The sequence below is a fragment of the Chiloscyllium plagiosum genome, unplaced genomic scaffold (genome assembly GCF_037043375.1).
Source record: "Chiloscyllium plagiosum isolate Xiang-an unplaced genomic scaffold, Cpla_swu_hap1 HiC_scaffold_4, whole genome shotgun sequence".
Classification (NCBI taxonomy): Eukaryota; Metazoa; Chordata; class Chondrichthyes; order Orectolobiformes; family Hemiscylliidae; genus Chiloscyllium; species Chiloscyllium plagiosum.
Genome location: NW_028270142.1, coordinates 131765176 through 131901120, shown reverse-complemented (window position 1 = coordinate 131901120; position 135945 = coordinate 131765176). Strand labels below are relative to the sequence as shown.

Here is a 135945-nt window from a genome sequence, read left to right as displayed (position 1 = left end):
AACCTTTACTTATCTACCCTGACAAGTCCCCTAAGAGGCTTGTATGTTTCAATAAGGGTGTCTCTCATTCCTCTCAACTCCTTTGAGTACAGGCCTAACCTACTCAACCTTTCATCATAAGACAGTTCCTCCCTACCTGGTATCAGCCTCGTGAACCTCCCCCAGACTGCCTCCAATGCCAGCATATCTCACCTGAGGTAAGGGGGCTCCTAACTGTTCACAGTATTCTAGGTATGGTCTGACCAGTGCCTTGTATAGTCTGAGCAAAACTTCCCAACTTTTCCATTTCATTCCCTTTGAATTGAAAGCAAACATTCCAATTGCTTTCCCTATTACCCTCTGAATTTGGATACTCGCTTTTTGTGATTCAGGTACAACAAGGCTACTCAAATCCGCCTGTTCCATAACTTTCTGTAGTCTATTTCAATTTAAATAATATTTAGCTTCTCTATAATTCCTGCTGAAATATGTAACTTCACATTCCCCATGTTACTTTGAGATTGCTTTACTATCCATTGTGATCATATCTTGTCTTACCCTACAGCTTCCTGCATTATCCCAAATCCCCATTCACTCAATGTCAAAACGTCTTCATATTTACAATGACCGAATACGATAGAAATTCACAGTTGTCATTTTAAAACTAAATGGCCAACTCTTTATTCCAAGATTATGATCCTTGATTCTGGACGCCAGAGTGAGGGAATCATCCTCTCAGAATTTACCCTGCCAAGCTCCTTAAGAATTTTGTGTGTCTTAATTTTTTTGATCCCCATTCTGCAGAAGGCAATCCCCTCAATGTCCTCATCCATTACTCTAGTAAAGCCTTACTTTACCTCAAATCCCTGGAGAGTTATCCCCAGCACTGCCTTGACAAACTCCTGAAAATCCTATGGCACCAGTGCAAGCATTCTCTTCCCTAGGCCAATATCCCCGGTGTTGAAGTACTAGTCATGTATAACTGACTGCAGTGGGCAGGCCACATTGTCCATGTGTCCAATAAGCAAGGCTCCCTAAGCAAGTGGTCAACTCAGAGCTCCACAGAAATAAGTGATTTCTTGGAGAGATGAGAAAATGCTACAAGAACACCCTGAAAATCTCCCTAAGCAAGGTGACATCCCCATCAATCTAGACATAGAATCCCTACATTGTGGAAGCAGGCTATTCAGTCAATCGAATTCACACCGTCCTCTGAAAAGCATTTCATCCAGAACCCCTTCATCTCCCATGGCTAATTTAGCTAGCCTGCACATCCCTGAACATTATGGGTAATTTAGCATGGCCAATCCACCTAAGCTACACATCTTTGGATTGTGGGAGGAAACCGGAGAACCCAGCAGAAACCCACGCAGACACGGGGAGAACGTGCAAACTCCACACAGACAGGCTCCCCGAGGCTAGATTTGAAACGGGGTACCTGGTGCTGAGGCAGCAGTGCTAACCACCGAGCCACCGTGCGGCCACACATGGGAATTGCTTGCCGTACAACACACAAATTGAAGAAGCATCAGCAAAGATACCAACCACTTTGAGCTTCACTGAGTGGAGCACGTGAAGACCAAATGCAAGTGACAGAAAGAGCGCGCACAATCCAAGGCATCCTACACAGCCGCCTCAAACACCACCTTTCCCAGAGACAGCAGAGTCTGTTACTCCACAGCCACCACAGAACCAAGCTCCTGAATTTGAATTCGAATTAGCTTTTATTGTCACATGCATCGAATGAGTGCAGTGAAAAGTTTGTATTGTCGCCACTTTGGTGCCATCTTATGTACAGGGTACCTAGGTACAGAATACTTAAGTATGTGTTACAGACTTGAAAGAATTACTAATAAAAGTTCAGCATAAGAATAAAGAATAAAGAAGTTTTCTTTTTATAAAGGACTCAATTTTTAGTCTTTTCACTAAGTCCATGCCAGCCTTCAGACCACCGGGGAGAAAGTGAGGTCTGCAGATGCTGGAGATCAAAGCTGAAACTTTATTGCTGGAACAGCACAGCAGGTAGTTTCAGTTCAGACCACCGGGGCCAAGTCTCTAAACCACGCTGGCTTCAAACCCTCCAGGTCTCACTTGCGTCCCCAAGAGCCTGGCCTCTGGACTTTGCTGCCTCCGTGCCAGCCTGGCCTGGGATTCGCTTGGACTTGCCAACCCAAATGCTGGAAGTAGAAGCACATCACCATCACTAAGGGACTGCCGGAGAAGACTAAAGATACTGCAAATAATTTGAAATTTTTTTTTAATCTTTTCAGCACAAAATTACAACAACACGTTCGATTAATTCTTGCTTCAGCTTTCAATATTCGAATGTAATTGCCAACTTGCAAAGCTGCATTAACAGTTTCAGCGTTATCCCATCGTAGTACCAACTCATCCATCAAAAGCCAAAAATGCTGAAAACACTCAGCAGGTCTGGCAGCCTTTGCGAAGGGAGACTCAGGGTTAATGTTTCAGTTCGGGGAGACATTAGAGATGTGTGATAGGTTTTAATCGAGTGGAAGAGGGCAAAGGATGTTGCCGGGACTCAAGGGACTGAGTTATAGGGAGATGTTGGATAAACTGAGACTATTCTCTTTAAAGCATAGGAGACTGAGGGGGGATCTTACAGAGTCTCATCCAGTCACAGAGTTTCTGTCTTACCTTCGCTTTTAGCACAGACACAAAGCCAGGAAGCTTGTCTTGGTTGTCAGAAGATGAACATGTTGATGTACAGCACAGCACTGTGGTTATCTCAGCCCCAGCACCATGTGCCAGCAGTCTATGTAACAACAGCCTTTGTATATGCTTCAACCACACGGCCAGCTCACAAAAACAAAAGTGAGCAGTCTTCGATCAAGTCAAGATACCCTTCAGTTTGAGGCTGTCAGATAACCTGGATGTGAGGTACTGGAGAAATATTGATGGCAATTACCCTGACAGTGCCAGAAAGGTGATTGACCACCTTCCTATAGTGCTAGGTGTTCCTCCAGATGGCTGAGACCACACCAGGGTGGTAACCTCAGGCAAGCTCCTGTGCTGATCCTGGGAAGAGTGATAACCATCCTCTGGACCATCCAGGTCCCTGTCTGGAAAGTGGCGTGCCAGTTTTCCCTTCTCCACATGCCTAGGGAAAATATCAGGAACCGTGTCGGTAAGCTGTGGACTGGCAGTGATTGACCAGGAGCACAAATACCTTTTAAAGATGGTGCCAGTGCCAAGGAGCTGGCCCATCCCAGCTGTACAATGGGAGAATCCAGCTGGATTCAGAGAGAGCCAGGTTGGTAGTCAATGAAGTGGGTGTGACGTGAGAAAACTCATCAGGCCTGACCTTTCCTGACAGCCTTTCTTAAGTAACGGCGCCACATTAACCAACCTCCAGTCTTCTGGCACCTCACCCATGGCTGTCATGGCAGAATGCAGGAATTGGCAAGTCATATTGCAGCTTTATAGAATTTTACTTGGGCTACGGTTGGCATACGTTTGGCATTGTGTGTACAGTTCTGGTGATCACACTACCAGAAGGATGTGGAGGCTTTGGGGAGGGTACAGAAATGGTTTACCAAGATGTTTTCAGGTCTGGAAGGTATTAGGTATGAAGAGAGATTGATGGCAATTACCCTGACAGTGCCAGAAAGGTGATTGACCACCTTCCTATAGTGCTAGGTGTTCCTCCAGATGGCTGAGACCACACCAGGGTGGTAACCTCAGGCAAGCTCCTGTGCTGATCCTGGGAAGAGTGATAACCGTCCTCTGGACCATCCAGGTCCCTGTCTGGAAAGTGGCGTGCCTGAGGTTTATTTTCACTTGAACGTCAGAGGCCGAGAGGCTACTTATTGGAAGTTTACAAAACAATGAGAGGCGTGGATAGAATGGATAGTCAGAGTCTTTTTCACAGGGTAGAAATGTCAATTACTTGGGGACATAGGTTTAAGGTAAAAGCGAAAAGGTTTAAAGGAGATATGAGAGCAAGTTTTCTTTTTAACACAGAGGCTGGTAAGTGCCTGGAATGCACTGCCAACAGTGGTGGTGAAAGTGGATACAATAACAACACTTAAGAAGCATCTTTAGTGGTGTATGAACAGGCAGGGAATAGAGAGATACAGATTGTGCAGAGGCAGAAGGCTTTTAGTTTCGCAAAGCATCATGAATCAGCACAGCCTTGGTGGGCCGAAGGGCCTGTTCCTTTGCTGTACTGTTCTTTGTTTTTTATTATAAAATTACGAGAGGCATGGATTGGGTCATTTGATGGTGGAAATGTCAAATACAAGGGTAATAGGTCGAAAGGAAATGTGCGAGGCAAGTTTGTTTTGACGCAGAGGGTGGTAAGTGCTTGGTGGTTGGTAGAAGCAGAAACAACAGCAAAGTTTGACAGACATTCACACAGACACACCAACAGGCAGAGATTAGAGGTTTGTAGACATGTTCCTATGCTGCTCCATTCTATCTTACAGAAACTTGTGCAAATCTAGGGAATTTTGGAAAATTGAAACATAAACATCAACCATCTCACTTTTTAAAGCCACTTGTGAAGACCTGAGGATGAAATCCATTAGAACCTTGGATCTTGTCAGTCTACAGCGCCAATGATTTGTTCAGTATTAGTCTCAGACCCTGCCTCCTCCCCTCCCCCTTCCCCTTCCCTCACTCTAGCTGGATGTAAAGTTCAATCATTTTATGATCACTGATACCTAGGGTACCTTTGCTATGTGGTCATTAATTAAACCTTTCTCACTGCATAATACCTGGTGATACTACTGCAAGGTAGTAATCCAGAAGTGAAGGCTAGTGTTTTCTGGATCTGGGTTTGGAATTCACTAGAAATCTGGAATAGAAAGATGTAATCCTTACCTAGTCTGGCCTCCATGTGACTTCAGGCCCACAGCAATATGATTGACTCTTTAACTATCGTCTGGGCAGTTAGTGATGGTCAATAAATGCTCACCGAACCCATGATGCCCACATCCTATGTATCAATTTTAAGACAAGATCTAGTCTTTTTTCCAGAATGGACCTCTAGAAACTGTTCCAAAAACATTTGCTAAACTCTTTATTTGGACTCTCTTTGCCCTTCGTGTTTTTCCCAGGTAAGGAAGACTGCACTTTCCAAATAAATGCAACCGAGACCAAAAGTCTGACGAATGAAATATAGTCCTTACAGGAAGCAGAATCTGAGGAGTGTCATCAAGGTACAAAGAACAAAGACCAAAGAAAATTTACAGCCCAGGAACAGGCTCTTCGGCCCTCCAAGCCTGAGCCGATCCAAATCCACTGTCTAAACCTGTCACCCAATTCCTAAGCATCTGTATCCCTCTGCTCCTCACCTACTCATGCATCTGTCCAGACCCACCTTAACTGAATCTACTGTGCCTGCCTCTACTACCTCTGTTGACAATGCATTCTAGGCACCTACCACCCTTTCTGTAAAGTACTTTCCACGTGTATCCCCCTTAAACATTTCACCTCTCACCTTGAACGTGCAACCTCTTGTTACTGAATCTCTCACCCTGGGAAAAAGCTTATCTCTATCTACCCTGTCTTTACCCTTCATGATTTTGTAAACCTCAATCAGGTTCCCCCTCAATCTCCTTTTTTCTAATGAAATCAATCCTAACCTACTCAACCTCTCGTCATATGTAGCAGACTTATGGCGAAGATTAATTGTTTGCTTATTCCTCATCCACCACCACCTCCCCCCTTAAAAAAAAAGTGACAGAAAAGTCAAGGAATACTTTGGAAGAACTGGAGATACATTCTGTGAAGTCAAGAAGTTTGAAAGGAAAATCCATGATATCGTCCAGCTCACAGTGAGAGTAGGAAATGGCAGTAATACAGTCATCGAAGAGAGGAGGGAGGGAACTTGGACCCTGTATCTTATATCTTTCCTTCAGGCTTTTGTTTAAATCAACTTGTGCAGAGATATTATTACACACCTCAGGAGCAGGTGGGAAATGAAACTGGGCCTCTCAGTTCTGGGGTATGGACACTACACTGCATCACAAGAAAGCCCTTCCTTGCATCTTATTCAAGGAAAGAATATCCAGGGCCTAGGTACTACCCAATATGGCAATACCTTTTCTTTGGGAGAAGGCATATACTTTCCCCTCAGCTTTCTCAGTCTTTAGAAATAACACAAGCTCCTTTGAGTTACCCTGAATGAATCTGACTTTGTAAGATCACAGCCTGCCTTCATGCTGAAGCGAAGGGAAAACAATCATGTGGTTGAAATGCTGTTAAGATAATGGAATTCCTTTTCTTTGGACTAAAAACAAAGCAAACAAATTCTGATTACAGTACGGAATGTATGTTTAGAATAAAGCAAAGTACAGATGATGAAGCCTAAGACTATTGTTAAAAATCACACAACACCAGGTTATAGTCCAACAGGTTTATTTGGAAGCACTAGGTTTTGGAGCGCTGCTCCTTCATCAGATGGTTCATCACAACTACCTGATGAAGGAGCAGTGCTCAGAAAGCTAGTGCTTCCAAATAAACCTGTTGGACTATAACCTGGTGTTGTGTGATTTTTAAACTGTGTACACCCCAGTCCAAAACCAGCACCTCCAAATTAAGACTATTGTGGTCTTGGCCCTGTTAACACTGAGGACTGCTACCCTGGAATACAGTTAACAGAACTAAACAATGTTAACTTCATGTTTGGCATTTTATGATCAATTACCTTTACGAAGCAAAAGAAACAACATTGCTTTTCTTCTTGGAATATTGTTTGAAGCATTGCATTGCCTAGTATTAGATCCTGTGTTGGGAGAGCATTTTGGAGATAGTGACCACAACTGCCTCACATTCTACATAGCTATGGAGAAGGAGAGGATTAGGCAAAATGGGAGGATATTTAATTGGGAAGAGGAAACTATGATGCGATTAGACATGAGTTAGGAAGCATGGATTGGGAGCAATTGTTCCATGGTAAAGGCACTATAGACATGTGGAGACTGTTTAAGGAACAGTTATTGCAAGTGATGAATAAATATGTCCCTCTGAGACAGGCAAGAAGTGATAAGATAAAGGAACCTTGGATGACGAGAGCGGTGGAGCTTCTCGTCAAAAGGAAAAAGGTAGCTTACATAAGATGGAGGAAGCTAGGGTCAAGCTCAGTTCTAGAGGATTACAGGCAGGCGAGGAAGGAGCTCAAAAATGGTCTGAGGAGAGCCAGGAGGGGGCACGAGAAAGGCTTGGCAGAATGGATTAGGGAGAACACAAAGGCATTTTACACTTATGTGAGGAATAAGAGAATGGTTAAAGAAAGAGTAGGGCCGATAAGAGATAGCATAGGGAATTTGTGTGTTGAGTCTGAGGAGGTAGGGGAAGCCCTAAATGAGTTTTTTGCTTCGGTCTTTACGAAAGAAACAAACTTTGTAGTGAATGAAACCTTTGAAGAGCAGGTGTGCATGCTGGAATGGATAGAGATAGAGGAAACTGATGTGCTGAAAAGTTTGTCAAACATTAAGATTGATAAGTCGCCAAGCCCGGACCAGATTTGTCATCGGCTGCTTTGGGAAACGAGAAATGCAATTGCTTCGCCACTTGCAAAGATCTTTGCATCCTCGCTCTCCACTGGAGTCATACCTGAGGACTGGAGAGAGGCAAATGTAATTCCTCTCTTCAAGAAAGGAAATCCCCAGCAATTACAGACCAGTAAGTCTCACGTCTGTCATCTGCAAGGTGTTAGAAAGGATTCTGAGGGATAGGATTTATGACCATCTGGAAGAGCATGGCTTGATTAAATGCAGTCAACACGGCTTTGTGAGGGGCAGGTCATGCTTCACAAACCTTATCAAGTTCTTTGAGGATGTGACTAGAAAGGTTGATGAGGGTCGAGCTGTGGATGTGGTGTATATGGACTTCAGCAAGGCATTTGATAAGGTTCCCCATGGTGGACTCATTCAGAAGGTCAGGAGGAATGGGATACAGGGGAACTTAGCTGTCTGGATACAGAATTGGCTGGCCAACAGAAGACAGCGAGTGGTGGTAGAAGGAAAATATTCTGCCTGGAAGTCTGTGGTGAGTGGTGTTCCACAGGGCTCTGTCCTTGGACCTCTACTGTTTGTAATTTTTATTAATGACTTGGATGAGGGGATTGAAGGATGTGTCAGCAAGTTTGCAGATGACACAAAGGTTGAAGGTGTCGTTGACAGTATAGAGGGCTGTTGTAGGCTGCAGCGGGACATTGACAGGATGCAGAGATGGGCTGAGAGGTGGCAGATGGAGTTCAACCTGGATAAATACGAGGTGATGCATTTTGGAAGGTCGAATTTGAAAGCTGAGTACAGGATTAAGGATAGGATTCTTGGCAGTGTGGAGGAACAGAGGGATCTTGGTGTGCAGGTACATAGATCCCTTAAAATGGCCACCCAAGTGGATAGGGTTGTTAAGAAAGCATATGGTGTTTTGGCTTTCATTAACAGGGGGATTGAGTTTAAGAGTCGTGAGATCTTGTTGCAGCTCTATAAAACTTTGGTTAGACCGCACTTGGAATACTGCGTCCAGTTCTGGTTGCCCTATTATAGAAAAGATGTGGATGCTTTGGAGAGGGTTCAGAGGAGGTTTACCAGGATGCTGCCTGGACTGGAGGCTTATCTTATGAAGAGAGGTTGACTGAGCTCGGACTTTTTTCACTGGAGAAAAGGAGGAGGAGAATGGACCTAATTGAGGTACATAAGATAATGAGAGGCATAGATAGAGTTGATAGCCAGAGACTATTTCCCAGGGCAGAAATGACTAACACGAGGGGTCATAGTTTTAAGCTGGTTGGAGGAAAGTATAGAGGGGATGTCAGAGGCGAGTTCTTTACACAGAGAGTTGAGAGAGCATGGAATGCGTTGCCAGCAGCAGTTGTGGAAGCAAGGTCATTGGGGACATTTAAGAGACTACTGGACATGCATATGGTCACAGAAATTTGAGGGTGCATACATGAGGATCAGTGGTCGGCACAAGGGCCTGTTCTGTGCTGTACTGTTCTATGTTCTAATGGTTTGAAGAAAACTGGGACAGTGGAAAAGATAAATATTTACAAAAAATATCATGTATGTCCATGTAAACTGCCCCACCCCACACATACGGTGGATTGACTAATATATCCTAGTTAATTTTCACTATCTGCACAAAGCAGGGGAGGTAACTTTGTGAGGTAGTGTAAAATAGGGGAAACAAAAATACTTGACATCTGTCCTGATTTTTATTTCTGTTAACTATAATGCAAATAAAGGTTGGAAGCATATAGAGTCTAGCTGGCCACTATTGTCCATTTTTCACAAGCTCAGCAGAGGAGCAGAGGCTAACTGATCTGTGATGAGCAAACTCAATTCCGTCCCCACTTTGTGTCCATACAGGATATCTTTACATTCGTAGTAATAGTCAGATTAATAATTCTGATAGAAACTGCTAATGTAATGTCAGATCACATCCTCCTGTGAAGTTCAGAAGACAAGGTACAATCCAATTAAAAAGAAAGAACTTTTAATTATATAACACATTTTATGACTGAGAAAATCTCAAAGCACTTTGAAGACAGTGAATTACTTTTGCAGTGCAGTCACTGTTATAGTAAAATTAGTAAGCAAATTGTAAGCAGCAAACTGCTCTGGTCAGATAATCTATGATGATATTGTTGGTGGAATCGTCAATATTGACCAAGAAACATGAAGACCAAGACACTCTTGTTCCAAAATAATGCTACAGAACCTTTACATCCATCCAAGAGGGAAGGTGAAACTTTGGTTTTCAGTCGTAATTGACAGGCAGCACCACTGTCAGTGCAATACTCCCCTCAAACTGCAGTGAGGTGATCAAGTACAGGAAGCAGGGCTTGACTCAGGTGAAAGTCTCACTTATTGAACAAAGACTGATAACTTAAACACAGCCTGAGAAGATTGACTTTAACAGTCTCCACTTCAAATAAGGTCACAGGAGTTTAAACTGGAAAAATGTAACAGGAGATGTACATAGAGCTAAGATTGATTAATTAAGTAATCACAATCACCTACAGTATGGATCAAGAGCAAATGCAGTCTCTGGGTTTCAGAGGCCAGAGAACACTTAGACTAGACACAATCCAGCCCTTATTTTAAAGTCATTCATTTGCACTTACCTTTACATTTTCATTGTAAATTCTTCGCGTGAAGATTTTTAATGGAAAAATGCCCATGAAAACATATTACACTGTAATTATACTTGTCTGGCAGTTTAATTGCATCATTTAGCTACATTTTCGAATTATTCATTAGTGGTTGGAAGGGGGACTAAGGAAAAGCATTGAGCAAAGGCAGTAACAAATGAGGAATAAATGAGCAGGATATCAAAGCAGGGTGATGCTGTACACTTGCTGGTTTTCTGACAGTTCCACGATGGATCAAACAGGTTAGTCGGGAAAGCTCTAAGACAAGGTACGTTGGGATACAAAATCAGACTGAAAGTTCAAATAATCACATCTATTAAAAAATCATGATGCCCCCCCAATTGCTTCCAATAAGAATTTCATTTCTGACAGAATGAGACAGGAATGAACAGGAACGATTTCAATTTTAACTAATTTCAAAATAAGTAACATTAGCCTTACAGCCTTTCATAATACAAGTCAAACAATTTACTTATTTTAAAAAGTTCTCTTGGGTATACATCATCAGTAGAGGTACAGTGAGTCACATTATAAAGCTGTAGCAGTCAACATAATAAAGTATAATGCAGTTTAGGTAGAAATCCATGCATCACCAAGAAAAATTACAAACAAACTAACTTGCAATATGAAAATTCTTGAATTGCTATTTATTTTCAACTGGAACAATCCACTCTCAATATAAACCTGCTAAAGTACATTAGACTGAGAACCAGAGTCCACATGGGTAATAAAACTCTCCTGCAATTTGTCTTGTGTAGTGAGCATCTGTTAAAAATGTACACCCATTCCCAGGTTTCCCACTCTCCTGACTTGGTAATATATCACCGTTCATTCATTGTCACTGGATCAAACACCTGGAGCTCTGTCCCTAACGTCATTGTGAGCTTACCCATAGCACAAGACCTGCAGAAGTTCAAGATGATAGCTCACCACCTCTTTCACAAGAGGAACTCAGCATAGCCAATAAATGCTGGTCCAAGCCGGGGGGGAGATTCCTTTTCCCATTAAAAAAATTCAGTAGACAGCACTGATTAAACAGTCATAAATCTTAATCAACAGTCTTTCACACAAGATTTGTTTCCTTATTTGAGATAATTTTGCAGTAAATCCACAATTAAAACAGTGACTAGAATGGCAATTCAGCCAGTGACACCCACATCCCATGAGGGAATAAAAAAAGGTCAGACGTCAATGATGCTCCTGGAACCCAATAACCAGCTGGAATGTAAATTAAATCTAGACTTCGGCCTATTAGCTTCCCCCTGTCTACACACCAAAAAGGGAAGGGAAAAAATAAGCACTACCGCACTTAGGTGGTAGTTTGGGGGTTAAAAAAAAAGAAAAAAAAAATAAACAGGAGAATTTGAGGTTTGTCCTCATAAGAAAAAAAAACAGGAGAATTTGAGTTTCGTCCTCATGTCCCTGTAAACTGTTTGAATGGTAGGGTTTGGGGCCTGGCTTTGCTGCTCCTCTCCCTTGTAAAATTGCTGTCTAAAAAAAAACAAAAAGGGAAGGGAAAAAATAAGCTCTACCGCACTTAGGTGGTAGTGTGGGGGTTAAAAGGAAAAAAAAATATAAACAGGAGTGTTATAAGCACTACCGCACTTAGGTGGTAGTGTGGGGGTTTAAAAAATAAATAAATAAAAAAAATAAACAGGGGATTAAAACAAAAAGGGAAGGGAAAAAATAAGCACTACCGCACTTAGGTGGTAGTGTTGGGTTTAAAAATAATTTAAAAAAACAGGTGTGCTTGCCCTTTGATGTGAAGGGCAATAAAAAAGAAAAAAAAAGAAAAAAGATAAAGAGGAGTTACTCCCCTCCAAAAAAAAACAAAAAGGGAAGGGAACTGGAAGGGGCATGGGGTGGACCGAGAACCGGAAGGTGGGTAGGGGCGGGCTGCCTTAGAGTGGTGGGAGGGGTGGGGGCTTGCTGGGTCTGTATTGTCTGCACTTTTGTATGTAACAGTACTGTCTAATGTACAACTGTCATTGCTGTTGTCTCTTTGTGAAACTGGGATTTGAGGTTTGTCCTCATGTCCCTGTAAACTGTTTGAACGGTAGGGTTTGGGGCCTGGCTTTGCTGCTCCTCTCCCTTGTAAAATTGCTGTCTCTTGTATGCAGCTGTAAATGTAACTGTTTGTTGTAAACTGTTTTTGTAATTTGTTTAATAAAATATAAAATAAACAAAAAGGGAAGGGGAAGAGGTGATGGTGGTGTAGGGGTAATATCACTGAGTTAGTAATCCAGAAACCTAGGTTAATTTTCTGGGGAGTGAGGTTCAAGTCCCACCATGACAGCTACTGGAATGCAAACATAATTAATAAAATTGTGTATTAGGCTCATTACATTAAGTCTAACATCAATTGCCATAAAGGGAAAACCTGTGTGTTTCATTCAAGTCCTTTCGGGAAAGAAATCCAGTCTGGCCAGCAGGTGACTCCAGGTGCACAATAGTGATTAACTCTGAACTAACTTCTGAAATGACTTTAAAAGCCTTTCAGTTCAGGAGCAATTAGAGATGGGCAGAAAATGCTGGCTTTGCCAGGAAACCCATATCCCACGAAGGTTTAAGACAAAAATAACCTGGTTCTTTAAAAAGAATCACATTCTTCTTTTATTTTAAATATCCTCTGCCCTCCATCCCAAATCCTTCGGTTCTCTACCCTTCTCCTGATGTCCAGGGGCCCTCAAACTCAGTATCAGAATAAAGCTTAGCATGGGAGGTGGCCATTTGACATCCACTGCCCGTGGTAGCTCACTAATAGACCTATCCAATTAAACTCTGGTCCTTCCCCATCGCCCTGTTCTGTTAACAAACAAAGCGTGTGTTGTCTTCTGGAAATATTTTTCAGGCCCTCTGACCCCTTCTACCTGAAGAGATCAAAATTCAACACAATATTCTCGACACTGTCAAAACAAAGCCTAATACAATGAGGAAATGTACTTTCAGTTTTACCTAATCCTCCCGTTCCACACTCCATTCACTGCAGCATCATGACAGCTGGTTACGAAGTGCTAGTGGCTCATGAGCAAACACTTCAGCTCTTTTGGCCACTCAGAAGACTGACACCACACACTGTGGACATCTAGAATGGGTTCAACCCAGTTCCATGTTTTCTGTAAGGCTTCTTTTACTGAACTGGCTACAAGATGGCAGTCACCCAATCATAGAGTCATACAGCATGGAAACAGACCCTTCAGTCCAATTCAACTGTGTAAACCAGGTAACCTAAACTGAACTAGTCCCATTTGCTAACATTTAGCCCATATCCATCTAAACTGAAAATGTGTTGCTGGAAAAGCGCAGCAGGTCAGACAGCATCCAAGGAACAGGAGAATCGACGTTTCGGGCATAAGCTCTTCATTATGTCCGAAATGTCGATTCTCCTGTCCCTTGGATGCTGCCTGACCTGCTGCGCTTTTCCAGCAACACATTTTCAGCTCTGATCTCCAGCATTTGCAGTCCTCACTTTCTCCTCCCATATCCGTCTAAACCCTTCTTACTCATATACTCATTCTGATAGCTTTTTTAAGTGTTATGATGAAGAGGTGCTGGTGTTGGAGTAGGGTGTACACAGTTAAAAATCACACAACAACAGGTTATAGTCCAACAGGTTTATTTGGAAGCACTAGCTCTCGGATCACTGCTCCTTCATTAGGTGGTTGATGAAGAACCACCTGATGAAGGAGCAGTGCTCCAAAAGCTAGTGCTTCCAAATAAACCTGTTGGACTATAACCTGGTGTTGTGAGATTTTAACTTTTAAATGTTGTAATTGTACCAGTCTCCATCACTTCCTCTGGTAGCTCATTCCATACACACACCACCATCTGTGTGATAAAATTGCCCCTCAGGTCCTTTCCCCTCTCACCTTCAACCTATGCCCTCTAGTTTTGGACTCCCCCACCCTGAGAAAAAGATCTTGCCTATTTACCTTATTTGTGCATCTCATGATTTTATGGACCTCTGAAAAGGTCACCCCCTCAACTTCTGATGCCCCGGGGAAGAAAAAGTCCCAGCTTAATCTGACCTCCCTATACCTCAAACCCTCCAATCAAAGTAGACGGCATGTGTGTGGTGATGCTGATCCTTTAACAAGGTTATGTTGTCCTTGCTTTTTTTTTCAGGAGGGTGTAAAAACACAGGTTCCATAAAGTCTTGGGTTGGATGGGTTTTACTTCGATTACTTTACTTACTTACAGTGTGGAAACAGGCCCTTTGGCCCAACAAGTCCACACCGACCCTCCGAAGAGCAACCCACCCAGACCCATTCCCCAACATTTATACTTCACCTAACACTACAGGCAATTTAACATGGCCAATTCACCTAACTTGCACATTTTTTTGGACTATGGGAGGAAACCCACGCAGACACAGGGAGAATGTGCAAACTCCACACAGACAGTTGCCTGAAGTGGGAATTGAACCCAGGTCTCTGGCGCTGTGAGGCAGCAGTGCTAACCACTGTGCCACCGTGCCACCCACCGTTTTAGGGCCAGTTGGATTATAGCTAACAAATGCTGCCTCAGACAATAGGCTTTCAAGTTTAAAAAAACTTGTTCAATGAAAGGAGAGAGACGAGCTCCCCAGCTCAGCTTTTCTCTTGTTTGGTTTGTTTTTTGGCAATCTGGCTGTTCACTGAAAGCAGTCAAGCAGTTTTGAGGCTGCTAATCAAAGAAACAGCTACATGGAAGAGGATAGTCCATGCTGCCTTCTCTCTCCTGTAAAACCCTGTGTTTGAGTTTACCTTTTTTTGCCAAGGGGTGCTAATGGGGGGTTGTTGCAGGAATTTGGATCAGCGTCATTAGGTTGGGATAATCTGTTGGGTTTTCGGATAGTTTGTTATTCGGTATTCTGTTCTCTTTTGTCCGTGTTTCATTCGTTAATCTTGTAAGTAAATTCTGTTTTGTTTGAAACTAAGCGGTTTGACCAGCTGCATCTCTCCTAGAATATCCACATAATGCCTGCTTAAAACAACAAGCAAAATTAGGCTCTGGGCTACTTTACTGAAATGTTTTGAAGGGGTCTGGCTTGGTCCAAAACATGTGACTATGCCAAACCTCCAACATGGCAGACAGGTTGCCACGGTTTCCCAGTCAGGAAATTAGTCACCTTTCTCAGCCACCAGTTAATTGGGAGGTGCTAAATTAAGGCCCTCAAATGACCATTAATGGACCACGATAGGGTCTTCCTGCTGACAAGTCGGCAACGTACCTATTCCCCCACTAGCACTTACTTGCTGGGCTGGTGAGGAGAACAGTTTTACTCCCCCCATTATTACCCCTTCTCACCATCTCCAGGATAGGGTAAATCATGCCTACAAAGCAGTCCATTGTACACATTGCTGGTGAGGCACTGTATAAACAATTAACCAGTTTTCAATCTCACTGCTGAGCCACCCTCTCAACAAACCATTGATTTGGAAAAAAAATCAATAAGTAATTTAACCATGAATAATTAATAGTGTAACAATTTTTTTTTTACTTTTTATGGCATTAAAAATCAAAGTAAGATACAACTTCAAAAAATTTTAATTTGAACTTTAATTTTTCAGAATTTTATTTGATGTTTTCAGAGGTCAGTGCATACATTTGATTTCTCGTCTCCAGTGTTTTACTCTTAGTTATTCACTTCGAATTGTTTCAGGAATGTTAGGTAAATTACCACGTCTCATTTCAAGTTTTAGGAATCCATTATTTTGTGTGTCTCTCTCTCCTCCTGCAGCCTCCCTCTACAATCAGCGATCCAGCTGAGGCAGATCCTATTAGACTAATAGAAGATTGCAGCCACTTACATGTAAAAGTCCAAGTAGATACTGTCAAATAAATCCAGGCCTCTGAGCTATAGAGATCTGTAATTCTTATCTTAATTAAATATTCTCATCATCTTCATTTCTGCTGTTAATAGTATTTCAAGCTTGGACTATGGGTTATTAAATGGTAATGGTTTAAAAAAAGAGAGCTGGATTCCTTGGTGATGAAGTCATGGTTCAGATTAGGAAAATTGCTATAGTGATCAGCTAAGACAGCTGTAGAGCAGTGTTGGTAATCTGTAATGAATATAAAACTGACTCGGATGGTCGAGATTTGTTACTTTTGTGCAAATGGCTATTGGCGTTAGGTCAATTGATGGATTAATTTATTTTTGTCACATGTACCAAGATACAGTGAAAAATGTTGTTTTTCAGGCTCTACAGTCAGATCGCACCATGCAAGGTGCGTCAGAATAACAGAACACAATAAAGCAGTACGGCTACAGAGAAGATGCAGAGACAGAGAGAAATGAGAGTTAGCATTTGAGAGGTCCATTCTAAAGTCTGATTACAGCGGGGATGAAGCAATTCTGGAATCTGTTCATATAAAAATTTGAATATGCATATCTTCTGTCCAACAGAAGAGGATGGAAGAGAGTATAAGCAGGATGTGAGCGGTCTTTGATTATGTTGGCTGTTTTCCCAAGGCAGTGGGAAGTATAGATAGAGTCAATGGATGGAAGGCTGGGTTGCGTTATGGACTAGGCTGTGTTCATGATTCTGTAGTTTCTTGCTGTCTTTGGTAGAGCAGTTGCCATACCATGCTGTGATGTATCCCGATAGGATGTTTTCTATGGTACATCTGTAAAAATTGGTAAGAGTCCTTATGGACGTGCTAAATTTCCTTAGCCTGCTGCAGACGTAGAGCTGCAGAGTAAAGTTGTCCTTTCTTGACCATTGCATCGATGTGCGTGGACCATGGCAGATTGTTGGTGATCATCACTCCCAGGAACTTGACACTCTCGACCATCTCCAGCTCAGCCCGAGTGATGCAGACAGGGGCATGGCCTCCACTCCACTTCCTGAAGTCAATGACCAGCTCCTTCATTTTGCTGATGCCAAGAGAAAGATTGTTGTCTTTACACCATGCTGCTAAGTACTCAATCTCTTTCCTGTATTCTGTCTCATCATTGAGATCTGCCCTACAGCGGCAGGGCCATCAGCAAACCTGTAACTGGAGTTGGGATGGAATTTGGCCACACAGTTATGAGTGTATAAGGAATGTAGTGGGAGGCTGAGTACACAGGCTTATGAGGCGTTGAGAATTATGGTGACGGAGATACTGTTACTTATTCTTATCGAGTCTGAGTCAGCATGTCAAGGATCCAGTTACAGAGGGGGGAGCTGAAACCTGGAGGTGAGTTTAGTGATAAGTATTGAAGGCAGAATGTAGTCAATAACATGGAAGAACTGAAACCAACATGGTCATTCTAAAAGACGAGAGACTTAACAAATAATCCAGGTCTTTTTCAATATATAAATTTCAGTTACATCACACTGTAAACTTTTGCTATAAATTCTGTGTCTTACGATCTTATACTCCATAACCACCTGATGAAGGAGCAGCGTTCCAAAAGCTAATGCTTCCAAATAAACCTGTTGGACTATAACCTGCCGGTGTGCTTTTTAACTTTGTAGTCAATAAGCAGGAGTCTGCCATGGTATCTTTATTATCCAGATGTTCCAAGGATGAGTGTAATGCCAGAGAGATGGCATCTACTGTGGACCTGTTGCACCATTTGGCAAATTGCAAAGGATCAACACAATTTGGGAGACTGGAGTTAATGTGAGCCATGACTAACATCTCGGGTATACTTCCAAATAAACCTGTTGGACTATAATCTTGTATTGTGAGATTTTTAACTAACTTCTCAAAGGTCAAGGAACATAAGGTCAGAGTCACCAGTGGTAGTCACTGAAACACGATTTTCTTTGGTCGCAGGATGATGGTAGTTTTCTTGAAGCAGGTGGGACTTCAGATCTTCGTAAGGAGAGGTTAAAGATGTGAGTGAATACTCCCACCAGCTGATCCACACAGGATCTGAGTACACAGCTGGGGTCCCCATCCGGGCTGGTCACATTCTCAAGAAGCCAATCTGACACTGCAGCAGTGACCGTGAGTACAGGTGTAACCGAGGCTGTTGGGATAAGTGACATAATTTCACTGACCTTCTGCTCAGTGAGTGTAGAATACATTCAGCTCATTGGGTCAAGATGTACTGTTGCCCGCGATTCAGTTTGACTTAGCTTTGTAGCTCAATATATTGTGTAAGCCTTGCCACAAACAACAGGTGTCTGCGTGGTTGGTCTGAGTCTCAAGCTTAGTTTGGTATTGTGTCTTGGCATCTCTGATGGCATTTTAAAGATCGTACCTGTATTTCCTGTATAGGTCAGGGTTAATTGACTTGTACATCTCAGACCTGGACACCAGTAGGAAGTGGGTCTCCCGGTTCATCCATGAGTAATTTTAATTGCTAATTTTAAGCCTGAGATTGCTGGATTTTTGTTAACCAAACAGGTGAAATAATAAGACCACAGATCAAACATCTTCAGGAAAGTCTTGAGAGGCTAAATTGCATTAATTAATATACCCATTCTTTGCTGTCAATATTTTTAGATCAGCCAATACCCATTTTTACCCCTTATGTCACCATTTCTTCAGATTTAGAAATGCTAATTTGTTAATTGCTTCAGCTAAATGATGAACATTTGGAAGATTTTATCATTTTAACCGAGAGGGCCAAATCAATGTTTAGGAAAACTACAATACTGTGTTGTCATGCATAAACAATTGGGAAATATTCATGAGAAGCAAGGAACTTATCAGTGCATCAAAAGATAGCTCAGAAAAGACCAGAACCAGTAAGACAACCTTTCTACTCTTCATGTCACATTACTTCAGGTCAGCTCTGACGAAGAGTCATTTAGACTCAAAACATTTGCTTGTTCTCTCTCCGTGGTTGCTGCCTGACCTGACATTTCCAGCATTTGTTGTTTTCAGTGGAGATTCCAGCATTGGTAGTAATTGGCTCCTAAACCTTTGTTCTCATACAGTTTGTGCCATTTTGCTTCCTGTGACCACACATTGGAATTTCTTTCTTGAATATAAAAGTATCAACTGAACAATATATTACTCAGGAATGTGTAATTCCTAACTATAAACATTTAGTCATTTAAGAAAAACATATGATTAACTATTGAAAATTTCTCAAGTATGTCAAAGTATTTACTTTAATAAAAAAATGGCAAAACCAATCTCACTAGTTCACCAACAATGAATCAACATCATTTAATTTAGTCTTAAGCATATAATGTGCTGAATTAAGCATAATTTTAGTGCAAAAGATTAGCTGTTTACAGTTTATTATTACACTCAATTTTGGACAGGAAAGATAAATTATTTGTGTTAATCTTCTCAATGGTTTACAGTGATGGCAAATTAATGAGATAGGAAATAAAGCAAAGAACTGCAAATGCTAGAAATCTGGGCAAAAAAAATCAGAAATTGTTAGAGAAACTCTAGGTCAGGTAGCACCTATGGAGAGAAAGCAGAGAGAACGTCAAGTTCAGAGATTCTTCATCAGATCAAAAAGATAGAAAGAGCAGGACACGCTGTTTCTGAACTGGCCACAAGATGGCACCTAAGAGCAAATCAGCTTGTGACTTTGGGACTTCCCTGTCTCTGAGCAGCACCTTCAGAAACGTTTGAACCTCTAGCTTGTTGCAAGAACTAAAACTGCTGCAGTTTGCTACGTACACATCAGCATCTCAGATTTGAAATTATGTCTTAGCTCAGAGCGAAAATTGCTGTTGTAAATCTTTTCATGCACTTAAGTAATCTCACAAGATCGCCAAGGCTGAGTACAGGAGAGTAGTTATTCACCGTAACCATCAGTTGGATTTCCATTATGGCAATTGGCAAACCTAAATTCTTTGAACATATAAAAATTGGGACTAAAAAGCTTGTTTCCATACAAAAGAATCGGATTGTTCAGAAAACTCACTTTGTTCACAGAAGTCCTTTAGCTGCTGAAACCTACTGACCCGATTTTCCAGTCCGGCCTCGACTGTCCCTGAAATGACTTGAGTCTGTGGTGCTGGAAAAGCATATCCGAGGAGCAGGAGAATCGATGGTTCGGGCAGAAGCTGTTCATCAGGAATGAAGCCCTGAAATGACCCAGTTCTATCAAATTACAACCCTCCCGACAGGCAGTTGTTTGTGATCTTAGATTTCTCAGGAGCAATTAGGGATGGGTGATAAATACTAACTTTGACTGTACCTCCAACATCCTGAGAATGGCAGCAAAGATATGGGTTGGAGATTGTTGGAAGTGAGCATGATCCTAACAGGTACAATCAGAGCAGACTGGGTTGTCAATAGATTAATCTTGCAATATTATATACTTTCCCAAATTTAAACTGCTGCTCTCCAATTCAGATACAGAAGTTTGAGACTGAGTAAATCTTCCTACCATCTGGAAAACAATTCAACAATTTTCTGGGAAGACCAAATGTCATCAGTAAATAGCTTGTGGATGCAGATGTTATTCAACTGTGTTGTTATAGGCAAGGTTGAAAAAGAAAACACAGAAGAATAACTACCTGCAAATTGCAACCCAATTCATACCTTCATAGTGTTGCAAATAAATGTGGACTGAGGTCTTATTGGGTAACTGGCTTGTTTATTCTATTTTGGACGCACATTTCAAAGAGTCTACTGTCTAGATGCCTTCTCCAGGTCCTGCAAGATTTTGGTCTTTTTAGTCACCGTAACATTTTTAGACGATTCTACAGGACTGAAGCAAGGAAACATAAGACAGTTATCTCAAACATACTAATTGTAAGTTCACATTTTTAATCCATCAAGAGCTTTCCCAAATTATATAACATAGAACTTTGGCACAATCAGGCCATTCAGCCTGATCCGCCACTCACGATGATCATGGCTGCTCTTCTTGTGCCTATCTTCTTTTCCACCTATCCACCCCACCACCCCATCCCCTCTGACCTATCACCTTCATCCCCTTCCCCACTCACCTATTGTATTTTCTTCTCACCCCCACCCTCCTCTCATTTATCTCTCCACCCTTCAGGCTTTCTGCCTGTATTCCTGATGAAGGGCTTTTGCCAGAAACGTCGATTTTACTGCTCCTCGGATGCTGCCTGACCTGCTGTGCTTTTCCAGCACCACTCTAATCTTGACTGTGTTTCTAATTATTGTCTTCCTTACCAGCCAGATTCCAGTGAATTATGGTCACTTGCCTGGGAGGCAGAACCTTTATTTTTCAGTAGGAATGATGATGATTCCAGAGTTACCAATAAAAACCACCCAGCACAAAGGATTTTACTGTGTTGTGGCATTAACAATACAATTTTATTTACAATATAGTCAAGAATGGCAGCCTCAATTTCAGTTGAATGTCATCTCCTCACCTTCTAAAACATCCAGCTACCTCTAAATACAGCAATTAGGTAAGAGATTATTAAGGCAATTCTAGACTATATACTCTCATGAAATGGCTATGATCACTCCTGAACATATTTTGTCTCTTTCTGGATTTTATTAAACCTATGCGTTATATTCAGTCCAGAATTGAGAATTTGATAAAGGCCATATAATGAAAAATAATAAATAACCTGCGTAATTGAGTAAAAAAAACATCAAAATTTCAAATCATATAAAGACGATGTCAATAATATGCAATCAGGCTACACTGAAGAGTAAGAGATTTGTAACATTTAATCTGCAAATAATCCAAAAATTCCACTGAAATGGCTCAAATGACTCTTGAAAATAGGATTTGAATAGTTGTGAGATTATTTTTGACTGGGCGAGTGGCCTTTTAAACACTCTATGACTATTGTCTTACAAAAAAATATAGACAAACATGCTCCATTCATTTGCTAAAATGGACAACATGTAATCCATCGTTATGACCCTCCCTAAAGTTGGCACATTTTATCCACATCTTACCACATCCTTGCTGAGGATGAGGGCAGTATCATGTCCAAATGCAGTGGCAAAGAGAAAAGTGATGCAAGCACTTTGACTAATGACCAGTTGTGGAGGGTATATTTCCAGGAGCTCAACAGTAGACCAACTGAAGAGATATTATCGGGACACTCCACTCCCTGAGGAAACTTAATTGAATAAGGTCCTTGCAGAATAAAAAAATCTTTCAATACGACGTGCATTTATATTTGAACTTACAACCTTTTTTAAGTTTGAGAAAAAAAAATGTTTTTGCACTGTTCAGTAACTTATTATACAGTAGACCCTGAGGTGAATGCTGCAATGATTGTGGAACAATCAAACTCCAATATTTCTGGCTACAACACTAGAGCTTTGGTTCTCAATTTCTATGAACCACATATCAATTACAGGAGCATCTGTTGCCTCGTTCACTGCAGCTATTTTTTCCACTCTTATTGGGCTCGAAGCCAAGATTTGTGCTTCTACACTGATAAGGTTTACACTGCATTAACAATGAAACACTGCAATGCTCTCTTTTAATCTAAAGAAGCATTCTGTTAAGACTATTCAAAATTTATTGGTAATTTAAAATAAAAATGGTATTCTGTGCAATATTACAAATTGATGAGAATCAAATGCAAGGTAATTATATATTCCCTTAAAATTTGGACTTTCAGGCCACTTGATATGGTAACTTGACAGAGTATACGATGAAAGGATATTTCCTCTTGGGAGAGAGAGACGCGAAATAGGGGATAGAGTTTTTTTTTTAAAAAGGGGCCATTTAAGATGGAGATAGATATTTGTTCTCTCTCAGAAGGGTTGTGTGTTTGTGGAACTCTTCATCCAAGAGCAATGGAGGGGAAGTCATTGAATACTTTAAAAGTCCAAGGTAGATAGATTCTTAGTGAACAAGGGAGTCTAAGGTTATCAGGGCGAGGTGGGAGTATGGAGTTGAGGCCGCAGTCGGATCAGCCATGATCCCATTGAATGGTGGAGTAAGCTCAAGCAGCTAAACTGCTGCTCCTGCTCTTAATTTGTATGTTCATGCTTAAGCTCATGTGAAACAACCAATAATAATTGTGTAAGTCTGCAAAAAGAGGTATCTAAAAACTAGAACAATTATTTCAAAAACATATACAATGCAATTTTTGCTTTTCTTAAAAAAAAGGAAACTCAGTCTCCACAACTACATATATTGCCTTCACTCCTGTGGTCACTGCATCTTTAAGAAACTTTGTGGATGAACATATAAATTAGCCCCTGAAGTCTGCTCCAACATTCAAATAAAATGATGGCTGATCAGATGGCTGCACAGTTCCACTTACACCTTTAACCTCCTTGCTTCTCAAGCATGTATCTACAACCTGCTTAAAAATAGTCAAAAACCCTTCTCCAACAATCTTTGAAGACATGACTTTTCTGATGCAATTAGATGTCTTTTCCTTTACAATTTACAAATCAGAATCAAAGAACAGTTAAAACACAGGAGGAAGCCATTCAGCTCATTGTAACCACAATTGTCCCTTGCTGGAGTGACATGCACTCACTAACCCTTTCTTTGTAACTCTGCACTCATCTGGTCCTTCCAATGTAAGGTGGTGATGAAGTAGCAAGGCTATGTACAGGAATTTGTCTGGGCCCAACTGCTCCCATCTACTTTCCTCCTTTGTTTTACTTTTGCTTCTACTCTTCCCTTTTGGTCTTTTTTTTTTCTTCTTTTCTGTGGCGTGTTGGTTGGCAGCACAGGGGCAGCAGCAACAGCAGCCACATGCAGAGTGACCGATGTGGTTTCTCCCACTGATAGGCGGCCAGCAGCAGTGAGGTCACTCTCCCACCATTTGGGGCCTTTAGCAGTGAGGTCACTCTCCCCAATATTCGGAGCCTTTAGCAGTGAGGTCACTCTCCCACCATTTGGGGCCTTTAGCAGTGAGGTCACACTCCCACCATTCGGGGCCTTTAGCAGTGAGGTCACTCTCCCACCATTCGGGGCCTTTGGCAGTGAGGTCACTCTCCCACCATTCGGGGCCTTTGGCAGTGAGGTCACTCTCCCGGGTTAGGGTTAGAAACTGAACTGGACTAGTCATAAATATTGTGGCTACAAAAGCTGGTTTAGAGGCTGGGAATTCTGTGGCAAGTAACTCACCTTCCATCTTTCCAAAACAGTCTTCATCTGCAAAGTCAGAGTTGTAATGGAATACTCCCCACTTGCCTGGATAGATGCAGCTCCAACTACACAAGCAGCTTGACACCATCCACAGCAATGTGGTTGACTCTTAACTGTTTTCTGAAAAGGACTAACAAATCATTGAATTCAAGGGCAGTTAGGGGTGGAAAACATAGGACCATAAAGGTACAGGAGCAGAACTAGGCCATTCAGTCCATCACGTCTGTTCCACCACCTGATCATGGCTGATATGTTTCTCAATCACATTCTCCGGTCTCCTCCCTCCAGCCTTTTCCTCCCCCTGCCAATCAAGAACTAACTACCTCTGTCTTCAATCCAGTCAACAACTTGTCCTCTGCAGTTTTCTTTGGCAATGAGTTCAATAGCTTCACCATCCTCTGACTAGCAATGCCCGCATCCCACAAAACAATTCTTTAAAAAAAGCCCAACAAGCCTACAACTTCCAAATGTGCTTTTTAAAAAATATATATATTTGAGTAATTCCAAAGCAGGTTAAGAAACCTTGCTTCTTTAATATACCGAATCACAAAGTACAGAAGCCAAGAGGTGCTCTCCAGTTCGCCAGACTGATTGAAGACATTCATCAGAATGGATTTCCTATTGTAACCTCACTTGGCCCAGGTATCTTCCTGCCATACATAGGAAATGTCCAGAGAGAGTATTTTGAGTAGTGTTCAAACTGCCTCAGGAACCAATTTATCTTTCAACAGTGCTTCCCAACATATCTTTCGATACGACCCCAGTTTAAAACTTGAAAATTAATGCAAATCCATAGCAACAAAAACAAATAAAGCAACACTGTAACATTCACCATATAATTAGAATTTACATATTATGGATCAACATATACCTCAAATATGAAAATCTGAAAATCCCAGGCTCCGAGAAAGCTTTGACATATTGACAAAGTTTCATTACATCAAAACACACCTGATCAGAGTCACCACAGCCAAAGTGTATAACAGTGGGATTCCTTGTCATTTGTCTCACAGAGTACCCAGACCATGGCAATAATAGGGGGCAGGAGAGCAAAAGGATTTCATTTCTTGTTCAACCCACAGTTGGGAACAGCTCCCTTACAAATATCTGACACATAGCTGCAATAGATACGTTGCTACTACCTTTGTGGAACATTACAATCAGTAATTATTCTCCAATGATATCCACATATTCAAGTGCACATGAAAAAAGGAAACCCATCAGTTTCCCACCAAGAAACAGGTTAAAATCGAAGGTGATTGCATTCAGATGGTCATTCATCAGTAAGACACCTGGTCAGACCCGAACTGCATCTCCATGGTTCCTGTGGGTTAAAAATCATGAGAGTCCACACACGAGACTACCTTCTGCTTGCATTGAGGATCAGCTGTCATCCTCTCTCCTCTGCACTTCCCATTGTACCCATACAGTTTAAAATCACTCTCCATTATTGACTCAGTGTTACTGTCCTTTCTTGGCCTAGATATGCAGTCAACTTTGTCCTTCAGCTAGCTGCTTTCATTTATGAAAATTTCCTATAATGAATAGTTTTGCTTAATATGGGCAAGGGGAAGAAAGCTGAAGAAACGTCGCAATTTATGTTTTCGGAACTGTAGGAGACATTCAGAAATGGGCATTCTGTTGACAAAAATTTAGTTTTACAAAGAATCAAATTTAAATGATTAAATTCACTCTTTCGCGAGATGTGAGCACTGCAATCCTAGATTGTCCTTTAACTGAGCACCTTGCTAGACCATTTCAGAGGGCAGTTAAAAGTCAAACTTACGACTGTGAATGCGGAGTCACACAGGCCAGACCAGGTAAGGATGGCAGATTTCCTGCACTAAGTGGTGACTGAACAATTATTTTGTTTTAAAATGATAAGTGGCAATAGTTACATAGCCTCGAGACAAGCTTTCAAATCCAGAATTTATTTCTTAATTGAAAGGAAGGAGGCAGAGTGACAATGTCACAGGACTAGCTATCCAGTTGTCCAGGCTAATGCACTGGGACAATGGAAAGAACTGTGGATGCTGTAAATCAGAAACAAAAGCAGAAATTACCGGAAATGCTCAGCAGGTCTGGCAGCATCTGTGAACAGAAATCAAGAGTTAATGTTTCCAGTCCGGAGACCCCTCTTCAGAACTCAGAGGTGTTCTGAGAAAGGGTCACTGGACCCTAAACATTAACTCGGATTTCTCATCATAGATGCTGCCAGACTTGCTGATCTTTCCAGCAATTTCTGTTTTTATTTCTAATACTCTGGGAACATGGGTTCAAATCCCTCCACAGCAAATGGTGGAATTTGAATTAAAATCAATGAAACTGGAATATAAACCAGATTGGAAAGTACACTACTAACCTATAACTACGGCTTAGCAGTATTTTCTGTTACCAACATACAAATAAATGGATGGGTTTTCATTTAAATTAAAATTAATTAATTTGATTGCAGTTGGCGATATGGGTACTAAGAAACACAAAATCCTACCTAATTTATAAATTGTTGACTACAAACCTAATAAAACTCTAATGATACGTGGAGGTTACTTGGTTTTAAATCCTATCTCCACCTTCAATAGCTTGAGATTTTAAACTCAAAACTAGAGTGATATGATGTTACCAGCAAATGCAATATTAATTGCCCATCTCTCGACAGAAATTGTCATAATTTCACATCCATGGAATAAATGCCACTTGTCAATTCAAACATGGATGCCATCTGGGTGCGAACAGCTATGCACTGCTTACATGTCTCAGGAGATTCAAAGAGAACTGAACATTTTGCAATCACCACCAAAATCCCCACTCCTCACCTTATTGTGGAGGGATAGTCATTGATGATGCAGCTGAAGATGGCAGGACAAGGGTACTACCCTGAGAAAAGAGAGAGGAAAGATTTAAAAGGGACCTTACAGCAACTTTTTTCACAGAGGGTGGACTGCATATGGAACAAGCTGCCAGAGGAAGTAGAAGAGGTCGGTACAATCACAACGTTTAAAAGACATTGACAAGTACATGGATAGGAAAGGTTTAGAGTATTATGGCTGAAAATGTGTTGTTGGAGAAGGGCAGCAGGTCAGGCAGCATCCAAGGAGCAGGAGAATCGACGTTTTGGGCATGAGCCCTTCTTCAGGAATGAGGAAAGTGTGCCAAGCAGGCTAAGATAAAAGGTAGGGAGGGGGGACTTGGGGGAGGGGCGTTGGAAATGCGATAGGTGGAAGGAGGTTAAGGTGAGGGTGATAAGAACCTTAACCTCCTTCCACCTATCGCATTTCCAACGCCCCTCCTCCCTACCTTTTATCTTAGCCTGCTTGACACACTTTCCTCATTCCTGATGAAGGGCTAATGCCCAAAACGTCGATTCTCCTGCTCCTTGGATGCTGCCTGACCTGCTGCCCTTTTCCAGCAACACATTTTCAGCTCTGATCTCCAGCATCTGCAGTCCTCACTTTCTCCTTAGAGTATTATGGGCCACACGTAGAAAATGGGATTAATTCAGTTTAGGAAACGTGGTCAGCATGGACAAGTTGGGCTGAAGGGTCTGTTTCTGTGTTGTATACCTGTACGAATTTAAATTCCTACATTTAGGCCCTAGGTCTGAGATTATGGACTTTCCATCAACAAGCAACCATATTTCTTCATTTAAAAATCACACAACACCAGGTTAGAGTCCAACAGGTTTAATTGGAAGCACACTAGTTTTCGGAGCGACGTTCCTTCATTAGGAGCGTCGCTCCGAAAACTAGTGTGCATTAAACCTGTTGGACTCTAACCTGGTGTGTGATTTTTAACTTTGTACACCCCAATCCAACACTGGCATCTCCAAATCATATTTATTCATATTCTCTAACACTTCAACCAGGATTCCCCAGCTTCCAATGACTTCAGTCTTAAAAGGATTCTGGGATGCCACAATCTGCCAAGTGTTAATTTGATAACAACAGCAATAATGACAGAGGCGACCATAGCAAAACAGAAGTAATTTCAAAACTAGAAAGGGAATTTCTGCAAATAAAACAGGAGCCAGTGTTCAACTAAAGTTCAGTTGCAATGCCAGCTCTCTGCCACATGATATATGGCTACACCAAAAATTTTAAATAGCAAACACTAAAGTCTCAGTGATAACATATACAGGGTAGTTAACATACTGGAATGTCAAAAGGCTGTCATGAATCTGTAAAAAGCCTAGATACAATATAGCTCTGCTATTGGAAATTATGTCAACCAGCACATTTCACAGACTACCACAGGCAAGAGCTTTCCTTAAAAAAAAACAAATTTATAAGAACAGGATCAAAATTTTTCATGCTTCTGGTGGGCGAAGTTCTTTTAAAGCTCTATACAAATGGGTTGGTTTATAAAATTCTTCATGCAAACAATTGAATATTTTCTAGTGTTAAATAGGGTGGCAACATTCTGAAGAATTGGTTGTGTACAGATTCAAATATGGTCATTTTTGCTTAAATACAAGGGAAAACTGATATTAAAGTACCAAATTGAGAAAAATCTATCACGAAAATACACGTCAACAAATTGTTTTGTGCACTTTTTGCGAGCATCTCCTTGAATACTGGTTTACACACATTGTAGCTTGAATATAGTAAATTTCTTCTGAACAAATTATGACATATTGAAATTTAAACCATTGCGCATGATCTAAATTAGTGTTCAATAGTATTGAACAGAAGCTGTCAAAATATCTATCAGATTACAGGCAGTAATCAATATTTCCCATCTCGCACTGTATGGCATAAAACTGTATGCATGTATCACTCCTGTATTAGCATGTCACCTAACACCAAATATTCGAATAAACTGCTTGCTTTCTGCAAATGGATACAATGTATAAACGTTAGAAGGAAAAAATTCTGAATTTGGGTCATGTTGACTTTTTATTGGTGTCTTTAAAGTCAAACTTAAACCACAAACCTTTTAAAATAATTAACTACTTATGAATGTGTAGTACATGTAATTGCCTGCAACTGAACAGCAGCTGATTACTGCTGGAGATTACATAGTAATAACAAGAAACTAATACATAACAAGTTTACTATACTTACATGGGCAAAATTTAATGAAACACAAAGCAACTACAATTTTGTGTCTTAAAATGTACAGAGGCTGAAACAGAATAAGTCAAATTTATGGGACATTTTATAATATATCACTCAAACACATCAATTATTGTACATGAAAAGTTGATTTAGCAACACGAAAATCAACTGTCTTACTACAAAGTAAAAACAGTACCACACAATATACTGTATGCATTGGAACTAAAAAATAGCATTTAGTTGGTTCCAAGCACATTATTTTGAATTATTCAATAACTGAGTTTTACTTTAGAAGCTAGCAACACATTCAAGACGTGATTTATTATAGAATAGGAACTAGACTACCCAAAGTTGAAGTAGTTACTGTTAGATGATGTTATATTCCACATAATATATATATATCATAGTTTATGAAACATAGGGCCTTCAACATGATATTATCACCTACCATTTCTAGATCACTTTCTGGAATTAAGTCTAATCCAATGTCATTTCCTCTTAAAGTCAGCAAAACTGTGCAAAGGTCTGATCACTGGGGCTGAAGCACAGCTTTCAACTTTCTTTTCAAATAAGTTTTCACTTCTTCCATCGTTGATCTCCATGCAGTTGACTATAGTCTGACAATATCGGATCTTCACCAGTGTGAGCGCCCAAGTGCGTGGGGGTTGAGGTGGGGAGGGCCTTAAACTTCCAATTATTGAATATGTGAACTTGTAAAGCACTGCTCTAAAGATCACTACTATTCAAGAGAATGACTGTTCAGAGTCCTTATCCACAGCAAATCAAATTCAAATCATCACTCAAATTTCTTCACTTTAGATGGTCTCTGAAGTGACTGATTAAGTAATCATCTTGATTGCCAGTTAGGGAGTCAATAACAACCACTTCATTTTGTTTCAGAAAAGTAATGCTCTCAAGAGGTTTTCATCTTTATTTTTAATAAGGTAATGAAGAGTTATGGAGAAGACAGGAAAATGGAGTTAATGATAATCATATCATCCATGATTTCATTGAATGGTAGAGCAGACTTGATGGGCTGAATGACCTACTTCTGCTCCTTAGCCTTACAGTCTTAATAACCCCTCCTGAACATTTTTCTAATAATTACACTTATTCATATTTATTCAAAAACCATCAATAGAGAAAAAAAAACATTAGAAAGGGACTATCTGACTCTGTTCTCATCTGATTCAACTCTTGATAACAGGTATATAAAGATAGCTAGAACCCTGTTTGACTTTTCAATCTGAAGGAGAGGTTTATCAGTCTCCTACTGTTGCCTTGCCCACCAGCTATATGGACAAAAGATCAAATGTCAAACGGCTTTTATGTGGATGATGCAAGCGGTAAGATGATAAACCGTTAGCCATTTAATGATGTATTGTGTCATACAAATTAAAAGTACAGTCCACTTCTGATATGCATTGAGTTTGCTGAGCTGTAACTGCAATTGGTACAATTAGCCCCAATGCGAGTGTGATGGGGAAAAAGGGGAAAAGAGAGAAAACATTTGCCAAAATTTCTGCTCCCAATTAGTGTCCAGTAGTCTCTGTGGTAAAGTGTATGTGCAACCAAAGAACAAGACTGGACTCAACTGCGACGCCAGTTAAATACCATGCTAAGCCTATATCTGAACTCTCAAAATTGTTACTTGCTCCAGGTTGCAAAGGGATACTGGCAGCCAGAGTACCAAGGATGGAATTGGAAAGGAGAGAGAGAAATTTTGAACAAGAAAAGCAAACAGATTTATGGCAGCTCTACCAATGATCCATAAATTATCTCTGACTACACAGTTAAGATAGGTGCCCAGAGCAGATAATGAATTCAATCGAAAGGGAGAGAAGAATCTCTTACTTCTGCACCCAAAATTAGTTGGACTACCAGTCATGTTGTCGGAGACTATTCAAGTAAATGAAACCAGAGAATGTCCAAACTCCCAAATGCTTATGTAGTCATACTAGTCACAACATGACAGAAATCCTAGAATCATACAGGTTAGACTTCAGGCTTTTGAACACACTGTGCCAATTGAACCCACCGTGCAATGCATGGATTTCCTCGGGTGCTCTGGTTTACTCCTAAAGATGTACAGGTTATGTGAATTGGCTATGCTAAATTGCCTATAGTGTCCAGGGATTTGTAGGTTAGGTGCATTAGTCAGGGGTAGAGGGAAATGAGTGAGGATAGGTTACTCTTCCGAGGGTTGGTGTCTACTTGTTGGGCCAAAGGGCCGGTAGGGATTCTATAATTCAGAAGGGATTCTAAATTATAGCTAAACTTTAAGAATAAATGTGACTGTCATTTCAGAAAAGCAGCATTAGACACAGCAGTAATAATGTACCTGAGCAGCCAGGATAATATAGCTGGAATAGATACAACAAAATGCAAAAGTTTCAATATTAAATGGTTGCTAAAATTGCATAGCAAAAGATTAAAAACTTGTCCAGAAATCACCAGAAACTGAGTTTGCAACCTTAATTTCTCAAAGCCATGTTATGTTAATTTTTACATTTGTGAATCTTGCAAGGCATGGCACAGTTTCTTCAATTTATGTTAGTTATCTCTAATTTTTGCTCAAAGTACAGAATTTAAAAAAATGGTAAGAAAGAGAGCCAGATTAGAAGTAAATACCTGGCTATTAGATGTTTGCAAAAGATCTTGTGGCTCAGTATCATAAATAACATTTAACCAAGTGGTCTTGGGAGTATAACAGAACGAAAATATAACCTTCAGCAGTCGTGGGAGATTTCAGAGTTGAACGGGCAGAGAAGAAATATCACTATGGTCTCAGTGCTGAAACATGATTATGGAAGATCAGCAATAGGAAAATGTTCAGTCGTGCAGGAAGAGAGGGACACAGAAACAGAAATGAGGTGAAGACCTGGATTTTGTGTAACTGGCCAGTAGATTGGAGGATGTGAGACTGTTGCAAAGGGCAATGATTGCACACAGTATGTCAGCATGGGGAGTTTCCAAATCAACAGGATGGTGTCAAACAGCAGTGTGGGAGTCAGGCAGCAAATCATAATTCTTTTCGTTATCAGATACATATGCCAGCAATATCCCTTCACAATTCACCACAGCTGTATTCTTAATACCCTTCCTTCATGTTGTTCAACATATTGTACCACAACTCTTGCTTGTTCAAGGGCAATAGGCACTTTATTGAGTGCATTCTGTTTGCTATATAGTAACTGTACATGAATAGGAGATGTACCACAATGGTTATCCAAATTTAACATGACAGATGATGATGAAAATATAAAACTTAATTCACAGACAAGTAGAATTATCAAATAATAATTCTACAATCTACATCATAAAACATAATTATTTCAAATAAAGAAAACCACTGTCTTATACATTATAAGTCAGTACCAGACTTTGTGAACACAAGGGTTTGAAAGGATGGCAATGGCCTTAATTTGGATTATGTCATGTGGTACAACACAGACTCTTCCCAATACAGTGGGACATAATTTCTCTGGGAGAGACAAAGAAATATAACTACAGGGCAAGTCAACTCATGCCACTTGGGCCAGCTGATCAAACAGCAGCACCAGTAGCAGGTCACCTTTTACTAGGAATAGTTTACGGAATGAAGACTTGCCAGGGAGAGGAGAAAATGAGAGAGAGAAAGAGAGCAATAACAAAGCAACATTTTAACAAAAGTATTTAAATCCATAAATTCCACATACTCAATGACAAGAAACTGAGGTACACTTGCCGAAATAAGAGAGACAGAAAAAATACACAATAGTTTAACATGTTAAAGATTTTATTTTTGTTAAATACCATGGGACAGGATTGGTAAGAATGGAGATCTTTCAAATCAACATTTGCCTCACAGGGGGGATGTTTCTGTAGCTAGGGATAAACTTTGCATTTTTAAACTCGTCAGCCTTCAGCAGCAAGGAATGGAGAGGGGAGGGGCATTGTAATTTACAAGGAGGCACCTTTTCTTCAGCACATCTTTCATCACTGGTAAACAAGTGGCATGAGCAACCTGACTATAAAATGAATTTCAAGAGGTAATCCAGCAACAGGTAACAAAATTTAAAAGGATTAAAATAACATTTACAAGACACTTAACATTTCATTCAACTCTTATTAAACCACAGAGAGAACAACTCATTATTTCCAAGGACCTTTATGTAAAACGTTGAGACAGCTGCTATTGATGTATTTGACAATGTACAACTCCAATTATCCAAGAACTGAAAGTAATTTGTGTTCTAACCGTGAGATCATTAAAGGCAAGGCCTGTAAGATGCTGTACACAAACATGGTCACTGTGAGCCATACTACCAATGATATGGCAGATCAACAGAACATTTCAGGCCTCAATAACTCGCATGCTTCCTCTACAAGACGAATTTTCCTAGAAAGAATCCAATGAAAATGGCTGCAATTACAACAAGGAGGGAGGGAAGAGCAGTGGAACCGTTGTCTCTGAGTGTAACACTAGATGTGGAAGACACTGGGTTGCCTGACTGAGCTGCCTTCCTCAGCCTCAGTCCATCATCCTAAAGAGAACAAAATAAGAGAATTACAATTGAAAAATCACAGCAATAATCAACATTTCAAACTGTTATAATTAGTGCAATTAGTGATAATTTAATTTTACCTTAATAGCCATTTAGATGTTAGCACTAAGTTGTGGCCCACTAATTTACAACTGCAACAGCACAGTAACCTTATTTTCATTCTTTTAAAATAAATGTTATACATTTCATTAAAGCCATCCTCCAAACTGGTCAACTACAAACATTAATTGGAAGCTGTGTACTTCTCTATGCAAGAGGCTATCACTGGCCTGTCTGTGCACCAAGTAACCAGGTCTTGAGTACATTTGACATAAATAAAAAATCAGATGTGCTTTTGGCACCATGATTTCAAAAGGCCAGACAGCAGAGATTAAGACTACAGTCCAAAAAAAATTAAACACACGCATATTAGGACAAAGATTTGAATTGTCTAATTATAAAGGCTGATGAGTCATTTATTAGTCAGATCCTTTCCCATATTTTCATTCCTTAAGTTTGTGCAGCAGTGGGGTAACCAAAGGGAATAAGGTGTATCAGTGTAAGCTCAGGGAAAGCACATTCCAATGATACGATTCAGTCCCCTTTTTATCATTAGTTCAAATGGAACACAAACTGAACATGTAGGGATCAGTTAATCTTTGAGGAGTTCCCAAGTTAAAGTTTTCCCATAATGAAAAGGGAAAACTATCAGAATTGAATATTCTAGTCAAAAAAACCTTTTTGACCATGCTATGCATCCAACAAATACCTGTTCATGTTGCATTATATTGTAAGGCTTAGCCCAAGTGCGAGCTACTTTGAATTCTTCGGTAGTAACTAAAAGATTCGATCGGGATTTTAAAAACTCATGGAATGACAAAATTTATTATTTTATTTAAACCTAGATGTGGAAACGGAAAACAATGATTCAAATTAGAAAATTCTGTGTTTCAGCTTAGAACAGTAACAAATGAAGAACAGATCTTAATATGAAGAAAACACCACCCTATTAGTTCATGCGAGGAATATTTATTTCATCCTAAGAGATCTGGATCCATCAGACAGATTTTAGTTGTTGATAAACAGAAGGTAACACATTTGCTGAACTGAAAAGTAGGTAATGCTAACAAAAATTATGAACTTGAACAGAAAAACCATTAGGCCACAACCGTGGGCGGCACGGTGGCACAGTGGTTAGCACTGCTGCCTCACAGCGCCAGAGATCCGGGTTCAATTCCCGCCTCAGGCAACTGACTGTGTGGAGTTTGCACGTTCTCCCCGTGTCTGCGTGGGTTTCCTCCGGGTGCTCCGGTTTCCTCCCACAGTCCAAAGATGTGCAGGTCAGGTGAATTGGCCATGCTAAATTGCCCGTAGTGTTAGGTATAGAGGTAAATGTAAATGTAGGGGTATGGGTGGGTTGCGCTTCGGCGGGGCGGTGTGGACTTGTTGGGCTGAAGGGCCTGTTTCTACACTGTAGGTAATCTAATCTAATCTACTCACCTCTTACAGTGACCAGTCAAGATGAAACCAAACAAAGCATTAATTCAGGATATTTGAATAATTGAGCACTGAATGGAGATGCAATTGTAATGTACTATTTTTATATGCTAAGCTGTATTTTATTTTCTGTATTTCAGAAAATTACAAAAATTACACAAAACACAGAAGCGCAACTTTAACTAAATAGTCAAGCATGCAAATTTAAACAAAAAAATTTTGGTAAGAAACTTGGTAATTTGGAAGTCAAAATAAAGCCCAAATAACAAAAACATAGACTGTCTTGGTACCAAAGGACAGGAAAGAGAAAAGCATAAATCTAATCTTTAGATTAGAAGGGATGAGAACAATTACACCAGAGCTCCACACAGTAAAAAATATATTGGTCCATGCTTTCAGGAAAAAAAAACTAAAGTATTTTCGAGGTAACATTTGTTGTTGCATCAATCTTACCTCACTTTGGATGCAAGTATCAAAATGGCTACTTGGACAGTAAAGGTTTGAAATGAGTGTGATATAGTTCTCAAGAGTATGGAGACAAGAACAAAACAGTATGGGAACCGGTATGAATACTGCAAATTTGGCTGACAACAATCAATGGTTGCAATTTAAAAATATTTGTATTAGAAACTGAGGTAACAGATAATTTTGATATTTTTAAAAGAATTACATAACATGCTAGAAAATGGTGAAATATCACAATGAGAGGAGCTAACCGACACGTATACAACTATACTAAGTCTAAGAGCCAGCTATTTCACACCAGGATACCACTTGGCGAATGAAAGTCTTGAAAGTTTAAAAAAAATACACAATATACCTGATTCAGCAGAAGGTCAGTTTTCAAATCAAGATTAACAGCTGTTGACTTCTTTTGTTTTGGCACAGGTTAGAGAAAATTAGTGACTAGATTTAAATTCTAATCACAATGCTCTACATCATGCCAACAAAACCCAAACAGGAATTCTAGATAACTTTCAGTGAAAAGAATACCGTTGACATTGACATTTAAGGCATAAAAAAAGGACAAAGTTTTCGAATTTTCATGGTAAACAGCAGGGATGCAGATAAATCAAGCCATCCATTAATCCAGATTCCGTTGGTTCAGTAAGGTTTGTTTGAAATCAAAACTTGGAGACAGTGAGATCTGCAGATGCTGGAGATCAGAACTGAGACTGTGTTGCTGGAAAAGCACAGCAGGTCAGGCAACATAAAAGCAGGAAAATCGACGTTTCAGGCCAGAGCCCCTCATCAAGAATCCTGATGAAAGGCTCCGACCTGAAACGTTGATTTTCCTGCTCCTCGGATGCTGCCTGACCTGCTGTGCTTTTCCAGCAACACACACAACAATGAAATCAAAGCTTGTTGAGTGCGGTCTTGGACCTGATGGACATATGAACCCCAAAAGATAATCGAAACTAGGAATTAGGAGATGGAAGGAAACATCTCAATTAGTTCCTAAGGGCACCATAGAATACACTGCCACAGAAGACTATGAAAACTGGGTCACTGAATATATTCAAGTAAAAGACTGATAAATTGAGATATTATTTGTACCAAAGGGTATGGCGAGAAAGCCGGAATATGGCACTGGGAGAGGATCAGGCATAATCAGACTGAATGGCAGAGCAGACTCAAAGGGCCGAACAGCCAATCCCTGCCTCTAGTTTCTGTATTTTTAACAAATATTTTGACATTCAGATTTAAGCAAAGAACTTGCTACTTATATGAAAAAAACGATTGAATGCAAGATCATTCCAAGTCAATAGCTATTAAAAGTTTAAGAACATAAAGTTTAAATTACAAAGTAAATTTCAATCATCCTGGCATTATGCAACATTGCTACTTAACAATTTGCATAGTACAAACATGCCACTCAGCCCAACATACATAACATGAATTAGGCGAAGTAGGTCCTCCTACCCTTTCAGCCAGCTCTGCCATTCCAAATCATAGTTAAAAATCACACAACACCAGGTTGTTGTGGTTCTGTTCGCCGAGCTGGGAATTGGTGGTGTAGACTTGTGTTGTTGTCCCCTGTCTAGGTGACATCCTCAGTGCTTGGGAGCCTCCTGTGAAGCGCTTCTGTGATGTTTCCTTGGCATTTATAGTGATTTGTACCTGCCGCTTCCGGTTATCAGTTCCAGCTGTCCGCTGCAGTGGCCGGTATATTGGGTCCGGTCGATGTGCTTATTGATTGAATCGGTGGATGAGTGCCATGCCTCTAGGAATTCCCTGGCTGTTCTCTGTTTGGCTTGTCCTATAATAGTAGTGTTGTCCCAGTCGAATTCATGTTGCTTGTCATCTGAGTGTGTGGCTACTAAGGATAGCTGGTCATGTCGTTTTGTGGCTAGTTGGTGTTCATGGATACGGACAGTTAGCTGTCTTCCTGTTTGTCCTATGTAGTGTTTTGTGCAGTCCTTGCATGGGATTTTGTACACTACATTGGTTTTGCTCATGTTGGGTATCAGGTCCTTCATCCTGGTGAGTTGTTGTCTGAGTGGTTGTTGGTTTGTGTGCTGCTATGAGTCCAAGTGGTCGCAGTAGTCTGGCTGTCAGTTCAGAAATGTTTTTGATGTATGGTAGTGTGGCTAGTCCTTTGGGTTGTGGCATGTCCTCATTCCGTTGTCTTTCCCTTAGGTATCTGTTGATGAAATTGCAGGGGTATCCGTTTTTGGCGAATAAATTGTATAGGTGTTGTTCTTCTTTTTGCAGTTCTGGTGTACTGCAGTGTGTTGTGGCCCTTTTGAACAGTGTCTTGATGAAACTTCTTTTGTGTGTGTTGGGGTGGTTGCTTTCATAGTTTAGGACTTGGTTATACACCAGGTTATAGTCCAACAGGTTTATTTGGAAGCACCAGCTTTCACAGCACTGCTCCAAATCATGGCTAACCTGTTTGTATTTTGAATTCCACATTCCCATCTATCCCAATAAAACTTGATCTCCTTGCTGTCAAGAATACATCTAGTACCATCTTAAAAAAAATTAAATGATCCCACTTCTACCATTATGAGGCAGAGTTCCAAAATTGCACAACTCTCAAACAAAAACTGTTATTGGTCCTAAAGGGTTGTCTCTAATTTTTGAACAGTACCCCCAAGTTCCAACCAATCTCAAGAATATTTACACTCCGCTCAACATTTCTCACATTATTTCCCCACTTAAATCTAAGTGTGAACAATCTTCTGCCTTGTATGTTGGCTAGCTCGTCTTCAATGAGTTACTTACTCATTGCTTCAACTATCCCAGTGATGGGTTCCACATCATCACCACTTTTTGCGTAAAGAAAATAATTTTGAACTCCATATTAGATTTCTTACATTGACAGCCTTTTGTTATGCTCTTTTGCATGAGTGCAGCCCTGCATCTATTCAAGCAAAATCTTCTGTAATTTACCAAACTTTTATTTAGTCACCCCCAGCCTTTTACAAAAGATTCTAGCCTCTCGAAGCGTTACCTATGTGCATGTTCACACATTTTTGGTACCATCCTTATAAATCTACTCTACACCCGCATGTGTACACTTTTTTCCCCAAAATATGACAATGAGAAACGAACCAAGGTTTTGTTAACTTGCCTACTTTTCAATTCTAATCCTCTAAGTAAAGCCTACTGCATGACCTTGCCAACCTCTGACATAACCTTTAGTGATCGATATATTTAAACTCAAACATTCTTTGTTCTCTATTCCACCTGGACTAGCAGCACCCTCCAAGTAACAGACGACCTCCCTGTTCTTCCGACCAAAATTCACTAACAACACTTCTCAATGCTGAGCTTCATTTCAATTACTTGACCTTTCTGCAAGTTTATTAATGAACTTCTGTCATTTGTTGTAGCCCTTGCTCAAAACTGGCAATGACCACCCATTTCCCAACCTCAATTTACAGTCAGATGCAAATTTAAACTTTGATGCTTTGTTTCCAATATCATTTGAACAGAAATCATCCCAGCACCGATCCTTAAGAATTACCACTTCCCATCCACCTAAATAAACATTTTATTTATTCACATCTGCCACTCGGTCTTGAAGTCAGCTAGCAATATATTTTCAGAAGTTTAAACAAGATTCATACTGGGTTCAAAACACGAACTCAGTTTTTCCTCTATCCACAAATGTTACCAGGATCCACGGGGTTTCTCCAACAGTTTATATTTGTTTCAGATTTTCAGCATCTGTCGTAATTTGCTTTTATCATAGCACTATATTCTGTCACTATTTCTCTGACCTTATTCATCGATCTATTATGCTGTGCTGGAAAAGCACAGCAGGTGAGGCAGCATCCAAGGAGCAGGAGAATCGACATATCGGGCATAGGCCTGATGAAAGGTTCATGCCTGAACGTTGATTCTCCTGTTCTTCAGATGCTGCCTGACCTGCTGTGCTTTTCCAGCACCACACTCTTCGACTCTGATCTCCAGCATCTGCAGTCCTCACTTTCTCCTATTGTACTGTATCTATTTTAGATTATCAAAAACCTTTACAAATCTGGACAAATCACATCTACTGCATCACAATAGTCTCCTTTCCCTGTTATCTCCAAAAAATTCAATAAGGCACTTAAGCAAGATTTTAAAAGCAAGATGCAGAATAAAAGGAATCATAATTTGTCAGATAAGGCTTGCAAACTGGTCAGTAGCATGTATCTCGCAATTGTTAAATTCAGTGTCAAATAAATTTCAAAACATATATTTCAGAAAACATCACAATGTCAGATCAATATAAAGTATTACTGCATCAAAGCAATATTCCACTAAGTTTACTAAGTCCACTAGTTTCACTCCAGATAGAGATTGAAGGTGCATTTCCTACTGTAAAATTGATGATAAAGGTCACGTGTAGAAATGGTACATTTCCAACCACATGTATTCTCATCCTCCTCACACTGAAAGCAATTTGATGGTGGAGTAGCAGATAGCAAATGGGGCTGAGAGAGAATATAGAAAAATTGGAAAGCTGGGTGGAGAAATGGCAGATGGATTTCAATCCAGACAAATGCGAGGTGATGCATTTTGGAAGATCCAATTCAAGAGCGAACTATACAGTAAATGGAAAAGCCCTGGGGGAAATTGATGTACAAAGAGATCTGGGTGCTCAGGTCCATTGTTCCCTGAAGGTAGCAACACAGGTCAGTAAAGTGGTCAAGGAGGCAAAGGGCATGCTTTCCTTCAATGGACGGGGTATTGAGTACAAGAGTTGGCAGGTCACGTTACAGATGCATAACACTTCGGTTCAGCCACATTTGGAATGATGCGCACAGTTCTGGTCGCCACAAAAAGGATGCTGTGGAGAGGATGCAGACGAGGTTCACTAGGATGGTGCCTTGTATGGAGGGTGCTAGCTAGGAGGAGAGTTTCAGTAGACTTGGACTATTTTCATTGCAAAGACAGAGCTTGATGGGGGACCTGATTGAGGGCTACAAAATCATGATAGGTGTAGACAGGGTGGATAGCAAGAAGCAACCCCCCCTCCCCCCAACCACCACAGAAAGGAGGACTAAATTATTAGGAGTTACGAGTTCAAAGGGGGGGAAAAGTTTAGGGGATATATGCATAGAAAGTTCTTCACACAGAGGCTGGTGGGTGCCTGGATCGCGTTGCCAGAGGAGGTGGGAGGGGTGAGAACGATAGAGTCATTTAAGATTTATTTAGACAGATACATAAATGGGCAGGGAGCAAAGGGATACAGAACCTTAGAAAATAGGCGGCAGGTTTAGATAGAGGATCTGAACCAGTGCAGGCTTGGAGAGCCGAAGAGCCTGTTCCTGTGCTGGAATTTTCTTTGTTGTTTTCAAGCTTATTAAATCAGAGGGGCTTTACCTGTGCTTTGTTTTAAAAGTGGACAGAATCCCATGTCACAGCTTAGCTTAATATGAATATCAATGCCAATCTCTGCTGTAATGACATCAAATAGCTTCATTCACTTACTTTGTGAAAAAAATGGTTTGTTCCTTGATTTGATATGTCTTTTACATTTTTTTTTCACTGAATGGATTTCAAATGTTTGTTAAAATGCTCGTATTGATTAACACATGACTCCCTCCTTCTCTAGTGTCAACTATAAACATATGAATGAAATACTGCAAAAGAAAACTTGCAAAGAAAGCACATCAAAGTACTTGGTTTCACACAAATGAATTGACAGATCAATTTTTTCTTCCCCAAATTGCAGTGTCTGATCCAACATAAATCTACATTTCTCACCCTGCTGCACGGCAAAGGCGCTTTTAGATGCACAGATACAAGCACATTTCCAAGAAAACATAAGCAGTTAAATCTATGTATATCTAAGGGGACCCAATTAACGCTGTAGTGAAAATTTTATCATTTATTGACTATCACAATGCTTCATGTTACCAGCTTTATCTCTAAGACCATTTTCCTACAACAGTATACACAGCTCAATGACTAACTTTCTGTATTGCAAGTCTAAACTAAATCAATTATAGCAAGTGCATGCTGTTAATCCTATGCTTACAGAATATCAAAATAATCAGGTAAACTCTGCTAAACCGGATCATAAAAATGTAAAATATAGCAGTTGAATTTGTTGACCGACATTAGGTTGCAACAAAAATGTTAACCATTGGCAGTGCAAATGAAAAGGAAACCGCAAGAATACCTGCTCCTGACATTACTCAATAACTTCTGAAAGTGCACGCTTGGACCTAAATTGACAAAAAAAATTTGAGCTCAGCTGAAAGGAATCCCATTCTAATAAACCTGCAGGCACTCAATCAAGGCTCGTGAATATTTGTTTCACTGAAGTGCTGGAGCATGACTATAAAGTCAAAGCCATGACAAGGAGAATGCACAGCATCTCAGAAAAAAAACAAAGCTCATTATTAAGCAGAATTAGAATAGCCCTCTAACGTTAACCCAATTCTGTATTATAATGCATATTGTGTATAGTCTTCACGAAATAATATTTCTATACTTTGTTTGAGGGTATATTCATGATGAATCAACAAATTAACATGCTGGTGCAATGTGACAGTAGAAGACAAGCTCACACTTGTAATTGCGTGGCATACTACGTTGGTATATCAACTTACTCAACCGGCTTTGTACACGTCCTAATAATATACCCAAGTTCCATAATCACCTAGATCAGCCGATTACACTGATTCTTGGGGTAGGAGAGGAAAGTGCATGCATTACAATCATGCACCCTTCAGCTAACGAATCTTGTGGAGCAATGGAAGCAAATGATCTATTTGTCAGACGAATATGCACCGGAAATGTAAAACACAACAGGAAACAAAAGCAAGTGACGAAACTGAATTTTTAAAGGGAACATTACTCCATTCTGTATATAGAGAAGAAGCCACTCTTTGATCAATCTGAAATGGGGTACATTAGCACGATGCAGAAGGAATCCTTTCCCTTTCAACCTCCGAACACCTCATACATTGCACCAGTTCGAATGGTTCCAGTATTTGGTATTAACTGCTCAGATTAAGAGCAACATCCTTCTGCCAACATATCTTGACATACCTCCAGGAATGAATGTGTTATACCATGCAAAGCTTTTTGTATGGTTCATAAAAGCTTACTTTCAGTTGTCGATTCTCATCTGTCATTTTTGCCAACTCAACTTGAAGCCTCTTGCATTCTTCAACTAGTTTCCGCACTTCAGTGTCATCCATTGAAATACTGGCAGATTTTGGCATTGCCGGTCCATCAGATTTAGGTGCATTCGTTACTGTAGCAGCTTTATTCACTTCAATATCATTCTGCAAACATTTTTAAAAGGGAGTATTATTTATACTTAAAAGTATTTTTAAAAACTTGTTTAGACATAAATGAAGTACAGCAGTGTAAAGCATAACAAATATCTTAAAACAATACTCCAGACATTTACAAGAAATAGAGAACATGGGCGTAGGCTGATCGACCCTTTTAGCTGCTCTGCCATTCAATATGATCATAGCTGATCAGCCAACTCAATATCCTCTTCCCGCTTTCTCCCCATAATCTTGGATATCTATTGCCCTACGCACTATATTTAACCTCACTGAAAACATTAAATGTTTCAGCCTCACTTGCTTTTGTAGCAGAGAATTCCACAGGTTCTCCTCATCTCAGTCCTAAGTGGCGTACTCCTTTATCCTTAAACTCTGACCCTGCTTTTTGGACCACCTGGTCATCAGGAACATCCTTCCTACATTCATCTTGTTTAGTCCTGTTACAATTTTATAGATTTCTAAGATATCCTACCTCTCTGACATCTTCTAAACTCTACTGTAAATAGCCCTAACCAATCTAGTCTCTCTTCATTTGCCAGTCCTCCTGTACCAAGAATCAGCCTGACCCCTTACATAAGGAAACCAAAACTGCACACAGTACTCAAGGTGCAGTCTCACCAAGGTCCTGTACAATTGCAACAAGACATACCTACATCTATACTCCAATAATCTTGCTATAAAGGCCAACATATTATTTGTTTTGTTCAAGAGGCACTACACTCGTATGCTTACTTTCAATAACTAATGTACAAGGATACCCAGGAGAAAGTGAGGACTGGAGATGCTGGAGATCAGAGTCAAAAAGTGTGGCAGTGGAACAGCACAGCCAGTCAGGCAGCATCCGAGAAGCAGGACAGTTGACATTTTGAGCATAAGCTCTTCATACAACAATACCCAATCTCGTAGCACCTCTCCTTTTACAATCTATCGTAATTTAGATAACCCATGTTCATGTTTTTACAAAAATGGATAACCTTACATTTATCCATATTACATTTCATTTGCCATGCATTTGCCCACTTGTCCAAATCACATCAAAGCATCTCTGCATCCTCCCACCCAGCTTTGTGTTGGCTGCAAACTGCCTCAGCTAAATCATTAACATATATTGCAAATATCAGGGTCTGGAACTGATCCCTGCAGTACCGTACTAGTCACTGCTTGCGATTTGAAAATGACTACCTGCCAATCAGCTCTCTATCCATGTCAGTCTGGAAACCCCAGTCCCATGCACTTTAATTTTACATGTTAATCTATCTGAAGGCCTTCAGTAAGGTCTAAAAAAGTCCACATCCGCTGTCTCCCCCTTTCCAACTCTACTACCAACACCTTTAAAAAATTCGAGTAGATTTGTCAAATAGGACTTCCCTTTCATAAACCTTTGTCGACTATCTGATCATTTCACTGTTTTCTCAGTGCTCTATTCCTAAACATTTTATCATGGACTGCAGCATTTTCCCCACAACCAATGTCAAGCTATCCAGTCTATAATTTCCTGTTTTCTCTACACCTTTTTATTTCCAGTAGTATCAGAGTCATACAGCATGTTTGGTCCAACCAGTCCATGCAGAATACAATCCCAAAGTAAACTAGTCCAACCTGCCTATTCTTGGCTCATATCCCTCCAAGCCCTTCCTATTCATGTATCTATCCAAATGTCTTTTAAATGTTATAATCGTACCCGCACGCGGCACTTCCTCAGGAAGTTCATTCCACAAGCGAACCACCCTCTGTATAAAAAATTTGCCCTTTGTATATTTTTTAAAATCCCTCTTCTCTGACTAAAAATATGCCTACTAGTCTTGAAATCTTCCTAGAGATAATGGTAGGTGTCTTTTCCCTTATCTATACTTCTCATTATTTTATGAACTTCTATAAGGTTGCCTCTAAAACTCCTATGCTCCACTGAAAAATGTCCTAGCTTATCCTGCCTTTCTTTATAACTCAAACCTTCCATACCCAGCAACATCCTAGTAAATCTCTTCTGAACCCTCTCCAGCTTGATAATATGCAACCTAAAACTGGACAACCAGAAGTGCACACAATATTCCAGAACAGGCCTCACCAATGTCCTTTACAACCTCAACCTGACTTCCCAACTCCTATGCTCTAAGGACTGAGCAATAAAGGCAAACATGTCATACACCCTTTTAACCACCCTGTCTATATGTGACACAAACTTCAAAGAATTATGTACCTGCACCCCAAGTTCCCTCCGTTCTATCACACTATAGCTTTCTTTGTTGATAAATACTTTGCATTTATCCTTATTGAACACCATCTGCCATTTTTCAGCCCATTGACCCATTTAATCAAGATCCCTTTGTAATCTTAGCAGACCTTCTCCACTGTCTACTATGCCACCAATATCCACAAACTTACTAACCATAACTTCTCTATTCTCATCCAAATCATTTATATAAATGACAAACAACAGAGAACCCAGAACCAAACACCAGTCTCTAGACCAAAAAGCAACCCTCCAACATTACTGTCTCAAGCCGTTAAGCCAATTATGCATCCAATAGCAAGCTCACCCTGAATTCCTGATGAAGGGCTTTTGCCCGAAACGTCGATTTTCCTGCTTCTCAGATGCTGCCTGACCTGCTGTCCTTTTCCAGCACCACTCTAACCCTAACTTTACTAATTGGTCCACCATATGGAACCTTGTCAAAGGCTTGAGATTAGATTGCCTACCCTCCAATTCACACAAACTGTTCTAGAGTCCAAATAATTTTAAAAGATAGCCATTGCATCCAACTATTTCTGGGGTCACTTCATTAACTACTCTAAAATGACTCAGGATTGTGCATATTTAATTTAGTCCCATCAACCTCTCAATCAGTATTTCCCCACTAATACTGGTATTCTTCTGTTTCTTCCTCTCATTAGACCCTGTATTTCTCATTAAAGATTGTTTGTATCCTCATTTGTGAAGACAGAACTAAAGTATGTACTTAATTTGTCTGCCATCTCTTTGCTCCCCATTGTTACTTATCCTGTTTCTTGTTGTAAGGAACCTACAATTTTCTTCAGTAACCTTCACTTCACATATGTACAATAGCTTTTACAATCAATTTTTATGCTCCCCTCTAACCTGCTCAAGTACTCTATTTTCCTCCTCTTAGTCAATCCCTGCGTCTTCCTTTGCCGAAATCTAAAAACTGTTCCAATCCTCAGATTTTTTTTTGTAACTAATATCCCTCGTCTGGATCTAACCCTCTCTAATTTCTCTTGTTGGTAATTCTAAGGCCAACTTTCCCATTTTATTTTGTGCCAGACATCAATGAACAATTGGTGCAGTTCCTACACGCACTTTAAATGCCTATCTACCCATCATCCCTTTAACTAACATTCCTCAATCATAACCAACTCAACCCTCACACCACTTTGGTTTCCATTATTTAGATTCAGGACCCTAGTCTAAGAATCAACACTGTCATCCTCCATCTTAATGAAGAATTCATTACTTCATTGCACTGTTGCAAGATACTCTTCCTAGAACCTATAGATCAACTATTTTAACATGAACCCCAGTGTACAGAGTAGGCACTTTAAATATTTAGAGGTAAAAACAATGACTGCAGATGCTGAAAACCAGATTCTGGATCAGTGGTGCTGGAAGAGCACAGCAATTCAGGCAGCATCCGACGTGCAGCAAAATCGACGTTTCGGGCAAAAGCCCTTCATCAGGAAATTTCCTGATGAAGGGCTTTTGCCGAAACGTCGATTTTGCTGCTCGTTGGATGCTGCCTGAATTGCTGTGCTCTTCCAGCACCACTGATCCAGAACTTTAAATATTTTGACTATTTTGGCTCACACATTACAACTTAAAGAAAAACCTATTCCCAAAAATCAATATTGTATTTACAGCTCATACACATGCCCTCCCATATCAAATTGACTTAGCTATAGTTATTTAATTAACTTTGAATTTTTTTCATCACTGCAATATTTAAATAGTGATTAAAATAAATTGACTGCTACATCTTTCTCAGCCAGCATACTATGAATTATTTTAGTTTTTTATTAAGAGGAATATAGCAATGTTTGGAAATACCAAATAATTATTAAATATTTGGATTATAAATATTCCCTAGTTATTACTTAAAACCGTAAGAGTAGAATTGTCAAACAAGACATTGCACCTCTAAATGCTGTTTAACATTTTCTGCTGAACATTGTTCAACTGTAAATGTGCAGGTTCAAATAATAAAATAGAAATTTCACATTGAATATATATTATTTAATTTTATTTAACCCATTATTTATACATACCTACAGGCCTATGATTCAGAATTTGTAAAACCCTATCACCTTCTGCAAAAATGTCAAAAATATATGCAACCAGAAGAACAGTGGACTCCTCTTATTGTCTTTGCCAATTTTTAAAACTGTCAATTCAATGTTTGTCACACCAGTCAGATGAGTGCTCACTGCTCCCTTAAAATGGGAGAAGAAAATAATATGCCTTTTATACTGCAGCAGCAGCCATCTGAGAAAAGGCCGTCTCATTTTAATTAGATTGCAGAATGATTAAACTCGAATTGTTTCCTCCAAAGAAACTACATACAGAGCGAGCATCATTTTACCCTCATTAGTCGCAAACGTGACAACAGGAATCCACTGTACGATTCTTGCTGCAATACTTGCATTAATCCTAAACTGAACTAGTTGCTAACTAGAACAGACCTGGACCTTTTGTACTCTGGTGTCACTGGCTGGGGCAGATACAAATCCCTGCAGGTCACTTCTATGACTACCACTGATTGGAGTCTGACGAATGCCACCACGGATTGGAGTGTGAAACCTGAGACCATTTCCTGATGTGGGTACAGCACGTGGAGGCAGTCGGCCACTGTCATAATAGTGCACAAAGCTATGCAGATCCATCTTTGCTGTACCTAACGGGGTGTCTAAACCACTGTCTAATGGGTCGCATTCTACAATCTCGTTCTGCTATATAGAAAACAAAAACTTCAGGTAGATACATGCAATAATAACTAGCTTCTCTTACGACTCTTATAAGCAGAGCTTGCATTTCTTTCTTTGCGAGGCCTTTTAGTATATCAGATGAATTGCACACTCCTCTGCTGGTCTTGATTCAAATAATCCAATAAGTTGACATAAGTTTTGTCCACTGTTACCAATGGCATATTTACAGAAGGGGAGGGAAAATATTTTAAACAAATATAAACAATCACATTTGCCCAATATAATAAAATGCATGCCCTTCTTATAAGCCAAGTTATTCATTAATCTTGAAAGCTTCATATCTGCACTCGTTGAATCAATTATATAAAAGTTTTTGTTTTAGTAATGTCATCAGGATTTCAAATAAAGCACAATGGTGATCAAATGAAAGTTTAATGTAGTGCCCATTTAAAGTGGTATAAAATCAAAAGGTACCACGATTATCTTTTCGCTCTCCCACATTTGGGATTCCAACTTGCACTAAGATAAACCGAGAAACAATACTGGATTAATATCTAGTATATGAGGTAATAGACTCAATCTTCAATTTAGTATGCTTGCATGCGCTAGCAGCAATTCTGTTAAATAAATCATAGGAAACACCTGCTTTACCTCAAAGTAATCTGAAAAAACTAGTACTAGTACATAAGACATGAGTATATCAGCTAATTTATGATAGCACAGGAAATAATGGAATTAATAATGATTAGAAAATGTGGCCCTTCGCTGTTTGAGATCTATTCTTTATCAACAAAAGTCTGGTACAAAAATGTTAAAGTCTGCAAAATTTGTATTACTAATTATTTCCGAATCAAATATTTTAAGGGTATACAATAACAACAGTAATTCAAAGCAATACACATCAAAAAGTGAACACTTTGAAAAATTGAATATTTCTTTAAAGTAGTTGACTGGACACATTAATAACTGGTAGAACAGTAGAAAATAACTCAAGAAGGATTTCGATCACATTTGCATGTTTTATCAATTCAAAGGAATAAAGAAGTTAAGTCCTAACTTTGAATAGTCACTTCAGCTTCAAACCAGGCAATAGAAATGTGCAGGATATTCCCAACCAGACATTTTGGAACCAATGCTACTTTAATACAAAAAAAAACAAGAACAGGAAATGCAACAGTTGAAAAATTAACTAGATTTTAAAATACACTATGCACATGCAACATGCAAAGAAATATGCACATTCAATAATTAAACAATTTCTCAAAAGCAACATTTTCAGATTATTCAGGGAGCAAAAGCAAAACATGATCTGGAGTTATTTACATTTGTGTTAAACAAAATACTAGAGGGCATAGGTTTAAATTGAAAGGGGGAAAGTTTAAAGGAAATGTGCAAGGCAACGTTGTTTTACACAGATATTGTCAGGTGCCTGGAATAGGTTGCCAGGGGAGGTGGTAGAAACAAATACAATGTCTAAGAGACTGTTAGATAGAAACATGAACAGGCAGGGAATGGAGGGATATGGACCATGTGTGAACACAAGGATTTAGTTCAGAATAGTATAGACCACGGTGGGCTAATGGAACTAGCTCCTGTGCAATACTGTTTGATGTTCTTTGTAAAGCAACTAGAACTCGACAGTCACATGTTTTGTGCTGTGCAATCAGATAGCAATAAATGTACAAGGATAAAAATTTACATCAATTCAACATGGAAAATAAATGAAAAGTAATCTTGCAAAATCAAGTGAAAATAGATTTTGACTCTCAAATTTCTTCTTACCGATTTCTCATTCTCTGCAGGCAACTCAAAGACACATCTGAGTTTAGAATCCATAAGATCTTCAGGTTTTGCATCTTTCCACTAAAGAAAACAAATAAGTCTATGTAAATAATACTTGGGCACAGGCATCATCATGTGAAATGTATTACCACAGATTGTATAACTGAAAGGGAGGGTCTCTGACCAAACTATTTAACAGTGCACTCCCAAGACCACTTGGCGTATATCCTAATGGTGTTTCAATAGTGTATTTCATGAGCTTTTAATTAAAAAAAGGGCAACTCTAAAGTGGAAATTTGCCAAAGATCTGAAGAATCTCACCCCAAAATTACTACATTGAATGTAAAATGGCAGACTTACAGGTGAATTAAAAATTTTAAGTTTTTAATTAAAAAATAAAAGATGCCTCATTCTTTCCATTTCAACTTCAGAAGTAGGGCGTTTTGCTGATGACTGCCCAATATTCAGTACCATTCATGACTCCTTTCCTAATGAAGCAGTCCATTTCCAAATGCAGCAAAGCTTGAACATTCAGGATAGACTGATGGTAAGTAACATGCACCTCAGACAAGCACGAGGAAGTGACCATCCCCAACAAGGGGAATGTTCTAACAGTAAAACCACAATAAAATGCCCCACCAACAACACCCTGGGGTTTACCACTAACCAGAAACAAATACAGCCACAGGGGAAAGTCAGAGGCTGAGAATACAGCAGGAAGTAACTCATTACCAGACTCATCAAAGTCTGACAATCATCAACATAGTACAAGTCAAGAGCATGACAGAGTACTTGTCAGGATGAGTGCAGCTCCAATAACACAAACAGCTCAATATCATCCAGGAGTAAAAGCACCCCATTCACCATCTTAAAATATTCATTCCTTCCATCCACTATAATAGTATCAACAAAATGCACTGCAGTGATGTGTAAAGGCTGCTTTGATAGCAGTTTCCAAATCAGTGACCTCTACTATCTGGAAAAACAAGGGCAGTTGGCACTGAAAGCACCACCACTTCCAAGTAACTCTCAAACTTTGATCATCCTGTTCTGGAAATGTATCAGTCCTTCACTGTTGCTCATGAAAATCCTTAACCACCTTATGTTGTGGAGTTGATTTTGGACACCAGGTTATAATCCAACAGTTTTATTTGAAATCACAAGCTCTCAGAGTTCCGCCTCTTTGTCAAGTGAAGAATTCAAAATCTCATGATTTTAAAGAAACCTGTTGGACAATAACCCTCCTTATCTAACAGTACAGTTGATGAGCCTAAACTGCAAAGATTACAGCAGGTCAAGGTGACTCACCAACACCTTCTCAAGGGCAATTAAGGAATGAACAATAAATGATGGTACAGGCCGCGCTCACATCTCAAAAATGAGTCAACTAAGGCCTGCTGTGTTTTTATTCACCATTATAGAGTCATAGAGACATACAGCACGAAAACAGATCCTTCGGTCCAACCCGTTCATGCCGACCAGTTATCCCAACCCAATCTGATCCCACCTGCCAGCACTTAGCCCATATCTCTCCAAACCCTTCCTATTCACATACCCATCCAAACGCCTTTTAAATGTTGTAATTGTACCAGCCTCCACCACTTCCTCTGGCAGCTCATTCCGTACACATACCACCCTCTGTGTGAAAACGTTGTCCCGTAGGTCTCTTTTATATCTTTCCACTCTCACCCTAAATCTATGCCCTCTAGTTCTGGACTCCCCCCAAACCAGGGAAAAGACTTTGTCTATTTATTCTATTCATGCCACTCATAATTTTGTAAACCTCTATAACGTCACCCCTCAGCCTCCGACGCTGCAGGGAAAACAGTCCCAGCCTGTTCAGCTTCTCCTTACAGCTCAAATCCTCCAACCCTGGCAACATACTTGTAAATCTTTTCTGAACCCTTTCAAGTTTCACAACATCTTTCCGATAGGAAGACGACCAGAACTGCATGCAATATTCCAACAGTGGCCTAACCAATGTCTTGTACAGCCACAACATGACCTCCCAACTCCTGTACTCAATACTCTGACCAATAAAGGAAAGCATACCAAACACCTTCTTCACTATCCTATCTACCTGCGACTCTACTTTCAAGGAGCTATGAACCTGCTCTCCAAGGTCTCTTTGTTCAGCAACACTTCCTAGGACCTTAACATTAAGTGCACTGCTAAGATTTGCTTTCCCAAAATTAAGCACCTCACATTTATCTGAATTAAACTCCACCTGCCACTTCTCAGCCCATTGGCCCATCTGATAAAGATCCTGTTGTAATCTGAGGTAACCCTCTTCGCTGTCCACTACACCTCCAATTTTGGTATCATCTGCAAACTTACTAACGCTACCTCTTATGCTCACCTCCAAATCATTTATATAAAATGATGAAAAGTAGAGGACCCAGCACCGATCCTTGTGGCATTCTACTGGTCACAGGCCTCCAGTCTGAAAAACAACCCTCCACCACCACCCTCTGTCTTCTACCTTTGAGCCAGTTCTGTACCCAAATGGCTAGTTCTCCCTGTATTCCATGAGATCTAACCTTACTAACCAGTCTCCCATGGGGAACCTTGTCAAATGCCTTACTGAAGTCCATATATGTCACATCTACCGCTCTGCCCTCTTTGTTACTTCTTCAAAAAATTCAATCAAGTTTGAGAGACATAATTTCCCACACACAAAGCCAGGTTGACTATCCCGAATCAGTCCTTGCCTTTCCAAATACATGTACATCCTATCCCTCAGGATTCCCTCCAACAACTTGCCCACCACTGACATCAGGCTCACTGGTCTATAGTTCCCTGGCTTGTCCTTGCCACCCTTCTTAAACAGTGGCACCATGTTAGCCAACCTGCAGTCTTCTAACACCTCATCTGTGACTATAGATGATACAAATATCTCAGCAAGAGACCCAGCAATCACTTCCCTAGCTTCCCACAGAGTTCGAGGGTACACTTGATCAGGTCCTGGGGATTTATCCACCATTATCCGTTTGAGACATCCAGCACTTCCTCCTCTGTAATATGGACATTTTTCAAGGTGTCACCATCTATTTCCTTACATTCTATATCTTCCATATACTTTTCCACAGTAAATACTGAGCAAAATACTCGTTTAGTATCTCTCCCATTTCCTGCGGTTCCATACAAAGGCCGCCTTGCTAATCTTTGAGGGGCCCGATTCTTTCCCTGGTTACCCTTTTGTCCTCAATATATTTGTAAAAACCCTTTGGATTCTCCTTAATTGTATCCGCCAAAGCTACCTAATGTCCCCTTTTTGCCCTCCTGATTTCCCTCTTAAGTATACTCCTACTGCTTTTCTTCTCTTCTCAGGATTCACTCGATCTATCCAGTCTTTACCTGACATATGCTTCCTTCTTTTTCTTAACCAACCCTCAATTTCTTTAGTCATCCAGCATTGCCCATACCTACCAGCCTTTCCTTTCACACTAACAGGAATATACTTTCTCTGGATCCTCGTTATCTCACTTCTGAAGGCTTCCCATTTTCCAGCCGTCCCTTTACCTCCGAACATCTGCCCCCAGTCAGCTTTTGAAAGTTCTTGCCTAATACCGTCAAAATTGGCCTTTCTCCAATTTAGAACTTCAACTTTTAGATCTGGTCTATCCTTTTCCATCATTATTTTAAATCTAATAGAATTATGGTCGCTGGCACCAAAGTGCTCCACCACTGACACCTCAGTCACCTGCCCTGCCTTATTTCCCAAGAGTAGGTCAAGTTTTCTTGTATACACTTAACAAATTCCTCTCCATCTAAACCCTTCACACTAGGTCTGTCCCAGTCTATGTTTGAAAAGTTAAAATCCCCTACCATAACCCCCTATTATTCTTACAGATAGCTGAGATCTCCTAACAAATTTGTCTCTCAATTTCCCTCTGGCTATTCGAGGGCCTATTTTACAATCCCAAAAAAGTGATCATTCCTTTCTTATTTCTCAGTCCCACTCAAATAACTTCCCTGGATGTATTTCCAGATATATCCTCCCTCAGTATAGCTGTAATGCTATCCCTTATCAAAAACCACACTCCCTCCTCTCTTGCCTCCCTTCCATCCTTCTAAACTATTGTTTAGAAGAATGAGAGGAGACCTCATTGAAACATTTAAAAGTCTGACACAGCTGGGCAGACTGGATGCAGGGGTGATGTTTCCTCTGGTTAGGGTGCCCGGTACAAGTTACAGTTTCAGGATATTGAGTAGGCCATTTAGAACAAGACGAGCAGAAATTTCTTCACTCAAGGGTAATGAACCTATGAAATTCACTAGCACAAAAGGCTGAGGAAGTCAAATCACTGAACATGTTAAAAGAAATTTCTCAAGGCTATTCATAAGGGGAGACAGTTGGAGTATGGAGTTGGGATAGATGATCAACCATGATCATGTTGAATAATAGTTCCCGCCTCGGACTACTGTCTGTGTGGAGTTTGCACATTCTCCCCATGTCTGCGTGGGTTTCCTCCGGGTGCTCCGGTTTCCTCCCACAGTCCAAAGATGTGCAGGTCAGGTGAATTGGCCATGCTAAATTGCCCGTAGTGTTAGGTAAGTGGTAAATGTAGGGGTATGGGTGGGTTGCGCTTTGGCGGGTCGGTGTGGACTTGTTGGGCCGAAGGGCCTATTTCCACACTGTAATGTAATCTAATCTAAACAGCAGTTTAATGGGTCAAGTGACCGACTCCTGCTCCTGCTCCTATTTTCTGTATTTCCATAATAAAGGCAGTATACACACAGAGAAGTGAATACTCTTGTCAAAATTGTTCCTGGGTACAGCATCTTATAAATCTCAGATGAGTATTCATTCTCTATCATTCTCAGGACAACTGCTACAACCCTAACTCTAACTGTCCAACGTCAAGGTGATATGTAGCATATCCATGAAACAAAATTATATTTTTCACTTATTTCATAGCCTCACATGGCCATTTATGACTTTGGAAACAGAGTAAATACTTCACCGAAACATGCTCAGACTTTAACACAACAGATGGATGAAATAGCAAATTGAAAACAGAAGCATAACAATCAAGATTTACAGACAATACTGGTTAACTATTCAACTTCAGGATTTCCTTACTTAACCTTATTTGTACAGTAAGGCTGGGCCTTTTTTCACAGCAGCAGAGAAGGTTGAGGGGTGGCCTTATAGAGCTTTGTAAAATCATGAGAAGCATAGATAAGGTGTGAAGCAAATGGTCTCTTCCCTCGGATTTGGGGGAGGGTCCAAAAACTAAGGGAATTTGAGAGGAGAAAGTTTTAATAAGGGGCAACCTTTTCACAGAGGGTAGTTCATACATGGAATGAACTGCCAGAGGTAGTAGTAGATGCAGGTGCAGTTACAACATTCAAGACATTTGAATTGGTACATGAATAGGAAAGGTTTAGAGGGATATGGGTCAAACGCAGGCAAGACTAATTTAGTATGGAAAACCTGGTCAGCATGGATGAGTTGGACTGAAGGGTCTGCTTCTGTGATATATGACTTGTTAGCATCGGGAAGTATTAGTAACAATTTCCATAACCACGTGGCTTCATCAAAGTCCTGAGCAACTGTTCGTCTGGCTCTGACTGACTCCCTCCACAAATCTTGAGATCATTTGCACCAACTTCAATCAGAACAGACATCATTGCAACGTGCCAAAACCCACTTAAAATAGTCCCTAACAAAAACTGAAAGAACTGCAGATGCTGTAAATCAAACAAAAACAGAAATTACTGGAGAAGCTCAGCAGATCTGACATCTGTAGAGAGAAAACAAAGTTAATGTTTTGGGTCAAGTTCTGAGGAAGGGTCACTCAACCCCAAACTTTAAATCTGATTCTATCCACAGATGCTGGCAGATCTACTGAGCTTTTCTAAATATTTATTTTTGTTTAGAATAGTCTGTGTTACATTCCAAGCACATCCATAATTGTGCATCATCCGTTTTCCCTCATGCTGAATTCTTGACTGCACTTTAAATTGGCCCACATTTGATTAACATTATCTCAGAATACAGAGGTCATATACACAACTGAAATTTGCCATTAATTCTACTGAAAGTATCCACAACCTATTAGATGGTTAAATTAGAATTATTTCACCAATGTCATTTAATGACAGCAGTGTAATTTTGCTATAAATTAGTTTCCTGAAAAGGACCAGAGCTAATCAGAAGTAAAAAAAAAGTCCAGTATTTTATGCTCACAGTCCCTCAACACCATCCACTGAAGAAGTGATTTGAGTGTAACAGACAAAACAAACCTTTCAGTCATAATCATGTTGATGCATTGGCAATGTATTGAAAATTACAAGGGGACAAACACACAAGGCCAGGAAACATACAAAAGTGACTAATTAGAAGATTGGAGAGTAGGTATCATCAATAGAAATCTAAAACTCATCTTGGCTATGGAGATGATAGTAAACAAATGTGCATAGTAACATTTTTTCGAGACTAAGCAATTCTCTTAAAAACATTCTTTAAATCAGTTTTCATGTGAAGAAATTACTAAAGCTGTTAGCGTCTTCCTTTGGTTCAGGCATTTGTGACATTTACAAAATAAATGTTGCTCTTTACATAAGTAAGAACCTTAAAATTCAAATCTTTGTAGAGCACCTAAACAAAACTGAAGAAAACTATTACATAAATAACAAAGTTATGATTTATATTTTGCGGCCATTATATATTCCTATCCAAAGATAGGAATATTGTACTTGCCGTCCTTCACCTTAAAAAGAGATGACCTCACATTTCAAATTGATAAGTCCAAATATCCAATTTGCGAAAACATTTGCACTTTATCATATTTAGGAATGCTATCAAATAAAATTTCAAAAAGTGAAGATCTCAGTAAGAATATGAATCTGTTCGAATTAGTCAAGCTACCTGAAATTAATTGATAATTATCAAGTTAATTGGATTTTCAGAAGCTTCTACAAAGATTTTACCATGGTGTCTTTTAAAAGAACTTAAGCCTGATGATAAATTAATTAGCTGGATTGAAAAGTAGCTGATCAATAGAAGCAAATAAAAGATCTTCTGAAAAATAACTATCGTAGCTATAAACAGCTCCAGCTTTCTCTCTATTCTTGAGGGAAGATTAATTCTAATGTGTTCCAAGGAGTAATCAATTATTAGGTTATTAGCATTCAAAGTGATATTGACAAATTAAATTAGACATGCTAAGTAAATTAGGAATGACAAATTTGAATAAGAATACAAATATAAAATAATTATGCTGAAACACTCTTCATCTGGGAGGTTGGGAGTATTTTTTTTAAATACTCTATCAAGTGAGCCAGTAGGAAGACAACAAAAACTTTGAGGACTATGACTTACATTTAGGAATTGGGAAGAATTTGTAAATTTAAAATATATCAAAATGTCATTAAAACTTTATGAAGCACACAGAAATAGCTATTTTTAGATAAAACAACTTTTATAAATTACAGAATTACAAAGTACTGACTGTTAGTGATTACAGTCAATATTTGTTCCTCTTAAGTCTTTTCAATAAAATGTAATACTTACTACTGCTTCCATGTCTGTGATGCCAGGAGGAGCATAGACTGTCTGTACCATGAATTTGTGCTTGCTTTTCTCATTGGGATCATAGTCAAATGGCTGTAACATTACTGGGGAGGGAAAACAGAAGTGTTAGTTTTGAGAAAGTGCAGGGTTGGTTCTTAAATTCAACATTTAAAAATCATAACTGCATGGAGTGCACTCCTGCCGAGTTACTTTAAAATATTATTCAGGATAATTTCATGATAACTAAACTAGCTGCTGGTCCCGTTGTTGCCAGGAAGTCACCAGTCCGGATTCTTGTATTGATTTCCTAAGTCTATTCAAAAATGAGCCTCCATTCGTGCTGAGTCCACAATTAGCAAGCAGTCGACATGAACTGAAGCTTTGTGGGCAACTATAACCACTCATAGCTTAAATTCTCATTTTTTTGACTTGCATTAGATCATAGGGCCACAACATGTAAGTCATTCAGCCCATCAAGTTTGTTCCATTACTCAACAAGATCATGACAGATCTGACAATCCTCAGCTCCAAATCTTTGTCTTTATCTCCACTACCCTAGAGTCCCTGCTCAATTAAAAATCTAGGCTCAGCCTTCAACACACACTTCTCTCATTAACCTTTGAGAGAAGAAATTCCTCCTCATCTCAATGTTAAATGTGCAACCCCTGAGTTAATGCTCTCTGGTCCTAGATTCTTCCCCCAATGGGAAACAATCTCTCCACATCTAACTTGTCAAGTCCCCTACGAATCTTATACATTTTAATAAGGTCACCTCTTACTCTTCTAAATTCCATTGAGATCAGGCCAACCTACTCAAGCTCTGCTCATAAAGCAGTTCCTCCATATCGGGTATCAGCCTTGTGAACCTTCAGTGCACTGCTTCCAACGCATCTTTCCATTAATAAGGGGCCCAAAATTGTTAGCAGTGTTGCAGCTGTGGTCTGACTACAGCCTTATGTGGTTGTAGCAAAATCTCCTTATGTTTACACCCCATTCCTCTGAAATAATGATCAACATTCTATTGGTCTTCCCCGTTACCTGAATTTGAACTTTGTTATTCATGCATGAATGAGAACTCCCAAATCTCTTTGCTGCAGCTTTCTCCAATTAAATAATATTCTACCCTTTGCTTCCTGCCAAAGTGCATAATCTCATATTTTCCAACATTTCCAACAATCAATTGGCCAAATATTTGTCCATCTGCTTAAATTGTCTATATCTTTATGCAGACACTGTGTATTGTAATCAAGTAAACATTTGGAACTGGCACTGAAATTCAGTATTCGGGCTGGTTACACAGTGCCATCCAGTGGCAAGAACCAACTTTAAGACTAAAATATACATGAAACTGTTTTCTCGATCAAAACAAATGGTAAATATCTTAAAACATATATAGATGAGAAGGTCAGGTGAAGGTTTGCAGATATGCACAAATGCAACTTGATTATTTGGGTGAGTAACTGAAAATGTTTGAACAGACATCAAATCTCTTAGCAACTCTAATTGAAAAAGGCACATTTATCCAGATGTGCTTTTGGTAGTGGCAAATAGAAAATAAGAAATCTGCCATTTCTCCATAAAGCAGTGATTGATGCCATATATTCCAGCATTTTTCAGTTTCACTTAAGATTTCCACTTCCTTGCCATCAAGCTAGTAACTGCTATTTTCTCAATCACACATTTAGTGCTAGGAAAGTTTAATTACAATTCTGCATTCAGAAAGAACAATTTTAGCTTCTGCCAGATGGAATACTTGATATTTACACAAAAATTAAAAGCAAACTAATACTAACATTCCAAGTATTGGAGAGGTGAGAGTTTAAATTAGCAAACCAAAAGATTGGCCACAAAATATGAGGGCTGATCAGTATAAGTATTGGATGGACAAAATTTCAACTTGAGTTAATACCAATGAGAGGATGGAGAAAGAGGGGAATTCGGGAAGTTCACGTGCTCTTTTACAGATCTAAAGGAGATTATAAAATCACATGATCATAAACCATCAAATAACTATACTTGTCTTGCAAACATTGCTTTGAGGAGTGCTATCTAAAAGCCTTCAAATATCATAAAAGCTTCGGCACTGTCTATTGCTACTACCAATGTCTGTTATAATAATGATAGTTTAAAGTGTAAACCAACAGAGTTTGTGAGAATGGATCACAAGAATACTTGGATCATATTCAGAAAGCTAACAAGTGAGAAAATAGTGCTTTTTGTATTGTGACATTGAGACATTGTTTATGTTAAATCACACTGATTCAATAACATTCACTGGAAAAAGGGGTCTTTGGCACAGAGCATAGGGAAAATATCTATGGAAAACAGACTGTCTTATGAAAATAATTAAAGGCCATAATAATAATAAAACAATTTTACTGATGGTGGTCTGCTATAATCTGCATGGATTGAGCTATGAAATAAGGAAGTTTTTATAAAATTATAAGCACTCTACAGACCAATAAAAACAGGGGCGTTTGGGGATGACATCTGTTCCTAATTTAGAGCAATACATAATGTTTAATCAGGGCTATTACAAAATAGATTGAGATAACAAAGCTTTGTAGCCAACAAAAGAATGAAAGGCAAGGTACGTTTTAGGATAGCATCCAGGAAATTAAAGAAATATGAAAATACAAGAAAAGTTGTGAAATAATTTCTGCAAGTTCTCAATTTGAGCAACATTCAGCTGCTGTGTTCTTTGCCTAAGTATATAATCTCACATTTTCCCTCAATATACTCCATCTGCCAAATTTCTGTCCACTCCCTTAATCTGTCTCTATCACTCTTAAGACTTGACATCATCATCACCACTTGCCTTCCCACCTATTTTTGTTACTTGCAAATTTGGCAAAAATATATTCACTTTCTATATCCAAGTTCTTCATACATATAGTAATCAATTGTAGCCCCAGCACTCCACTAGTTACAGTTTGCCATCTTAAGTTCACCTTTTATGCCAACTCACTCTGTCTTCTATTACTTAGTGAATCCTGCATCCATGCTAATATACTACCTCAAAACCATGGATTCAATTCGGTTCAATGGAGTCAAAGACAAATGTGTTAACATTAAAATGCTAAATGTCTCCTAAATGATCACAAATTAACAGAAAGATCAACCCCTGGTGCCTTGCAGAATGCACCATCCTCTCATCACCTCTCATGTCTTTTGAAGGTTAACCAAACATGAGACTGGTGAGAAAATTAATCATTTCCAGTCAAGGAACTGCCCAAAATACAAATATACATCTTAAGTGTGATCACAATCTCTCTCATGGGAAAAAGAAAATGCCTCAAGGCCAAATAAAGAATGAGAGAGATTGGGGTTATTGATATTGATAGGAATGCTGCTACAGTAGGTTTGCTGTATTTGCACTTGCAAAAGACACTCAAAAAAGTTAAATTGTAAGATAAGAAACAATGCTGTGGGAGGCAGTATATCAGCACGGTAAAGAATTGGCTAACGAGCAGCAAACAGCAAGTGGGGCTTAGGGGTTGTTTTCGAGTTGGTGACCGGTGCCCAGTTGGGTCCCACAGGGATCAGTGCTGGGTCTGCAACGGTTTTCAATATTTATTCATGCCTTGGAGAAAGGAAACACATGTAGCCAAATTTGCAGACGACTCAATAATAGTTTACAAAAGGATACTGATAGATTAAGCAACTAGGTAGAAAAGTTGACAAAAATGGAGCATAATGTGGAAAGATGTCAAGATGTTCATTTTGGAAGGGAGAACAAAAGAACAGTATTATTTAAATGGAGAAAAACTGAAGAAAGCTGCAACAGAAGGGACAAGCTGGCACACAAGTCTAGCAGGTAATCAGGAATGCTACTGGAATATTGGCCCTTGTTTCAAGGCAGTTGAAGTATAAAAATATCAGTCTGGAGTACTATGAGCAGTCTGGCTCCCTTTATTTAAGGAAAGGTATCATTTCATGGACGTAATTCAGAGAAGGTTCAATAGGTTGATCCTTGGTACATGCAAAAGTCAAACAAAGGTTACAAGCAATGCTTAAACATGTTAGAATTTAGAAGAATGAGAGAGAATCTCATTGAAACATACAGGATTCTTAAAGAGCTTGACAGCTTAATTGCTTAAAGGATGTTTCCACTCAAGGGAGAGCCTAGGGTATCGTCTCAGAATGAAGGGAAGCTAATTTAAGAGTGAGAAGATGAATTTCTTCTCAGAGTGTTAAGTGTCTTTGGAACTCCTTGCCACAGAGAGCTGTGGGGGCAGATTCCTTGTGCATATTTAAGCCTGAGATAGATATATTCTTGATTAGTAGGGGAATCCAGGGTTACGAGGAAAGGACAGAAAAGTGAACATGAGGACTGCTGGATCAGCCATGGTCACATTGACTAATGGAGCAGGAACAAACAGCCAAATAGCTCACTCTTGTTTCTAGTTCCTATGACCCTATGAGTTGATACTAAGCACAGTACTAATAAATAGATGTGTTGCAGCTGTCGAGATTCCCAAGATAACTACATCCAAAACTATCCTTCAGATTCCCTAAACACAGCAACAATTTCCAATTCTTTTAGCCATCCACACGATCCAAGAATTTTTATTTGACATCATAAGCTAGGGAAGTGATTGTTGGGCCTCTTGCTGAGATATTTGTATCATAGATGATCACAGGTGAGGTGCCTGAAGACTGGAGGTTGGCTAATGTGGTGCCACTATTTAAGAAAGGTAGCAAGGGTATAGATCTCGATCCCCAGGAGGAGTGTCTCAGTTCCGCGATCTGTCAAATAATCAAAAGGAATGCGATCTGTTTCAGCAAGGTGCACAGTTTATTTCGACGACGGGCACAGATTTGTCCAGCAACAGACATTAACAGCTTCTGTGTTCCTTGGAGAAACTGCACGATTTCACTTAAAACATAGGCAATTTTTAAATATGTTTCTTAAGAAGCAGCCTTAATTACAGAATAAATCCAATAAAATGTAATGAATGATATAATGGACAGCAAGTTAACCCAATGATATTTTCTGAAAAATAAAAGTTGTTTACTACACATTTATCTGTTCCCACCTGCATTTCAAGGTTAACTAAAATAGTTAGTAATGTCCTATCTAGCTTATTTAATCCATGCTGTGAAGGGTCCATTGTTCTACTTTATCTTTAATTCAGGCTCAGCAATTCAGGAATGCAACCTGAAGCCATTTTGTGATGTTACTTTGTACTAAGAAGCCATTTTGTGGTTAATAAGAGCATGCATTAAATGGTTGCTCCTGACAATAGCCTAAATCCAGGTTTTAGATCCTCAAGGAGAAGCCAGGGAACAATAGACCATTGAGCCTGACATCAGTGGTGGGCAAGTTTTGGAGGGAATCCTGAGGGACAGGATGTACATGTATTTGGAAAGGCAAAGACTGATTAGGGATAGTCAACATGGCTTTGTCCGTGGGAAATCATGTCTCACAAACTTGATTGAGTTTTTTGAAGTAGAAACAAAGAGGATTGATGAGGGCAGAGCAGTGACATGATCTATATGAACTTCAGTAAGGCGTTTGACAAGGTTCCCATGGGAAACTGGTTAGCAAGGTTAGACCTCACTGAATACAGGGAGAACTAGCCATTTGGATACAGAACTGGCTCAAAGGTAGAAGACAGAGGGTGGTGGTGAAGGGTTGTTTTTCAGCCTGGAGGCCTGTGACCAGTGGAGTGCCACAATGATCGGTGCTGGGTCCACTACTTTTCGTCATTTATATAAATGATTTGGATGTGAACATAAGAGGTATAGTTAGTAAGTTTGCAGATGATATCCAAAATTGGAGGTGTAGTGGACAGCAAAAAGGTTACCTCAGATTACAACGGGGTCTTGATCAGATGGGGCAATGGGCTGAGGAATGGCAGATGGAATTTAATTTAGATAAATGTGAGGTGCTTAATTTTGGGAAAGCAAATCTTAGCAGGACTTATATACTTAATGGTAAAGTCCTAGGGAGTGTCACTGAACAAAGTGACCTTGGAGTGCAGGTTCATAGCTCCTTGAAAGTGGAGTCGCAGGTAGTGAAGGCGGTGTTTGGTATGCTTTCCTTTATTGGTCAGAGCATGGAGTACAGGAGTTGGGAGGTTATGTTGCAGCAGTAGAAGACATTGGTTAGGCCACTGTTGGAATATTGCGTGCAATTCTGGTCTCCTTCCTATCGGAAAGATGTTGTGAAACTTGTAAGGGTTCAGAAAAGATTTACAAGGATGTTGCCAGGGTTGGAGGATTTGAGCTATAGGGAGAGGTTGAATAGGCTGGGACTGTTTTCCCTGGAGTTTCACAGGTTGAGGGGTGACCTTATAGAGGTTTATAACATCATGAGGGACATGGACAGGATAAGTAGACAAAGTCTCTTCCCTAGGGTGGGGGAGTCTGGAACTAGAGGGCATAGGTTTAGGGTGAGAGGGGAAAGATATGAAAGAGACCCAAGGAGCAATTTTTTTCATGCAGAAGGTGGTACGTGCACGGAATGAGCTGCCAGAGGAAGTGGTGAATGCTAGTACTATTTTAACATTTAAAAGGCATCTGGATGGGTATATAAATAGGAAGGGTTTGGAGGGATATGGGCCAAATGCTGGTAGGTGGGACTAGATTGGGTTGGGCTATCTGGTCAGCATGGACGAGTTGGACCGAAGGATCTGATGCCGTGCTGTATGAATCTACCACGTTAATAAGCTGAAACAGTAATTATCTGCTTTTGCTCATAATTTGCATTAGTGATCAGCCTCAACTCCACTTCGGATTACTTCTATTGCTTAAATTAAACATTTGTTTCTTGGCAATAAGAAACAGTACATGACCAAAGTTTGGTCAATGCCACCTCTATTTTGTTACAGTTGAGACTTTCAGCATTCTCTGCTTTACTCAACATCACTTTTTTTATAGCAATTCTGCCAACAGAAATGTAAGTCACAAATATAGGACAGGTAATACAGCTCCAGAATCTGAAATATTCCAAATCTTTTCCTTTATTATTTAATGGAATGCAAAAGTTGCTGGCTCAACTAGTGAGTATTACCCATCACTCATAACCTCAGGAGGCGGTGGCACCTCCTCAAATGTTGGAGGTAGACCCACAATGCTCTTAAAGAGGGGAAACCCATAAATTTGACCCATTATCAAAATCCAATATAAGTCCAAGTCCGGATTGGAGGGTTATCAGCGGGTTTGCCCACACTTTTGCTGCCCTTGTCCTTTTAGGTGATAGAGGATAGTTTGGATAGTACTGTTGCAGAAGGCTTGGTGAGTTTCAGCAGTGCATTTTGTTGATGGTGCATACTGCTTCTACTGATTGTCGAAAGTGGAAGAGTGAATGTTAAATTAGGAGTGCCAATTTAAACAGCCTACATAGCCTGGATGGTTTGAGCTCAAGTGTTGCTGATTTGCACTCATCTAAACAAATGCAGAATGTTCCACCATACTCTTACCTTGTAAATCATTAAAAGTCTGGAATATAAAGCTAACTTACTGGTGACCAGTTGTCATAAAAACCCCATCAGGTTCACTGAGGTCCTTTTGAGATAGAAATCAAGTCTGGCCTTAATGTGACTCCAGAACCACTGCAATTTGTTTGATGGCCGTATCCCATGGAAGAAAAAAAATACAGAATCCGCCTCAAGAATATCATACTAAGGATTATAAATTGCAACATCAACATTGCTGGTGTTTGAGACAGGGTGCTACCACTTATCCTTCTATCTACTCTGTGAGATAATGGATCTCACAGCTCCTGGAGTAGTGTAACAAAACAAAATCAAGAGGTCAACAAAAATTTATTAAAATATCAATACCAGAGATGACATACCCCAGCATAAAGCTTTGCAGTTATTTTAATCAACCTGCTCCAACATGCAATGACACACCTTCCAGCAGGTGGGATTTGAACCCAAGCCTCCTTGCTTAAAAGGTGGGGGCATTACTGTTATACCACAAGAACACCCAGAACCCTCTTTTGTATATTAGGTATAATAGCCTACTTAAATAGTAATGGGTGAGGAGAAACCACTATTGATTCGGAAAGACAACAGGGCACTTGCCTTATCAACATAATGTAAGTTATTACATGATAGCAATAGGTACAAGTTATCAAAGTTTCCACTGAGATCTGTGCAGGTTGATTGTTTTGCTGTGCACAGCATCTGCTTCCAGGAACATGAAAAACACAAATATGCATTTTCATATAGATGGATTCCTTTTGGGGCGGCACAGTGGCTCAGTGGTTAACAAGGATGTGTCTCACAGCACCAGTGTTCCAGGTTCGGTTCCAGCCACAGGCAACTGTCTGTGTGGAGTGTGCATGTACTCCCAGTGTCTGCGTGGGTTTCCTCCTGGTGCTCCGGTTTCCTCCCACAGTCCAAAGATGTGCAGGTCAGGTGAATTCGCCATGCTAAAACTGCCCATGGTGTTAGGTGCATTAGTCAGAGGGAAATAGGTTTGGGTGGGTTACTCTTTGGAGGGTTGGTGTGGACTTGTTGGGCCGAAGGGCCTGTTTGCACACCGTAGGGAATCTAATCTAATCTTCCAGACGTTGCTGCTGCACACAGATCTTGAGGTTCATAGAGCAACAGGAAAAATTACAGTCATGGAGTCATACAGCTCAGAAACAGACCAGTTGGTCCCACATGTCCATGCCGACCAAACACCCCAATCTGATCTAGTCCCACTTGCCAGCATTTGTCTCATACCCCTCTAAATCCTTCCTATTCATATATCCATTCAAAAGCCTTTCAAATGTTGTAAATGTCCCCACTTCCACCACCACCACCATTTCTAGCAGCTTATTCCATACTCTGTGTGATAAAGTAACTGCTCAGGTTTTTTTCAACATTTCTGTCTCACCTTGAACCTCTAGTTTTGGGATCCCCCACCCGAGGAAAGAGAACTTGGCTATTTACCCTGTCCATGCTCATGATTTTATAAACCTGTGTAAGGTCACAGCTCAGCCTCTGTGGCTCCATGGAATAAAACCCCTGCTTATTCAGCCTCTCCTTATAATTCTCCAGTCCCAACAACATCCTTGTAATCTTTTCTGCACCCTTTTAAGTTAAACAACATCTTTCCGATACAACAGCAATCAGAATTGTATGCAGTATTCTAAAAGAGATCTCACCCATGCCCTGTACAGCCTCAACATAACATGCTAAATCCTATACTCAACATTCCAAGAATGTTGGTAACAATGACTATATAGGTATAACTACATAAAGTTGAAGATGATAGGTTTGCCTCCACTGAGACATCATGCTCAAATTGTATTCCATGCACAGGCTGTGCAATACCATTGTATGTCCAGATATGAATGAGCTTAATGCACTTTCAAAAATAAATTTTATAGAACCATTATCTTATTGTACAATAGTGAGTTGTCCTTGGGTGAGCTAAAGTTGGGGGTTCATGCTGGGGGTAAGAGGAAGGTCCGAAAACAAACTTGGAATCATATCATGCTGAAATATTTCCAAAGTCTCAATTGTAATGTTATCAAAAAATACAAATGCTGCAGCTGTTTAGGAAAAAGCACTAAGTTCACTTGTCGATGATTACTTCCCTAAAAAAAATTATAAATCATATTCCAGAGCACAATTAAGTGAATTTTCAGTTTATTAGGAGCGTTTTAACTACTTCAATTAGGTCTTATTGAGTGTTACTTTCATGTACAGCTGTCAATATACACAGAACAAACAAACAACTGACTCATTCATATCTTTCTGTAGCTTTGCAAATCTGCATGCAAGATTACTTTTACACACCCAGCTGAAATGATGGGCTATGGATTTCCTGAGTAAGCATTAATCATAACAGCCAATCCCAAGAGATTTTATGTATCAGTCATCTCTAAGAGATTGTGTCCAGTTGAAGAAATCTCACTCATCTGTAGTAACCACATTAGTGTTAAGTATTTATCATATGATTACATCTGCCAAGCTAATGCAAAAAACCAAAGTAACTGCACCAAATTAACCAGTTCAATCCCACAGGTCCATTCTTCCTGCAGTATTAGGTTCTATACACTGTGGCTAAATGTACAAGTCTCATTTGCTTCAGCCTTCTATACAAGTCGTTCTGCTCTACGTGCGTTTTGTTAATGCGAATTCACTATAATGCAATTGACGAATTGGGGACATGGTTTCTAAACCGCGAACTTCAAAAGTGTGTATGGATTATAATGGATCTCAGCCCCAGTGGTTTTAATGGTGCTGCTATTGCATCATTTTCTGAAAACATGGGATTGCACGAGAACAGAACTTCCGCATTATAGCAGAACCAACTGTATCTTCAATAGTCCAAAACACAAAATGAGAGAAAAGAAAACCACAAATCTAAAATTACCAGAAGGATGTATGAAACTCAGATAGAACAAAATATAGTGTGTGGGAGACAAGGTGAGAGTTACAAAAGATTTAAACTTCCATCAGCGATGCCACAGTAAATCAATTTATTTACAATAAACTAACGGAAAGCACAAGTCTCAGGGAAGTGTAGGAGACTAGCAGGCTGCAAATGTATGGGTTCCAAGGAAAACATTGCCAAGACTCTTTAGATATAAAACAATTACTCGCTGTGAGAGACAGACAGAACAGATCAGAGAGCCACAAGTTTAAAAAAAACTGATTCACAGAAAAGAGAAAGTGTTGAGAGAACTAATACAAAAAAGAATAACCAGGTGACCTCACAGGCCAGCAAGTTATTTAATAGAGCCAAGGTAGGGAATGAATTGCTGATGAGGTTTGGGGAGAGAGCAACAGAGCCAGCACGAACCTCAGGGAGCAAGATGAAAACAAAGCATCATTGGTCCAAACAAAGATAAGCAAATTATTAATAACAATATTAGCATAAAGGTTCAAAAGCATTAACTCAAATTAAAAGTTTAAATTTAATTCCGACTTTGATGAAAATAAGGGCCTAGAGATTTTCTTTCGCTTGTGGACTGGCAGTTCAGACCTACTACTTGTACTTCCTATATCACGTGGTAACCTCAGGGTACCAAACGTCGCTGGGAAACTCCACAAGTGGAAAGTTTCTCTTGCTCCAGCTCAGGAATTTTGAGCTCAAGGTTTGTTCAAGTCATTGTGCTTCAGGGAGGATGCATCCTTTGATGGTATTCCAAGAGGCAGCCAGCCACCTCACAGATTGTGAGATGAATAGCACTCCAAAAAGTGGAAAGAAGAAAGTACAGTCTTCAGAGTGTGGACGACTCTCAGATAGACATTCAGCATTGATGATTTCCTTTTAAATTTGTTTGTGGAATGTGACTGTCACTGATTAGCCAACATTTATGGTAAATCCCTGACTGTCCTGGAGACAGCGATGGTGAGCTACATTTGAGGGAAGGGGCACCCACAATGCTGCTAAAGAAGGGTATTACAGGATTGTTGGGTATGTCAACACCTTCAAGGATTGCAACCTGTACTATGACACCAATGAGCAAGGAAAGAACAGTAGTCAGGCAGACAGACAAATAAAAATCGAAAGAATGCAGATGCTGTAAATCAGAAACAAAAACAGAAAGTCCTGGAAAGGCTCAGCAGGTCTGACAGCATCTGTGAAGAGAAATCAGAGTTAACGGTTCAGTGACCCTTTCTTAGAACTCAAAATAGGCAGATATTTCTGTAACCACCTCAGAGTATCTCACAATGTGTTGTTGCCCTGGTGCTGGGCAAAGAACATCACAGAGAGGCTCTATAACATTCAGCAGGGGAAAGGGAGTGGATCAGAAGTTTGAAAGGGAGTGGATCAGAAGTTACATCAGCATCAACAACACAAGGTTGAGGGCAAGCAATTAAGTAATAGTAACAATTGCGAAGGGCCAAACTCCACACTCTACCCTCCCATCCACACTATGTGGACCAAAATATCTGGGGGAGAAGACGAGAGTGATCATTGCAAGAAGGTTTAGGCTAGCAATAGAGAAGACCAAGGAACATTTAATACATAGCTGAAAATTGGAAGGTGAACTTTAATGGGAGAGGGGGTACCTAGCTAGAGTAAAGTGATACCAGACACTGACAGGAAAAATTAAACAGAAGAATGAGAGATCTTTGAAAAAGGCACAGATGAGATACATTCCAATAAGAGTGAAATGGAACCAAGCCAGAGTTCCAAAGATGACATGCAGAAATAGAGACTATGGTGAAATGAAAATAAAGACTTTGTGAGATGCATGTTGGGTAAATTCTTCAAGTGAGAGTCAGGCCAAATACAATGTGGGGAGAGGAGAAATAGAAGTGGAAAATAAAACTGGCAAAGATTGAAAATAAGAACAGTTTGGCAGGAAACCCAACAAAGTATTGTTAGGGAGACAGTTGGGTTTATGAGCAAAAAAGATGACATATGCTTCACTGCAGAGCAGGGTTATTATACTTGATTAATAATTTTTAATATTGTTTAGAAAGGAAGAGGATGCTGACAAAATCTCTCAAGTGGGAATACTAAGATCATGGATGGAGTGCAAATCAATAGGTGGGACAGATTGGACCTTAAGAGTAAATTGATACAGGCTTAAGAGAAACTATTCTTATTTGGGAGATGGTGCAGTAAACTATTACTGTGGGTATATAGTTGCAAATTTCATGAAGGCAACTGGTGGAATTTAAATTTGGTTAATTAAAAATCTGGAATTGAAAGCAAGTGGCGGCACAGTGGCTCAATGGTAAGCACTGCTTGCAACAGCACCAGGGTCCCAGGTTTGATTCCAGCCTTGGGTGACTGCCTGTGTGGAATTTGCACATTCTCCCCATGTCTGTGTGGGTTTCCTCCGGGTGCTCCGGTTTCCTCCCACAGTCCAAAGATGTGCAGGTCAGGTGAATTGGCCATGCTAAATTGCCCAGTGTTAGGTGCATCATTCAGAGGGAAATGGGTCTGGATGGGTTACTCTTCGGACAGTCGGTGTGGACTGAGTGGGCCAAAGGGCCTGCTTCCACACTGTAGGGAACCAAATCTAATCAAGTCTCAGTAATGCTCACCATGAAAATATCATCAATTGTCATAAAATCCAATTTGATCCACTTATGTCTTTCGGGAAGCAAATCTGTCATACTTGCTTGGTCTGGCTATACAGCAATGTAACTGACACTTAAACAGTCTCTGAAATGGTTTAGCAAGGCACTCAGTTCAAGAGCAATTAAAAATGGGAAAAATATGCTGGCCTTGACAATAACACCCATATTACACGAAAGGGCGAAGAGATACAGTATTATTCCTTTGGGGCATATGCTGGAGAGGAAATGAGGAATAACGACATAGGAAATGAAAATGACCTGCAAGGCATCCCCTTCAAAGGTGATGGAAGTGTCACCCTGTTTCCCTCCTCAGTCAAAGCAAAACACTCAGAGACACAGTAGTGCTTTACCTCCTTCACCTTTATTCCGTGCCCTGGAGGGAGAGACGATTGCCCATGTACACAGAGACAGGAGTTCACTGTCTTCTCTGGAACAGCGGTTTCTTCATGAATTATATAGTCATTTTACAGGGAGGAGCATCCAGATAAGACAACATACATATTGATTGGGTGATTGTAACAATCAGCGAGTGTCAATAGTAAAGATTAAGCCATCTGCTATTGCACAATGAATAACTGACTTCACACAATGAATACTTTTCACCTTGTTAAACTGACCTCACATACTGAATACTTCCAATATTGTTAAATGGCTCTACATAATGACTACTTTTCTACCTTGTTAACCCATTCCCCTTGCCTCCACCACCCCATTGTTAACTGCAAGTCCTTATCTGTTCTGAGTCATGCTCAGCTGACCTCTTGGTTCACAAACCTCAGAACTTAACTCTTTCCCTGCTTGCTTATATCCTATACACATTCTCAGAAGCAGAATGATTGATTTCACAAGGAAACTGGATGGATATTTGAGGAAAATAAACCAAAGGTGACAAGAATTGAGAGAGGCTATGGAACTGACTGCTCTTCTTAAGAGCCAGCACAGACCTGGTTCACTAAGTGACTTCCTGAATGCCACAATGACCTTTGACTCTATGCTGGATCATTTCACTTGAATTGCCAAACCTCCCATTATGAAAATCTTCAGTTCTCAAGTTTTGTTGTATGGATGTTAAGAATTTCAAGCTGGATGGCATGGAAACTTTCATCACAAACTTGCGATTTCAGCAAGAAACCTGAATAACTAAAATTTATCACCTGGTTGATTTTAACACAGTTAAATTAACTTTTATCTCTGTCAGACAGCAAAATATTTTAATATAAATCTAAAGAGCCACCAATTTTATTAAGTAAGTCAAAATGAAGTCAAAAGATAATCTTCCTGCGAACAAAGAAACATGGGAAAAGGTACAGGCAATCCTCAAGCCTGTCCCACCATTCAATTATATCACAGTTGATCAACATTCTAACACCATCCAGATGTCTTGGTTTCATACTTCAATGATTGCTACATTTTTGTTTCAATCTCAGTTTTGACATATCTGATAAAAGATCACTGACACAGGAAGTCAACTCTGTCTTTCTCGAACATAAATGATCAGATATGCTGAGTACTTGCAGAAATTTTGGTTCTTCTATTAGATATTTAGTGCTTTCCACTATTAAACTCTTAACAACAGTGCTCCGTTTTCATGCATATTTCAATTCAAATTATGGTAAAAGCAACAGTTATCATTCCAAGTGCACACTTTTGAAAAACTCAAAGGCAAACTGAATGTGTTGTGCCATTAATGGGATGTGAGCACCTGTCACAGGCTGGGCCAACATTTATAATGCATTGCTACTGATGCTCAAGAGGTGGTAGTGAGAAACCTCTTGAACTGATGGCATTCATGTGCAAGAGGTACTCCTATGGAGCTGCTAAAGAGAGATTTCCTAGAAACTGACAGGGTGATGAATACTGTTCAGATAGTCAGGATGGTATACAACTTGCAGGGAAATTTGTAGGAGGTGCTACTCCCATGCATCTGTCACCATCGATCTTCTGAAGTATGAGGTTTAGAAGAAGCTTTTACAAAATGGTGCAGGCAAACTGTAGGTAATCCATACATAGCCAGGGTACAGCAATGGTAGAGGGAGCCCATGTCTAAAATAGTGGATGGGTACCAATCAAGTGGGCTGCTTTGCCCTGCATGGAACTTAACGTCAATGTTGCTGGAACCGAAAACATATGGACCAATGGCGAGAAATTCACGCTTCTCCTGACTTATGCCTTGCACTTGGAGGATAGGTATTGATAAATACTGAAAGTTTCCAACTGCAGAACATTCAGCCTCTGACCTCCACTTACAGCCACGGTTTCTCTGACTGAAACCAGATAAGTTTGCCCCAAAAGAATTATTCTTCAGGCAATGTGTGGGAGCTATTCTCACAGCTGCTCAGGAGAGATTGCCATGTCACGATGGCACACAACTTGGAGGTGAACTTCCCAGTGATGTGTTAGTCGTTTTAAGTAAATCAAGGATCCACTAAAAACAGTGGTATCTGCTTGTTTAAAATGTTTAAGCATAATGATTATGCAACAGGAATGCATTGGCAGTGATGTCACCAATTTGCAAAAGATGTGTTGAGTTATATGTCAATTATTTTGAAAAGCCTGTGCTAATTTGAATACAGTGACATTGAGGAAATTTTTGCATTTATTCTGTTGAAGGATGTTACGGACTAAGCCAGACCACTAGAAACATTAAGTAGGTAGCCCAGACTATAACTATATGTGTATAGTGGATATTCCTGGAGTAAATTAGCTGGGTCGACTGCCAAGTTTTAAACGAACAAAACAGCTTACTCCTGTTTCTTGTTTCTTATAGTATTACCATTGTGATTGACTGCTAACTGCATTCTGAAATGGATGAACAAGTCATTCAGTTGGACAAAATGTTAGAAAGGGGGAAAAGGAATTAAAATAGGTGGACAACCTGGCATCAACATAGGCACTGGAAATAAAAACAGCAAAAAATAACTGCCAGCCCTGCAAATTCTCCTTAACAATATTTAAGGGTTAGTATCAAAATTGGAAGAGCTGCCTGTCTCATCAAGCAAATCCCTGGGGTCCTCAAAATTGACTCCAGACAACATGAAATCTCACAGCATCAAGTCACACCACCTGCTGATTACCAAGCACCACCACTCCTTCAGCTGATATATCGATGCTCCTTTCCTCCACATTGACCAACACTTGAAAAGACACTATGCATGGCACGGTGCAGAATGTACTCTAAGTAGGAGACTGCAGTGTCCAGCACCAAGAAAGGCACCCAGCTAGACTGGGCTTGTGGGAAGTAGTGAGGGAACAAAAAGGCAAAAACATATTTGACCTTATCCTTACCAACTTGCTTGCCGTAGCTGCACCTATTCATGACTGTACTGGTAAGAGTGACCATCACTCAGCCCCTGCGAAGACAAAGCCCCATCTTCACAATGAGAATACTTTACATCATGTTGTGTGGCACAATTACCATGCTAAATGGGACAGAGTTCAAAGAGAGCTAGCAACTCAAGTCGAGACACAGATGAAACACTGTGGGCCTTCACAGTAGCAGAATCGTACTCTGCTACAATCTTCAACCTTATGGCCCAGCACATCCCCACTATACCATTACCAACAAGCCAGAGAATCAATCCTGGTTCAATTATGTATGAGTGGCATGCCAGGAACAGCACCAAGCATACTGAAAATTAGGTGTTAGGTTGATGAAGACACAAAGCAGGACTACCTATGTGTCAAACAGCATAAACAGCAAGTGATAGACAGAGCTAAATAATCCCACATGAATACATCAGATATAAGCTCTGTAGTCCTGCCACATGCAGTCATGAATGGTGGTGGATAATTAAACAACTCACTGGAGAAGGTAGCTCCAGAAATATCTTCAATCTCAATGATGGAAGAGCCCAACACATCAGTGGAAAAGATGAGGCTGAAGCACTTGCAGCAATCTTCAGCCACAAGTGCTGAGCGGATGATCCATCTTGGCCTCCTCCAGTGGTCCCCAACATCACAGACACCAGTCTTCAGTCAATTCGATTCACTCCATGTGATATCAAGAAATGGTTGGAGACACTGGATACTGCAAAGGCTATGGGCCCTGACAACATTTCAGCAATAGTACTGAAGGACTTGCACTCAGAACTTATCATACCCCTAAGAGAAGCTGTTCCAGTACAAATGCTTGGCAATGACCATCTCCAATAAAAGATGACTGAATCACTACCTTTGACATTCAGTAATATTGCCATTACTAGATCTCCCACTAACTACATGTCAGGATTACCATCTACCCATGTAAATACTGTGGCTATGATAGCAGGTCAGAGGCTAGAAATCCTGTAGAAAATAACTCACCTCCTGGCTCCTCTGTCCATTAGCAATAAGGCACAAACCAGGAATGTAATGGAATACTCACTTGCCTGGATGAGTTCAATTTCAACACCACTCAATAAGTTTGACACTATCCAGCACAAAATGATTGGCACCACATCCACTCCCTCTAGTGCAGCAACCTGTACCATCTGCACTACAGATATTAAATAGAATCTTCCAAATGCACAAACACTACTATCCAGAAGGACAAGGGCAACAGATACTTGGTATACCACTAAGGCTGAAATTACTTAGTGTCACATTAAAAATATCCAAGTCGAACCCCTTGCAAAAAGTTAGATGATCTCCAGCAACTCTGCCTGCAAAATTATTAAAAGCCAGATACTTGCTATTTTAGTACAGTATTCATTACTATTTACAGTTTAAGTCATAGGAACATAATCATACATTTATGAACACTGCCACACTCAGCACATAGATATGAATCTCAAGTTACAAGCACTCGGTTGCATGCATGCAATATTAATCAACAAATGCACTCATTGTATTGTGTACACTAAACCAACAACACGTTTCCAACTAATTCTAATGAGAAATAGTTTTCAGTGAAACATTTGTTAAAACTAATAAGTTGATCTTAGATTTAGTTGAATCCCACCTAACTTTCTCATTATTCTTACCAGAAACAGTAACCGTTGTTCCAGGATCAATAATCCCACTGTTAGGTCGTACACAGTACCGGCGTGGTGCTGTGGTCTTCACTTTGAAGCATACTTTCCTATCTGCTGGATTTTTCAATTTGAGGTTTGTAGTCACGACATCTGTAAATGGACCTGCATAGAGAGATTTTTAAAAGTCCATTTAAAAAGGACAAACTTGTCTATTCAAACGTTTGTAAACAAGCAATTTCAATTCTGTATAACTACGGATACGTCTTCAACAAATTCACATTTTCAACTAGAGCCAATTTATCAGAAAGACAGGGCAGAGTTTTAATTTTAGAATTGGAGAATCTCAGAATCGTGCAATTGGTACAGCTTAAGACTCAGCCATTTTTCTCATCCTGGAGGAGCAATTGCCTTCTCTCAATGCTTCTTCCCTTCCTTTACAGATAATAATCCAATTGCTTCTTAATGCCTTAACTGAATATGCCCCAACTACACTCAGGCTATGCAATCCACCCACTGCATTGAAAAAGATTTTCGTCAGGTCTCCATTGCTTCTTGTGTCAAATATCTTAAATCATAGACCTGTATCATTTCTGAAAAGAAGCATGTTCATGAAGCTTTTCATCTTGCACTATCAGACAAACCCAAGAATGGTAAATTTCAAACAATAACAATCTAAACTACAGGAGATGGTGCCGATTGGTTTGCAAATTGACTGTAATTGGCCAAGACATTGCCATGGATTAAGCAATAGAGAATTATTGACTCTCAAACTTTTAGCAATTCAGAAGAAGTACACAGGTTTGAGTATATCTCTTTGGTTTGCAGAGAACAGGCATCTGTAAATGAATGTATGCCACTACAACAGATGTAACTAAGTCACCACATGCTCAACAGACAAATTAGTGTTACTGTGACTGTTAATGCACAGCATTTTTCAAGTCTTATTTAATTACACAAATCAGATCTAACACCAGATATTAAAAAAAATTCCAGGCACGTGTGCATTGCTGGTTAGGCCAGCAGTTTGTGTCCATCCCAATCGCACTGGAGATGACTACTGTGAAGTGCTATCTTAAATTGCTGCAGTGCTTGGGGTAGAGGGTCTCCTTCAGTACAGTCCAATGCTACCATTACAACCAACCAAAAGAAGACGCTACTCAATTCAACAAGATAATCATTGCAACACAAGACTTACATAGCTAGCACTGTACCAACACCAACATTTGTAGACATTATTCAATTTTGTGATAAATTGACTTATACCAGGGGAACATGCTACTGGTGGAAAATACCACTCACAAAACCAAATGCCTAGCTGTATCACAAAACATCCTACTTCACCTGATTTTGAGACAGTTTTTGCTATTCCACAATAACTAGGGTTTGACCAAACACTTTTAAAAAATAGTAACCTCAAGCCCGTGTGAGAATTTGCACAACAGACAACCAACAATGATATGACCAAGATAGTTTTTTCCTTACAATATAGCCATGTCACTTAAGGACCAAATACTAGAATTACTGTTGTTAGGAGCAATGCAAGTTGATAATTTAAATAAATGGAGATAACACATCAGCTCAAGATGAAAATCAAGTTAAATTTCCATAAAGTGTACAGATGGTAATAATAATAGGAGGATCAACATTTTAATTATTGATTAGTTGGTAACTAGAATTTAGCACCTGGTTTGTCAGAATCTAGATTTAAAATAGCTGGGTAAAAATCTGAAATTGAACCACAACCATCATAAAGATGCATATATTGGTCAACTACTGAGGTCAGACTGGGTGATAGTAGGCAATTTTCCCCATCATTGTATGAAACAAAAACCCCAAATTACATTAATACAAGTAGCTGGAAAAATTCAACAGGTCTGGCAGCATCTGTGGAAAGAAAGCAAAATTAATATTTCAGGTCCAATGACACTTCAGAACTATTCATCCTAAATTACATTGCTTAAATACCATACTATATAATTTCCATTTTCCAGCAAACATTGAATTATCAGCAGATTTATGTTACTAACAAATTTTACTAACAGATGAGGAAAGATTAAGAAGGAACAGAGAACTCCAAATGCAAAAACAATCGAGAAGCTGCAGCTCCTGCATGCCAACAAGCATACATTCAATAATTCAATGATGTTACTTGAATTCAAGAACATGAGCTCTTCTCTTAATTTGGGAATATGAACTAGTGTTCTAAATAAACTTTCCTTTAACATAATAAAACATCCTAAGGTTCTTCTCAAGAGCATTAAAATTTGAAACCAAAATATCCAACAACTTACTACAGCAGATGACCAAAATCTTAGACAACAGGTTAAGTTTTAAGATATATTTGCGAGGAGAAAAGATAGGTTGAGAGCCAGACATCTTTCAGGAGGAAATGCCAAAGCTTATGACCCCTCCATGACAACTGAAGAGCAGGAACGGTTTTGTTCAGAATGGAGGTCTAACTGTCAAACTTCCACAGTGGCCACTGTTGAATCATAGCTCACAACTGCACCTTGGGCTCTAATCGCAACCCTGGGAAGCCCTGTTGTAATGCTTGAGGAAGAATTTGAAGGGATTTAAAAACAAAGTTAAGAATTTTAAAATCCAGGCATTGCTCAAATGGGAACAAACGTAGGTCAGTGGAAATAGGGATAATAAGTGAATTTGACTTTGAAGTCAAGTTTCAACAGGAGTGGTCAAGCGTGTCAGTGTCAAATTTATGGATAGAGCAAGGTAGGAGTCCAGTTGGGAGTGTGCAGGAATATTCAACCCCAGAGGTAGCAGCATGGACGAGAACTTGAGCAGACCAGCAAAAGTAGGTTACATTTAGGCAATGTGAAGTATAGTCTGAATGTGACACAAATGTGGCAGAAGCTCAGAGACATAGAAACAAAGGAGCAGGAATAGGGATTACAGTGGTGCTGGAAAGGCACAGCAGGCCAGGCAGCATCCGAGGAGCAGGAAAATAGATGTTTCAGGCAAAAGCTCTTGATCAGGAATGAGTGAATTCCTGATGAAGAGCTTTTGCCCGAAACATCGATTCCCCTGCTCCCTGGTTGCTGCCTGACCTGCTGTGCTTTTCCAGCACCACTCTAATCTTGACTCTGATCTCCAGCATCTGCAGTCCTCACTTTTGCTAAGGGGCAGGAGGAGGCCATTTAGCCATCCCAATGAAACATAACATACATGTCACATCCCAAATGCAGCTCAAATTTGCAATAATCCAGTGAACTGAAACAAAGACATAAGCAGAAATGTATTATTTTGGAGTTTGCACAGCACACTTGAAAAAACCCTGCATATCTATTATGGCACTAAGGTAAATTTTTATAGTCTTCGAGAACCAGAGGGCTGCTTTCTGATTAGAAAAAGATGAATGGTGATGAGTTTAATCAGAGGGTTGCCAAGCCTCAGGCAAGTGGAATGTTGAGAAGGTGGGACCTTTCATGGTAACCTAAGACAGTGCATGCATTGAATCCACACTATCAGCATCATTCTGCATTACAAACATCACCCAGCCAACTAAGGGGACCTATACAAAAGCAGTTAAAAATTCAATCTTTGAATAACATATTTACACTTGCTTCACACCTCTCACACACCCACCCCAACCCGTCAGCCTCCAAGCCAAAAATAACTTCTTAAAAAATTTTAAAACTTACCTTTTAGGTGGCAGCCTCAAGCAGTCCAAAGTTGTGCAGGTCAGGTGAACTGACCATGCTAAATTGCCCATAGTGTTAGGTGCATTAGTCAGAGGGAAATGGGTCTGGGTGGGTTACTCTTCAGAGGTTCGGTGTGGACTGGTTGGGCTGAAGGGCCTGTTTCCACACTGTAGGGAATCTAATCTAATCTAGTCAGTTTAAAGGTAACTTGTTTAAATATTAAAAATCAGAAGTAATTGGCTATCGCTTATCCTGTGAATTCCAAAGGGTTTTGTGATAGAGTAGTGATGTCCCTGCCTCTGGACAAGAAAGCCACCTGCTCCAGGAGTCTCAAACATTCCTGGGCAGCTTGATCAAGAATACCTATAACGTGAATTCAATGGAATTCAATTTACAATGCAATCCCATGAATCATGGGGCACAAGAAGCCACTTAGGTTATCATGGCCCGGCCAGCTCCTTGGAAAAGCTATCCAAATAGTCCCCCTCCACTTATCTTTATCCATAGCCGAGCAATTTATTATTTTACAAATATATATAATTCACTGTTTGAAGATACTACTGAATATGCTTTCATCAGCATTTCATACAGTGCACTTCAAATCAGAACCAAGTGTCAACTAAATTCTCACCAGCTCCCTCTTTTTTTTTAATACCAATTATCTAAATCTGTACTATGTTACAGAATTACAGACATCCAGGCTCCACATTCAGCACTATTAAATCTCTCTGTGACCTTGTAAACATCCAAACAGCTGTCACCTCGGCACTGTTGTAGTCCATCTCCTTTTTACCTAAGGTCTTTATTTCCCCACACAGGTGTGCTGCCAAGAGATGGTTACAATTCTACAATTAAAAGCAATTAAAAACTTAAATATATAACACTTTTCACGTCAACAGTCATCTAAGCATTTTACAGCCACGTACGTGTAGTGACTGTTATAATGCAGGAAACACAACTAATTTGCACTCAGCAAACTTCCACAAATGTGATAAGTCATATCATCTGTTTGCTGGCCCTGTTGATTGAGAGATATTGGCCAAGACACCAGGAATAATGCAGCTGCTCTTTTTCAAAGTAGTGCTTGGGATCTTTTATACTCATGCACGCAGACTCCTGCCCTAACAGCATTACAGATGTACCTACACCAAATGGGCTCCTGCATTTCAACAGGGCAGCTCACCTCTCCTTTCAAGGGCAATTAGGAATAGGCAATGAATGCTGGCTCAATCAGTGACCCACATCCCCTAATAAACTTGGTTCAAAAACTGGCATTTCTGAGAGTGAAACACTTCCTCAATACGACACTGGGTGTCAGCCCTAAACATTATGTTCAAGCCCTAGAATCAGACTTGAACCTGGAATCCTTTCATTCAAAGCCAAAGCTTTTCATTCAGCTGGAACACAACTGACAAGTGACTTATGAGGGTTTACAAAATCTTTACTTTTGTATTTACATATTAGGCTGTACATCAAGGATTCCATCAATTTATTAGGCAATATCCTATCTTGAGCAACAACATTTTACATGTCACCATACTTAATGCCTTCTGGAAATTCAACTGTGCTACAAACTACCAGATACTCTTCTCTCATCTCTGCTTGTTACCAAATAAATTAGACAAACAGGATTTTTCTTGCATCATATTGACTCAGTTGATTGTGTTCAGCTCTTCTAAACGTCCTGTTATCTCTTCCTCAATAATACCCTGTAGCATTTTCCCAAAGGCTAATGTTAGGCTAACTGGATTCCTGCATTCTGCCTCCCGATCTACTGGAATCCTTCATAAATCCAATAAGTCCTGAGCTATTTTGATCAACGCCTCCACGAACTCTGCATCCACTTTCTTCAAAATCCTTGGAAGCCAACCAACAAGTCCTGCTGATTTGCCTGCCTTCAGTTCCAACAGTTTGCCAAATACTGTGTGCCTCGTGGTAAAGCATGTTTCAAGATTTTCTCTCTCATTATCACCTGTATAAAACTCTAGTTAGGCCACAACTGGAACAATATGCAGTTCTGGTTGCCACACGAGGGATGTGACTACACGGGAGACAGTACAGACAGGATTCACTAGTATGTCATCTGGGTTGAAACATTATAACTATGAAGAGAATTTGGAGACTCAGGTTGTTTTCTTTACAGTTGATAAGGCTGAGGGAGGGACCTGAATGAGGTGTACAAGATGTTGAGGGTCATGGTCAGGGTGGATAGGGAACAACTGTTCCCTTTAATTGTGGAGTCTATAAAATTAGGTCTTACAATTTTAAGATGAAAGGCAGGGGGTTTAGAGTGGCCATGAAGAAAACATTTTTCACCCAAAGGGTGATGGGACTGACTTGTGCTGGTAAATGAAAATACAGGTTAATGAGGAGTATTGTACTCAAAGGACGAAGTGGGATTACCAGTTGCTTGTTGGGTTCAGCAGTAACTATCACTTCATACTGCACAAATGCCAGGTTACAACTATCTCTATGAAGAGGTGATCTAACCACACACCTTGACATTCAATGGCGTTACCACTATAGAATTCTCCACTACCAACATCCTGGGGATTACTATTGACCAGAAATTCTACTGGACACGCCATATAATACTGTGGTTACAATAGCAGGTCAGACATACGACAAATAACTCCTTTCCTGATTCCCAAAACTTGCCCATTTTCTACAAGGCATAAGTCAGAAATATGACAGAATACTCCCCACTTGCTTGGATGAGTGCAGCCCCAACACTCAAAAAGCCTGACACCAATCTTAGCCAAAGCTGCCTGCTGATTGGCACCACATGCACAAACATTGTCCCCTCCATTGTGTCCCAGCTCCTGGGAATGATCAAAAGGCCTCACACAGCAGTCACAATGAAGGAAACATGCTAGAAACATTGGGTGCTTGTGATAAAGGAATGCCAATAATCTTGTTAATTTTAATTTATTTTTAAGCTGAAGACACGTCTTATTGCAATGAGAACACAGAACGTAGAACATTACAGCACAATACAGTCCCTTCGGCCCTTGATATTGCGCCAATCCGTAGAACCAATCTGAAGACCATCTAACCTACACTATTCCATTCACATCCATTTGCCGATCCAATGACCATTTAAATGCCCTTAAAGTTGGCAAGTTTACAACTGTTGCAGGCAGTGCGCTCCAGGCCCGTACTACTCTCTGAATAAAGAAACTACCTCTGACATCTGTCCTTTATCTATCACCACTCAATTTAAAGCTATGTCCCTTCGTGCTAGCCAACGTCATCCTCAGAAAAAGGCTCTCACTGTCCAACCTATCTAACCCTCTAATTATCTTGTATGTCTCAACTAAGTCACCTCGCCACCTTCCTCTCTCTAATGAAAACAGTCTCAAGTCCCTCAGACTTTTCTCATAAGGCCTTCCCTCCATACCAGGCAACATCCTAGTAAATCTCCTCCGAACCTTTTTCAAAACTTCCTCAACCTTCCGATAATGCGGTGACCAGAACTGTACGCAATACTCCAAATGTGGCTGCACCAGAGTTTTGTACAACTGCAGCATGATCTCATGGTTCCGATCTCAATCCCTCTACCAATAAAAGCTAACACACTGTATGCCTTCTCAACAACCCTATTAATCTAGGTGGCAACGTTCAAGGATCTATGCAGCTGGACACAGATCTCTCTGCTCATCTACACTACCAAGAATCTTACAATGAGCCCAGTACTCTGCATTTTTGTTACTCTTTCCAAAGTGAATCACCTCACACTTTTCCACATTAAACTCCAATTATTAGTCTAATTCAGGAATCTAAAGAATGCTTGAGATAGTTTCTTAGAGCAGCACATTCTGGAAGCGACCAAGGAAGAATCTATACCAGATTTATTATGTCATATGACAGGATTAGTGAATGGTTTCAAAGTAAAGATACCTGTTTGGGAGCAGTAACTTCAGTTGGTTCTGCTATAACGCGGTACTTCCGTTCTCATGCAATCCCGTGTGCACTAGCAGCACCGTTTAAACTAATGGGGCCAGAACATGTTATGACCAATACATGCTTTAAAAGTTTGCACTTTACGAACAGTGTCTCCAATTCATCAATCGCGTTATAGCAAATTTGTCTTAACAAAATGCATGTTATAGCAGAACATGTACAATTAAAATTTATGTCCAGTTTGAAAGAGACAAGAGTAAGTTTCAAAGCAAACCTAAATAAGGGCAACTATGCAGGCATAAAAACTGTGTAAAATAACATGAACTGGGGCATTAGGATACGTGATAAATCATTAGAGCAGCAGCAGGCACTTAAAGAGAGTGTTGCAAATACTCAAAGTACATTCGTAGTATATCTAGGAACATACTAGATAAAAATTCTATCCAGTTAACTAAAATAGTTTATGAAAGTCTCAAATATCAGGAAAAAGCACACAGTTGAGCAAAAATGAATAGGACGTCATATGACTGGTCAGAATATAAAGAACACCATACAATGACAAATAGGTTAATTAAGATCACTAAAGTAGAGGAGAGAAAGTTGGCAGAAAGACACAAATGACAGCAAGCATTTCTCCAGTATTCTAAAACGTAAAACACAAGTAAAGTGAGCACTGATCTGCAAGAGAGAGAGAATGGAGAGTTGACAGTAAATAAATTGAGGATGAAATTTATAAATATTTTGATTCAGTATTCATTGTAAATAATGCAAATAAAAAATGTCTGTCACATATTTATGAGATTGAAATTATACTGATAAGGGAAACAGTTCTGAGCAAACTGGCTGAACTGCAGGCTAGTAAGGCTCCTGATAAAGGGCTTATGCCCAAAACATCGATTCTCCTACTTCTCTGATGCTGCCTGAGTGACTGCGCTTTTCCAGCACAACACTCTCAACTCTGATCTCCAGCATCTGCGGTCCTCACTTTTTCCTAGTAAGGCTCCCAGTCCTAACTAATTTACCCAAAGGACTTAAGAGATAGCTAATGATGCAGTGGATGAACAGATGTTAATTTTCCAAAGTTCATTTAGTTATGGAAAGGTTCAATCCGATTGGCAAGTAGCTAAATAGCAATCCCTCAATCCAAGAAGGGAGGGTGGCAGAATACAGGAAATGACAGAACAATTAGCTTCATGCTTGTTATGGAGAAAGTATTAAAATTGATCATCATGGAGATAATAACTGAGCACTTGGAAAATCTCAAGGTAATCTGGAAGCTTTAGCCTGGTTTTGTGAAAGAGAAATTGTGTTTAACCCAATTTAATGGAATTCTTCAAAGGTATAATGTTAAGTTCTTTTATTCTTGAGATTCTTACACACTTGATGCAACTGCAACACACCAACTTCTGTGAACAAGCGACCAAATTTGTTAACTGGGAGAAAGTGAGGACTGCAGATGCTGGAGATCAGAGCTTAAAAATGTGTTGCTCAAAAAGCACAGCAGGTCAGGCAGTAGCAAAGGAACAGGAGAATCGACGTTTCGGGCATAAGCCCTTCTTCAGGAATGAGGAGGGTCGTGGCAAAAGCTCTCAATGAACAAAGGAAACAGTCTTTCCTTTATACAAAACTCTCAACATCACAGTTAGTACTGCCCACAAGACAACCCTCAGCCATCCTCTCAGTCACATGCCACCCAAGATACAATGCAGTCAGTGACCACCCCACCTCCAGAAACAATGTAATGCCAATCATCCCTTAATGGACAAATCTGTTGCAAACCGTTTTTTGTAACTATCAGGGAGTAGTCAAATTCCAACTATATTGTTCTTATTGAGCTCTGGATGAAAACATAAATCATCCAAGAATGGCAAGGAAATGGCCATGTAAACCTATCACATTCCACCTACAAGACAAAGACACATCACCTTGCCCCTGACGCATTCAATTTCTTGCAGGTCAGTAGAGCAATTTAACTCTTTAATATCTCAGTAACATGTACTATAGACAAATGGAAACCTGTTGATGCACTATCCAGAAGGCATTTGACAAGGTTCCTCATAAAAGTTAACTCTAAAACACAGGGGTTCGTGGCATAGAGTTAACATACTAGGATGCTTACAAGAGTGGCTAGTATAAAACATAAAATGCATAAATGGGTCTTTTTCAGATTGATGGAATGCAAATTGAGGGATCCTGCTGGGCTCTGTGCTGGGCCCTCAGCTTTCTGCAATTTAAATCAACAAAGACCTGATGGGTTTTGGAGATAACACCATGACAGATATGAAGGTATGCTGTGAAGAAGATACAAGCAAGCTGCAGATGGATATAGATCATTCAAGGTGAGTAGAAATCTGGCAACTGGAGTACAACACCATAAGATATAGCACCAGAATTAGGCCATTCAGCCAATCCAGTCTGCTCGGTCAGTCAACCATGGCTGATAAAATAATATGGAAATACAATTTGTGGGAAATGTAAAGTTGTTTATTTTGGGAGGAAGAATTTTTAAAAAGCCTAGCAGCATTATGGAGAGAGAGAGAGAGAGAGAGAGAGAGAGAGAGAGAGAGAGAGAGAGAGAGAGACAGAGAGAGTTGGGGGGGGGGGGGGGGGGAAAGGGGGGGGAGGAGGAGAGAGACAGAGAGAGGGGGAGAGACAGAGACAGAGTGTGTTCATGTTTCAATGAACATGAAACAGTACAACACAGTACATTGGCCCTCGATGTTGTGCTGAACTCTTTTCCTACTCTTAAGGTCAAACTAACCTACATACCCTTCATTTTACTAGCATCCACGTGCTTATCCAAGAATTGTTTAAAATGTCCCTAATGTATCATGCAGAGGAGATTTACCAGAATGCTGCCTGGACTGGAGGGCATGTCTTATGACGTAAGATTGAGGGGTCTAAGGTTTGTCTCGTTGGAGCAAAGAAGAATGAAAGATGATTTGATGGAGATGTTTCGAGTTCAGATCAAAACAGTAAGTCTGTTTCTTTCTCCATAAAAGCCATCAGACCTGACGAGCTTCTCCAGTATTTTCTATTTCTGGTATATTGGGTCCAGGTCGATGTGTTTGTTGATGGAGTTTGTGGATGACTGGGACAACACTACCATTATAGGGCAAGCCAAACAAAGAACAGCCAGGGAATTCCTAGAAGCATGGCACTCATCCACAAACTCCATCAACAAACACATCGACCTGGACCCAATATACCGGACACTACAGCGGACAGCTGAAACGGACAACCGGAAGCGGCAGGGACAGGCCACTATAAATGCCGGAGGAAACACCACAGAAGCGCTTCACAGGAGGCTCCCAAGCACTGAGGATGTCACCTAGACAGGGGACGAAACGTTTGCAACAAAAATTTCCAGCTCGGCGAACAGAACCACAACAACGAGCACCCGAGCTACAAATCTTCTCCCAAACTTTGAACTAGGAAATGGTCGAGGGATGGGAATGTAAATTTCTTACATTGTACCTGCAAGATGGGGATGTCCCACCCTAGCCTCAGGACATCCAATTTCCTGCAGGTCAACAGAACAAATTAACCCTTTAATATCTCAGCATCCTTCCTTAAATTAGGAGACTGAACCTGGACACAGTATTTGAGATGTGATCTCATCAACGCCCTGACTAACTCACTTTCACCGTATTGAATGCTGTACGTGCCTGCTAATGCTGTCTGATTCATGAATTGAAATACTTAAATTGCACTTCAGAATTTCGTACTTGTTCTTTAAAGCAATACTCTGCTTTTTCTTTTAAAAGCAAGATATGGTGGATGGAGAAATAGAAAATACTGGAGAAGCTCGTCAGGTCTGATGGCTTTTATGGAGAAAGAAACAGACTTACTGTTTTAATCTGAACTCGAAACACCTCCATCAAATCATCTTTCATTCTTCTTTGCTCCAACAGAACCACAACAATTTCCTAGTTATTCAGAATAAAAGAATTACATTATCACCCGCTATTCAGAAGACATTGCAGTTGGAATTCTGACCACACCCTGTCGCTAAGAAAAATGATTATCGACAGACCTGGCCATTAAGGGATAATTTACATTACATTGTTTCTGGAGATGATCAGGTCACTGCATTGCGTCTTGAGTGGCATGTGACCGTGAGGGAGTGGATGAGGGTTGTCTTGTGGGCATTACTGACTGTGATGTAAAGATTTTATATAAAGGAAGGACTGTTTCCTTTGTTCAGGGAGATCTTTGACATGGCTTCACAAGCATTGCGAAGAGTGTTAAGGGTTCCTCCACAGCTTGTACTTGCTTAATAAATTTTGGCTGGTCACTTAAGTTGGCATATTGTAGTTGCATCAGGTGTATAAGAATCTTAGGGGAAAAGAAAGAACCTAACAACGTAAATGCACTACAGATGGTTCAGAAGTTTATTCAGTTGTGATCTAGAATGAATTCCTGTCTTATAAGAATAGCTTGGACAGGCTAGGCCTCTTTCCACTACGGTTTCAAAGAATGAGAGGTGATTTGATTGAAGTCTAAAAGATCTTGACAACATGAATGTGGAAAGAATGCTTTGTAGATGAGTCCAGAAGTAGGGGAAATTGTTTTAAAATTAGGTGTCATCCTTTTTTGACAAACATAAAGGGAAACTTTTCCATAAGATAATAGTGCGACTTTGGAATTCTGCCTCAAAACTTGATGGAGCCTGTAACTGAATATTATTCAGGTGCAAGTAGATAGATTTTTATTCAAAAAGGAAACCAAAGGAACCCGGGAAGGTAATAAAAATGCGGAATTCAGAACACAAACTCATTAGCCACAACTAAAGTTCTTTGTTTGGGAGCAGGTAAGACACTACTGTGATGTGTAGATCTGAGGGGCACTGGGAAAAGCTCCTTCCTGTCTACTCAATCAATGATGGAGGGATCAATGTATAAGGAGCATAAATTTAAGGTAAGGGGTAAGAGGTTTACAGGGATTGTAAAGAAAAAAAAAATCACCCAGAAGGTAGTGTATATCAAGAATTCACTGCCTGTAATAGTGGCAGATGCAGAAATATAATGTTAAAAGATTAAATTGGAATATCTCTCTGGACATCAATGTAACATTCAAGAGTTAAACTGTACAGAGTGAACATTCTGAAATTGGGTGGGGTCGACATTCATGCAAGAATGCAAATCACCCACACCCCAATTAGACAGTCATTTGCTACTACTCCCCTTACTATTATCAAATTAAACTATCAATCAATCTCTTCCATTCAGAAATACTTGAGCCATTCCCCCAAAACTAAGACACCTCACACCTGCATCGTCTTGGGGAATCACGGAGTCAGGAAATCATCTGTGTAACAATTCCCCAGGATTAGGACATTAGCATTATCTCAGAGAATCATCTTATCCTACCATTGTACCTGGGGTAACATGTGACTGTGAGGGACTGAGGGTTGTCTTCAGTGGGATGTGACAGTGGAGGGAGTGGCCAGAGGATCTATAAGCATTGCCAACTGACCTATATAAAGGGGATGTATTTTCTTTATTCAGGGCCTCGCTATGACTCAACTTTGCGTGCCTGCAAAGGAGATCACCTAGTTTGTACAAGTTTAATAAACTTCAACCGTTTGCAGAAATTGGTGTGTGCGAATTCCATCTCGTGTGCGAAATCTCGGGAAAAGAACCTAACAAAAACATTCAACATTTAAGACGTATTTTGCTATTCACTTGCAAAGTCAGGGCAGGTGGCTATTTTTCTGTTCTCAAATTCTGATGTAAAGATGGATTAGAACGGTTAGGTGGCTGTTTTTGACCATGACCAACTCAATGGGCCAAAGAGTCCTTTCTTATGTTGTAGATCTCTATGATCTTATGGAATGGGGGATGCCAGAGCAGCGTAAAGGGTCAGTTTAGCTACTTTTATATGCTCAACCGATCTGTTCTCCACAAACACAATTAATATGCTCAAGCTTTTTGCCTTTTCTAAGGCATCTAAGAGCTTGCAGAGGCATGTCATGCCCAGTTCCATGGACATGCCATAGCCAGAGTCAACTTGCCAAGTGGAAAAGGACATTGAAGATATAGAATGTAGGGAAATAGATGGTGTCATCTTGAAAAATGTCCATATTACAGAGGAGGAAGTGCTGGATGTCTTGAAACGTATAAAGGTGGATAAATCCCCAGGACCTGATACAGTGTACCCTAAAACTCTGTGGGAAGCTAGAGAAGTGATTGCTGGGCCTCTTGCTAAGATATTTGTATCATCGATAGTCACAGGTGAGGTGCCGGAAGACTGGAGGTTGGCTAACGTGGTGCCACTGCTTAAGAAAGGTGGTAAGAACAAGCCAGGGAACAATAGACCAGTGAGCCTGACGTCAGTGGTGGGCAAATTGTGGTGGAGGGAATCCTGAGAGACAGGATGTACATGTATTTGGAAAGGCAAGGACTAATTAGGGATAGTCAACATGGCTTAGTGCGTGGGAAATCATGTCTCACAAACTTGATTCAGTTTTTTAAAAAAGTCACAAAAAGGATTGATGAGGGCAGAGCGGTAGATATGAGCTATATGGACTCCAGTAAGGCATTCGACAAGGTTCCCCATGGGTTAGATCTCACGGAATACAGGGAGAACTAGCCACTTGGATAAGGAACTGGATCAAAGATAGAAGACAGAGGGTGGTGTTGGAGGGTTGTTTTTCAGACTGGAGGCCTGTGACCAGTGAAGTACCACAAAGATCAGTGCTGGGTCCACTACTTTTGTCATCAACAATCAATGATTTGAAATCATGATGATCATTTGAAAAGCTGTGGCAACATGTCTCCCTTTGCAGACATGTTGAAATTTTGCTGTCCAACCATCTTGTAAGAACTCTACTCTGCAATTGTGGACTCTGATCATTAGATTCTAACAAGCAGTATCATTCAGGACCCTCTACCCGGTCAGTAAATAGTCCAGAACCTCTATTATAGGAGGTGCTTAGTTAGGAACTTAGCAGCAGGAGTAGGCCATTCAGCCCCTTGTGCATGCTCTACCATTCAATAAGATCATGCTGATCTGTGGCCAATTCTGTAAGGCTGCCTTAGACCCATATTCTTTGATACACTTGTTTAATAAAAACTTGTTTCAGACTTTAATAATTGAATCCGCACCAACTGCCACTTTAGGAAGCTCCAAGTCATAGAGATGTACAAGCATGGAAACAGACCCTTCGATCTAATGCTCTCTCATTCTGCACCCCCACACCCCAGGGAAAAGACCTTGCCCATTTACCCTATCCATGCCCCTCATGATTTTATAAACCTTGATAAGGTCACCATTCAGCCTCCGATGGTCCAGGGAAAACAGCCCGAAAGAAAAGTTTCCTTTGGATATTCAAGGTTCCTCTGTATTGCTTAAAATTATACAAGTGTTATACGCTACTCAGTTAACTATTAGACCAGCCTGTGTGCTTGCAATCGTTAGTCAACAACAGCAAAACTGAACCACATTGTCTTCTGGCTAAAGATTTGCCAAGAAAGTTACTTTCAGTGCATCAATGCTCAATGGCCAAAAGTGGTCATAGATTGCCCAAGAATTGGACTCAGAAGCACTGCAAGCAACAAAATTTTTAGTCACTTATTGCAATATCAAAAACAGGTAAATTATGACAAATTGAGGTTTTGGATGAAGCGAGAAGTACAACTCTGATGATTTATTGCCAAAGTTTCCTGAAGCATGATCTAGATTCAGGGATAAGATTTTGGATGAACATTTATTTTCAAAAAAGTAGGTGAATTATGGTAAATAGCCATAAACAACTTAAAAATGAAAAGGCAAATGTTTTGGATGCAAGTTACAAAGATTGTCATTGATAAATATTGGATTTAATATAAACATAATATTTGAACAGGTCTTCATTTCTTTAGTGATATCTAAAGGGGAGACTATAGTATAATGGTAATATCACTGGATTAGTAATCCAGAGGTCCAGGTTAGTGCTCTGGGGACATTGACTGAAATCACACTCTGGCAGCTGGTGAATTTAAAATTCTGCTGCTGTCATGCAAAACCCTTGTTAGACCCCACTCAGAACACTGTGAAGAGATCTAGGCAGCACTTCTTCGGAAGGATGTTTTGGCCCTGGTAGAGCTTAGTGAAGGTTTACAAGGTTGATACCTGGACTTCAGGGATTATATTATGAGGAGAACTTAGATAAATTAAGCCTTTACTCTACAGAATTTAGAATGTTAATGTTAATCCAATCAAGATTTTCAGGATATTAACAGGAAAGACAGGGTAGATACAAATAAACTATTTCTATTAGTTAAAAAAAATCTAGAAACTGGGTATATTTTAAGAATAGGCCCAGGCCATCCAGGAGAGATGTTAGAATGCACTTATATACCAGAACTAGAAGGCATAGGTTTAGGGGGAGAGGGGAAAGATATAAAAGAGACCCGGGGGCAACTTTTTCCACAGACGATGGTGCGTGTATGGAATGGGCTGCCAGAGGAAGTGGTGGAGGCTAGTACAATTGCATTTAAAAGGCATCTGGATGGGTACATGAATAAGAAGGATTTGGAGGGGTAATGGGCTGGTGCTGGCAGGTGGGATTACATTGGGTTGGGATCTCTGGTCAGCATGGACAAGTTGGACCGAAGGATCTGTTTCCAAGCTGTACGTTTCTATGACTCTATGACACAAGCGGGAGTATTTCGTTCGGTTAATTGAATCCTGTGTAACACAGTTAGCTAAGCTTTGTGACCTTGCAATCTTGTTTGGATAATCCGAAATTCAGTTAGTCGAATGCCAGATAATCGAGGTTCCTCTGTATATATTTTATCAAAAACATGATTACTTAACAGTAGAAGTTAAATTGATATAAAGCTCCCATTTCTCTAAATTAGCTTATACAGAAGGTTATACAGCAGATTGCTTTTAGCAATATTGCAACTGATTTCACCATTTGTGTTCTCAAATCAGTCATCTAGAAAAATGTCCAGCAACTAAAGTCTGTGCTAACCAGAGCTAAATTACTGAACATACATGAAAACTTTTCCACCTTGGATTTTGTTTTGATATAGCCTATCAGTGGCATAGAAATAATGGTACCAAACTGGTAACCCAGATGACCAAACTAATGCTCTGGGTACAACGGTCAAACCCCACTGTAACAACTGATAAAATTATGCTGAGGGGAGGAAAGCTACCATCCTATCCATTCTGACTACTGATTTTTAGTAATCTGTCTTAAACAGGCCAAGCAAAGACAAAAATGCTGACTTTGCCTGCAATACACCCATATCGCATGAAAAAGAGAAAAGTACGGTAGCAAGAACCCCACACACTATACTCTTAAATTTGGACTTGAATGGTCCAATAAAATTTGACATAACCTCCTTATACTTAATTTCCATCCATATAGAATTATGGTTGAGTGCTTGTTTGGTTTTTGTTAAAAATTGTCTTATTAACTTGCAACATTACTTTTAGAGATTTGTTTTTGCTGAGTCTCCTTCCATTCTTGATTCAATTAATTTTCTCATTTTATCATGTGATTTTCTTTCTTTTTAGAAAAAGCTAATATCTCAGTTATAATTCATGCTCAATCTACAAATTAGTAATACCTTCTGGTAATTACCCAATCATTCTCTAATGTGGCATCAAATTTATGCAGTTTTTTTTAAACAAATGATTAACATAAATGCCAAATAACTGTGGTATCAGCACTAACATTTTTGGGACCGTACTTTGCTTCTTCTGTCACTTTGAAGAGCTATTCTTTAAACACACTTTCAGCTCTCTTGAAGTTCAGCTATCCATTCTGCTTCCACATGTCGAAGCTAACTGATCATTGTTATATTTTTACTTCCTGAACGTTTTTCTGCTTTACCCTTCAGTCAGAATTCCATTATTTTTCCCACATCAATATTTAACTGACAAGTCTATACCTCCCTGGACACATTTTATCACTTTTTCTCAAGTACAGATGTCATATGTTAACCAGTCACCTGGAACATCTTTCTATCCAATGGGATGGAATACAGAATATCTATAATAGTGTCCGTAATCTCCCCCTTCAATTATTTTAAAATACATCAGGACACGGCATTTATCCTCTGGTTAGATTAATCATTGCTTTATATTTTAATGAGATTTGTACAATTTAAAATCTAACCTTCTGATATCATGTCTACCTAATATATCTTCCTAATAAATAGAATTATTTCATCTTCCTACGAATTCACTATTGCTGTCTATTGTTTTATTTTCTCCAACCTTAGAGGTCCTTTTTTTTAGAATATTACAGTGTGGAAACAGACCTTTGGCCCAACAAGTCCACACAGACCCGCTGAAGAGTAATCCACCCAGACCCATTCCTCTACCCTGCATTTACTCCAGACTAATGCACCTAACCTACATATCCCTGTACACTGGGCAATTTAGCATGACCAATTCACCTAACCTGCACATCTTTGGACTGTGGGAGGAAACCGGAGCACCCAGAGGAAACACATGCAGACAAAGGAAGAATGTGCAAACTCCACACAGTCAGAGGCGGGAATTGAACTAAGATCCCTGACGCTGTGAGGCAACAGTGCTGACCACTGAACCACCATGCCCCATGACCTGCTTCATTATTTAATTCATGTAAAGTATTCAAGTAGTAGTCAACATACTCCTAGATATTTTGATGTAGAGATATCAATAGAACCACAGAAACATTTAATTATGGACTCAGTTTCCTCAAGCATGAACCAGCCTCTACTCAAACTAGTGAAACATTTCAATACTGATATAACCAATAGTGTTCAAGAAGAGCCAAACAATGCTGAAGTTCATTCTCCAAATCCTGTTGCAGTGCTTCTGCACCCTTTATCTTCATAAACTCCTGAATGATCTCCCACTGAGCTACTGGCCATCTCTTCTCATTCTCTGACAGCTTGGATCTAACTGTGAAATGTTTTGAACATTTTGCTGTGATAAAGGGCTGAAAATAATAATGCAAGTTGTGTTATAAAGCATTACTGACCCTTCTATGATCCTTCCTTCTGTGAACTTTTGTGGATTTGCTGATGATACAAAGCACTGCAGATAGTGTAGATGATAGCATAAAATTACAAAGGGATATTGTTAGACTAAGTGAATGTCCAAAACTGTGGCTGAGGAGTTCATGTAAGCCAAGTGTGAGGTATCCACTTTGGACTTAAAAAAAATACATCAGGGTACTAAATACTGTGGATTTCAAAAGAGATTTGGTAGTTCAGGTGCATAGATTTTTAAAATTAGGAACAGGAGCAGAAAATAATCAAGAATGTTAATGGAATGCTTGGGCTTTATATCTAGAGAACTGGAGTATAAGGATGCAGAAGTTATGCTGCAGTTGTACTAAACTCTAATTAAACCCCACTTGGAATACTGTGAGCACATCTAGACACCATATCTTAGGAAAGATATATTAGCCTTATAGGAAGTACAAAGTAGGTTTACAAGAATGATATTCAGACATTATGTAACAAGGAGAGATTATGCAAATTGGTTTTCTTTCTCGAGAGTTTAGAACGTTAAACAGTAACTTTGATCGAAGTCTTCAAGATATTAACAGGAGAAGACAGGTTAGATAAAGATAAACTACTTCCAGTGGTTGGGGATTCTAGAATTCGGGGTCATAATCTGAGAATTAGAGCCAGGCAGTACAGGAAAGATGTCAGGAAACACAAAAGGTGATAGATGTTTGGCACTCTGTTTCACAAGTGGCAGTAGATGCTGGATCAGTTCTTAATTTTAAATCTAAGATCGATAAAGAAAATTATTAAGCAAAGATATGCATAGAGAATTGGGCCACAGATCAGCCATGGTGGAGTGTGCTCAAAGGGGTGAATGGCCTACTCCTGTTCCTATATAGAAGAGGTGGAAATTAAAACTAGTTGTAGTTTGTCTCAAACACTAATACCATCAGTGCCTCGATACATCCAATACTAAGGCTAATATACAAAAAGAATTCTTCAACGATCATGGGAACAGAAGGTCCAGAATTAAAATGGAGCTTAGACGAAGAGTACAAGCAGAGGACTGGGTATGACAGAATATCACATCTGGGAGAACGTGAGGACTGCAGATGCAGGAGATCAGAGTCGAAGAGTGTGGTGCTGAAAAAGCACAGCCAGTCAGGCAGCATCTGAGGAGCAGGAGAGTCGGCGTCCCGAGCACAAGCTCTTCATCAGAAATGAGGGGCTTGTTAAAGGAGACTGAGTGACAAATGGGAGGGGAAGTAGCTGGGAATGTGATAGGTAGACAAAGGCAGGGCCAAAGGTGATTGGATCGAGCAGATAGATGGGAAGGAAGACGGACAAGCAGGACAGCTGAAGAGGGCAGTGCCGAGCCGGAAGGCTGGACGCGGGACAAGGTGGGGGGAGGGAAAATGAGGAAACTTGAAGTTCACATTAAGCCAGTGTGGCCCGAAGGCGGAAGATAAGGCCCTCAACCTCCAGGCACTAGGTGGCCAGAGCCCGGCGGTGGAGGCAGCCCAGGACCCGCACACAGTCTAAATTTCTTTTTTTTATTTATGGGCCTGCAGAATATTGTACTTTTTGTATTATGTACCTCAACAACTTAATCTAAATCTCACCAGATTTTGTTTTAAATCATTGTGAACATAAGAAATAGTCGCAACAGTAAACTACACAGCCATCAAGCCTGCACCACTATTGAACATCTTGGGTTTCAATTCACTTTCTCATGTGTCTCTAAATCCTTTTATTCATAGGCACCTATCTCAGCTTTAAATATATTGAATGGTGGAGTATGCACAAGCCTCTGGGCTAAGCTCACAACTCAGGGTGAAGACATTTCTCATCTTAGTCCAAAATGATATTCCCATCATCCTAAAATGGTGCTTCCATGTTCTAAATTGTCACCAAGGGAACAACCAGTTAAGCCCCTCAAAACCAACTTTGTTGCTTTGTACTGCCATTCAGCCATCTTAAATGACTACACATCCTCTTTTTCTCCACAATTTAAATCTATTCTACCATGAAATTTTTAATTCCTCATTGATTCTTAATGACATATCGTCGATGTCTCCTGTTCTACAGCATATTATGCATTGTAACACAAAGTTTAACTTTTTTTCATAGCAGTCCCTCTCACTTTTTAACCATGACATACAGTCCAATTCTACAATTATCCTATATACCGCTGGCTATTACATTGTTTTCATTCAGTCTACCGGTGCTCTCCTCCTCTGATTAATGAATATTTAAGGCTTGTGTTTCGCTCTCTCTGCCCCAAACCTTCCCAAACCCCAGAAAATGACGATAAGATGGATGGTAAACAAGCTACGAAACATTCAAAACTCAATGGCAAACTGTGGCAAATATACTCCACAGGGACTGGGGCTAAAAATTCAAGTATAATTTCAAAATTTGTCAACTTAAGGGAAGAGGACAAATCATTGGACTGAAAATACAAATTGTTGCTCTTTTCACAGATGCTGCCAGACCTGCTAGGCGTCTCCAGCACTTTGCACTTAAGACAAATTGTGAGAATGTGTAGTATTCAAATCAGAGGACTGCAAAAAAGTAATTTAAAACATGAATCCATTTGAAGTATGGATGTGTCATTTAAAATGAAGTTTATGTAATTAAACTTCATCCTCATCATACACATGTACTTGCTAGGTTGTCCTGAGGCACCATCTTATATTGCTAGGTCCACACAGAACACACAGTACACACAGTACTTCTGGGTCCATCAGGATAGATTGGGAATTGCATTCTAGCACTATTCAGAGTTTCGTGTTACCCAAGAATGACCTGTGTCGCCTACCTACCTGTGAAGCCTAGGTGTGATTATTTGGTAGAACAGAACTTAACCACTGCTGAAAAATAAAGTCATAATTGTCAAAGTCTTTCACCTTGCACGGAAAGGAACTATTTCCAAGAATACAACTTAAAGGGGAAACTGATAATTTTGGTCAACACTCCACAGCAGGGATGTGATTACATTGTAGAGGAGGTTCACCATGATGCTCCCTGGTATGGAGAACTTCAGCTATGAAGAGTGGCTGGATAAATTCACATTGTTTTCTTTGGAACAAAGAAGGTTAAAACGGGACTGGACAGAGGTGCATAAGATTATGAGAGTCACAGATAGGGTGAATGGAAAGCAGCTTTTTCCCTTCATCATAAAATCACAGAATCCCTAAAGTGCCAGAGCTGTCCATCGAGTCCACACTAACTCTCCAAAGTGCATTCCACCCAGACTCTATCCCTGTAACCTTGCATTTCCCATGGCTAATCCACCTAGTCTGCACATGCCCAGACACTATGAGCAATTTATCATGGTCAATCTACCTAACCTGCACATCTTTTGACTGTGGGAGGAAATCTGAGCACCTGGAGGAAACATGGTCGAAAGGATGAAGAACAATGGGCAAACTTTTAAGGTGAAAGGCAGAAAGTTTACAGGTGATTTAAGGAAACAAGTTTTCACCCAAAAAGTGGTGGGGGTCTGAAATACAGAGCGGGAATTCAGGCAGGTAACTTCAACCTTTAAAATGAGCACTTCAAAGTATTTAATATTCAAAGCTATGGGCCATGTCCAGAAACATGGGATTACTGTAGTCATGATTCGGAGATGCCGGTGTTGGACTGGGGTTTACAAAGTTAAAAATCACACAACACCAGGTTATAGTCCAACAGGTTTAATTGGAAGCACACTAGCTTTCGGCGCGACGCTCCTTTCATCAGGTGATTGTGGAGGGCTCGATCGTAACACAGAATTTATAGCAAAAATTTGCAGTGTGATGTAACTGAAATTATACATTGAAGAATTGATTGTCTGTTAAGCCTTTCATCTGTTAGAATACAGTGATAGTTTCACTTCTTTCATGTGTAAATCACAAAACCCTTTTTTTTAAAAAGTTGCATTCTCGGGTTAACTGTTAACAATGGTGATAGCTAGACAATATGTTGAAGGTGTTAGCCCCCTGTGTTCTCTGTCTATGATGTGATGTTTAGATTGATTCTAATCTAAAAAGTGAGATAACAGAGTTTTGCATAAATTCATACAGTTTTTGAGCTCAGAGTTCTACATGAATGTATGCAGTTTTTGAGCAAAGTGCAATGTAACTCTGCAAGTACAAAAAAATTCACCACACAAAATATATGTGTGCATGTGGGTCTTTGCCTGTCTGTCTGTCTGTGTGTGTGTGTGTGTGTGTGTGTGTGTGTGTGTGTGTAGGTAGTGAGTGCAGAGTGTCTTAAGTCTGTGAGGGGGTGCATGTATGGGAGTGTGTGTGTCTATAAGGGTGTGTGTTGGTGTCTGTGTGTACCTGTGTCCATGAGTATGTGAGAGTGTGTGTGTGTGTAGGAATGTGTGTGCGCGCGTGTGCGTGTAGTGCAATGGTGATCACCTGTAATGTGACATGAACCCAAGGTCCCAGTTGAGGCCCTCCTTATGTAGATTGAATCTCCAAAAATGCAGTACTATGAGCCAAAGAGCCTCTTTTGTACCGTACTAATATGTAATGTACTCTGTAGGGGAGGACAGCACTGATAGAATGGTAAGTGGATTTTGATTGTAGAAGTGTTACTATTGAGAATGTAGCAGTTATTGACTAATCACTGCATTGCATCGAGAAATTAACCAGCAAACAGCTGCTAGCTACTTAGAATTTGATACTTGCATTAATATTACATGAGCTGCCCCAAGTTGAGCAACAATCCAACAGTCTCATTCACCAAATCTTACTCAACAGTTGAAGTCCAAGACCTCTCCATCACTATCAATGGGTACCCTGTCCCAACCAGCAGAACAGCCAACAGAAGTCTCACAGTAGTGATAAATGTGACCTGGGAGTGATCAACTTCAGTCGCCATGAAATCTGAACAAATATGCACAAGAAAGATTTGGTGACTGAGACTGTTTGATTGTTGCTCAACTTGGGGCAGCTCATGTAAATTGATACAAGTATCAAATTCTAAGTAGCTAGCAGCTGTTTGCTGGTTAATTTCTCAATGCAATGCAGTGATTAGTCAATAACTGCTACATTCTCAATGATCATCAGTTACTACCCTCCTGCAGATGATGAGTCAGTACACATCCATGGTGAACACCACTTGGAAGAAACACTGAGGGTGGCAAGACAGAGAGGGAAATCTTCAATGTTAAACAACTGTAATTTGGTAACATCACAAATGACTAAGTTAGCTACATCTTTAAGATTGCAATTGCCAGACTGACCTGTCAGAGATCATATGTGTATTATGGTATTCCAAGTAATCATGTCTCAGCCCTTTCGGAGCCAAAATTTTATGTCTGCAGTGATATATTCCTCACTGTATTGTGTGGCACCACGTTAAGAAAGATTCATTCAACATGAACTAGCAGCTCTAAACAAGGCATTGAAGGGGTGGGGGTTGTGAATTAACAACTGTAACATAATTTACAACCTTGTAGCCTGCCATATCACTCTAACACCTTCACCATATCATCAATCCAAACATTCAAACATAGTATGAGGAACATAAAAGAACATGCCAAGAGCAATTAAAAACGAGACATTAACCTGATGACAAAATAGGACTGTTTCTCCATACTGAACAGCAGAAGCAGCATTCTATACACAATATTAAGTGAAGCACAGGTCAGGCAGCATCCAAGGAGCAGGAGAATCGACGTTTCGGGCATAAGCCCTTCTTCAGGAATGAGGAAGGTGTGCCAAGCAGGCTAAGATAAAAGGTAGGGAGGAGGGACTTGGGGGAGGAGCATTGGGAATACGGTAGGGAATACGTTGAAGGAGGTTAAGGTGAGGGTGATAGGCCGGAGAGGGGGTGGGGGCGGAGAGGTCGGGAAGAAGATTGCAGGTCAAGAAGGCGGTGCTGAGTCCGAGGATTGGGGCTAAGACAAGGTGGGGGGAGGGGAAATGAGGAAGCTGGAGAAATGCGCATTCATCCCTTGTGGTTGGAGGGTTCAGAGGCGGAAGATGAGGCACTCTTCCTCCAGGTGCCGTGTTGCCATGGTCTGGCGATGGAGGAGGCCAAGGACCTGCATGTCCTTGGCGGAGTGGGAGGGGGAGTTGAAGTGTTGAGCCACGGGGTGGTTGGGTTGGTTGGTCCGGGTGTCCCAGAGGTGTTCTCTGAAACGTTCCGGAAGTAGGCGGCCTGACTCCCCAATGTAGAGGAGGCCACATCGGGTGCAACGGATGCAGTAAATGATGTGTGTGGAGGTGCAGGTGAATTTGTGACGGATATGGAAGGATCCCTTGGGGTTGCAGGGGAAGGTGCCAGGAGTGGAAGTTGGGTTGGTGGGAGCGGTCTTTCCGGAACGCTGATAGGGGAGGGGAGGGAAAGATATCCTTGGTGGTGGGGTCTGTGTGGAGGTGGCAGAAATGACGAAGGACGATACGACATATCTGCCTCTAGATACATCATATCATCCTCCGTCATTTCCCTATCATCGTTCCGGAAAGACCACCTCCTCCGCGACACCCTCGTCAGGTCCACACCCTCCACCAAACCAACCTCCATTCCCGGCACCTTCCCCTGCAACCGCAAGAAATGCAAAACTTGCACCCACATCTCCCCCCTCACTTCCCTCCAAGGCCCCAAGGGATCCTTCAATATCCGTCACAAATTCACCTGCACCTCCACACACTTCATTTACTGCATCCAATGTGGCCTCCTCTACATTGGGGAGACAGGCCGCCTACCTGCAGAACGTTTCAGAGAACACGTCTGGGAACCCGCACCAACCAACCCAACTGCCCTGTGGCTGAACACTTCAACTCCCCCTCCCACTCCCAAGGACATGCAAGTCCCTGGCTTCCTCCATCGCCAGACCATGGCAACACGACACCTGAAGGAAGAGCGCCTCATCTTCCGCCTAGGAACCCTCCAACCACAAAGGATGAATGCAGATTTCTCCAGCTTCCTCATTTCCCTTCCCCCCTGCCTTATCTCAGTCCCAACCCTCGGACTCAGCACCGACATCTTGACCTGCAATCATCTTCTTGACCTCTCCGCCCCACCCCCTCTCCGGCCTATCACCCTCACCTTAACCTTCTTCCACCTATCGCATTCCCAACACCCTTCCCCCAAGTCCCTCCTCCCTACCTTTTATCTTAGCCTGCTTGGCACACCTTCTTCATTCCTGAAGAAGGGCTTATGCCCAAAACGTCGATTCTCCTGCTCCTTGGATGCTGCCTGACCTGCTGCGCTTTTTCAGCAACACATTTTTCAGCTCTGATCTCCAGCATCTGCAGTCCTCACTTTCTCCACAATATTAAGTGATCCAACAATCAATAACTTAAATCAAAGTGAACCAACAAGCAATGGCTCAGATCAAAGCTATCTGTCCAGTTACACCTAGTCAAAACAGGCTGTGAAAAATTAAACACTAATTAGGAGGCTTAACAATGGTAAAGGACATTGAAAAAGCCTCAAGCATTTGAAACTATATTCACCCAACAACAGTCATAGTAATCTTTCTCTTCCTGCTCGTCCCCACCAGATGCCAGACCTCAGCCATTTCGATTCACTGAGAGATTAAGAAGCAGCTGAATGCATAGGATAAAACAGCTGAATGTATAGGATAAAATAAAGATTATAGGCCTCGACAACATTCTGTTGTAGTCAAGATGTTTTCCAAAACAGTACGCTTATGCAAACTGTTTCAGTTCAACTACTGTTATAGTTGCAATGGTATCTACCTAATAAATGGAAAAGTGTCCAGGTATAACCTTTTACTAAAAGCAGGAAGTATTCAAATGCTATGAAATGGTCAACTCCATCAAAGGTATTTTGAAACATCCTATCTCGGTATACATGGCATTACAAATGAGAGGAGCATTGGTCACCAACGATCAGACACTTAACCAGACCAGTCACATAAATATTGTGGTTACATGAAAGCTGATTCACCAAAGACTTGCAATTATTTGCAAGGAAGAAGCCAGGAGTGCAATGTAATATCTTCTATTTCCCTGGACAACTGTAGCTCCAACAATGCTTAAGGGACTTAGGACCATCAGGAACCAAGTATCCTTCTGGACACAGCACCCTATTAATTATTAACCTTGTTTAAACACTTGCACAGTGCAGAAACTTGCCCAAGTCTCTCAGGTTCAAGCTCAGCTGTACCAGAATTGTGTAATAACATCTCTGAACAGATTGATTAGAAAACAGATTCAAAAGCAAATCCAAAAATAGTGATTTACTGTCGACATGACAAAGAAAAATCTTTGGGGTGTTGATGTTTCACCTGGTCATCAGACGCCCATACATCACAAATTGTTTAGCTATGCGATATTTAGCATTGTTTTTCACCCACTGTCATGTTTATTCAACAGTTTTGCAGGGCTAAACATGTGCATTATGCAGAGACTGCATATTGCACATGCATAGATGACCATTTTCACTGTTGACAAAACTCAGCGACTGCAACACTTTCCATGAATGCATCCTCATGAATGGACTTTATTGAACAACTCAAGATCTATCATATAACAAGTTAAGCATACAGATTTAAAAACAATTTTTCATGTTATTCCTCTTTACTGGGTTTCCTCAATGTGTCCAATGCAGTTTATCATTTGGGGCCACTGAAACTTGTGATTATGTGTTTTTTTTATTCACTCATGGGATTTAGGCGTCACTGGCTAGATCAGAATTTATTGCCCATTCCTAACTTGCCAGAATGCAGTGAAGTCAACCTCACTATTATGGATTTACAATAATGACAAGATTTTCTTTCCTGATGCACACTGGTGAACCAGTTGGTTTTTGTAACAATCGACAGTGATTACATTGCCACTATTAGGCTCATTTCTTAGGACATTTTTAACATTTTTATTGAATTCAAATTTCACTTTGGTGGGATTCAAACCCATGTCCACTGACTGTTAGCCTGGAGCTCTTGATCAAAACAACACCACCTCCCCTCTCAAATGACTCAACTGCTCAAATGATGCACATAGAACAGTGTAACCAGTATCTATCATCAAAAAGGAATCAGCACAAAAATGCACTCACAGCATAAATGAGAAAGCAACCCATACAATGAAAGATGATAACACCTTGGAACTTGCTGTTTATCAATTCTCTCACTTCATTTTGATAAACTATGATGCAAGTTGAATGCAACATTTCTATATTTTTCAATCAACATGTGTTCTTTGTGAAATGATACATCTGCTCCTAAAACTAAACAGCTGATTGTCCTTCTATCTCTACGCAAGCAATATCACAATCATTGGTATTGAAATTTTCAAGTCCTTACAAACATGTTGGCATAGATAATTCCAACCATAATCACAAAACATCCATAAATACTCCGATGCTCTGTTTTCCAAGCAGCTAGGTTAGGAGCTGAAAATATTTATATGCCCAAAGACGTTAAACTGACTAGTTATGGGGAAAGAATGTACCAATAGAAAAGTAAAACATCACTAAATGTATACTACCTCATGAGAAATTAGTTCTCGGGCATTGCAACCTCAAAATGCAAACTTTCCACTAAAGTATCAGTTGAAAATGATTGCATTCCTGGTTGCGAATCCACAAAACTTTTTAATGCATTGTCACATTCAGCCACTAAAATAACTCTTGTATTCTTAATCCTTGCTAGTAGATTTAATCATATCTCATTCATGCAGAAAATCACCTCAAAGATTTTGGCACCTATGTTCCGGAACAGAGCTGATAAAACAAATTAACCATCTGCTGATTAAGTCAACAGCCATTTTTTTCTGGCCATTTTCCACACTGCCACAGCAACTGCTAATATTTCTATCCTAATTATGCTGTCTCTGACAAAATAGGTAAGTCACCTGTTCAGGATTGTTGTTATCAAATTATGGGACGTGGGCATTGCTGGCTGGCCAGCATTTACTGTCCACCTTAATTGCCCTTGAGAAGGTGGTACTGAGCTGCCTTCTTGAACCACTGCAGGCCATGTGCTGTAGTTTCACCCACAATGCCCTTTGGAAGGGAATTCCAGGATTTTGAAACAGTGGTAGTGAAGGAACGGCAATATATTTCCAAATTAGGATGGTGTATGGCCTGGAAGGGATGTAGTATTGCAATATTGATCAAAAGAGTCAATTAGTGTCCTAAGTACAGATGGTATCTTGACAGGTTTCTCAAGTGAGGCCATATGGACACAACTTCAACCTTCAAAAAAGAGACTATCACATTTTGGAGATTCAATATAGACCCGCTAATAGTCAGTGAGAGATAGGAAGGAAAATATCAGAACTACAAAAATAAAGGATAATAAGAGTAGGGATTTCAACTTGGAGTCAGAGTCATACAGCACGGAAACAGACCTTTTGATCCAATTCATCCATGCCGTCCAGACATCCCATCTGACCTAGATCCATTTGCCAGCATTTGGCCATACTCCTCTAAACCTTTCCTATTCATAGACCCAAGCTGATCCTTTTTACATGTTGTAGCTGTACCCCTCTGGCAGCTCGTTCCTTATACGCACCACCATCTGCGTAAAAATGATGCCACTTGGATCCTGGTTAAATCTTTCCCCCCTCACCTTCAACCTATGCCCACTAGTTTTGGAATCTCCCACCCAAGGAAAAAGACATTGTCTATTCACCTTACCCCTGCCCCTCATGATTTTATTAAACCTCTGTAAGGACACCCCTCAGTCTATGCTCCAGGGAAAAAAGCCCCAGCCTATTCAGCCTGTCCCTATTATTCAAACCTTTCATTCCCAGCAACATCCTTTTAAGTCTTGTTTTGCACCCTCTCAAGTTTAACACTATCCTCCCTATAGAAGGGTGACCAAAGTTACATACAGTATTCCAAAAGTGGCCACACCAATGTAGTGTACAGCCACAGCATGACAACACTACTCCAATACTCAATGTTCTGATCAATGACATTATGCAAAAAGTCTTCTTCATCAGCCTGTCTACCTGCAACTCCACTTCCAAGGAGCTATGCACCTGCATCCCTAAGTTGGACCAAAGGGTCAGTTTCTATGCTGTACACCTCTATGACTCTAGGTCTCTTTGTTCGGCAATATTCCCCAGCGCACTACCATTATGTGTGTAGATTCTGTCTTGGTTTGCCTTGCCAAAATGCAACACCTCACATTTATCCAAATTAAACTCTATCTGACACTCTCCAGTCCATCTGATCAAAGTCCCATTGTACTGAGATAACCTTTTTCCACTGTCCATTACTCTTATTTTGGTGTCAGCTGCAAATTTCTTAACTGTGCATTCTATATTTACATCCAAATCACTTATATAAATGACAAAAAGCAGTGGAACCAACAGATTCTTGTGGGACACAACTGGTCACAGGCCTTCAGTTCAAAAAGCAATCCTCTCCCATCACCCTCTGCCTCCTACCTTCAAGCCAATTTATATTGAATTAATTACTTTCATAGACAAATTGTAAAATACTTAAAATGTGACCGTGAGAGCTTCTTAAGCCAGCATGCATAAAGTCCTACAAGGGAAGGCGCAGTGACAAACCTAATTTTATACTCTCACCATCTGCAATAAACTTCCAGAAGCCTGGCAAATGGGAGATATGTCAGTGGGGAAGCATTTTGGTCTTAGTAATCATAATTGAATAAGATTAAGATAACATCAACTTTCCTCCCACAGTTCAAAGATCTGTAGGTTATGTTGATTGGCCATACTAAATTGCTGATAGTGTCCATGGATGTATAGGCTAAGTGGATTAGCCACGTGAAATTCAGGGATGGGGGGCAGTGGAGGGGGGAGGATCTGGCCAACATGGTCTCAGAACAGATATGAGAAGGAAAATCCATCTCAGAGCAGTGGGAATCACTCAATAGGGTAAGAGTGAAAGTGCAGTCCCAACATAACCCTGAAGAGGTGAAAGATAGATCAACTAAATCAGAGAACCCTGGATGTCAAAGGGCACAGACGATTTGATAAGGAACAAGAGGAAGCTTATGGCAGATGCCAAGGGCTTAAAAATTGGTTGTCATAGAGGAATACAGAAAGTGCAGGTGTTCCTTAAAATATTGTTTCAAGGTCTTTCTGCTGCTGTCCTGCTGCATGAGATTGTAATTGTCTGGTTTCATTTTGATCTATCCTGTCACAGCAGAGAATTCCCCAAAATGGATTTTACGCTAACTCGCGTATCATTACTTCCAGTGGTACCAAAGATCTATCATTCTGTTACCTCCATTACAACATCTGCATGCTTCCCTTCATCATCATCCATGAACACAGCATCAGTTTCCATATGTATGTTGATAATAATCAGCTCTATTGCTCTTCCACCTCAGTCTCAACATTGCTTGCCTAACAGTGTTGTGTAAACAGTTTCTCCAATATTGGACAGACAGAAAGCTATTAGCTCTGCTCTTCATCCCAAACGTCACTTTCTTGCCACAACTTGTCCTCTCTTCCTGGCAACTGTCTGTCTCCAAATTCTGGAATTCTCTTTTGAAATATTTCCATTTCCCTTTCCTCCTTTAAGACTTTTTATAAGCTCTCTCTTCGACAAAATTCACAGTTGTCAATCTTAATATTACCATGTGTCCTGTTGTATCGAATTTTGTTTAATAATACTCCTGCAACAGTCAAGAAAGAGAGTAGGAAGAAACAGGTCTTTTTCAGAGTGTAAGCAGCAACAAGTGGGGTGCAGCAAGGATGTGGCTGGACCCCAACTATTCACCATGTAACAATTTTGATGAGGGAATCAAATGCAACATTTCCAGGTTTGCTGATTACAAAAAGATAGGTGCAGTGAAGAAAAGGATGTCAAATTGAGTGAGTGGGCAAGTGCATGGCATATGCAGTATAACATGGCAAATATCAAGTCACACACTTCAAACAGGAAAAAAAAAGCAAAACGTTAGTTAAATGATGATAGATCAGGAAATGTTGAAACCTGGATGCTCACGTACACCAGTTACTGAAAGCAAGCATACAGCTACGGTAAGCATTTTGAAAGGCAAATAGTACGTTGACCTTCATTGTAACAGGGTTTGAGTTTAGGATTAAAGTAGTACAAGATTTTGTTGAGACTTACTCAAGTACATATATAGTTTCTACAGAGGGAATGCCATAAAGGGTCACCAGATGAAGTTCAGGAATGGCTGGTTTCTTACATAGGAGAGAATGGATTGACTAGGGCAATATTCACTGGCATTTAAAAGAATGAGAAGGGATCTCATTGAAACCAAGAATTCTGACAGGGTTGTACAGATGCCAGAAAGGAATGATATTTCCTCTGACCACTGGATGGGGAACCAGAACAGTGTAAACTTCTGGAATGCCCTTCCAGAATACTGTGGAGTTCTACTCATGAATATGTTTAAAGAAAACAATATAATTTCTAGAGGCCAAAAGTATCAGAGTGTATGGAGTGTATGGGCAGAGCATGGACATATGGTGTTGCAATAGAGGATCAGTTATGATTATGTTGAGCTAGGCAATTTCCTACAATTGCTCTTATTTGCTGTTTAATTATGAATGCAACGAGCAGTTACAAATTATTACATGATGTAATTAACAGTAGAATTGGTTTGAAGTGCTGAATGGCTTTTTCCTGTTCCTATGTTATCACAAAAGAACTTTTAAGCCTGATAGGCTTTTCTTAATGAGTACAAAGATAACAGTGTCCCTTGAGAAAGGCTGTCCACAGAAAAAGGTAGCTTTATTTCTTGAAACCTGTTCTTACAGGAAACCAACAGGATCAAAACACACAACTGATGTAATATTTGACCAATTAGTTCCTTGGAAGAAATGAAAAACATAAGAGAATTTCTATGACCAGTTGGAGACTAACTCAAGTTGCTCTGGAAATTAACACAAATATTAACACAGTAACACCAACGATAAAGAATAACTGATATGCAGTTCCTCCCTTTCGGCCTTGATGTATGCAAATTGGCTACTGTGTTTCCAACATCACAAATACTTACTACGCTTTAATTAAAACAGTGTCTATAAAGTGCTTTAGGTCACATCGACATTATGTGACAGCTCAAATAAATAAGCCATATTTACTTTTCAACCTGTTTGAACATGTTCCATGGTTGGACAAATCCCTGAAGCAGGCTGACTTGAACCTGGACTTTCTGGAGGGCACTGCCAGTGTTCTACCAGAATCCAAATTCTGACAACAGTGGAACCGGAATCCATTGCAGCAGACTGACACCTAAAGCTGCACCTCTGAGCACACAAATGACACTGCAAGCCAACCATCATACAAATTCTGTACTAGATCTTATTTGGCATTGTTTTGGCAAAGGTGTAATGTTTCAAAGCAAAGATACAGCACGCTTTATGTAGTGTATCAGGTCTCTCATATTATGTGATCAAGTCAAATTTCATTTGTTAGATGGCACTTTGTGATTAAACTGTTTTTCTCTGAAAATTCAACTCATTTTATATTGTCATTTCACTGAAGCATTCCTCAATTCCTTCTCACAAAAAAGAGCGAAGGATGCTCGCATAGCAAGGTGAAATCAACACACAATTCCCTGCAGCTGACAAAAAACACTTGAACCTGAACTTTAAAAGCATATTAAGCTCTCCTATTGAGAAATGAACAAAACTTTCAAAACATAAGTCAATTTTAAAAGCAAAGTTATAAGCATTTTATCTGAAACACAATCCTTCATGCTTTTAACCTGAAGTCAGCAGCCACAAGGAGAAAAGAATTGGAAATCTGATTGATGTATCATACACAGAAGTGTACCTGACAGTCACGCCAAGAGTATAGAGCTATACATATTTATTAACAAGGATCACAAAGCATCTGCTCTACGTATTTATGACCTGCTCATGTCTAACATATGTTTGCAAGATTCTGGTTTTGATTTTTATGTTCCAGTGTTTAGCGATAGTTTCAGATTATTTGACAGCGAAGATTAAACCAAGTCAGGGTCTAAATCTGTCCAAAGTTTATTTTCTTTCTTCATGTCCAAGAACAGAGATAGCTTTAAAAAAAAGTTAAGTAAAGATGCAATAATCAAATTATTACCATGTAAGCTGGATTTAAAAATTACAATCAGGGGGTGAAGACTAATTTCAGAACAAAAGAGGCTGTCCAACCAGTCTATTTCAGTATGTGTCCTCCACTCAAAATTCTACCCAATCATATTATATCAAAACATCTACCATTCCATTCCATTGCTATCTCCTTCACATGCTTTTCAAATTTCTCTTTTTTAAAATTCATTCACAGGATGTGACGTTGCTGGCTAGGCCAACATTCATTGCCCATCCATAATTACCCAGAGGACGGATGAGTTAACCACATTGCTGTGGGTCTGGAATCAGATGTAGGCCAATCAGGTAAGCATGTCAGGTTTCCTTCCCTTTGGCGAGCCAGGTGGATTTTTAATCAATCAATAATGCCTTCAAGGTCACAGTAGGTTCTTAATTCCAGATTTTTTTATTGAATTCAAATTCCAACATCTGCCAAAGCAGAATTTGAACCCAGGTCCGCAAAATATTAGTTCAGTGTCTGGATTAATACTCTACCAATAATACCACAAGGCCACTATTTCCCCAAGGAATCTATAAATCTGTAGTATTTTCTTCAACCAATCCTGCAGCAGAGAGTTAGCAGAGTTTACGATGAGTTTAAATAAACACTGATCTTTATAATCAATTTTTGAATTTTTAAGTTATATTTCATGCAAAAACTACTTCCATAACCAAGTTTCTGGCACTTCCAGAGTATCATAATACCTCTTAATAAAAGGAACAAGTTACATTCTGTGTGACTATGACCAATCATCATATTTTACCATCTGTCTGAAGCCCTTTGATACAATTTACGACATTAAAATCCTGCAATGCTGTTCAGCTAGTTGGGTTTGCCATTCTGGCTTAAATAATTATAGTGTATTATTTATAATAGCTTCTCGTCCACATTCCATGCTATTATCTCTGGGATACCCCAAGAATCTAACCTTGGTCCTCTGCTATTCGTCATCTCTGTAAGTAACTCTTGGTAACATCATTCAAAAGTGAATGGTTTTCACATGTATACAGACAATATCCAGCTCCTCTCAACTCTCACACTGTCACTAAATTGGACAGTTTATCAAACATTCATTATTGTCTGAATTTTCTTCAATTAATATTAAGATTGAAGCGATTATTTTCAATCCCACTCTAAACTCTGCTCCCCATTCCTGACGAAGGGCTCATGCCCGAAACATTGATTCTTCTGTTCTTCGGATGCTGCCTGACCTGCTGTGGTTTTCCAGCACCACACCTTTGACCTTGATCTCCAGTCCTCACTTTCTCCTCAGCAATCAACTCAGTTGGCTGGATTTCTGGTTTAAAATGCAGAGTGATGTCATCAGAATGGAGTTCAATCTCCATACCAGGTCAAGTTAACATGAAGGATTTTTCTTCTCAACTTCTCCCCTCACCTGAAGTGTGGTGGCCCTTCTGGTTAAACGAGCACTAGTCATATCTCTCTCTCTCTAATGAGAGAGCAATTCTATGTTTGGTGGGAAGCTATTTGAATTTGGATTGAATTATACTTTGAATTCTAACACACTCCTGGCTAGTTTCCTACTTTCTAGCCTTCCACCCAGTCCACAATCCAAGATATTTGCGTTGATCTAATTCCAGCAATTCTGAAGCATCCCCACCTCGAATAGTTCTCCTCACTGCTTGTTGTGCTTTTAATTGCCTAGTACCCAAACGATGACATTTCCATGGCCCCACTTCTGAACTTATGGTAGAAAATCATTTTTTACAAGATTTAATTCATAGGATGTGGACACTGCTGGCTAGGCCAGCATTTATTGCCCATCTCTAATTGCTAAGAGGGCAGTTGAGGGCCAACCACTTCAAGTGCCCATAGTCTGATAAAGATGGCAGCTTTTCTTCCCAAAAGGATATGGTCAATCAGATGGGTCTTTACATTTTTGGATAGATGGTCACAATTAGGCTACAAAGTTAAAAATCACAACACCAGACTACAGGTTTAATTGGAAGCACTAGCTTACGGAGCACTGCCTTCAACCACCTGATGAAGGAGCAGCACTCCGAAAGCTAGCGCTTCCAAATAAACCTGTTGGACTACAACCTGGTGTTGTGTGATTTTTAACTTTGTACACCCCAGTCCAACACCGGCACCGCCAAATCACGACGATTCGGCTAGCCATTAAAATCTAGGTTTTTTTTACTGAATGTAAATGTCACCATTAGGTTGAAACCCAGCGTAACTAATATCCCAAAACATGAGCCTGAGGTTATGGATTATTCTCCAGAAGCATTTGAAAATGGTTGGACCTGGACAACACCATGTAATGTCTTTAACAATGAAGTGTCTTGAGGACTTCACCAGAGTTACAAAGCAAAATGTACAACGTCACCTACATCCTTCACTATGAACATCCTGGGGGGGGGGGGGGGGGGGGGGGAGTATTTAATGACTAGAAACTGTGCTGGGAATGCAGCAATAACTGACCTCCTGACTCCCCAAAGCCTGTATACTATCTACAATAAACTAGTCAGCAGTGTGACGGAACACTCCCGACTTGCCAGATCTAACAAAACAAGCTGCTTAACACCACCCAGACAAAGTAGCCCACTTGATCATCACTACATCCACAAATATTCATTTCTTCACACAAATGCACAGTAGCATCCCTGTGTTCCAACAAAAGATGCACTGTAGAATTCAGAGATCATTCAGACAGCATCTTTGAAATCCATGATCATTATCATCTAAAAGCACAAGGTCAGCAGATACAAGGGAACACCACTTCAAAATTCCTCTCGAAGCTACTATCATCCTGAGTTGGAAATATATTGCCTTTCTTTTGTTGTCATTGGGTGAAAGTTGTTCAACTCACTCCATAATGGCATCATGGGTATATTTATATTGATTAAATCAATTACAACAGTTCATGGCACAACTCACTGACAGCTTCTCAAGGGCAACAATGGATGGGAAATAAATCCTGGCCCTGCCAAAGTCCACATCATCTCAATGAATGTTATTAGAAATCAGCTACTTTCTGTTTGGACCATGACTACAAGGAATTTTGAAGTTGAAACACATTTGGAACAACTTAAAACTAAACACAGACAATTATATTATTGCTGGAAGTGCTTCCTGATAGGACTGTTAACAGCATCTACCATTACTTAGTTGGCAATTGAGCTAGGAAGTTATTGGCTGAGTTGAATGAGTGTGGACAGGGAATCTCAGTGCAATGAAACATTGTCAGATAAACACCAGTGCTTTAGCTGCATGGGAAAATAGTTTGGCTGGAGGACATGTCTAGCTTTGGAATGCAGGCCATCGGCACAATACTGCTAGGGTACTATATTGCCATTTCTTTATACCACTGGTTAATAACTGGAATTTTATCTTCAACAGCACCATGAGTTAACCTACATCACGGACTGCGAACATTCAAGAAAGTGGCTAATCAACATGTTCTCAAAGGTAATTAGGAAGGGGCAACAAATGCTGACCATGCCAGAAGTATTCACATCCTATGGACAAATATAAAACAATCCATAACCTTTGTTGCACTTCATTAGTTCAACTGGTATTATAAGGAACAAATGGAATTCAACAGAAGACTAAACATGTTAAAATGGGAACGCAGGAGGACACTAAGATGGATCACCCATTCAGCACTTCCGACTGATAATCCTTGCAAATTCTACATTCTGGTCTACTGCAACTGACATCCTAGGTTCTACCATCGATGAGGATGGGGATATTTGTGGAGCCTCTCGTATCATGTTTAACATGGTCAGAGTGCCACACAGATGATGGAAAAGATATTCAAAAACCACAGGACTTCATTTCCACACAATGTCTGTCATTTCTCTCTGCGCTGTCAGAGACAAATGCATCGTGACAGAAACTTGTGAGGATGAGGTCTTTCTAGTCACTTGTTGGTTCCCACAGTTTGCCTATCAGAGTCTTAGCACAGCATTCATGTCCTTAAGAGCTCAGACAGTAGCAGAGCTACCAAGCTCAAATGGTCACTGAATTTGCCCACCAAGAGAACACTTGGTGCCCTTCATATCCTCAACATTACTTCCAGATAGTATTCAACATGAAGTACAGATTTTTCAGTGGAAGAAGAACAGGAGGTGGAAATTCAAAGATGCCCTTGCCTGAGCTGAACCTGATATCATCAGACTTCGCTGAGGCTACAGTCAATAGAGGACTTCCTCAAGTAGATTTTTTACTTACGAAAATTGAATTTGGTGGGAGTTGAAGTCATATCTCTAACTCATCCATTCAGTAGCATTATCACCACATTAATGTCCCTTTAGACAGACTATGATCAAAGACAGCAAGGTTTAAAATCGAAGGAATTGCCAAACTCCAATAAGAAGCTCCAATGTTAATGGTGACAAGGAGAGTTGTGAAAAAGTACCCAGTGGCTTATCATGTTCCAGAACCTAAGGTCAAATAAAAGTTAAAAATCCACACTTTTGATAGAGAGGTGCAATTCTTTTGATTTCACTCAGTATAATAAGATATAATTGCAATTAAATTCCTTTGTTTAAAACTATTTTCTCCTCAATTTATTTAAAATCAGAAATAAAAATCCCAAACCATGGCAAGCTGAATACAACTTCAACATGATCACACAAACTCCAAAACAAATGCAATAATCCCACCAATGAAGAGGATAAAACATTTCAAAATCATTCCAGCTCTTATCAGAACATTTGGAAAGACAAATGTAAGCTTGTCACATCCCTTTTAGCCTTTACCCATCATCTTTATTGATACTGACCTTTTCTCCTTATTTAAAATTTGACACATTCAGCAATTTATTTATGACAAAATATTATCTTGCTTTCCAGCAACAGTATATTGGTCTGAAAATTAGTAATAATTTTAAAAGTTCAAACTTAAATGTCATCTGGAACCAGCAATAAGATAAAGAGCATAAATTACTTATTCGATCTGTTCTTTGGAATGAAGCCGAGCCAAAGAAAGTGCGAGATCATGTCATACTAGCGATCTTAAGAAACATAATCTACTTAGTGTCAAAGGGCAGAGATTGCAGCTCAGTCATGTCTCCAACAGCCTCGTTGGCACTTTGGGTGGAGCTAGTTAGTTCTATAAGAGACTAGTAAGGCAATATCACATTAAGTTAAACAAACAGGTCACGGCATACTGAGGTTCTTCTTAATCAGCTGTGGCACAACTTTAGCACCAGGACTTGAAACTAAATTTGAGTGAAAGTATTTTTATCTCAGCATCACAAAATCTTCAGAATCTAACACACAAGTATCTGGCTATCCTTAACTTAATTACAGTACTTAAACCTTAAGTTTTCTTTTTGTCTGAACACATTTCTTAAAACGTAAAAAAATGAGAAATAGAAATATTTAAAACTAGTATCTCAAATGTCTTGTACTTCCGCCATAATTCAGCTAACTATATCTATAAAAACACACACGAAGCAAAGCTATTCCATTGCATAGAGAAAGGATTTAATGTATCAATGTAGCAATTTAGAAGGCTAGCTCTTAATAAAAAAATATGTATTTACTAAACCATTCGGCAATTTTTAAAGTATTACCTAATCCTTGTCAAATGTTTGTATAAGACATTTCAATAAACTGTTTTCCACTATTACAAACGGCAATTTTATGTACGTTTTTGAAATAAGGGTGGATGTCTGTGCACATAGAAATGTTGCTGAAAATAGATCACGGCTACTACACGCTTGAAGGATGCAACTTGGATGAAAAAAATAATCTTGAGTCTCTGAATCCCATGTGCTGTGGGGTGAACACAGCGTTCGTGCGGCACCTTTTCCCTACTCTAAAGAACCGGTTCCCGATTCCAGTGTGTCCCAAAGGGCCAGCAAACAAAAAGCTCTGAAAAAGACCGGGGAACGTAGGGCTCACTCTGCATAAACTGATTGATTTCCGCCCCCGCCCTCTAACAGGCCTCGGAGCAAAGCTTCGAGAAGAGTGAACCGAACCGAGCCGATCCTCCCCCGGGAATCCCGGCGCACTCAGTCACACCGAGCCCGGTAGCAGCCGCCGCCGCCACCACCACGAAGAAGCCGAGGCTTCAGGCGCGGCCTAGTCCGCGTTACCAAAATGGCGGCTGCGGCGAGCGACCTGCCGGGGGGGGGGATTGGAGTGGAGCCGGCCGGGGATCCCCGACACCCCCGGAGTGGGGAATCGGTGGGTGGGAGAGGAGACAGAGATGCTGAGGGGTCAGCCCACACTGCCTCTAACCCCAAACCACGCAAAGCGGGGAGAGGCAAATAACGGCGGCGGGGCCACAGCCGCACACCGGTGAAGGATGTGAAGAAAACGGAAGAAGAGTGTGAACGTGTAACAGGAGCTCACCCGGTCCGTGTAATGCAGAGTAATATTAATTAATAAATAAATAAATAACATGTCGGTGCGAGCGTCAGTCACCTTTGAATTTGAGCTCGACGGGCGGATCAAGGATCAGTACTTGCTCCAGTCTGGCCATTGTCGTGGGGGAGGGGGGGAAAAGGGCTGACACTCAGAGACTTTACTGCCTGATGGCGCTTATCCGATCCTCTCCTGGAGGAGCGGGGGGGGGAGGGGTAAAAGGGGGCTGATTTTTTTTCTCTCGCTCCCTCCGCCTCACTCGGGCTCTGCAGGACGTCGACGTGCTCGCGCCGGGTGCGTGCGCGCACGCGCGCTCCCTCTCTCTCTCTCTCTCAAGCAGCGACGCCGTGAGTCCGCCTGAGCCGCTCATCGGCCGCGCGCGCGTGTGCGGCGTGCCGTTGACCGCGTGGCTGCTGGAAGGTGAAAGTTCATCGACCGCTGGTGTGGCGCAGCGGTAGCGATCCTCTCCTCTGAGCCAGGAGGTTCAAGACTCATCCGCTTCAGCGCCCTCTCGTAACAATTGTGAGCAAGGCGAAGGAGGGAGCATTTCCTGCACGGTTTGCAGTCTCCGCCAGGGCTCATATACCAGCATAATCAAAACCGAGGGTTAGGCCTTGAGTTAGACAATACCCATCAGGTCAACACGGACAAACTCACCTCTGTGCTAATCCCACTTTCCACCACTTGGCCCATTGTTTTAAATGTTGTTGTATTTGACATTTCAAGTGCTCACCAACATGATCATGAGTTTACTCATTCCAGATTCCCACGACGTTTTGAGTGGAAAAAAAACTATCAAATCCCCTCCAACTCTCCTGCCCTTCACCTGAAAGTTATACTTCCTCATTATTGAGCCTTTGTGAATGGGCTTTTCTCAGCTAGGAGAGTGCTGGAAAAGCACAGCAGGTCAGGCGGCGTCTGAGGAATCATGATGATGGACTAATCCCCAAACCGTCGATTCTCCTCCTTAGATGCTGCCTGACCTGCTGTGGATTTCCAGCATCAGACCCTTGACTCTGATCTCCAGCACCTGCAGACCCACTTTCTCTTTTCTCAGGTAGGCAAGATGTAACAACTAGCGTTAGGCTTTGAGTTATACAATACCCATCAGGTCAGCACAAGACAAACTCACCTCTGTGCTAAATCCCACTTTCCACCACTTGGCCCGTTGTTTTAAATGTTGTTGAAATTGACATTTCAAGTGATCACCAACATGATCGTGATGTTACTCATTTTAGACTTCCACGACTCTTTGAGTGGAAAAAGACTATCAAATCCCTTCCAACTCTCCTGCCCTTCACCTTAAAGTTATACTTCCTCATTATTGAGCCTTTGTGAATGGGCTTTTCTCAGCTAGGAGAGTTTGGTGCTGGAAAAGCACAGCAGGCCAGGCGGCCTCCGAGGAATCATGATGACGGGCTAATCCCAAAAACGTCGATTCTCCTGCTCCTTAAATACTGCCTGACCTGCTGTGGATTTTCAGCGTCAGACCTTTGACTCTGATCTCCAGCACCTGCAGTCCCACTTTCTCCTTTTCTCAGGTAGGCAAGATGTAACAAATAGAATGCCCCCATCCTCTCCCTCAGATCAACGCTGGAGGGCCTGACTTCTATTTTTGGTCCCTATCAATGACTTGGTTGAAGGGGCCAAATGCCTTGTAGCTAAATTTGCTTAATACATAGACAGGTAGGGAAGTACGTTATGCCAAAGTCTGCAAAGGAATTTAGGTAGGTTAGCTGAATAGGCAAATGTAGTATAATGTGGGAAAGTGGACTTGTTCACTTTGGCAGGAAAAGCAGTGTATTCGTTAATGGAGAGAGAGTGCAAAGGGATCCAGGTGTCCTGGCATATAATATATTTTTGCAAAGAGACGTTTTATTTGAAAAAGGTATGGTGAAACCACATCTACAGTATAGTTTTGGGCTCCTTAGTTAGGAATGGACACAATTGCATCAAAAACTAGAAGGCATAGATGTGCAAAAGAGTGAGGAAAAGCTTCTCACACATTGAGTAGTTGAGATAAAGAATGCAATGCCTGGAAATGTGATGGAAGCAGGTTCCATTCAGGCATTCAAGGATATTGGATAATTATTTACATAGAAATAGTAGGCAAGGGCATGAGAAAAAAAGCAAGAGGTTGCCACTAAGTAATGAAGATTTTTGAACTTAAAGAGGATGCACATGTATGATGGGTCAAATGACCTCCTTATGATCCATAACAATTCTGTGATGAGAATAGCTGAAGGATGGGATGAGGATATTACAAGAAAAATTCAGTCTTTAAGCATTACAGTTTAGAAGAATGAGAGGTGATCTTGCTGAAGCATCTAAGGTCCTCAGAGGACTTGATAGTGCAGACGTAGAAAGGATGTTTCCCCTTGTGGATGAGACTAAAGCTAGGGGATACAGTTTAAAAATAAAGGATTTACCATTTAAGATGAAGATTAAGAGAAATTAATTCCGTCAGAGCGTTGTGTGTCTGTCAAACTCTCCTTCCCTGATAGCAGTTGTGACAGGATCATTGAATATTTTTAAAGCAGAGGTGGATCAATCTTGACAAACAAGGGGTAAACAGGAGAATAGGGTTGAGGTTACAATCAGATCTGCTTTGCTTCTTATTGAATGATAACAGAGACTCACATAGCCAAAGGCTTACCCCTCCTCATCGTCTATAAGTTTAGTTAGTATAAGGAAGTGTCAGCTGCTTACATTAAATTAATTCCTAAATTGGTTTGACAGAGGCTAACAATAAAGATCAAAGTTAAAAATCATCCAACACCAGGTTATAGTCCAACAGGTTTAATTGGAATAAAGATCAAGTTATGCATTTTTAATCTGTTCAAATTTATCAAATGATGGAGCAGGTTCAAAAGACAAAATGGCATAATTCTTAATCAGATATTTGTATTAACCAACTGGAAGTTCTTGTTTCACATCAACCTGTCATTTATTAATAGTTCCCTCTGTAAATAACTAGGGAGTACAGACTGACAATTAGGACCAGACCATTTAAGAGAGGAATGAGGAAGCATTTGCTCACACAAAGGGTGCTAGATGTTTGGAATTCTCTTCCACAAATAGCGGTGGATGCTGGATCATTTGTTAATTTTAAATATGAGATAAATAAATTTTGTTAAGCAAAGGTATTAAGGGGAAATGGGCCAAAGGCAGGTGTATGGGGTTAGGCCAAAGATCAACCATGACCTCATTGAATGGTGGAACAGACGCAAGGGGATGAATGGCTTACTCTAGTTCCAATGTTCCTATATCAATAAAAATGAAATACAGCTAGTTTGCTGCACATTTACTTTACAATGTAGAGTGATGCTAACAGCATGGATTCAACTCCTGTGCTGGCTGAAGTTCCCATGAAAGTTCTGCTTTCCCACCTTCACTTGAGGTGTGGTGACACTCAGGTTAAACTCACTACCAGTTAACTTTCCCTAATGAGAGAGCAGACCAATACTTTGATACTCTCTGATACTTTGACAACTTTACCTATTGTGGTATAACAAATTTGGAAATGAGTAGCTCAGTAGCTGGATGGTTAGTTTCCAGTACAGAGTGACACCAGCATTGTGAGTTCATTTTCTGGATCAGTTCAGGTTACTTTACCTTCTGAATCTCTCCCCTTGCCTGAGATGTGAAGAATCTCACGCAAAACCGCCATCAGTTGTCGCCTTCTTTAAAGAGAGCAGCTTATGGTCCTCTAAAACTACGGTGCTTCTACTTATTTTAATTATAAATGCTAAAGATATATAATCATGAGATTTCAGTAAATTAGATTCCTAATATCCAATAAACTCAGGAGAATTAGTTGTCATGTTTAGTTTATGGATACTGAGTGTGTGCATCTTTTATGACAATGAATGGTACCAAGAAATGAAAAAGGCTGAGTTAGGTCATCATCTCTTTCTTACCAAAGTGCTGTATATCATCATAAAAAAAATTTGGTTTTGTGTAGGACCTTTCATGAGATTCCAAAGCACTTTAATCAATTATGTACTTTTTGAAAAACTGCTGGATATAGCCAACTGGAGAGGTGACATCTGTGGAGAAGAACAGAGATAATATTTCAAGTCAGTGATAATTGGAACATATTGTATATTCATCTGCCATATATGGCTTTAGTATGTGTACTTTTTGAAATGTCAGTGTTGAAATTTTGGATACATGGCAGCCAATTTGCACACAGCTAACTCCCATAAGCAACATTGTGCTAATGACCAGGTAATCAATTTTAATGATGTTGATTGAGTATTAAATGTTTGCCAAGTTAGGACATGGGTGATGTGTTGGCTCAGCAGTTAGCACTGCTGCCTCACAGCGCCAGGGACCTCGGCTTGATTCCAGCCTCGGGTGACTGTCTGTGTGGAGTTTGCACATTCTCCCTGTGTCTGCATGGGTTTCCTCTGGGTGCTCCAGTTTTCTCCCACAATCCAAACATGTGTCGATTAGGTGAATTGGCCATGCTAAATTGCCCATAGTGTTCAGGGATGTGCAGTTTAGGTGCATTAGTCAGGGGTAAATATAGGGGAAGTGGTCTGGGTGGGTTACTCTGCGGAGGGTCGGTGTGGACTTGTTGGGCTGAAGGGCCTGTTTCCACTCTGGAAGGATTCTAATTCTGCGTCAGGGAGTCCCTCGAAACGAAGCATGTAGTTTGTGCTTGGGGCTTTCTGTAATCAGCAGTCGCTAATGACTCTGGAATGTATTCTCGGTGAGGGGAATAAAAATGATAATTTCATAAGTTCTTTCTGTTAGTTTATTATAATGTGAAATGTTTTGTTTGCGCTTATTTCAAAGGGGACACTTGTGATTTAAACTGATGTTTAGGTAACAGAGTTTTAGCTATCACTTGGAGAACTTGAGGTGACCAGCGTTGAAGGAGTAACAAAATAATTGTCTGAGTGAGGAAGGAGAAGAAGGATGTGTGATAGAGTTAGATAAAGATATGAAACTACTTTCCATGACAATAGTGGCACAGTGATAACACCACTGAATTAATCATCCAGAGGCCTAAGATCATACTGTAGGAATCCACAGAAGCTGATGGAACTTAAATGCCACCAATAAAATCTAAAATTAAAAGCTGAGTGTAAAAACTCATTGATTCATTATTTCTTTACGGAAGTAACTCTTGTGTCCTTAATTGGTTTGGCCTAGGTGTGACTCCAGATACGCAGGAATGCGGTTAACTCTTCACTGCCATTTGAGATGGCTGAGGAAGTTCAATCAGCATTGATCAACAAATGCTGACCTTTCTGGAATTTTTGCCCATGTTCCATGAAAGAATATAAGATAGGGTGCTTTTTTTGCAGAGTCACTGATTCTCACCTACTCCTAAATAAAAATCAAAAGAACTGTGGATGTTGTAAATCAGAAACAAAAACAGGAAATCCTGGAAAAGTTCAGCAAATCTGGCAGCGTCTGTGGAGAGAAATCAGAGTCAACATTTTGGGTTGAGTGACCCTTCCTCAGAGCTGAGTATTTCCAGCAATTTTTATTTTTATTTCTCACCTACTCCTTGGCCTATTATCACATTATATGGAGTGTTTTCAGTATAGCTGACCATTCTCTCCTACTCGTAGCTCTTATTATCACTTATTCAGCCATTCTTCTGTCCAACCTGCTATCCATAATCTCCTTGTTTACCTACCCTTTTCATATCTCTCTCTCTCTGGGCTCCATCATCCAATCACATCTCGATCCATCGCTCCCACCCTAAACCCAACATTGTTTTCAGCATAACTACCAGTTTTGCCAAGCTTCTAACAATTCTGATAAAGAGTTACTGATCTCAAAACATTAACTCAGCTTTCTTCCCACAAGTCATGCCAGACAACTTCCGTTATTTTTGCTGGAATACTGTGAACAGTTTCAGGCTCCTTATCTATAAGCTAGCACTGGAGAAATTCTGGAGAAAGTTCACTAGCAAGTTTTGAGAAGATTTGTAGCTCAGGATGGGGTTCTGGATGCTGGAAGGTTCATTTTCAGATGTTTCGTCACCATACTCGATAACATCATCACTGAGCCTCTGGATGAAGCACTGGTGGCATGGCCCAGTTTCTATTTATGTGTTTAGGTCTCCCTCGAGTTGGAGATGTCATTTCCTGTTCTTTTTCTCAGGGGATGGTAAATGGGAATCCCAGTCAGTGTGCTTGTTGATAGAGTTCTGGTTGGAATGCCATGCTTCTAGGAATTCTCGTGCGTGTCTCTATTTGGCTTGTCCTAGGATGGATGTGTTGAACCAGCTGAAGTGGTATCCTTCCTCATCTGTACTAGTGAGAGTGGGTCATGTCTTTTTGTGGCTAGCTGATGTTCATGTACCTGGTGGTTAGTTTTCTGCCTATTTGTCCAATGTGGTGTTTGCTATAGTTCTTGTAAGGTACTTTGTGAATGACATTAGTTTTGTTTGTTGTCTGTGTAGGGTCTTTCAAATTCATTAGCTGCTGTTTTAGTGTGTTGGTGGGTTTGTGGACTACCATGATGCCAAGAGGTCTGAGTAGTCTGGCAGTCATTTCTGAGATGTCTTTGATATAGGGAAGAGTGGCTAGGGTTTCTCGATGTGTTTTATCTGCTTGTTTGGGTTTGTTGCTGAGAAATTGGTGGACTGTGTTCATTGGGTACACGTTCCTTTTGAATACACTATATGGGTGATTTTCCTCCACTCTGTGGAGTTCCTCGGTGCTGCAGTGTGTGGTGGTTCATTGAAATAATGTTCTCATGCAGCTTAGTTTGTAGGTGTTGGGATGATTGCTTCTGTAGTTCAGTATTTGGTCAATATCTGTTGTTTTCCTGTAAACGCTGGTTTGAAGTTCCCCATTGGCTGTTCGCTCTACTGCGACATCTAGGAATGGCTTTTGTTGTTGTTTTCCTCCTCTTTAGTGAATTTTATGCTAGTAAGGGTATTATTGATGATCTTGAAAGTTTCCTCTAATTTATTTCACTTAGTGATCACCAAGATGTCATCTACGTAGCGGACTCAAACTTTGGTTGAGTCTCTGCATTACTGCCTCTACTAAGAACCCTGATATCAGAGATCTCATGGGTGTTCCATTGGTTTGTCTGTAGGTTTTGTTGTTGAAGGTGAAGTGGGTGGTAAGGCATAGGTCCACTAGCTTGACGATATTGTCCTTGCTGATGAAGTTGGTGGTATTTAGTGTATGTGTCTTTGGTTCTTCTAATAGTGTAGTCAGTGTTTCCTTGGCCAGGTTGACGTTGATGGATATGTACGGGGCTGTTACGTCCATTATTTCATCCTCTTCTATCTTGCTGTCTTTGATGGTCTTCAGGAGTTCTTAGGTGGAGTGGATGGAGTGGTGTGAGTCTTTTACTCGGTGTTTTAGTCTTTGATGTAGCTCCTTGGCCAATCTGTAAGTTGGTGTTCCAGGTAGCGAGACTATGGGTCTGAGGGGGGCTCTTGGTTTGTGAATTTTGGGTAATCCGTAGAAGTGTGGTGCGTTGGATCAATTTGATTTCTTTTTTTGGAGTTCAGTCTTATTCAGTTCTCCAGATGTCTGAAGTTTTTTGAGTAAGGTTGTGATTCAGTTCTCCAGTTATGGGGTAAAGTCTATCGCCACTTGTTGCTAAGGTTCACTTGGCTGATATCAGGTATAGAGGAACTGTGTAATGGGGAGCGGTTGAGTAGGTTGGGTCTGAACTCACTCACTTGAATTTAGAAGAATGAGAGGAGACCTTATTGAAACATACACGATTCTTGGGGATTTAATGAACCTGCATGAGGAAAGGCTTTTCCTTTTAGTAGTGTTTAGGATCAGAGGGTATTATCTCGTAAAGAGAAGTCACCCTTTTAAGAAGGGGATGAGGAGGAATTTCTTTTCTCAGAAGGTAGTGGATCCATGGAATTCTTTACAAAAGAGGGCTGTCAAGATTAAGTTATCATGTATATCAAAGACTGAGATAGACAGGTATTTTAATCATTGAGGGAACCAAGGATTACAGTGAATGAGTAAAGGTAAGAGAATGAGTGGCAGAACATCTGATCAGCCTTGGTCTCATTAAGTTGCAGGGCAAACTCGATGGGCTGAAGAGCCTACTTCTACTCCTCCATCTTATGATCTGATTAGATTACATTACTTACAGTGTGGAAACAGGCCCTTCAGCCACAACAAGTCCACACCGACCCTCCGAAGAGCAACCCACCCAGACCCATTCCCCTACATTTACCCCTTCACCTAACACTAGGACAATTTAGCACGGCCAATTCACCTAACCTGCACATTTTTGGACTGTGGGAGGAAACCAGAGCACCCGGAGGAAACCCACGCAGACACGGGGAGAATGTGCAAACTCCACATAGACAGTTGCATGAGGCAGGAATTGAACCTAGGTCTCTGGCGCTGTGAGGCAGCAGTGCTAACCACTCTGCTACCGTGCCTTGCCAGAGATGCTACATAACCTGCTAATTATTTGCAAACATCGTCTGTTTATGTTTGGTCCTTTTTCAACTTTATGCTGTTGTCAGATTTTACAAATTGACTCGAATAGCAATAATTTGCATTCACGTAGTGACTTTAACATGATTAAAATGTCCCAGATTGTTCCACAGAAAATGTAATGAGGTAAAACATCAGCACAAGGAGCAAGAAGGGAGAAAGTTAACCAAAAGCTTGAAAACAGTTGGGTTTGAGGAGTGTTATAAAGGAGGAGAGACATGTCAAGAAGTAGAGAGATTCGGGGAGATTTTTCTAAAGCCAGCTGATAGTACAGTAACCAATAGTGTGGCAAATGAAATGGAAGTATAAACACCAGAATCGCAAGAACCCTGAACCCTTGGAAGATTGCTGGGCTGGAAGAGAATACAGAGATGGGGAGGTGCAAGGCCATGGAGAGATTTTAAAAAATAACATTGAGGCATTTTGAGAAATAAAGACATTTTTTAATCTGTACTGAAATAAGACTTTAGATTGCTGTAAAGAAATTGTTATTTAAAAGGAAAATAGAAATGATGCATGAATGTAGAGATTATAAAGTGATTTGCCTAACATCCATTCTGAGGAAAATTTTCAAAACCATCATATTTTTATCTGTCTTCATCTCCCAAGATATTTATACGGATTTGCAGTCAATATCACTTTGTTTCTAATATCCCCTGATGTTGACAGCTCCATATTTTACATATCATTAAACACTTCCTTAAATTTTCTGCAATTTCCCTTCATAAGATCTGTTTAGGATCAGGAAGCAGGGTGTTTTGCAGATGTTGACATAGATCTATGAAATGATGTTAACTTTTTGGTTGAAAAAATATCACCAGTTGCTTTGATGTGTTTCAGTCTTGATGGTAATTTCAAATCTGTAGTTTGCCTTTTCCAGTGGTTCAAAGGAAAATTACATCACTTCAAAAATAAACTTGAACTTATATATCCCTTATCATGCCCAAAGGATGTCCCAAAGCACACTATATCAATATATGCAATGCTGATCATGTAATTGTTCAGAGAGTACTCAATGCATTGTACCCTGATCACTCACCAACCAACATCTCTATTGACCACAGCTCTTACTGAGCATTCAAAAGATACTTGCTTCACTCCTAAGTCACACAGCCTGCCTGCACAGCCAGCTACCCAGTTATAACTGCTACATCAGGCAAATACATTACACCACCCTCCCGGACACAGTTCCCCCTCTCTTGGAGCACAAGACAGCTCATAACCAGAGGCAGCAGGACCTAACTTGTGGAGGTTAGGCCTGGATCCAAGTCTTTCTGTGAATAGTTTTGAGAGGAGTTCCTGCTGAAAAAGAATCAACTGCGAGGCTCTCAATTAAATGGCAAGAACTTGGAGTGATAACCACAGGATTATTTCTCAAATCATGTCAAATTGGTGTAGGAGCAGACAATTCTCAAGAATTAACAGGGGGCTAGGAAGCTGTAGTAGGAAAGAGAGTTTCCTTTTCATGGGACACTGGCATCAGTTCTGAAATACAAAGGAAATAAAATGATGGGATGATCCACCTGAACTGGTTTAGGACTCATGACTTGGCGAGAAAGGGAAGTATACAATTGGCAAAGCTTTTTAACTTGTAAGATGAAGGAGGGAAGATCTACAAGAAAGACAAGTAGCCAGAATGTAAACAGAGCATCCAGGCGTTTGTTCATAAGTGGCAAGTAATATTCCTATCACACAAGTGCCAGGCAATGACCATTTCCAACCCTTGACATTAAATGGTATTAACATCCCAGAATGCCAAAAGGATTTATCATTGACCAGAAACAGAAATGGAACCAGACATGTCAATGCTGTGGCTAAATGAGCTGGTCAGAGACTGGGAATTTTTATGACATATGACTCACCTCCTGACTCCCCAATGTCTGTCCCATATCTATAAGACACCAGCCAGGAGCATGAATATTCCTTATTTTCCTGGATAAGTGCACCTCCAAAAACACTCAGGAACTCAGCAGATCCAGGACAAAACAGCCCACTTCATTGGCACCCCATCCCCAACCTTCAATATTGACTCCCTTCACCACCAAAATACAATGGGAGCATTGTGTACCCTCTACAAGATATACTGTAATAGCTCAGCAAGACAGCTGCAACTGCATCTTCCAAACCCATAGACACATGGGAACACCATCACCTGCAAGTTCCCCTTAATAATAATAATAATTAATATACCATCCTGACTTGAAACTGCATCACTGTTCTTCACTGTCGCTGGGTCAAAATCCTGGAACTGGCTTCCTAACAGCTACCAATACACAGGAGACTCTTAGATATCCTTCCAAAAACCAGAGAGGCACTGTTTGTCACCACCTATAGACTGTGTCTGAAATCAGTTGGATGGATGTAGTCAACATAACATAATCATTAACTCTTTCAGAACCATGACCATACACAACAACTACTGTAGGAATTGAAGCATATAGATACATTTAAGGGGAAACTAGGCAAGCAAATGACAGCAAAGCAAATAAACTTTTAGTGATGGTATATTTCGATGGGAAACGGTAGAAGTAGGCTCAAGTGAGGTTTAACTATTAAAATGAAGCTGAATGGCCTGTTGCTGTGTTGTACATTCTGCATTTGTAATCCTATGTATGTAATCCAATAATTGTACTTTCATCAAAAGTCTTCCACAAAGAAGAAAATGTTCATCTCTCACCATCCCAAAGCACTGAAACAATGTCCTTTGACGTCTCATTGTTAAAGATTGCATTGTGCACCGGTGCCAGTCCTAAATAGCAAACAAAATTGAATAATGTACCTTGGCATTAGCAGATAATGAGGTTTTGTTCAATAGGTCAGAGAAACTTCTAACAGCCTTATGTTATTGAAAATTTTGGTTTTGTTCATTTATCTTTCAGAAATTCAATGAATTGTGAAGAGTCCAAGAACAGGATTAGATCTGTTGCAGAATTGAGATATTTAGAGTTTGAATAGCTCCCAATAAGGATTGTATTGTGGGCCATTAAATAAGTAGCTCTGCTTTGCTCTATCCATTTAATGCTCTCGCTCTCATTATATATTGCCTATCTGCCATTTGAGCACACAATTTGATATAATCAACAAACATTATTTAACAAGCAATACCATTTATGTAATATCTGAAAAAACAAGTATAAAGGAAACATTACCGCAGAACATAATCACTGGCACCTAACCAGAACTTTATCCATTCAGCAAGAAACAATTTTAATGCAATTGTCATGAATGCAGCAATTTCCTTTGTAAATCACATGTGCAGATTTATCAAAATGCCCAGTTACATTGCTTTTAAATGTATAGTTACATTGAGAAATTTTTTTTATGAAAGCATATACTGAATGAAACATGCACTGTTTGACCAGTCTCCGTGTGGTATCTTTCTGGATATTAAATCTGTGTACAATTTTAAATTATTTCATTAGTTATTTTAGGAACCTTTTGACCTACCTAGGAATACAAGGGTCTTTGAGAGGATGCAGAAAATTACCAGAATGATTCTAGCAATAGGGATTTTAGGCATACATTTTAATTGAATAAGCCAGACTTTTGCCTTTGGAGGGAAGGAGACTGAACAGAGATTTAACTGTACAAAACTTTGGTGCAACATACAAGTTAGGAGCAGGAGTTGGCTATTTGGGCTTTTAATCCTCCTATGTCACTTAGCAAGATCATGGCTGATCTTATTGTAAACTCACCTCCATCTTCCTACTGACACATTTACCTTTCACCCACTAATTTGCCAGGAATCTATTCACATTGATTCCTGATGAAGGGATCCAGCCCGAAATGTCAATCTTCCTGCACCTCGGGTGCTGCCTGACCTGCTGTGCTTTTCCAGCAACACACTGTCAACTCTGATCTCCAGCATTTGCCTCCTTAGAATCTATCCACCTCTATCTTAAAAATATTCAAGGACTCTGCTTCCAGGATCTCTTCAGAAAGAGAATTCCAAACACTCGTAACTTTTCATGAGGAAACAGAATTACCTCAACTCCGTCTTAAATGAGTGATGCTCCAAATTTTAAAAAGTGACCCCTATTTCTAATTCTCCCACAAGAAGGAACATCCTTTCCACAACCACCCTAACAAGTACACTCAGGGTCTTATGTTTCAATCTTATGCCTCTTAATTTCCTATTCTCTGTTAGACAGCCAGTCTTCTGTCCATGCAAATATATTACCATGAGCCTTTGTTTTCCACAATAAATTTTGATGTGGCACTTTATCAAATTCCATCTGGACTTCTAATTACAATATATTAATCAGTTCTCCTTTATTGTCAACATGTTATTTCTTTATAGAGCTTCAATAATTTGGTTAAACAAATGAAGATTAAGGTTTTTGGTTGCAATTGTCACTGAACATGTGAGGAAGAATCTTTTTCATTAACAACTGCTAGTGACCTAGAACTCACTGCTTAAAAGGGTGGATATTGTCTGAAGTAAACCTGTAAGGTTACAGGGATAGAGCAGGTGCGTGAGACTGACTGGAGAGCTGGACTGCATGAGCTGAATGGTCCCTTACATGTTGTAAGTAACTCTTATGACTTCCACAAACTATATTTTCTTCCCCAGTTGTGCCATGTAAAATGTATGCATTTCTGTACATTACAGATTTTATTTTCATCCAGAATGCAATCAGAAATGATTTAATACAGATTCTTTTGTTTTAAATTTCACTACAGGATGTGCGCCATAGGATTACTACCTGCACCAGTATTCAATGCCCAATCCCAGTTGCTGTTAAGATGGTGGTAAGCTGCCTTCTTCAACCACTGCAGTCCACTTAGTAGATAGGTAAATAGATATACCTGCATCCTCTTCGGAGGGAGTGTCAAGATTATGACCTCGTGACACTGAAGGAATGGTGATACATTTCCAAGTCAGGATGGTGAAAACATAAATTTCTGCAGTGCGTCTTGTCCATGGTACACACTGCTGATACTGTGCATCGGTAGAAGAGAAAGTGGATGTTTGTAGATGCGTTGTCAGTCAAGTGACTGTTTTAACTTGGATGGTGCGTCTTGCGTATTGTTGGAGCTTCACTCATCCAGGCAAATGGGGAGCATTCCATAACATTCTGATGGAATACTCTCCACTTAGTTGGACGAGTGTTGCTCCAAAAGCACCAAAGATGCTTGACATGATTCATTTAACTTCCTAACATATTACTGTTATGTTTGAATTCTTTCTTTTGAGGTTGGTTGGGATTTTAGAAAGTCTCTTCCTTTCTCTCTATTCTTGAGGACAGCGAGTCTGATAATCAATTCTGAAGCTAACTGCAGCCGCATGGCCCTCTCAATGCAAACAGTTCTCTTGCCTGAATAAAACTATCACTGTCAGTGGATATTTTAACTAACAAGAGAGTGTGGCCAGAGCAAGCATAATATGATCAATCCCTCACAGTCCTTACATATCATTTTTTTTCAAACACAGGTCACACATCAGTCAGAGCATTGAGTACAGGAATTGAGTCATCACGTTACAGCTGTACCAAGACATTGGTAAGGCCACGTTTGGACTACTGTCTGCAATTCTGGTTGCCCTGCTATAGGAAGGATGTTATGCATCCAGAAAGGTTTCAAAAAAGATTTCCAAGGATGTTACCGAGACTGGGGGATTTTAATTATTGGGAGAGGCCGGATAGGTTGGGACGTTTTTTCACAGGAACGTAGGAGGCTGAGGGGTGACATAAAGAGGTTCATAAAATCATGAGGGGCATGGATAAAGTGAACAGCCAAGATCTTTTCTCCAGGATGGGGGTGACCAAAATTAGAGGGCATAGATTTAAGATCAGAAGGGAACAATTTAAAAAAGACCTGACAGGCAATTGTTTCATGCAGAGGGTGGTGCCTATAAGGAACAAGCATATGCGGAAGTAGTAGAGGGAAGTACAATTACAACATTTGAAAGACATTTGGACAGATACATAGATAGGAAAGGTTTAGAGGGATATGGGCTAAATTCAGGCAAATGGGACCAGTTCAGTTTCGGAAACCTGGTTGGCATGGACGTTGGGCCAAAGGGTCTGTTTCAGTGTTATATGACTCCCTGACTCGAGGTCACAGGGCTAGGCAAACTGAAACTTGTAGCAATCCTACTTAGGCTGCCCTAGCTTGAATCAGAAAACTTAATTACAGTCCAAGCACTGAACCTAGAATTTCCATAGGCTTAGCTTTCACATTCACACTGAGGTCACAGTTACGCACTGATATACTGACTGATTTGAGAATGTACTTCTAAACTCCTCATCTATAATGGAAACTGCGTAATGGAAATGAGAAACAAAAGATGCTTCACAGACATTATTGGACCTTTAATTTACTGTTTAAAAAGATCTGTTGCTCATTTAATCAATAGAGTTTTTAATTGGATTCTGGCAAACATGAATCCTAGAATAACTTTAGCCATTTGTAATTGATCTTGACTTGAGACATGTTTAATGGCTATATTAAGATTTTAGTAAATGTCAACGTGTGCCAACTTCCCTGGTTGAGGAAGTTTTAAAAATTTCTCGAATATTTATCAAGATCTGTATTTCATCTCTCCTAGATCATCATTAAACTTGTCCTCAGGACACTTTGCAGATATTTAACATTCAAAATATTGGAAAGAGAAGACATGGGGGGAGTTTATTGTCTCACAAGATCAAGTTTTGTGAAATGTGTTATAACACTTCCGGGTGCTCCGGCTTCCTCCCACCGACTTCCTTCCACCATGCAGGTTAGGTGAATTGGCTATGCTAAATTACCCATGCACTCAGGGTACTCAGGGGAAATATAGAGTCATAGGGTAGGATAGGGGAATAGGTTTGGGTGAGTTGCTCTTCGGAGGGTCGGTGTGTACCTGTTGGGCCAAATGGCTTGTTTCCACACTGTAGGGATTCTATGATATTCTATAATATAAACACACCTTCAGCATAAGTGAGACTTGAACCGAAGCTTTATGGCCCAAAAGGTGTTTGGGGGGTGGGCGGGCGTGGTGGAGGGAGTTATGGGAGGTATGTGGTGCTCCCCCACTGTGCCTCAAGAGCTCCAGATGTTAAGCTGATAAGTACAGGTACTACACTTGATTTTAGCCAAATAGATGAATCATGGGAAAATGTGAATATATGTTTGGAGAGCATTTAAACTATGTTGTGAAGAATGCAAGTATTCTATATCCTCCAAAAGCTGCTCTGTGCAAAATGAAGGTTTGATTTTCTTTTAAAAATGAAATGCAAGAAAATGCTATTTGCTTTCTCAAAAAATACTTGGCCTTGGTGTTGTAGTGTAGGTTTATGGTGTTCTAATAGTGCAAAAATACTGTAGAGTCTCCATGAATACAGGAAGCATATTTATATTATTATGCCATAGTATGACTTCTAAGGTAATCCACTAACCCCATCAGGAAAGATTAGTTGTCAGAAAGCTGGAGGCACTGGTTTTCCATTCAGTTTAATGACTAAAATTTTTCATGAGCTCTGAGTACGGAAGCAGGAGAACTCAATTATCTTCACAAGAGTGATGCTAATTAGTTTGTGTTTTCTGATTTTATAGCAACACAAAGAGAAAGTATGATCACACCATCATCTTTATTTTTTGCAATTTGTTCTTGGGATATTGGTAACACTGGAAACGCAGTGTGATTGTTTATCTCTAGTTGGTCCAGGGCCTTCAGTTTCAGAATATTGTCTGGTACAGGAGCCACATGTGGACTGCTCTAGAGTACAGGAGGAAGTTTTCTTTCTGAAAGACATTATTGAACTCAGTGAATTTTGATGTCATTGTCATTTTCTGGTTACACCACGGATGTTAATTGATTGATTAAATTTAATTTCCCAGACAACCAGGCTGAGATTTAGTCTCACATAATTTAAAAATCCCAGGCTGAGACTCCAGGCAGGTTACAGTTGTTTTGGACAAGTTGTGGAGTTTAAAAATTCCTCAACGTGTGGAGAAATCCTGAAATGTAGATTCCCCACAGTTTCTTGACATACTTCTCTGTGTGAGGTAACATGCAGGAGCAGAAGTAGGCTATTCAGCCCATCACAAATTCTACCTCATCCAGTGAGATCATGACTGATTTGACAACCAACTCGTCTGCTTTTTCCCCCACACACTTGATTTCCTCACTGCATAAAAATCTGTCTATCGCAGCCTTGAATATACTTTGCGACCTAGCCTTTGACTTGGTTGGTGAGAGATTGCAGAATGCTATGATAGAAAGAAATTTGAATGATCTCGTGCATGGATCTTAAACATCAGCTTGTAGGTTCAGCAAGTGATTAGCAAGGCACATGGAATATTGGTCTTTATTGCAAGTGGGATGGAGTATGAAAATAGGGACATCTAGCTACAACTGTACAGGTCATTGGTGAGACCACCTTTAGTGTACTGTGTATTATTTTAGTCACCTTAAATGAGGAAGCTTTTTTTAACTCAAACATGGGATGTGGGTGTCACTGGCTGGATAGGTTGGACCAATCTGTATCGCCTGTCCTTTATGGAGAAATTTATAATGAGAAACAACTTTTACCAATTTATGTTACAATTTATAGAGATGAATTGGAGTTGGAGGACCAAGTGTAGTGTGTCAAAGTCCACAGATGACACTAAGATGAATGGTAGAGTGAAGTATGCAGAAGACATTGAAAGTCTGCACAGGGATATAGATAGGTTAAGTGAGTGGGCAGGGTTTGGCAAATGGAGTACAATGTTGGTAAATATGACATCCATTTTGATAAGAAAAACAGCAAATGGACTATTATTTAATTGATGAAAATTGCAATGTGCTGCTGTACAGAGGGACCTGCACAGTGTCCTTGTATATGAATCACAAAAAGTTGGTTTGCAGGTGCAGCAGGTAATTAAGAAGGCAAGTGGAATATTGTCCTTCGTTGTTCAAGGATTGGAGCTGCAGCTGTGTAGGGTTCTGGTGAGACCTTTGTCTCCTTACTTGAGAAAGGATGTACTGGCACTGGGGGTGGGAGGGCTGCAGTGGAGGTTCACAAGGTTGATTCCAGAATTGAGAATCTTTGCTTTTGAGGAGAGATTGAGTTGACTGGGACTATATTCATTGGAATTTTGAAGAATGAGGGGGGGAATCTTATAGAAACATATAAGGTTATAACAGGAATAGATTAGGTAGAAGCAGGGAAGTTATTTCATAGAACTAGGAATCATAGCCTCAATATAAGGGGGAGCAGATTTAGGACTGAATTGAGGAAGAACATCTTCACACAAAGAGTTATGAATCTGTGGAATTCCCTGCCCAGTGAAGCATTTGAAACTACCTCATTGGATGTTTTTAAGGCAAAGATAGATAGATTTTTGAAATTTGTTCAAAGATAGATAGTTCAAAAGCATCTAAGGGTTATGGTGAGCAGGCGAGTAATGGGAGTTGAGTCCACAAAAAGATCAATCATGATCTTAACGAATGGCAGAGCAGACTGTACGGGCCAGATGGCCTAGTCCTGCTTCTATTTCTTATGTTCTTATGAATACAAGGAAGCAGTCAGCATGTAGCACCCTCGAGACCCTGCAGGAAAAAGAAGGTGGATCCTGTTGGGTTAGAACATAGAACATAGAACATAGAACAATACAGCACAGAACAGGCCCTTCGGCCCACGATGTTGTGCCGAACATTTGTCCTAGCTTAAGCACCTATCCATGTACCTATCCAATTACCGCTTAAAGGTCACCAAAGATTCTGACTCTACCACTCCCACAGGCAGCGCATTCCATGCCCCCACCACTCTCTGGGTAAAGAACCCACCCCTGACATCTCCCCTATACCTTCCACCCTTCACCTTAAATTTATGTCCCCTTGTAACACTCTGTTGTACCCGGGGAAAAAGTTTCTAACTGTCTACTCTATCTATTCCTCTGATCATCTTATAAACCTCTATCAAGTCACCCCTCATCCTTCGCTGTTCCAATGAGAAAAGGCCTAGCACTCTCAACCTATCCTCGTACAACCTATTCTCCATTCCAGGCAACATCCTGGTAAATCTTCTCTGCACCCTCTCCAAAGCTTCCACATCTTTCCAAAAGTGAGGCGACCAGAACTGCACACAGTACTCCAAATGTGGCCTAACCAAAGTCCTGTACAGTTGCAACATCACTTCACGACTCTTGAATTCAATCCCTCTGCTAATGAACGCTAATACACCATAGGCCTTCTTACAAGCTCTATCCACCTGAGTGGCAACTTTCAAAGATTAAAGTTGTTAAAGTTATTTGGCAGAAGGCCTCATCATCAGAATTTTCCAACAAGCAACCAGATATAGCTTGGCTGATGGTGAGAAGGGCACTATCAATGAGATCCTTCATTTGGAAAAGGCCTCAGTGTGCCACCGTACACTGCCCTCGACGTGGCTACTGGGGGTAGAGAAGATTCTGCCTTTGCAAAGGAAATCTGAGGAGAGAGATTCAGGGTTTTTGTTGAGATTTATCCCGAACAGCTCCGACACAGGACTCTGTGCTCTACCTCTCAGGATGACAACCACAACAAACATTGACTGTGCCTGGGGGACCATCAACTCAGTGAAAGACCTTCTTTCTCAAAACTAGTTGGTCTTCCAGGGCAAAGAGTTGATCTTATCTGAGTGTTGCAGACTGGCACATTCCAATGTCCAGGTCGATCTGCTGAGGGACGCAGTAAAGCCTGGAGAAGTTGTTGCCAAGACCACTATCTAAGGGAAAAGACCACTATCTGAGGTCTTTCTGCTGAAGTTAATTGGGGGTCTGTTCACTTATTGAACTCTTTCAATGCCTCAAATATTTGTAAGTATAATCTTGTAAAAGTAAGAAATGCCTTTCATTTGTTTTCTGGTTAGAGTGGAACTCCAATATTTGTTTGTTTCTCTATATGCTTCTGTACAGAACCAAACTGCTTTAGTGACTATAAAAAGATATTTTTATGAGCAAATTATATTTTTGAAATGAAAAATTGCCTCTCGTCACTTGCTCTTGAGAAAGTGGTGAGCTGCCTTCTTGGACTGCTATAACCCTTATCCCACAATGCAATTAGGGAGAGAATTGATTTGGAAGCAAGTCAGAGTAGATTCACAAAGCTGATTCCTGGGATGAGAGATTTGCTGCATAAGGACAGGCTGAGCAGGTGGAACTTAACCCATTGGAGTTTGAGAAAAATGAATTCATTTCTTTTTGTAATTTGTAAGATTCTGATAGCACTTAAGAAGGTAGATGCTGAGAGGATGTTTCACCTCACAGAGGGAGCTGGAACTATAAGGTTCAGTTTCAAAATAAGGGTTAAGTTCCACTTAAGGTAGAGCTGAGGAGATTATTGGGGGCACAGGGGGATGGATAGGGATTTGGAGATCCGGCCACAATCAGATCAGCTATGATGGTATTGAGTAGTGGAGCATACTTGGGAAGCCAAATGGCCTACTCTTCTTAATTATTATGTTATGATGATGACAAAGATGTTTAAGGCAGGTAAGAAAAACAATAACATTGCAGTTGATCTTTTTGATTTTGTTGTTTGGACTTTGTTCAGATTATATGATTAAATTCTTTGGTCTGTGAGTTGTCTCCACCTTAAAGAAAGTGCATTTTGGTAGTTCCAATGTCACTCTGAGTATATTAGTGCCACGGTAAAAAGCTGTTGATAATTTCACAGCAAACACATTAAATGAACAGAATAGTTTTCAGAAAAGTACCAAACTGATATGGAAAGTGGTATTGAATACTTAGTTTGCATAGAATGTACTCTTTGCCTGAGGGTTTAATTTTCTTTGTTGGAGTACAGGTTGTGTTATTTTAGAACCGTTGCAAATCTAGTTAAATTAAATTAGCTCATTCATTACAAATAGGAAAATATTAGTCAATGCACTTTAAAGTAAATTACATCTGATGAACACAAATTGCTTGGTAAAATTATGAAATCTAGTCATGGATCATTGATTTATTGAAATTCTAAGCCACTAAAATATAAAGGACTAAAAAATCTCTAACATCAGGATTGAGACCCACAATTTGCAGTCTGCTCACATCTAGTCCCACTGAGTTAGGCAGCATGTGATCTTTTTGTTGCTTTCTCATTTACATGATTTTAATGTATGGCAGCACATGATCCATGTTGCTGACTACCTAGACCCAAAAGAGTATGGCAATCTGTGTGCTTGGCATGTATTTCACCCTCTTGCAGCTCCTATATGTAGTTGTTTTTATTGGAAGGAAGGTGCTTCTAACTGCTATTTGCCATTTTCAAAATAAACCTTCATTCCTTGGATTTGGGCATCTCTTGCTGGATCAGTATTTGCTACCGATCCCCAAAAGCATCTTAATCTTAGTGGTTTGGAGTCGGGTTACTAGTGGTGTGCCACAAGGATCTGTTTTGGGACCACTGCTGTTTGTCATTTTTAGAAATGACTTAGATGCAGGCAAGGGTGGATGGGTTAGTAAGTTTGCAGATGACACGAAAGTTGATGGAATAGTAGACAGTGTGGAAGAATGTTGCAGGTTGCAGGAGAACTTGGATAAACTACAGAATGAGGCTGAGAGGTGGCAAGTGGAGTTCATAGAACAATACAGCGCAGAACAGGCTCTTCAGCCCTTGGTGTT

The 135945-nt window shown here is 40.2% G+C and overlaps 1 protein-coding gene across 2 annotated transcripts; it reads right to left on the bottom strand.

Moving 5' to 3' along the window:
* Positions 1-32872: 32872 nt before the first annotated feature.
* Positions 32873-115136, bottom strand: LOC122548868 (vesicle-associated membrane protein-associated protein A). Of its 2 annotated transcripts, XM_043687757.2 has the most exons (7): positions 114983-115136; positions 75083-75235; positions 57127-57230; positions 49605-49685; positions 42696-42875; positions 41762-41807; positions 33535-33642 (listed from the first exon to the last, which is right to left on the bottom strand). In XM_043687757.2, exons 1-6 carry the CDS (start codon positions 115038-115040, stop codon positions 41778-41780), a joined length of 606 nt encoding a protein of 201 aa, XP_043543692.1. In that variant the 5' UTR covers positions 115041-115136; the 3' UTR covers positions 33535-33642; positions 41762-41777. The 2 variants fall into 2 exon arrangements, with proteins under 2 accessions (XP_043543691.1, XP_043543692.1); XM_043687756.2 differs by lacking the exon at positions 41762-41807 and having other exon boundaries at positions 32873-33642; positions 114983-115135.
* Positions 115137-135945: the final 20809 nt, after the last annotated feature.

Bases quoted from the DNA above. Each gene is read 5' to 3' on its own strand.
- LOC122548868 (XM_043687756.2), bottom strand. From the start codon at position 115,040: ATGGCCAGACTGGAGCAAGTACTGATCCTTGATCCGCCCGTCGAGCTC. The intron at 75,236-114,982 runs GTGACTGACGCT...CTCTCTATGCAG, and splicing joins CGTCGAGCTCAAATTCAAAG to GTCCATTTACAGATGTCGTG. The intron at 42,876-49,604 runs GTAAGAAGAAAT...AAATGTTTGCAG, and splicing joins CTGCAGAGAATGAGAAATCG to AATGATATTGAAGTGAATAA.